The sequence below is a fragment of the Chelmon rostratus genome, chromosome 5 (genome assembly GCF_017976325.1).
Source record: "Chelmon rostratus isolate fCheRos1 chromosome 5, fCheRos1.pri, whole genome shotgun sequence".
In the NCBI taxonomy this organism is placed as follows: domain Eukaryota; kingdom Metazoa; phylum Chordata; class Actinopteri; order Chaetodontiformes; family Chaetodontidae; genus Chelmon; species Chelmon rostratus.
Window position 1 is genome coordinate 22140477 of NC_055662.1, and position 137482 is coordinate 22277958.

The 137482-nt window shown below is 43.1% G+C and overlaps 14 protein-coding genes across 21 annotated transcripts in view; 5 read left to right on the plus strand and 9 right to left on the minus strand.

Annotated features, from left to right (window-relative positions):
- Positions 1–1332: 1332 nt before the first annotated feature.
- On the minus strand, positions 1333–13860 carry plekha2 (pleckstrin homology domain containing A2). The gene is made up of 12 exons (XM_041937856.1): positions 13602–13860; positions 10333–10493; positions 10145–10201; positions 9209–9257; positions 8978–9075; positions 6872–6970; positions 6563–6652; positions 6387–6455; positions 6235–6305; positions 5229–5292; positions 3165–3242; positions 1333–3038 (listed from the first exon to the last, which is right to left on the minus strand). Exons 2-12 carry the CDS (start codon positions 10471–10473, stop codon positions 2586–2588), a joined length of 1269 nt encoding a protein of 422 aa, XP_041793790.1. The 5' UTR covers positions 10474–10493; positions 13602–13860; the 3' UTR covers positions 1333–2585.
- A 1990-nt stretch (positions 13861–15850) lies between these two features.
- si:ch211-113d22.2 lies at positions 15851–17841 on the minus strand. 2 transcript variants are annotated; one of them, XM_041937936.1, is made up of 3 exons: positions 17727–17841; positions 17052–17165; positions 15851–16660 (listed from the first exon to the last, which is right to left on the minus strand). In XM_041937936.1, exons 1-3 carry the CDS (start codon positions 17773–17775, stop codon positions 16440–16442), a joined length of 384 nt encoding a protein of 127 aa, XP_041793870.1. In that variant the 5' UTR covers positions 17776–17841; the 3' UTR covers positions 15851–16439. The 2 variants fall into 2 exon arrangements, with proteins under 2 accessions (XP_041793870.1, XP_041793869.1); XM_041937935.1 differs by having other exon boundaries at positions 17052–17192; positions 17727–17802.
- Positions 17842–18374: 533 nt separating this feature from the next.
- On the minus strand, positions 18375–39371 carry LOC121606495 (transforming acidic coiled-coil-containing protein 1-like). 4 transcript variants are annotated; one of them, XM_041936838.1, is made up of 13 exons: positions 39132–39371; positions 30448–30539; positions 26844–27255; positions 24909–24963; positions 24705–24786; positions 23655–23707; positions 22257–22391; positions 22050–22126; positions 21721–21764; positions 21318–21478; positions 20638–20744; positions 20403–20523; positions 18375–20243 (listed from the first exon to the last, which is right to left on the minus strand). In XM_041936838.1, the coding sequence occupies exons 1-13, from the start codon at positions 39194–39196 to the stop codon at positions 20175–20177; spliced, it is 1473 nt and encodes a 490-aa protein (XP_041792772.1). In that variant the 5' UTR covers positions 39197–39371; the 3' UTR covers positions 18375–20174. The 4 variants fall into 4 exon arrangements, with proteins under 4 accessions (XP_041792772.1, XP_041792773.1, XP_041792770.1 ...); XM_041936839.1 differs by having other exon boundaries at positions 22257–22388; positions 39132–39369; XM_041936836.1 differs by lacking the exon at positions 39132–39371 and adding an exon at positions 32226–32681.
- Positions 39372–41570: 2199 nt separating this feature from the next.
- ddhd2 (DDHD domain containing 2) lies at positions 41571–53421 on the minus strand. 2 transcript variants are annotated; one of them, XM_041936758.1, is made up of 18 exons: positions 53327–53421; positions 52500–52691; positions 50844–51036; positions 49954–50147; positions 49726–49815; positions 49451–49571; positions 49254–49343; positions 49001–49142; positions 48665–48873; positions 48511–48572; positions 48273–48392; positions 48090–48185; positions 47179–47355; positions 46467–46622; positions 46081–46183; positions 45819–45980; positions 43840–44008; positions 41571–43682 (listed from the first exon to the last, which is right to left on the minus strand). In XM_041936758.1, the coding sequence occupies exons 2-18, from the start codon at positions 52620–52622 to the stop codon at positions 43601–43603; spliced, it is 2289 nt and encodes a 762-aa protein (XP_041792692.1). In that variant the 5' UTR covers positions 52623–52691; positions 53327–53421; the 3' UTR covers positions 41571–43600. The 2 variants fall into 2 exon arrangements, with proteins under 2 accessions (XP_041792692.1, XP_041792693.1); XM_041936759.1 differs by lacking the exon at positions 53327–53421 and adding an exon at positions 51789–51901 and having other exon boundaries at positions 52500–52622.
- Positions 53422–54865: 1444 nt separating this feature from the next.
- On the plus strand, positions 54866–66261 carry si:ch211-166a6.5 (clustered mitochondria protein homolog). The gene is made up of 28 exons (XM_041937759.1): positions 54866–55125; positions 56702–56811; positions 57152–57323; positions 58633–58770; positions 58868–59022; positions 59116–59270; positions 59430–59552; positions 59748–59880; positions 59980–60072; positions 60201–60367; positions 60590–60769; positions 60869–61306; positions 61398–61471; positions 61577–61681; positions 61785–61885; positions 61983–62135; positions 62233–62295; positions 62437–62669; positions 62762–62846; positions 63014–63167; positions 63309–63448; positions 63984–64064; positions 64157–64282; positions 64387–64496; positions 64621–64714; positions 64799–64924; positions 65028–65101; positions 65411–66261. Exons 1-28 carry the CDS (start codon positions 55077–55079, stop codon positions 66021–66023), a joined length of 4245 nt encoding a protein of 1414 aa, XP_041793693.1. The 5' UTR covers positions 54866–55076; the 3' UTR covers positions 66024–66261.
- A 162-nt stretch (positions 66262–66423) lies between these two features.
- Positions 66424–68791, minus strand: srrd (SRR1 domain containing). 2 transcript variants are annotated; one of them, XM_041937761.1, is made up of 7 exons: positions 68556–68791; positions 68388–68428; positions 68083–68291; positions 67892–67990; positions 67513–67664; positions 67186–67431; positions 66424–67087 (listed from the first exon to the last, which is right to left on the minus strand). In XM_041937761.1, the coding sequence occupies exons 1-6, from the start codon at positions 68702–68704 to the stop codon at positions 67191–67193; spliced, it is 891 nt and encodes a 296-aa protein (XP_041793695.1). In that variant the 5' UTR covers positions 68705–68791; the 3' UTR covers positions 66424–67087; positions 67186–67190. The 2 variants fall into 2 exon arrangements, with proteins under 2 accessions (XP_041793695.1, XP_041793694.1); XM_041937760.1 differs by having other exon boundaries at positions 66425–67087; positions 67195–67431.
- Positions 68792–69009: 218 nt separating this feature from the next.
- On the plus strand, positions 69010–74316 carry tfip11 (tuftelin interacting protein 11). The gene is made up of 15 exons (XM_041937339.1): positions 69010–69232; positions 69761–69971; positions 70325–70490; positions 70580–70736; positions 70843–70970; positions 71108–71269; positions 71559–71750; positions 71855–72034; positions 72172–72306; positions 72396–72499; positions 72607–72775; positions 72893–73136; positions 73277–73419; positions 73532–73697; positions 73820–74316. Exons 2-15 carry the CDS (start codon positions 69763–69765, stop codon positions 74164–74166), a joined length of 2502 nt encoding a protein of 833 aa, XP_041793273.1. The 5' UTR covers positions 69010–69232; positions 69761–69762; the 3' UTR covers positions 74167–74316.
- A 553-nt stretch (positions 74317–74869) lies between these two features.
- Positions 74870–82947, plus strand: thoc5 (THO complex 5). Its single transcript, XM_041936425.1, has 20 exons — positions 74870–74961; positions 75242–75346; positions 76064–76207; positions 76486–76599; positions 77815–77912; positions 78059–78205; positions 78318–78432; positions 78726–78858; positions 78940–79017; positions 79179–79222; positions 79934–80033; positions 80848–80956; positions 81043–81144; positions 81227–81323; positions 81646–81757; positions 81847–81950; positions 82037–82124; positions 82217–82332; positions 82449–82639; positions 82758–82947. Exons 2-20 carry the CDS (start codon positions 75248–75250, stop codon positions 82819–82821), a joined length of 2055 nt encoding a protein of 684 aa, XP_041792359.1. The 5' UTR covers positions 74870–74961; positions 75242–75247; the 3' UTR covers positions 82822–82947.
- A 2067-nt stretch (positions 82948–85014) lies between these two features.
- Positions 85015–89168, minus strand: LOC121606228 (neurofilament medium polypeptide-like). The gene is made up of 4 exons (XM_041936424.1): positions 88418–89168; positions 86889–87088; positions 86633–86757; positions 85015–86525 (listed from the first exon to the last, which is right to left on the minus strand). Exons 1-4 carry the CDS (start codon positions 89166–89168, stop codon positions 85274–85276), a joined length of 2328 nt encoding a protein of 775 aa, XP_041792358.1. The 3' UTR covers positions 85015–85273.
- A 2747-nt stretch (positions 89169–91915) lies between these two features.
- fancg (FA complementation group G) lies at positions 91916–97092 on the plus strand. 2 transcript variants are annotated; one of them, XM_041937708.1, is made up of 14 exons: positions 91916–92038; positions 92767–92866; positions 92966–93091; positions 93225–93397; positions 93731–93884; positions 94154–94284; positions 94438–94584; positions 94803–94963; positions 95110–95176; positions 95300–95616; positions 95703–95743; positions 95853–96026; positions 96195–96309; positions 96609–97092. In XM_041937708.1, the coding sequence occupies exons 1-14, from the start codon at positions 91958–91960 to the stop codon at positions 96739–96741; spliced, it is 1920 nt and encodes a 639-aa protein (XP_041793642.1). In that variant the 5' UTR covers positions 91916–91957; the 3' UTR covers positions 96742–97092. The 2 variants fall into 2 exon arrangements, with proteins under 2 accessions (XP_041793642.1, XP_041793643.1); XM_041937709.1 differs by having other exon boundaries at positions 92770–92866.
- A 340-nt stretch (positions 97093–97432) lies between these two features.
- On the plus strand, positions 97433–106527 carry LOC121606253 (valosin containing protein). The gene is made up of 17 exons (XM_041936455.1): positions 97433–97589; positions 99345–99456; positions 99604–99776; positions 99868–100010; positions 100138–100268; positions 100355–100486; positions 101019–101121; positions 101702–101835; positions 102021–102156; positions 103185–103297; positions 103799–103963; positions 104047–104169; positions 104274–104486; positions 104657–104965; positions 105162–105317; positions 105439–105593; positions 105983–106527. The coding sequence occupies exons 1-17, from the start codon at positions 97573–97575 to the stop codon at positions 106086–106088; spliced, it is 2421 nt and encodes an 806-aa protein (XP_041792389.1). The 5' UTR covers positions 97433–97572; the 3' UTR covers positions 106089–106527.
- Positions 106528–107240: 713 nt separating this feature from the next.
- Positions 107241–109761, minus strand: akr1a1a (aldo-keto reductase family 1, member A1a (aldehyde reductase)). The gene is made up of 8 exons (XM_041937107.1): positions 109681–109761; positions 109461–109580; positions 108616–108767; positions 108321–108516; positions 108149–108198; positions 107892–108041; positions 107602–107761; positions 107241–107306 (listed from the first exon to the last, which is right to left on the minus strand). Exons 1-8 carry the CDS (start codon positions 109759–109761, stop codon positions 107241–107243), a joined length of 975 nt encoding a protein of 324 aa, XP_041793041.1.
- Positions 109762–111746: 1985 nt separating this feature from the next.
- dnajb5 (DnaJ heat shock protein family (Hsp40) member B5) lies at positions 111747–121887 on the minus strand. Its single transcript, XM_041937194.1, has 4 exons — positions 121836–121887; positions 120746–121023; positions 119303–119958; positions 111747–113769 (listed from the first exon to the last, which is right to left on the minus strand). The coding sequence occupies exons 2-4, from the start codon at positions 120954–120956 to the stop codon at positions 113536–113538; spliced, it is 1101 nt and encodes a 366-aa protein (XP_041793128.1). The 5' UTR covers positions 120957–121023; positions 121836–121887; the 3' UTR covers positions 111747–113535.
- A 5238-nt stretch (positions 121888–127125) lies between these two features.
- epg5 (ectopic P-granules autophagy protein 5 homolog (C. elegans)) overlaps positions 127126–137482 on the minus strand; it is a 20919-nt gene continuing 10562 nt past the window's right edge. The window contains exons 26-45 of the mRNA XM_041937653.1: positions 137278–137422; positions 136884–137055; positions 136569–136731; positions 136326–136468; positions 136039–136195; positions 135622–135816; positions 135315–135528; positions 134470–134657; positions 134117–134324; positions 133930–134005; positions 133387–133490; positions 133109–133284; positions 132308–132526; positions 132008–132217; positions 129559–129703; positions 129215–129457; positions 128777–128990; positions 128454–128672; positions 128241–128355; positions 127126–128143 (exon numbers count right to left, since the gene is read on the minus strand). Of these exons, the coding sequence (XP_041793587.1) occupies positions 127961–128143; positions 128241–128355; positions 128454–128672; positions 128777–128990; positions 129215–129457; positions 129559–129703; positions 132008–132217; positions 132308–132526; positions 133109–133284; positions 133387–133490; positions 133930–134005; positions 134117–134324; positions 134470–134657; positions 135315–135528; positions 135622–135816; positions 136039–136195; positions 136326–136468; positions 136569–136731; positions 136884–137055; positions 137278–137422 (3489 nt within the window). The 3' untranslated portion in view covers positions 127126–127960. The remainder of the gene's footprint in view (positions 128144–128240; positions 128356–128453; positions 128673–128776; positions 128991–129214; positions 129458–129558; positions 129704–132007; positions 132218–132307; positions 132527–133108; positions 133285–133386; positions 133491–133929; positions 134006–134116; positions 134325–134469; positions 134658–135314; positions 135529–135621; positions 135817–136038; positions 136196–136325; positions 136469–136568; positions 136732–136883; positions 137056–137277; positions 137423–137482) is intronic.

The window sequence follows — 137482 nt, forward strand, 5'->3', positions numbered from 1 at the left end:
GCGGGCAGGGCTGCTTTATGAGCTCATGACATCTTTAGTTGCGCGCGCTCTGACAGTGTGGTGAGTGATGTGTTGCAGCGCCCTCTGGTGGCCTTCTTCTGCAAACGGAGAAACAGTGCAGCGGTGTAGAGCAAAGAAATCGTTGTGATTAAGGCCAAAAGGAACAAACAAAACTCATGTAGTTGCCTTCATCATATACACATAACTCGCCAGCAGTAACTGTACTCAGGAGTAACATCTAAAATCACCAGAGTGTAATGAGACCAGGGGGCGCAGAGCAGTCTGGTGCAGAGTCATCCATGTGGGAACATTAACATTTAGAGGAGCAGTGTGTCTGTCTGCCCTCAGGCTGCCTGTCACTCACAGGCGTCAAACTGAAGTGCTACCTGACCTTTACGTTATGTTTGTGCAAAAAATTCAACCTGGAAGGCTTATATAGTGTGACATATTTAGACCTTTACCTCTTTATTGCTTCTGTGTGCACACACACAAGCTGTTAACAACTTCAAATAGAGTGATGAGGAGCTCACCAGAGGAGTTGATTATACTGGTGAGATGTTTTAGATCAGAGTTTAGTTGGTTTTTAACAGGCCAAAAGTGAGAAGAGTTTGTTTTACACAAATACACAGACTCATCCCCATCTTTCCTTTCCTTAAACTAGCCTGACTTCCATCACCACTGGCCCTGCCACATGTTTCTGCTTGAATTTCTCTCAGGACCTAGAGGAGGTTTGTCTTTAACAGACTGAAAACTCATTTAAACACAGCTGACATTTCACAGGCACTCAGGGCCTTTTTACCTACCGACACAATTTAAACCGTTCAGTGGAGACACTTTACTCTGGCCGGGCCTGCAGCCGCACAGCTGCACTGTGAGGCGGACGGGGAAGTGGACGGAGGTCAGGACACAGCTTTAGGCGTTTTACCTAATGGACCTTTGCACTGGACGTGTGAAACACTTCACTTAACGCAGCCTCTGGGCACTAGATTTGCATGTGCATGGGTGTGCATGCTTGTGTTTGTGTCTACATAGCGTGCATGTGTTTAAGGTTACAGTGTTAAAGGTCAAATACGTCGGCCGTGACCCTCTGTATGTCTGGCAGTTGGACATTTGTGCACTTTGAAGAGAAAACACAGATAAAACTTTAAAAGTCTCGCTGCCATCACTTGACATCAAAAGACAATTTAAGAAACTCTTCAAAGTTAGTTTGTGCCATCTTTGGTGCAAAATGTAGATTGCCTGGTCGGCCACTAGATGGCAGAGCGTGAAAAGTCAAACTGAAACCAACTATGAACTTCAACAGCTGATCAAAGACAAATCAAGCAAGACAAATAAAAAGCATCATTTAATGTACAAGAAAGAAAATTAACATTATACGCAGGCAGACGAGTGCACACAGCTTCAGAAAACGGAAATAGACACGAACATGGTACCACATCAATGAAGCCTTGAGGTGAGCCCGAGAGGGCCTGAGACTACTGGTGTAACAACACAAAGTATCTGAGGCATCTTCTCAGAGGAAGCTGCAATATCTGCTGTGAAAGCTGTGACAAAAAAAAAACACAAGTACAAATGAGAAAAGCAAAGTGCGGAATTACAATTAAATTACCAGAAGTAGTGGCACGTTTTCCCCACATAATGCTGCAGTAAGAAAATCACATTTACAAAGCAGTCAACCAGCTGATCAGCTGTACTTTGATGCTGGCAGTACATTCTACTAACGAGTACCACTGAAACACGGCTGTATTATTATGGTACCCTGTTCAAAGGAGTCACAGTTTACTGACAATTGATCTTGAAGCCAAGTATTAAAAACCTCCTGTGTGAAACATAGTGCGAACACGTAAAAGATGCTGCTGACTCCGTGTTCTCTGTCTGCACCAGCTGAACCAACAGCAGAGGAGCCCTCAGTCAGTCATGCGTGTGCATGTACCTTTTTTACGAGACCTACAGGATACTTTCCCCCACACACACCTGATTAGATGTTAGTAATAAAATACGTGTTAATTATTAATGAAGGTAAGTTGGTGTGTGGCTTTTTACAAACTGTGCATCTCAGGAAGAAAGAGGGGAAAAACACTGCTGGACTCAAAAGAAACTAAAAATGATTTTAAAGTATTTAGTGAATATAAGCTGGAATATAAAAATTATGGATATGAATGTGTTAAAATGTCTTTAAACACTTGTTTGGGAATACTTCTAGCAGGGGTGAAGACATGTCTGTGATGACAGAGTTACATCTCTGGTGGGAGACAAGTGCAACAGGTGGAACGCATGTGCCATCATTTGTCTGCAAGAACAATTAATAATGATATTATTCAAGTTTTCAGAGGAAGTTGCACTAAAAACACTCCATCGTACTTCTTCACAGTCCCGTCAACAACAAACGCTGCGCCCCTCGCGCCCCTTCCAGCTGGGTGCAGCCTTCGTCTACAATACAGCTAGAAGACCAGCAGGGGGCCCCAATATCATGTCATAGCATTGAGGCAGATGGTCACAGTGTCACTTCATTAGCAGGGAATACTATTATTACCAGTCACATTCATTTTAAAGCAGGTACCAACACTTAAGTCCACTTCACTGAACTAGACGTCTGTGGTGCGGATGCTGTCGTCGTCCAGGCTAAAGGGGAAGCTGCAGCCGGTGTGAGGCTGAGGCTGCGAGCGGTGCCTCCGACGCTCGCTGGCCATGTCTCCGGACGCCGTGAGGATCCCCAGCCCGCTGCTTGAAGCTGCTGGAGGCACGGTGGGGCAAGGGGTCGGGGTGGAGAGGGAGTTGGAGGAAGACGAGGTGGAGGAGGAGGTGGAGGAGGAGGAGAGAGAGGGCAAGGTGGGCACGGAGCTGAAAGCACTATCGTCGTCCTCTGCACCCAGGATGGACGGCTCACACGGTGGGACGGGCATCCAGGGCTGCCATCCTGGGGCCACGGAGCAGGACTTGACCAGCGCAGGTCTGCGCTCATCGCCCTGTTGACCTCGAGACGCAGAGGAGGCGTTGTGACTTCGATAGCAAGAGGATGCACGTTTAAATGAGGAACCCTGCAATGAGAGAGAAACACACCATCAGCCTTTATCACATCCTTTTGATCCGAGTTTCCCTTCTCCAGGAGCATCTAGAGAGAAAGGATTGAAGGGTATTTTGGGAAAGACAAAAGTTGCTGTTACCTTAGGGGGACCTCTGAAGTCCTGGATCTTCATCTCAATGTCCCTGATCCAGCCATGCATCTCGTCTGGAGAGTCTGTCTATATAGAAACATTACCAGAAGATAAAACCTTGCGTGAGCTACTGCCATGGTTTGTTCTATTGTACTGGGTCACATTGTCTAATAGCTGCTAATCAATAATCCATATTCGTCTTATTGGCAACAAAACTCGTGACAAGACAAAAACCAAACAAAAAATTCATCTTGCTAGCAAGTATTGTTTGTGTAGCCAGAGCTGATGTAGCTCACTGATCTGAGTCACAAAAACTTGTCCGACAACTTTTAAAAACAAACATTACTGGGCCATACAGCTGCATTCATTGAAATGTTCCCTCAATACAATGAACTTGGCTAATGCAGTTTGTTTTGAGTCAATCTCACATACCTGCCATCATAAATACTTAGTATTTAACCAATTTGTATTAATCCGCTGCTGAAAATAGTCCATAACAAAGGCACTATCTACTCTGCTTTTAGTGAAGTTTACCAAAACCAACAGTGCCCAACAAATATCTAAAATATACACTTTAAAAAATGAAATAATATATTTGTGACCTGCTTTTTAAAGATTTACATCATCAGCATGAAACAACACTGAGGTTCAAGGGTGAGTAGCTTTTACACGAAAGAAAATACAGAATTCCAGAGCCCGAATAATATATCAGAATGCCAATATCTGTGTACAGTATATGTCAGCCGACAACTGCAGACAAAGAAATATATGAAGCTATAAGATAAACTGTTAGCATTACGTAGTTTGTCCACCAAAAAAGTAACTACAAGGAACTTTGATTTTTATGTTGATTTTGGCGACCCCTGTGGACAAAAGTGGTAGTGTTTGCACCGCCTCAGCTTGTAATATCTTGACCTGCTATCACCTGCATTTGTGTTGGAAGCGAATGAAAGAAAAACCCAACTTATTTTGAATAATTTTTTGTCTAAACACTGTTCAACACCTGGGGAACATGTGAGCCTACAGCGAACAGGTTCAGATGGGAGGAACAGGGGATCGGTTTCAAATCCTTCCAAATCCCACAGTTCCCTTCACCTGTTGAATGGCTGACCGAGGCTGACCCGTATTTTCGTGCTCTGTCACTGTCCCTTTCAGCTATTTTTTTTGTCCTTCAGTCAGTTCTTTTCTATTTCTATTTGATGATCCTGCCGCAGTATCAGCCGTAACCACTAAACATAACGTCAAAAATAAAACTCTCTAAAGAAAAAATCTCCTGCTTCCTTTTACGGCCTGACGGCCTACTCGCTGCCCAGCCTAGCCTGGGAAAATGTAAACTTCAGCCCTTCTGGTCTGCGTGTCGTAAATCATTTTGTCCATCTCATAATCAGTTTAAAAACTCTCTGTAGTGTGATTAAGACAAACTGGTTGGAGCCTCTTAAGTGTGAAGATTTGCTAGTTTTTTGATATTCAACTAAATATCTATATGTGAGACAGAACAAGCAAATGTAGAGATTTTTATGAGCATTTTATGTCACTTCTAAGTTTGTTCAGACTGCATATACATAAACTTAATAATAAATACATTTTGGACTCTTTACTTTTGATGTTGGTCTTGGGTTTATGCTCTTCCGCTATGATAACGGTCTCTTTTAAATCTATTTTTGTTTATATGTTGTTTGTTTCAGTTTACTAAATATCTGTCCTGCTTCCTTTTTTTTTCTTGCACGGACAAAAATAAAAGCATTCATGCTCGTAGTCCCTCTCTCTTCTCCCAGCACTTCCCATCTGATCTGCCCCCCTCCTCTCAGTCAGCTGTTCTCCCGGGGGGGTGGCGGGCAGGATGTTATTGTTGTTATGGTTACAGATGGCTGTGCCCGTTTCACATCAGTGGCAGAGCATTTACAGAGCAACAGCTCAAAACATCAGGACGGATACACCTGGGAATAAAGCGCCTCTCTGCACTAACTCACAAAATAACTCGTACCTAATCGATGTTTTCACACATCTAAAAAAGCCTGTGAGGAACGAAGCTTCTCATTGGTTGGTATAACAGGTAATTGTACAGCATTGTACCTGAATGTAGAAGGTTCGGGAGCTTGTGATGATCTCAAACAGGTTGTCTCTCAGCAGGAGATCCCTGATGGACACACATGGAGGAAAATTATCATACTGGGTTAAACAGTGGCTAAAGGGACAGCTTGGTAGAAATAGTGTACTGCAGATATACTAAATTTCAGACAAAAATGTCGGTATTCACATCTGTATTTATACAGATGTGAATGACCAGCCATTCTTTTCTACTGTCAAGACTGCCTAATTTTCTGTGGTCAGATTTTTGCTCTTTGTCATTTAAACTTCATATGTATGTATGTATGTATGTATATATATATAGTAAGTATATACTTAATTAAATTATTATAAGCTGTGTAACTGTTCATGGAAGCAGAACGGGAGGTTTAACAGTGGGAACATACACGTCAGAACTGCATCGGTTCATGTTGTGTGATTTCTCTTTTTAAAAACGGAGGTTGTGTAAGTAATGGGGGTCCAGGTTGATGTAAAGTTGGTCTGAAGTGACTAAGATGAAACATGAGAAAGCTAAAAAATGAGCCCTAACAGTTATTGAGACAGAGCGTGCAGCACAAGGCCCAGATAGAAAATCTTCTGTCATTTTGCAGGCACTTTTGAGACAGTCCCTAACTTCAGCCTGTCAGTTTCCGTCCGCTGTCAAGTTGTGCAGGGTGCCAGGCTTCACAGATCATAGATCAGTTGATTATGAGGTAAAAACAGCTCCTCTGCAACATGAGTCATGCTTCATCCTGCACTGAACAACAAGTCTGAAGGAAACTGATCAAAAAGAATTGCAGATAAAACCTCCTTGAATGTCTGAATATCAACCATGTTAACCTATTTTTGGTTTGTAAAAAATAAATGAACATGGATGCTGTTCGTATCTGTTTACAGTGTGATCTGTTCTTATCCAAATATTTGTACCCAATATGTTTAAATCAGAGCTAAACAGATGGAGAAAAGGTAAAACTTTGGGAGAATCTAACTTGGTGATTCACATTTGACTCACCCTGACTTGACGAGACACTCGTGGACCTTCTGAATGTCCCTTAGTGGAATAGCTCGAAGAGGCTCCTTATCCTGAGACATATGTTGCACAATTCAGACAAAGAGCACAGTCACACAAAAAAACATCAACATGTGAGAGGAAGTCTGCCTCACCATCTCAGACTTGTAGTAGCTGACTGCATTGTCATCCAGGGTGAAAAACCTCCGCTTCCAGCTCTTCCTCTGAAACACACGTGCACACACACACGCACGTTTCAGTTTCCACATGCAGTTTTTTTATTCACAGAGTTATAACAGAGTTAATCAGTTCCAAGTAGCTGGGCACTCACCACATTTCCCTGTTTGACACAGTAACCGCACCTCAGCACGCCTGGCCTGTGGCCTTTCCTCTCTCTCCCTTCTGTCTCCTCGCTCTCATTCTGAAACATTTCATCACCATAACCGTCTTCAGTATCACTGTAACAATCACCTAACCGCCGTCTTCAAAACACACCAGATTACACACAAAGTGGTTTTGGAAGCAGAGAGCAAGCTCAGTAACAGAAAAACAACAACGCTCATTCACGCAAATCCTGCCTGCCAGCATCATCCGTGTCAATTTAACATCGTCATAGTAACCACAGCTTCCTTCTCATTACCTGGATGGAAGTCTGCATCACCACGCCACCGATGATCTCTGTCTTGTAGGCCTGCTGTCTCTTCCCCACCTGAGTATCAGAGGGGCCAGACTTAGGAACCTGCAAGCACAGCAAAGGGTTGGATAACATTAACTAGCATGATATTAACAAGCAGAGCTTAGAGGGTAAAGTTTGCTACTAATTTCCAGGGGTCAGCGGTTTCAGTCCCACTGGGAGTCTCCATGCTGCAACAGTACAACTGTAATGTGTTCTGCATGACAGCATCCAACGCAGTTTGTGCGGTTGCTTAAGCGTTTTAATTTTAACATCCTTTACCAGGCACCTGACACAAACCAGTGAACAGATGGTTATGCTACAATCCATTAACTAGCCTGGAAAAAACAAAGAGATCAAGAAAGGACAACAATGTGAGTTTAGATATACGTCAAAGGAATAGTCTACCATACTTTATATAAGACAAATGTAGCTAAAAAGGTTTTAAGCAACAATTAATAAGGGTTTTTTTTCTAAAAAAGGCAAGGAAAATCATCAAGGGAAATGTGTATTCTGTGATTTTCTTATTATTATTATTATTTTTGTATTTAATGTCTTAACATGTCATGTTTGGTTTTGATGTCATTCTATTGTGATACTTTATATAAGACAAATGTAGCTAAAAAGGTTTTAAGCAACAATTAAAAAGGTTTTTCTAAAATAAAAAAGGCAAGCAAAATCAACAAGGGAAATCGGTATTCTGTGATTTTCTTATTATTATTATTATTTTTATATTTAATGTCTTAACATGTCATGTTTGGTTTTGATGTCATTCTATTGTGATCGGTAAAAGACATTGCAATTGTTATATTTACTCTATGTAACACAAGTGTAAACATTTGTTGATTGTATTAAATGTTCTAACATGACCCCAAGGAGGGGAAGTTGTTGCCAAGGTAACGACTACTGTGCCTCCACAAAAGCAATGAGCCGTTAACTTCTGTTAACTGCAAAAAGCAGCCGGTGAGCGCAGCATCAGCAGTCACAAGCAAGCTTGTGAGTTCACACAGGTCACTGGTTTCATTGAGAAATGCAAACAAAACTTCAACTGCAACATTTCTATAACAGTTGTTGGACTGTTATTTCATGAACAGCATTCATAATCAAACAAAGTAAAATAAAAGGCCACTGATGCACCTTAAATATGAACTATATGCATACAGATAAAGTGTGTAAACCTGAGGTGAAAAATCCACAAAGACCTAGCAAAAGAAAATATCTAGAATGAATCAAATGCTAAAAATAAATGATATGAGACGTCCTGGTGATCTAAAAGGTGCAGCAGAGATTTCCTGTCTGTATTTTAATGATATAAACGCCCAATAATGCAGAAACTGCGAAAGAAAAAACCTTGATAAAGAATAAATGGCAAATATGTAAACACTTCCACCCTCTAACGTGTCTGGAGAAAGCAAATTAATAATAGAAATGTCATGTGAAGGGCTTTTATCCTTTCTAAGTGTCTATGTGAATTTTATTACTCAGTGCTTTACTTTCATTCCTGCATCAGGTACATTCTGCTTTAAGACAGTTTTTTTTTACACAAGCTTTAATTGAGTTTACTGACTGCCAAGGAAGCTGAGAAAAGGCAGCAGAGAAGCCCTCCCATCAAAGGGGAAATGAAAGAGAGAGAGTGAAGTGCTGCTTCCTGTGTCAATTTGCAGGTGAGAGAAGAAGAGAAATGCTCTTCCGTCATCTGCCGTCATGAGACATCTGCCTGTCTCACAAACACACAAATAGCATGCAAATGTGCAAAATGAATGTACAAGCCGTGTTCAATTACACACTCACAATAGCGTTTTGACACCTCCACCACAGTGACGTGCGTGTTATCGCTCATATTCATGCACATTCACAGTTTCCTCGTTCACCAAGTATGTGAGAGGGTATCTGTGGGCAGCGTCCTCCCGGACCAAACTGCTTTCAGCCACACCACTGCAAACTGGAGCTTCCTCCACTCAGGTGGAAACAAATCCCTTATCAATACCTGCTAACTCCGCTCGTTCTAACGACACATTAGACAAAGATATCTGGTTATAATATTATGTGTGTGTGTGTGTGTGTTGCACTCACAGTGATCTTGCTGGCCTTGTTGAGAGCAGCCACCCAGTCCCTCATGTCAGTCACATCGTTGGCTTGGAGGAAGTACCGCCGCGAAACTGCATTTATGACTACAAAAATAGACACCGATTCTATGAATATCCACCATAACAGCACTATGTCATTTAATCACATGTGTAAATAAAATTAATGCCATTGTGCACGACTGCATAACCGACTCAGTGTTTCCCTGAAAAAACTCACCAAAGCAGAACTCGGTCTTCGGCTTTTGCTTCGCCGTTGCTTCACTCACCTGAGAAAAGGAGGGAAGAGGAGGCAAAAGGAAAGGAGAGGAGACAAAGATCAAAGGTGAGGAGACACAAACGAAAGGAGAGGAGACAAAGGGAGCAGACAGGAGACAAAAGAAGAGAAGAGGAGACAAAAGTAGAGGGGACCGAAAGAGAAGCAGCAAAAAAAAGGAGAGGAAACCAAAGGAGAGGAGACAAAAGGAGAGGGGACAAAAAACAAAAGAAGAGGATACAAAAGAAGGGAACAAGAGACGAACAGAGAGAAGAGCAGACAAAAGGAAAGGACAGGAGACAATCGGAGAGAAGAGGAGACAGAAGGAGAGGAGACAAAAGGAGAGGAGACAAAATGAAGTAAAGGACAAGGAAAAAGGAGAAGAGAGAAGGGGAGACAAAATGAGATGAGGAGACAAAAGGAAAGGAGAGGAGACATAAGGAAAGGAGAGGAGACATAAGGAAAGTAGATGAGTAATTAGGAGAGGAGGCATAAGGAGAGGAAACTTAAGAAAATGAGAGAAGAAAAAGGGAAAGGAGGAGATATAAGGAAAGGATAGAAGACATGAGGAGAGGAGAAACATTTCATATCTTTGACGTCTCTTTGAGTGTCCTGGGAGGAGCTGTCAGCGCAGCAGTGCAGTCAAGCCAGATGTCATTATCTCTGGTTAGCTCAGCGAGCGCTGACATCTGGAAAACTTCACAAAGTCTGCTTCTGCATGTGACCGTTAACTAGAGTTACAGATAACTCCGATCCGCTCTATCTGTGCACCCTATTTGCATGTTTCTATTTGTGCGCACTGCGAATTCCTGCGTCCTCGCCGCTCAGACATGCGTGGAGTTCATGGGACATTATGCAACTACAACCCACAGCAAAGTGAAATGGCAGGCGGCGGTTTACCTTAGAGATGTAGGTTAGCTTCAGGCTGCCAACAAAGCTTGCTCCGCTGGGCAGGTTCTGCACGCAGAAACACAAACACACAGACCCGTCATTGGCTCAGAGTCCAAGGTTATGCGTCTCCTATTGGTCAATTTCACTTCCTCTTGCTGTTTGTGCAAGTTGGTGTCATGCATGTATGTGTGGAGCACCTGAGGGTTGTCCATATACCACAGCAGAGCATTTCCCTGTGTGTCCAGGATGAAGTATCGTCTCTGGAAGCGGGAGCTATTCTCCTTCTCCTCGATGTCCAGGAAGCCGCATACACGGTTCAGCCGGTCCATGTACGGCATGCTGCTGCTATCACATATCACTGGGACGCACAGGCGGATGGAGAGACAGACAGACACTCAAGTCAGATGGACAATAAGAGGCAAAAGAGAGCAACAGAAGGAGACAGACTCATAGGACAGACAGGCAGGGACAGGCAGATGTGGAGGATAAACCATCTTTCATTTACTGTTCAAATACACACACACACACACACACACACACACACACACACAGGAAGAAAGAGACCCGCTCGCTCTCAGCAGTTTTTCATGTGACGTGATTGAGGCTGAGCAGCAAACCCTGAAGCCTGAGGCTGAGCTGAGGCCCTCCACCACAGCCAAAAATTACAGACTGCACTCAAGATCTGCACACACGCACATTTCCACTGGCCAGAAAAGAGAGAGGAGAGGGAGGGAGGAGAGGGGAAAAAAGAGGAGAGGAAAGGGGGGGGGGGGGGGGGGGGTGGGGTGCATTCATTAAGATGATGCCATGCTTGTGAATCACCGAGCTGCTGACTGACTTCTCAACAGTCGTTCAGCTCAGACACTCAGGTATGCTGATGACATTTCAGCCGTGTTTGCTTTCCGGCAGAACTTTATCCGTGTTGGACATCTGTACATAAAAGCACTTTTTTATTGTTTGGGGGCGAGTCAGAAGACTTCTGGCACAGTGAGAGCTCTATTTTATGATCTCGTTCTTCTTTCAGTCCCTCCACTGTTGCTCCTGTTGCATCTCTGCGCACTAAACATGAAATAATCAGAGATAAACTGAACACAGTCAGATGAATGCAGGCTTTCTGCACACTTTCCTTTGCATAAGTCCTCACTTTTCCCTAAACTTGAATTAAAACATATATTTATTAAATGTAATGTGGCCACAAAGGTAATGTGTTGGATAACTAGGCCACATCTGCAACTGATTTTTTTTTATATAAGAAGAAAAATTATAACCTAAGTGACAGTCATATAAAATCTATAATCAGGACTGAATGGCGGAGCCCTCTGCCAGTGCTTTTACAGGACCGTTTTGGCTTAAAACCACTGAAGAGATGGAAATTATCAAAATTTCCATGAAAACGCTCCCACACGTAATGCAACAAAGCACAGACAAACACAGAGAAACAACAACACACACACAAGCAGCATCTTCGCTGTGCCGGTTGAACTCCTGTCGAACAATTTTTTGCATCGACGATTTGGAAAGCGCTTCATTTTGAAACTGCTTTGAAAAACTGGTGGGCTAAGCTTCAGATGCAGCGGACGTGCAACCGATGAAATAGGTCAAACATACAAACCATTCAGGAGCCTTATGCCGAAACTCTGGGTGTTACTGAAAAGTCAAAATGATGCTGCGGGGGTCACACGGATACCAACTCTGAAAGGAGTTGGTATCTGAAAATACCCCCCCCCCCCCCACACACACACACACACACACACACACACACACATACACATACACATACACACACACATAAACCATTTTGGGTATCAAAAAACATCTGGTTTAACCATTACAGGGAGAAGCAGTGGTGAGGTTGTGGCATCTCTGGCGACACTTTACCAATAAATATCATTCATCATTCATTCTGCGGCTTTGAATTGTAGCAGGATCACACACGCACACATGCACACACACGCACACACACACACACATCATTCAGAGTGTGTGTGTGTACGATGACAGAACACCATGTACAGATCACAGCAGTGAATATCAGACATCATTTTTTACCACATCCAGGGCAGCGAAGTGAAACCCACCTACGCTCAGTATACGCATCTGCTTTATTTGTGTAACCCTCTTTTCTAACTCTCAGGAACTGATTCAAACTGATCTCACACTCACAATAACACAACAACGAAAGAATGGGCAGAGTCGATGCAGAATGAGCCAAGGCCCTTTTCGACTCAGAGTGAAGCTCCACAAACGCTCGATCCTACACGTCCCTGAACACAACTCAGTAGCAGCATCTTTCTTTTAGACCCTCCCTGCCTGGTGAACACGTCTTTCAAACATGCCCCCAGTTTGTAATGTAGAGGTTTAACACTTTAAGAGCAAAAACTGAAGCACCATGTGGTTAATCGCCTCAAATTACAACCAAATGGGTCCCTCCAAAGCCACAGGAGGTGGTTCCCCTTTAGCTTAGAGCTGAATCGATAGACTGAAAATCAAACTATTCAGCATTCTATGACCGATTAATCGTTTGAGCATCAAACCTGTGACGATTAGCTGACAGCGCTTGAATATTATTGATATTATTGACACATTAACATGGAAGACTTACTTCAGTGTTGCTAGGAGGAGGGGGGGGGTCACAAAAGGTGGGAGGGGTATGTATTTTTCCTTTTGCTTCAGGGAGGGTGGTCTGAGGTTCATTCTCACCACACTTTAACAAGAGCACCTGGATCGTTTGGGAGGCATCATTCTGCATTTACTCGACTCCTAATGTGAAATTAAGTTGTTTTTATGATTAAAAAAGCTCAAGTTTAATAATTTTATATATTTTTAAAGGAGGATGTTGTTGTTAGCTCCTAAGTCAATGGGATGGTCAATTGAAATCTTTAAGAAACCCTAGCCACCCTAGCAACTGTCATACAGCCATCACATGTTTTAGAATGTAGAAATCTGGAGTAAGTGTGGTGGAGTAAAAAGTGCAATATTTCCCTCTGAGATGTGGTGGAGTGGAAATGTAAAGACAATTACCTCTAAATTGGACATAAAACTCAACATCTTGGAGTTCTGGACAGCTGGTCGGACAAAATAAGCAACATGTAGACGTCCCGTTGCGTCTCGCCCCTGCGTTCAGGTGACAGCTGGATCTTCACACACATGCAACCGCATCTGCTGCAGTGCAGGCACGAGCTTCACGCCGCTGAATGACCCTGAGCGCGCGCGTCTGTGGCGTGATAATGCGCGCGCAGTGAAAAGTTTAAAATGCGATCTGGCAGAATTACTCAGCGACACCTGACAGACGTTGCATTAGTTCTGCTCAGATGACCTGCACTGACTCACAAGATCCAACGACTCGAAGGCCTGCCACACCTACTGTACTGAGCCATCGCACACGGGCATGGGGCAACACACGCACGCACGCACGCACACTCACACTCACACACACACAAAGTGCCACTGTCGACTGACTACTTACCCGCTGTGGAGAGTCAGTGTGCGCCACAGCCAGCGCCCCGCACGGCTCCGAAGCAGAGAGGAGACACCCGAGTTTGGCAAACGCCTTGGCGCATGGTATTTTCAAGTTTTAATCACTGTTACAATCAGAGTACATGAACAAAGCCGGCGTGCACCACCCTCCGACTCTCTCGTCTGTTTGTTTGTGTGATCGGATTACAGAAGACCTGACTTTTTTCCGGGTTTGGACGTTTCGTTATTAGAATAAACCAGCCCCGGATGTGATCTATGCGTCCTCTCAGCTCCGGCCGGGTCCTCCTCCTCTCTTCTGCTGCTGCACTCTAACAAGAGGAACTGATCAGACCTGAAGCGCTTCGGTGTTTGTCTAGCAGGATAAGCGACGCAGCGTGAGCCTCTTCCTGACTTTTTACTGGTAGCAGCTTCTGCACGTTTTGCTGAAGCTTTCTCGGAATATATAATAAAACGCGCGCTGCACTTTTCCTCCCGCAGCTGCGTGTGACACGTTACCTCTTCTCCCAGGTGGCAACTTGAGAAGTGGGTCAAGCACGCGCACAGAAGCACACGCACGCACGCACGCACGCACGCAGCAGAATCAGTCCGTGCTTATAAACGACAGCTGGAATTGTAAACTTGGTGTAAACAAGTGTGAACCTGGATGAACAAAAACACGGAGAAGAATAGTGTCATTCATAAAGTTGTCATTTGAGGTGAGTGTGTGACAGGTGCAAGATGATGTGCCAAAAAATGCACTTCCTGTACTAAAGGAGCTTTAGTGTAAAGTAGCAGGAAACCAACATGTAAAAATGTGCCACTAAAAGCAGGACCGTCCCAAGACAGAACCAGCCTTAAACCCCCCTAACATATGTGATGTGTGCAAGTGTAAAACGCAACCTCTGCGTCCTGCAGCCCTGAATAAAAGCCTTGCATTCACATTTGTATTTAAATAAAGAAGTAAAGGTTAGGTTTACTTACGCTATAAATAACATTAATCTCTTAAACATTTTTTTCAAATATTAGCCCAGAAATCGCAGCTACGTGTCTTCTGTTTGTGCAAAACAGTTTTCTGCGAACGTGCAACCAGAAATGCTCCTTGGTCCAAGGGCTGTCTGAGATTCAGTTTTGTCATGTACAGCAAGTGACTGTGAGACCGCTGTAAATACTCTGAAACAACACCTCGGAGCAAAGCAAACCAGTATAGCTCAAAACAGTTTCAATTTAACATCAGAGAGAAAAAAAAATACATGAAACCTCAGAAACATCTTAGTAAGCAAGTAGTAGCATGACAGGGCGTGTTGTCACTCAAAGCCGTTGGAGGAAATTCAGGTGTTACAACTGATGCAGGCCTGGTTCCTTTCAGAGAATAACGTGACTGAATAACGCCTGTTTTAATATTGTATCCGGGTGGTGCTTGGCTTGACGACATTATGGTTTAAACCAAAGCAATGCATCTTATTTTCTGAGCTTATTTTATGGGTTTATATAAATCTTAACATGCAAAGTAGCAGCCTGAACATCAGACAAATGCTGCAGGTTAAAAAGTACAACTTTCCTTGTAAACATTGTGAAGAACCTCACACTGTATCCCACGTAAATACTTCAGTGTTGCTTTACTGTTTTTCCACCTTGAAACAAAGGTGTTAACCACAGTTTGAGTCCTGTGATGAAACCCCTGAGAGACAGAAAGAAAGCTTGCAGAACTGACCTGACCTCATGCTTTTAGCACTGACGTCTAGTCAAGTTTGGCTTCAGAGAGTTTTCCCACGTGCACTGTCTTCCTCTGCAGAGCCTGTCGCCTGCATATAAGTGCTGAAATATGAAAAATCTGCATTTGCAGGAGTGATTCTGGGTTTCAGTTTTTTTTCTTTTGGTAAAGTTTGCGGCTTGTTAAGAGGAAGTGGTTGCATGTCATATGACCTGCCTGAGGAGGGAGACTTACCTCGCTGATTTCATATCCTGTGGCGACTGCACAGGATTCCAGTTACACAGAAGAAGGAAGTCCTGAAGTTTCCACAGAGCCCCCGTTTCTACTAAAAAATATATTTTCTCTCTCTTTTCTGTCTCCACTGCTCGCTTGCTTTTACAATCATCATCGACATAAACACGCACTTCTTTTCTCTGGCCTTTAAAGGTCAGGTGTGGGGTGTCAAATATCATACCAAGGTGATCTTACCCACACACAAACACATACAGCACACACAGAAGTGTAGGGGCGTGATTGTATCTTTATTCAGACAAGCTTGCATGCACAAAAAAAAAACAACAACGAACAATCAGAGCGCTAAACACACCATGACCACAACATTTTGCTGAGACTGTGGGGTTAAAATACTCAGAGTTTCCATTCTGGTCCCCATGACAACAACACAGGTGAATAATGTGGTTCTATGGTGTCAAGCATGCTGTGCACTATGCTACCCACTGAGGCACCCCAGCACCTACCAAACCACATGGGTCATGGGTAGGTGCACTTCACTTTGTATGCATTTATAGCTTTACATCAGCTCAAAGTGAACATACCATAATAGATAATGAGGTTGCGATTCAAGATTTTGATGATGATTTAAAAAAGACACAAAAAAAGGCGTTGAATTGAAGCTTGTATTTATGGGTCAGACCTTCACTGCACCAGTGCAGTCATCAGAAACATACTTTTCTGTCTTAAACTGCTTGAAACTCTCCACCACTCAAATCCTTTTTTTTGTTAACCTGGATGAAAAATCCCTGAGGGCCACAGTGAGGAAGAGGAGGGGGTGGATGGTTGGAAAACATAGCAAATGATTGGATTAAACAGATCAGGAGGAGATGATGAATCACCGCGGGGGAAGAAAAGTGGAGGTGTTCACGGCCGACCGAAGGCCACGTGCAGCAGCAGGGCCGTGATCAGCAGGACGGGGCTGGAGGCTAGAGCCCCTGCACTGTTGTGGTGGTGGTCCCAGTGGCTGTGGCTCTTGTGGGGCCCGTTGCAGTCGTCACCAAAACAACATTGCATCTTGGCTCCTGAGTTGCTGCCGTGAGCCTTGTCGCAGAAACTCTTGTACGTGCACGACTTCATCACAGTGTCTGGAAGGAGAGCGAGATGGATGCATGATACCGGCAGACGTTTAGACTTAAAGTGTTTTGAAGCGATTGAAGGCCTTGTGTTAACTTGGTATGACGCTGTGAACCCGATGAACTCCCTCCCACACTCTCAGTAGTGTTCTCCACACACACACATACGGGCAGGTCTGTGGTTATCATAAGCTGCTGGGATAACGTCCAGCAACCTCAAATAATGAGAGGCTGACTTCATGATCACACGCTCGCTCACACATAAACAAACAGAATAAGACAGAGGTTTGATTTTGTGACACGAGCAGCTGTGTTATGCTGACCTCTAGTGAGGCCTTCACAATACTGGATTCAACCAATTCGTATTCATGATGCATGTTTTCCTGGGTGGGCATTTACTCACTGGGTCCTGTGATGGTGGAGCAGGCGTCAGCGTACTGAGGGCAGGAGGTGGAGCCCTGTCGGTTGCAGTCGTCCTCATTGGACGCCACGCATGTGTGACATTTGAGGGCGTGGCCTTGACAGACAGAGCAAGAGAGACCACCTGACTTGAGACTGAGGATGCATATTCACAGGCGGGTGTAAGCGCTAGCACTTTGTACAAATAGTTCATTTTGCACCACTGTGCATCCACACACACACACACACACACACACACACACACACACACACCTGCACACACAGAAATTAATACATGTTTTAAATTTATGACTTGAACACATTTGCACACAACCAAAGCTGATATATGCCACAAGAAGCTGTTAGATTGCACAAGTGTATACATTTTTCCACCACACAGGCTGAATTTATTGCTGATTCAGTTGATGTATACATCATAGAAACATTGCAGGTTCACATATGTGACAGATTTATATGGAAAGTGTTCCAAATTGTGCTGGCCTTTGGAAAATTAATCTTTAACAAAGGTCAGCTGTTAGGACAGAGAAATCCTGGATCTTCTGTATCACAGTGCTTCTGTAACCTCGCAATGAGTCTGCCAGCTGCTAATCAACTAAATCCTTCCCCACTGCTAAAACCCCCAAATCCAGTGTCGGTATCAGTGTTGTAGAAAACTTACTGTGGCAGGCCAGAGAGATGAGCAGCAGCAGGACGAGAGCAGTCTTCATGGCAGCTGGCTGATAGGTCACTGTGTCTTCAAGAGTCCAGAGGAAGAGTGGATGAGCTGAGAGGAGGCTCTGATGGAGGGGACAGCGGGGGTTGAGGTGGAGCAGGAGGGGGTTTAGGCATTAAAGTTTTATCTCTGTAATCTGCATCTATGCTGCACAGCCAGCACCCTGCAGTAATGGACTTAACTGAGCGAGCTTTAACAGGGAGACACTTACATTTCAGCGTGTAAAGCTATCAGTGTTGTGATTAACAGTATTTTGAGGTCACTTGTTAAAGTGTTGATCCTACAACACTGTTTCTTGAGCTACTGACAGTTTGGCTGCAACAAGTGTGGATGCAGAATGACGGCGAAGCTGCCAAAAAAGCTCAAGGTCATGATTCACTCATGCTGGCGCCTCAGCTGGGATGCGTGCGCCAGGAAGTCTGATGCAAGATGTAAACACAGTGCATCATCACCAGCACTGGGGCAAAAGCTGAGATCATCACACTTATATGACAAACCACACACACACACACACACACACACACACACACACGCACACACACACACACTTAATCATGACAAAACAAAAAGAACTCAAAAGACAAGACACGTAGAACAAATTATATTTATGTTTATTCAGGCAAAAGTACACTTAGTCCTCAATGTGTCAACATGAATCTGAAGTCACCATTTCTAATTTACAAATACAAACAATAATTAAAAAAGGGGCTAAAGTGGCAAAACAATATTAGAGATAAAATGACACGAGAGTTGAACAAATATAAACTGTGGCACATCAGTGGGTTTGTGTCATAAATGTCTTACATGGTGGTAAAGAAAGAGACTGAGTATCAGAAATTAAAACTGTTTCAATAGCGACTGACTCTGTAGAACTGAGTGTTGAAAACTGTGAAGAACCAAATTTTTTTAGTAGTTCAGCTTGTTTCAGCTTCTTTGACCAAATACTACCTTATTAAAATAATAGATTTGCAACTTAAAGCTGTATTATATTACTTTTTAAATGGAAAGAAAATTTATTTTGTAGAAAAAAGTAAAAATTGTTTTTTTTTTTAAATCAACACCAATACTCAGGTATCATACACCAGTCTGAAACATTTTCAATGATCTCAGCTACTAAGTCACAGCCTTCTAAGTCTCTACTAAAACACTGTGCCAGACACAACTAGTTTTACTGGTGTGTTAAGAAAACATTCTGTGAAATATAATGCTATAAAAACGATCATGCAAAGAAACAGATTTATCTGTCGAGTAACTAGAGCAGGGTTGTAAATACTCACACCTTCATCGCACATACGTAACAGATAAAACCGCTTACAAAGCCGTCAAACTCTTAGTTTCCTTTGTGCTAAGAGGTGAATGTGATTACTGGTAACTCAATCTGTGACACAGTGATGGTTTAAAAAAAAAAAATCATAGACATATTGCAGCACTTGCTTCTCTTATAATAGTTTAATTATCCTTAACCAAAATATAGAGTCACTGTGTTTTAACTTTTTCCAGTGGTCCAGGTTTTTTAACACAGGATGATTAACGTACCGCTTTACACTTCAGGATCAAGTCTTTTTAATGACTTTGTGGATCAGACAAGAAAATGCCACAAAGTTTCTACAATAACAGGAAAGTCTATGATTGTCAGGTTATTATACATCTCTGATAGTGTCGTAGTGTAAACCAAGTAAAGCAAAGGCGGGTCCAGACTCACTGTGATTTCAGTGTCACTCCTGAACAAACCAAAGTCTCTGAGGTCTACTGTATTTCCTCAAACACTCTCACTCACTCCTTTCCTCCAGTTCTTGTGCAGCTTGACTTTAACTCTGACCTCAATCTTCCCCACACAATACCCCTGAGCTTTGCCCTTTCAGAGTAAAATCCTTGTTTACTTCATAGAAAAATACATTTTATGGGTTGCTGCCTTAATGTAAAACAATCCGTGTCAAAGCCCACTGAAATATGCTGTGTGCCTACGTGTAACTCTAAAGCAACCCCAGCCTGCATGACGTCATCCTGTTGGAGGACCTGCTGGGAATTTAGCTGTTAAGCTGCTGGGAATTTAAGTTGAGTCACAAGCAGGTTGCTGTTCACTGGCATGATGGGCGAAGCACGAGAGGCCCAGATGGCCTCAAAAATGCAAACAAAATAATGTGACCACATACATGTAACAGAGTCCTAACTCAAACAATAATTAGCATGTACAGACTCTTCTTGATTCTGGTCACAAGTAGTGCAAGTCTAGTGTACAGAAAGTTGCTTTAGACATCTGTACATAAGCAGTCTCTGTGGTGCAGGGCTGGCAGGGGGTATGAGAGCTGCTTCTCAGATGGGGGCATGCACAGGGTGTCACTGTTAGGGAGGGCCGGAGGGATGGTATAGTGGCTGATTCACAGGCAGAGTCTCTCAGTCTACTTTTCCCATTTTGGCAATCAGCTCATCGCAGATCTTGGTAAGTTCCTCAATCTCTTGATTCTATGAAAACACAACAAAAACGAATGAGTACATTTAATACATCTCTATATGCTAAATTACAGCACAAAAACACCATGTTAAAAGATAGCAAATGTGTCAGAAATATGTCCTACAATTGGGGTTGTAGAGTTAGCATGGAGGAGGGTGGATGTCTGTTACCTTCTGCTGCAGAGCTTGTTCCAGAGACTCATTCTTCATCTGTTCCTTCCTCAAACTGGCAGTCAGCGCCATGTTCTCTGAGCTCGCCTTCGCACGCACCTGAGCGATCTCCTCGTTGGCCCTGAGAGATATGCAGAATGAGGGAAATCAACAGATGTTTTAAACCTGTAAAAGTACTCAGTTTAATTTAACCGACTTGACGGGAAAATCAGATGTCCTTTCAGTCTCTACTTACTTGTCTAGCTTCTCCTCAGCGTGGAGTTTAAGTGTCTGGTATCTCTGCTCCTCCTGCTTGACTCTGGCCAGATACTCCTGAGCGCACTTCTTCAGCACCTCTTCATTCTGTACGGGGAAACAAAGAACAGCCGCATTGTTATTTATCTATCAGCCTTACAGCACAAGAAAGCAGATGCAACATTGTGCACCCCTCTACGTGTCTTGTCAAGTAAAATTATGCACATCAGTCTTAAACTACTCTTAAAACATTTTATCATTCATGGACATTTTTCGAAACACTGGGGGCTCTTCTCCTTCTAATCTTTCTGAATTCCTGGAGTTGCACACATTTAACAACCTCAGCTTCCTGTTCGCCCACGAGCAGCTGCTCCAAACCAGCTGCGGGTCAACTGGGGGTTAGGATTTGTGGCTAAATTGCTTTAATCAAGCATTTTTTTGCGGCAGTTGTTGAGTAAGAGAACTATGTGTTATTCACTGAGATGAAGACTAAATCTAATGACCTATGTAAACCTCTGCTTGTCTCAGCGCTAGGCGACCACTGCCCCTAATCACACGATACCTTCCATCCTTATTCTGACCTTAATCCTTTTACAGCCCTCCAATTTGTGCTACTATGAGCGGATCACCTCTGCTCCTGAAACTTTCCGTAAGCCATGAACTTTTACTATGACCCCTTACCTTCTTAAAGCCCTCCAGGGTGCTCTTCATATTTTCATAACGGCGAAACACGTCAGAGAGAGAGCGCTCCACGGAGTTCAGGTCCGCCAGGGCGGCTTCCTTCTCCATCGTCATGCCGTGCAAAGCCTTCTGGGAACTCAGGTTGTTGCGCTGCTCGTCCTCTGAGAAAAGCACAGAAGAAGACATCATTGTGGAGTGATTAAATAGCTCATTTCTTGCATTCAGTCTGGTAACAGTGATTGCAGACACATAGCATTTACAAAATAAAGAAAAATAAAGAGAAATCGATGCTTTGTGGCACTAAGATCAATACAACAACCAGTGAATTGTATGGTTCCATGAAAGATTTAAGTCTGTTCTGTACCACGGTTTAAATGTTCTGTTAGATAATATTTCTACTCACCAATCATCTGAGCAATTGTCTTCTCATATTCTGCAACAATCTTCCTGTAATATGACAAAACACATGAAAGTATTACTTAACCTTATAGATGGTCTTAAAGATAGTATTTATATCACTGTACTAATACTTCCCAAAGAAACCTCAAAGACGCTATTATTTAAAAAGATAAAGCAATTCAAATTTGTGTTTTGGGATACAGAAATGTGATGTGAGTAACTTCTTGTGTAGAACAAAATTTCCCTCTGTCCTATACCTCACATAACCACCCTCAAAATCAATCAGTAATGGTCACTTCTCTATGACAGATGAGTAACAGCACTTTTTCGAACCTCATCTCAGCGACTTCTTGTCTGCTGCCCTCGAACTTCTTCTTCCAGTCGTTGGCTTCCACTTCTTTAGTGATAATCTAAACAGAGACGACTGCTGTGAGCCGAACTCAAAGAAAACCTTGTCGAAAACTTAAACAATCCACTTGGGCCAAAACAAACACACTGATGGCACATTTCATGCTGGATGAGTGTGATACAAGTGCGTACCTCCTCTCTAATGAGGGTGAGAACGGCCTGTTTTTCCGCCTCACTGATGCAGATGGAATCCAGGACCTGACTTCCTGTTTTCGCCATTTCACTTCCTCCCGACTTGTTCTTCAGCTTGCATGGGTCCTCATACTGCTGAAGGCAGAAGGACATCAGTTATGACAGCCTTCGTCTTTAATTGTACATCCTGTAGTATAATGGGGGGTAAGCCCAGCTAAACCTTTCAAACATTTATGACAAAAACACAGTATTGTCAGTATCCGTCAATACTGCCATAAAACCCTTTACACACATTTTCTTCCATGTTGTCTCATCAGTGGTTTATTATTTAACATTGTACTGTACAGTGTACTCTAATACTTTTTCTGCCTTCTTATATTTCAAATTATTTCAATGCAAACTACAAAACTAGTTCTTTCATAAGAATAAAATGCAGAATTGTCTATGCAGCAAATTATTTTTTCCTAGGAAACGGGAGCCACTTGTATCACCACTTAGTGACAGTACACCAAGTGAGAGAAAGAGACAAAAAAGATCATTTATTTCTGTAATAAGCTGCAACTTATGAGTCTTTGATATACAGCTATGACACCTAATGTAATGCCGCTACTTGAAGACTTTGCATAAAATAAAATAAAACAAGACTGAGCCTGAGACATACAATAAAGAAATTTGTTTTTTCTGCACTTGAAAGCTCTGACATGTTGTTTTATACTGAACATATTCTATATCTCTCTCTGTCTCCTTATGCCCCTCTCTCCTTCTCTCTGTTCCTCTCTCTCATCATTTTTCATTCACTCATTCTCATTTTCTAACCCTCTCCCCTCTTGCCTTTCAATCGGTGTTCTTACACATCTCAATCCCTCTTCTTCTCCTCCTTCTGTCTCTCCTCTCTCATTTTGTCCTTCCCTGGATTATGACACGTCATGTCATATTCTAATCTCCTGGATGATAAATACAAATCCATCTGTCACCTGAGTACATGAATATGATGGCAGACACTAAGTAGCTCCTGCTGTCCTACAGCACAGTGCAGTCATCATATCAGACAGGGCATCATACTGCAGCTTTAAATAAAATGCAGGTGGCTCTGAACACAAACCTGGGCAGTCTCTTACATCTTTAAATCAGAACTGAATTTATTGAACAATATGCATTCATCAAATATTGCAAATATTATGCCAATGTGACCATTACAGAGGGAAGTGAAATCTAGTAGGTGGATAGTCTGGACTTGTTTTCTCTGCAACTGATGCAACTGTTTGGTTTAACTAACAAAAGAGTGTTTCAGCCCCACCTGGTGGTCACTGGTGGCATCATGTTGCAGTTCCTGTGACAGACATGCATGAGTGTACCACTATGATGATAAATAAATTGAGGGTTGTAATATTCACATACCACAGAGGAGCAGTCTGAGTCCTCAGATTTTGATGTCACAAGGCAGTCTGGAACTGGAAAAAAGCAGAAAATGTTAAAAAGAAGTTAATGTCAGAGATGCTGTGGCCTATCATGTAATAAATAGTTCTCTATCAGAACCACGTGTGCTCATAACAAAAATAATTAAAATCTAGCACTAAGCTGATGAAAGGATGAAACTGGATAATTTATTTCCAGTATGGTCTGTTAGAAGTATTCTAATCATTTATGCAATGTTATCTTTTTAACGTGCAGTAATTAGTTTTAAGTCTAAAAACACACACCAATGGCAGTTTGTTCTCTCTTTAGTTAAGACTCACAATGAACCTAAATGATTAGTTAAGACCTTTGTTGCAGAATTTAAAAAGATCAAAGAACTGTGAAATATTCCTGTGAGTGTACTGTCTGTTCATATTTTAAACTCAGTACGTCTGTGAGAACTGTCCATCTTCAGGCAGTGCCAGAAGAATACAAACATTCACACTAGAACACTATCATGCCTTTAGAAACAATAAAACCACAGAGATGCTGCAGTGATGCACTGTTATGTAACATCTGTAACAGCGAGGCTCGCTCAGATCAGAGCAGTCAGCCACTAAAGCTGCATCGCATGCAGCCTGAAGGGACCTGTGTGATCGTATAATCTGAATTTGTTTTATAAGACCGAAATAGCTCTCCTCAAACAGGCAGAAACATACTACTGCTCGAACAACTGTACTATCATGGTGCATATGACCCACAGAGTCACAAGTTTCAATGTGGTGCAAAATAATGTGGTGAAGTTAATGATTAATGTTGTGCTTGTAGGTAAAGATAACCTCGCTGTCCAGCATTGATTGAAGCTTAAGCATGCTGTCTAACCTTTGACATCCAGTTATCTGATCTCTGTCCAGCAGAGTCCCTAACTGAGCTGAGTAATAGCTAAGCTATTCACTACCGTATCAATGTGTACTGTATGTAACTGGGTGGCTCTCTGACATGTACACATGAGCACAACATTAAAATTAATCTTTATTGATGCTTTCTACTCACTGCTTTCGTCCTTGTCCGGCTTGACAGCAACACTGCTCGCCAACTTCTCCTCATCAGTGGCGTGGCCTCCATGATGGTCATCCTTTAACAACAGCAGTCCATCACACAGACTGTACAAAGCTTTTCAGGAGCTAATACTAACACTTTTCAGGAGCTAATACTACCACGAGTGAGACGAGCAGTAGAAAAATTCACTGTTCTTACCTGTCTGCCAAAGTCCTTTTGCATTGGCTGGTTCTGTTTCACTTTACAAGAGTTCCTGAGAATGAAGGTCAATAACAACATCAGCGTCAGCACCATCCAGATCAGGATCTCTGTGTGTGTGTACATGTGGACTGGTGTAATGATGAGAAGAGACAGCAGGACAGAAAGCCTTGGAGCCAGACCTCATTGCTCTGTTCTGTGTGTGCACGGAGTTCGCATGCTCTGCTAAAAGTGCTGAATTACGCAGAAGAAAAAGCAGATTAATGGAAGAGATTGTTACCAAATTGAAATGAGAGCAACAGTAGTACAGAGCATTAGAGGGAATTACAGGATTTTCACTAACACTCTCTCTCCTCTACTTTCTAAATGTATTCCATACACCTGTTGTTCACCTTCCCTTTGTGTTCAAAGGAAAGTTTAGGTCAGGTGGAGGCTGTGGAGTGGAGCCTGGACTTGTATTAAGAACAGCAAGGACTGACGATACAAACACTCACACGTCTGCACACACAGTTATACAGTACTTACAACAGAACACAGAGGAAATGGACTTGCTCAGCAGTCCTGATGCCACACAGAGAGAAGGGAAACAGAATGACAGGTTTGGAGGGAAAAGGAAGGAAAGACATGGGAGAGGATGGGACAGGGGTCAAACACAAGGTGAGGGCAGGGTTATTATAGTTTAGTAAATAAAAAAAAACAAGACTGAAAGTAGACAGGTGAGAGTTTTCAGTTTAACTGGAGAATAAAACCTTGATTAAAATAAAATGTTGAAACTAAAGTGAAATTGAAATCATCTCCTAAACCAACTCCTAAACCATTTTAAATGTTTAGGAGTTTAAACGTTTAAATTGGAAATAGAGAATGTCATAAAGTAAAGTAAAAAAGTATTTTATGGGCTTGTCCTTTAATATTTCATATTGGCAAGAGATAATAAAAATGTTTGGAATGATGCTGATTGCTCACCTGTTACATTATAATCTGGACAAAAATCCTAGACAAACTTAATGCTCAGGATGAATATCTAAAATACTTGTGGCTGCTAAGCAAGAAAGCTATCACACAGAAAATTAGGACTGGACTGCAACTGTCAATAAAATAAGCTGTATACTATATACACTGTATATTGGCCAAACCACTCATTTAGCCTAAATATATCAATAAAAATAAAGTTTCAGTGAGCACTGTAATACAAGGCAGTGATCACTTGATTTGAAGCAGCTAAGTCAATCTGAACTTGCCCATGAGCAATGGGCTGGATGATCTAACAGTTATGGAGTTAAGGTTAGTAGTTCATTACAAAAAGCTGCAGGATTAAGATCATGCTGGGGCTTTTTTAAACTTGATCAACGGAGACAACAGAGATGTGAATCATGATTCTGCTTCAGCATGAGCCTATCTGAAAAACGCCACAAGAGGGCAGTGTCTGATACTTTAACTTATCTCTGCCTTTGTGTGTGCTAACATTTTCTGTTAGCACACACTAAGTAGCTATTGAAAATACTTCATCCAGCTATATGAACACTGAAAAACGACTCTAAATCAGCATTTGAGGAATAAGACAAGCAAATTTAAAACAAATATTGCTGAAAACTGAAGTACAAATAAAAGTGAAACGAAATTCTAAAACAAAATGAGAACTGAAAGCAATAAGAAGCCATTAAAAACTATAATAACACTGGTAAGAAATGAATGGATGTGCAATAGAAAGAAACAACACACACAACAGGCCACCACAGTTAGTTAAAATTGGAACACTCTGATCACTTCAGGTTCATTGTGCACAATGGCGGCATTCACTAATGTTCCCGAGAGCCATAAAAGAGACGGCAGTGAGTGTTCAGCTTGTAAATCTGTGACTCATCTTAGTTCAGCCACTGACTGATGTCTGAAGAGGGCTGGTCTTTGTGTATGCTTGTTTACTAATGTTTTACTCACGTGATAATTGTGCTGTTGGTCTCACAGGGTAGTTTTGTGTTTGACTGCACAGTGTCAGAGTTCATGTTGCCATTAAGCAAGTCAGGGTCCACGCAAATGTCATGACTGGGGATCAAGTTTGAGTCCGGGCTGCAGTCGGACGTCACCGGAGCCTCGTCGTCCACCTCCGAAGGATCGGGTTTGTTTAGCGGGGAGAGGACGGACAGCGATGGGGGCCGGAGGGCTTGAGGCTGGGGGACAGGATTGGGTTTGCTGTTGAGGGTCAGGTTGAGGTTCTGGTCCAAACCAAAGCTGCTGTCATTAGTTGAAGAAATGGTGAGGTTGTTCAGGCAATCAACCTCTTGGGATGAAACTGGACCCACATCCTGGTTGAAGTTCTTGTCCAAAAAGTGGTTTGTAACATCAGGAAGAACTGTAAAAAGGGAGAAAAGTAGATAGACCCTTTCAAGAGCAGAACGCCACAAAAAGCTTCACAAATTAATCAGATGTTATAAGAATAAAAACAGTAAAAACAACATAAATAAAAATATCTGACAAAGACAAATCTGAACAGAAGAGTCTTTTAAAACTGTGCCTTTCCTCTAGTGTTGAGTCTGGGGTGAGGAAGGACCAACTAACCCTGATCAGAGGACCTTAGAGACCTACTGATCACAAGAATCTTTACATGAATCCTTAACATCTGTGTCACATATTTGCTTATTTACACATCCAGCAGTTACAGGGTGTGTGTGTCAGCTGTTTGGTGCTGAGCAGGTAGTATACAGTTGTCTTTTCATTGAAAAACAGCTGCCTGTTGTGGATAAGAAAGCGCTATGAGAGTGATAAAGATGAATGAAAACAATGAATTTGTGGGCTGGACAGCTTAACAATGAGCTGAAACTTGCTCTAAAGATCTGTAAAGGAGTTGCAGATTCGGGTGAAAATTTTCTGTGGGTTCATCACTGCAAGCGACCCCTTTTACACTTTCACAGTGTTTTTACATTGTCATTTGTTAATATAAAACTTTGTTTACAGCCATTCTGAGACAACACAGAGCTGCTCATCTGCTCAAAGGGACGAATATACCAAACAGAATAGGACCCAGAACAGAACCTTGGGGCACACCACAATAGAGAGCTTAGGATGAGGATGCATAGTTACCAAGAGCAACTGAGAAACTCTTCTCAGAAAGGTGTGAGGGATGTCACACAAGGGCTGACCCAGAAAACCATATCTTAATCGCTCCTCCAATGTCCTCCAAACACAGTGAAACACCACATCCCCATCCTGTGGCTAATGATTTGATTTGTCATTCAGGTATTTAAACTAGAAGTGATGGCCTCTCTTTCTCCTGCTAGAACACTTAAAATGGCTGCTGGCTTCCTCTCAGAGCACTTCACATCCTGTGTCCCAACACATCCCGTTAACAGCAAGCTAACGTCCACAGCAGCGGGCTGGCCTCTGTTGAGTCACACTGCTGCTGAAACACAGGGCTCTCTGTTGCAGAAAAATACACCCACGCACTGTAAAACTCACACAACGACACAGGATAATAAAACTGAAATTACCTCTCCCGTATTTCTTCTCAACGTGCACACAACATGAATGACGTCGTTGTGGTTTCACCTTGGGTGGGTAACAGCTTCTCACATCGTTCATCGTGACTGACAGCTAATGTGCGACTTATTACATCACACATTCAATTAATGCAGTTTATGCAAGCTCCTGCTTAAAATCTGGGTACTTTCAGATACACACACACACCCTTCGGAGACAGGGAACAGATGTAGAGGAACCACACCCGGCCATGCGGAATACACACCACCACGTGGCCTAGCAACAAAAAACATCAGGCTTTATTGCAGTTTCACAACTCGACCAAAAAGTGGAAACGGAGACAGAGAGGGCAGTGAGAGAGAGAGCCAGTGAGAGAGGAACAGATAGCGCACAGGTAGATAAACAGCTGTCTAAGCTTTCAGCTACTTCCTGGTTCAAGAGTACACACAGTTAGATTGTGGCCTGTGGTTGTTCCTATGAACAGAACAGTGATTCCCCCCTGACCTATTAAAGTCTAATTATAGTGAACTACTCAGTTGATCTTTTATTCATGAAACGAACACAGATTGTACAGAGCATGTGCCTGTTTTACCATGAAAAGGAGATTGTTATGGCCTACATACTAGATTCAATAATAAACACATTAATTTCTCTGCTCTTATCTGGCACAGCATCCCATATGTCATGTTCAAGCCATGTCTGATTATTTCTACTAGCTGAGCCATCCAAAACATGCAGACTAATGTCATCCTTACACATTACAGCACATGTAAAAATCAATTATTTTGACAAAAGCAGATGGAGAAACAGTTCACAAACATCAATGATATAATAGAATTTGTTTCAGCACAGGAGATGCCCTCCATATGATCTAGTTCAATAAATGGTAATAGGTGGTACTTGTGTCTGCGTGGGTAAAAGCAGGGCAGTGCGAGGGTGAGGAGGGCCTGTGGACTGGACAGCAGTGGGCCTCTTTGACAGTGGCAAACAGTCAAGATTCATCTAGTACCCATTTATCACCGATTTACAACTATTTGACTAACAGGAGGGAGCTCATTTATATAACTAATAGCTTTTCATACATGCATAGATGGCAGTAAGCTGATCCAAGATCTGCATCATTATCAAAAGCAGTCAAGTTGACACTGTGGTCAACAAAGTGAACAACATCATGGTCCAGACATGAAGTAACAGCATCAGTGTTGCCTCAATTGCTATGCTGCATTTAAAGTAACAGAAAAGAAAAAATCTAAACCCCACCTTAATCTTTAAGACAAATATCTCAGAAACTAGGAAAATAAAACTAAAAATATCTTATCTATAATTTGCATGAACGGATCCTTTAATACACATCTGCTAAAACAAGATGAGACGACTGTTCATCCAGTACAGTTAAAGCTTTCTTGCAATGGCAGAGTGTCGCAAAGGTTGATGGAAACAATCACTTCCAAGCTGTAGATGATCATCACATTTGTAGTAATGCTGTCCAAGGGCAAAAAGGTATTGATTTCAAGTACTAATGATATGTGCAGCTGTCTGACCTCACTCTCAATCCTGATCGGGATCTAGGTCATTTTTTATGAGATAAACTTTTCACATTGGATACTGTCACCCTTAAACAGCAAAGGGTCAGGCTGAGTATTTTTTCTAATGCTGATATGCTACCTGAGCACTGGTACTAATACCAATACCTTACTTCGATAAAAAAAAGCCCCACCTTGCTGCAGTGATTCACAGGTGTACTACAGGAAACTTTGGGTGTGATTACAGATGCAAGAAGTACACTTTTGACCATGCCCACCCAATGCAACCCCCCTGTTGGCTCTTTCCCTAAATAAAATCCAGCCTAAACTTGGTAAAATTTTAAATTATACAGGAACTATCTGATCAAAAAAATAAGTAAAAAAAAAAATCTATCTGAACAGAAGTCCCATGTATGCTTTCATTCTGTGAAACAGACACGTTCCAGGTGGTACCAAAAAAAATACTGATCCCTACCTGAGAATGTCACAGTTCTGGTGTGACAAGGTTTGAGCGGTGGGTCGGCCAAACATCTCAGACATCTTACCTGTGTGGTTTGAGTTGTCCAGTTGGCTCAGTAGCTTCACAACACCTGGAGACTCTGCCTCTGGAGTCTCGAAGGTCCCCTCCGAGTCTGAACTGTGGAGAGAGAGAGAGAAGAAGACCTTAACAAAACATAATTCACAAAAAAGAGAAGAGACAGACACAAACATGCAAAGAGACAACAAGAGAGGGGTCGGAGCTTGAGCGTTATTTAGTTATCTGGAACGAAAGATGGAATCTCCACTTTTGAAATTGACAAATATGATACATAAAACAAAATTAACTCTTCTCATGAAGCGATTTAGAGCATGTGATGAAACAAATCATACTGCCTGCTCAAACAGCAGTGTACTGTCTTTGAGAACAGAGCGGCATTGAAAATGTTGCTCAATCGACTACATATACATAAACAGCTACCATATGATGTACATATAAAAGGCCCTGGTTGTGTTTTGCAGCGCCAAAGTCATTCTAGCAAATAAGCATTAGCTTTCCAATAAATAAAATTACATGAAAACAATAGATCTCAGAGTTCTAAGCAGCTCAACGTAAACAAGCTGCTTTTATTTTAAAGGAAGTCAGAGGAAGGGAGAGGAAAGGAAGTGAAGTCCTACAAGGCCACCTGCATCCTTTGCCCCTCAAAAAGGACACACTGTGTCCCAGACTCGTTCTCACACACACACACACACACACACACACACACACACACACACACACACACACACACACAAAGTCTTTTGGTCTGCTGTGTCAGCTGCCTAGACAGCCAGCCCAAATTTATTTCCAAACTGTGGAGACAAAAAGGAATGGAGAGACAGGGCGAGTGAGAGTTTATGTGTGTGTGTGTGTGTGTGTGTGTGTGTGTGTGTGTACCCATTCCCAGCCACTTGAACACACATCAAAACGTCAGCCGCACACTAATGAAAAACAGCACACGGAGGAACAAAGCTAACAGTGCCAATACCCAAGCACTGCACTCCATCTCTGATACTAGTTCACACAAACACATTCACACATGCTGGAGCTCTATACAAACACCACCATCCAGAGCTAATCCTCATATACATAACCCACCCCCCACCCTGCATACACGCACACACACCCACAGTCACACACACATTGGATCACGTCCCAGTGATGGCCCCAACGGCTGCGATCTTGGGCGGTTACTTAGAAACTAGAAATGGACAGAAAAAGAATCAAAAGCTCTGGAAACTGTGGCTTTTCCCCCTTCCCCCTACTTTCAGCAACTGTTCCCCAACAGCCAAACTGCCTTCACACACACACACACACACACTCAAACACACATAAAAAAGGCCTAGACAATCTGGCCCTAGACATTTGGTGCCTCATAAAGAAACAGGATGCTGCACACAAAGCAGCGACTCAAAAACACTAGTCTGAGTGTCTGTATTTTGACTAAGAATCTGTTTTTAGCCACTGACAGCATGACCCAGCCACTGCGATCCATAGCATAGGAAAGAATCTGAGATTATACCACAGCATCAGTCAGTTTGTCTGTGTGTGTGTCGCTCTCTTTGTGTGTATATATCCACCACCTGTCAGTATGACTCAGGGGAATCTGCAGTCTTCACATCAACACCCACACATGGACACAACCAATCTAGTGCTGTTTAAATTGACGAATATACAGAAAATCGCTCTTTCCTTCCCAGATATTTTCTCTTTTATTTGTTGTATGGACCCACCTGTAAACCAGCTGCCTCCCTCTACATATAATCACTCTCTCTCACATACAAACATTGAACACAGCCCTCTTACTTGTCTCTGTCTCCATCCTCCTGGGAGCTGGGCTGCCCCTCATCCCCCGCACCCCCAGTCACTGCTGACCATGTCCACTTGGCCCACTGGACCGGAGACAACCAGGACATCCCTGCACCACGTCGAGTCCTAACCTGCTGCTGCCACCTCCAAAATTTAAACTACCTCTTTCTCTGGATTAGTTAAGATCGTCAGGTTCGCCAATCAGGTTCAATGATCTTCCACAGTCCGTCTTTCAACTGCAAAAGAAGACTCTTTAAAAGAAGATGTCGATCTGTCTTTTGCCTCTCTCGCTCCTAATGTCAGCTTCTGCTGTATGGCTTGCTCACTTCCTCCTCTCGCTTAGTCGCACAGCTTTCTCATCCTGCTCCTCTGCACTGTTGACGCTCGTGAGAGGGAAACGTGTCTCACGCTGCTGCTGCTGCTGTTTCTGTTGCTGCTTTGCTCTCCACAGCACTGACTCACACAGTGCAGATTACTGGAGCATCAGTAGTCACTCCTCTCTCTGCTCCCCTCCCCTCTTCCTCTCAGTCTGGGTGGATGATCAGCTGGTTAAGAGACATCGGCTCACTCTGCTCTCGGGAGTTTGCCTCTCCCCTCCCCGATTCTTTCAGGGTTTGTCGATTGTGGGGGAAAGAGAGGGGGCGAGAGGAGAGGCAAGGCTTCCTGTTTCAAGAGGCAAAGTCTGGCTACTCTGCCAGACGACCAGACGTTTGTGTCTTCAGGAAAGGGGAGATGAAAAGAGAGTAAATCACAAGGCCAGCAGTAAATTTGGAAAGATGGAAGTAGATGAGTTTGGATTGGAGCTCATAGTGTTACCTGAGCTCATACTGTTGCAATTACACCCATCCTGAAGACCATAAAGTAACATTCAGTAAAGCCTTAACTATCTACATTTGTCAGCTTTCCAGGAACACTACATCCTTTAAGGCTATTGTTGCTTTGAAACTGGCATTATCTTTTTACTGAAGGAATGAAGGAATTTGCTGTGTAAATTAACTGACTGACATGTGACTTGCTGACATGTTTGGGCGGCCCACAATGAGTTTTAAAGGTAATTTGAGTTTCTTTGGTTTGTTTACTTGGCAGCTCCCAGCAGAGGCCGTGGATTACTGTGATTGTGACACAAAGCTTTGCCGAAAAGGAGCACTTGCGCCTATTTTCTGGGGATGAATAAAGGGAAGAGCCAAGATATTTTTATCAAAGTACCCAGTAAATGTGCTAAAATCCACACAGAGAGAAAACAGTGGAGCTGGAAATTTAGTCATTAATTCCATAATGTGTGACCAAGCCTACAGAGGATCTATTGTTCAGTGAAAATATCCAGGTCAGGCTGCAAACAAATCAATACAGTGAACCTAGATTCAACAGTAATGGTGCAACTAATTTGGATGAAAGCTCCTATGCTCTGCTCACACACACTTTCACCCACACACACACCAACACACACACACACGTGCCTCTCAGGCAGTTCATGGATGGCTTATGTAACTTTTAGTCCAGGCTTTCACATTTATACATCTCTCTCTCTCTCACACACACACACACACACATGCATCTAGGCCAGAAAAGATGTGTTCTTTGAAAAAAACATGGACCATGACTAATCTAATAAGAGGAGGATGGTTGAGCCACAGTGAAAACGGCGAACAGGGAAAGAAAAAGGGAAGTGGCAGAGATGCCTTCCTTGTTATTTGCACTCTGAGGTTCCCTCCCTGCTGTTTACTGCTCACATGTGAAAAACACGGAAAGAGAGGCAGAAGCTCCACCATTTACGACCCTGACCTGGTCCACAGAGACAGGCAGGCAGATGAGATGAATGCATGCATCAACACACTGAAAAATAATGTCACACACTGGTGAACCCAGAGAAAGAGTTTCTGTTCAATCTGTGATAGCTGGACTGAAAAATGGAGCAAATTAGAGGCACGGCAGATGGAAAGCGGCATTAATTAAAAATGGAGAGCGAGAGACAACAGAGGCAGATGAAAAGGATGGCAATATCTTCAGCCGAGTTTCAAGAGAACGTAAAGAAAGTGAGTTTTGGGGTAGGGCTGGAATCTGCAATGCTCTGTTGTTTAACATTCCTGACATTGTCTCTTTCCCCTCCTTTGTTTTCTTATTTATCAGTCAGTACAGCTGAGAGGACAAACCTGTCTGTCATGAGAGGACATGATCTGCCCGAAGCAAACAAACCCCCGCAAGCAGCGCACTCGGAATAGACATCCTGTGTTGCACAAACTGTTTGCTCTCCTACACCTTGAAGTTGTAAACATGCCTCTGGACATACAGCAACATACAGAAAACACACGTCTTTATGCGGACAGAGAGACAACATGCAGAAGTGGACAGAGTGGGAATATCCTTGACTCTCTCCCTGGCACAGACAAGAACCACAGACAGGGAGGAAGGAGGAAAACAGAAAGAGGGAAAAGAACCAGCTCTTATGTAATACCTTTAAACCACAAAAAGCACACAGTGAAATAGTGGCAAACCCACACATACAGTACACCCATATGTGATCTAGAGCTGGAGTCTTAGCACACAGAGATCATCAATTATATGTTGACTGATAGCAGCATGTGTGGTTATGAGCTAAGAATAAATCAGCAATGATAAACATGTCTGTAAGCCACAACAGAAGTGATGTGATACTGGATGAGATGTGTGTGTGTGTGTGTGTGTATACACTGAGAGGGAATTAGAGAAGCTTCTCAACTATCACAGACTGTTTATCTCTACTCTCAATCCCCTGCGTGATGACAGAAGGTCACAGATTTAGCACTGCTTACAGCACCACCATCAGGTTGAAACCAGACCAACTCTATGGTCCATAACAAGGTATCTCAAAAATTAATGGGTGGATTTACATTCAATTTGCTGTGATTATGTTTAGAGATGCCAGCGGCAACCTTGATCTGTCTATCAGTCTGTCCACCACTTATCCAGAATGAAATATCTCAATAATTATGGAATGGAGTGACATGAAATTTGGTAAATATATCAATAATTCTGGGAGGATGAATGCATGTTAATAACTGGGCACCATTTGATTTTGGACACAACAAATGCTTTCCTCCTCATTAGTCAAAATGTCAACTTGGATATGACGCATTTTGTAATCTAATGATCAGATTGCCCACATTCAAGCTCTCACAAGGATGAAACATTTGGATTTTTAATGTCCTCAATCTTCCTTTCTAGCATCATCCTGAAGACAAATTTGACATTTCTATGCCCAGTACTGCTAAGAATAACAGAGTCATCAGCATGTTGTCTGTCTAACATTTTCATATTGCAGCATGTAATTGCGGCTTTCAGTCTTTTAATTTTAGCCCTGGGCACTAACCCTGTTTCAATTACAAGCTACATTCAAAGAAATGCAGAAAGTGCTCTCTTTAAATATTTCTACTTTGACCAACATTTGCACGGTGCAAAAGACAAACAGCAAACTTGCAATGTAATAAACATGCAAGTGTGATCATGGTCATGTGTCTAAACCCAAACGGCTATTTAGCCGTTAGCATAACTAGCATAACTATGCCAGTTACAAAGGTTGTTATAGATTTTGTTAAAAAATAAACCTTTAAAATTAAGTGAGAAACAAAGTTGATGTTTTATGACTGTGGCAAAACATTTGGTGCAGAAATGGTCTTTCTTTTATCGCTCAGATGTCAGCACTAAAGTAATACACAGTCTAACCATGAAATACTTAATTGTTGCTTCTTTCATATTTCATTAAGGGTCTTCTATTTATCCCAAGCAAACATCTTCAAACTAATTTCAGACACAGACACTACATAGGTGCTTTGATCAATAAAGGCAAAACGTTTTATGAATAAGCAAGGCTGAGTCAGTACTGTTGCTTTTCAACAGACAAGACAGAAACACAAAATATATTTATAATAAAGGGAAGTGGGAGATAATGTTCCGACACATGCTCTGCTGTCCCACAGTCTGCCATGTATAATTATGTCGCCCTGTGGACATGTGAATATAAGTAGAGGATACAAGTAGGGGCAAAAATATATCTGTGCTAAATATATATATATATATATATGTGCATATATGACCACATATTGACTGTATATTGGTTTTCACAAGAGACATCAACATAAGCGCAAATGTCACGCTGTAAAAAGAAGATTCCCTCCTATGATGGACAGACAGATGGACTAGCTGACTGTCTGTCTATCTATGTAATGACTCACAGCATCTAATCTGTACAGAATGTTGTTGCTGGGTCATATACAGTATGTTGGCTTGTTCTATGATGTGGCTCCATCTAGTGGTCACTATTGGACTCTCACCTAGAGTCCTCACATAAATAAAACAAATTGATATTTAAAAAACAGCAACGTCAGATTCAGCCACCCTGGTATTGATACAATGGTGGCATGACAGAAAAGGAAGACTGAGGAGCTGAGGACGGAATAGTTGCGAGAGAAAGCACAAGGGAGACACATAGCAGGTCTGACATCACCTTTGGGAGCTTTAACAGAGTTGACAGGATCGCAGGCTTCACCATGGCAACCATTTAGGAAGGGGTCACAAGTGCATTACACAATGAAAACATGCACATAGACACCCCATACACAGGCAGGTAGAGGTAAAGAAGGTAGCACTGCTGATGATATTTACTAGCTTTTGTTGATTTGTATACTTTAATGTAGCTCAGCATTATCCAGGACACATCAGGCTCACAGAGATAAAATATACAGAGGCAGATGCTCCAACGTCTTTGATGTGCTTTTGAGGAGCACAGCTGTGTCTACATCCCTTATATCTCTGCATCTTTAATAGAGAACGACCAATTAGCTGCAATCAGAGCAGAAAACTAGCATGCAGGGAACAGTTAGACCGAATGAAGCTGAAGCACTCACCGTGCTACAGTGCGCTAGAATAACTTAACTGACAGTGGCATGATAAAACAAAAAGAGAAAGAATGGGGGGACAAGAGATAAAGAGAGGAGAGGTTTACCCAAGAGGACTCATGCAAAGACACCAACTGAGCTATTGTTCGTGGCTACAACAGGGACACAAGAGCACACAAATCCCAGACAATAGTGCACGTACATTGTACACACATGCACGCACAGAGCAGGGAGACAACACACGCCCTACTGTTGTACTTTATGATTTTTCCATTCATTTCCTTTGCCTTTTAAATCCAGTTCAACAAGATTTAATTTTTATTCATTATGCCATACAGCTGTATTAAATTGTTTTCGTTGTAATTCAAACACATAGATATCTAAATCATCTATATCAATATTGTACAAGTGAAGGTTTTCAGCCCTTAACTTCAACATGAGTCATCAGCAGTGAGTTTCACTTTCATGCTGGCAAACCTAGTGAGCGTAAGCTTATGCATAATTAAAATGTACTTCTTCAAATTTTGTGCCTGTCTTCATGTATTCACAATGCGGTTCTCTTTTAAGATAAGAAAAGTTTCTCAGCCTACATTGGCCTGAATTTGCATCACTGCAGCAAGAAATGAGCTCCAAATGCAGGTCAGCTGCTTCCTAGATGAGGAACTGTCTGGATGTTCAGGGGTTTTGGAGAACAGGAAGTCCACTGTACATCAAAGACTGTTCCATTTAAGACATAAAGCAGATGATTAAGCCAACTAAAATTAGACCAGCAGCTGAAAACTGCGATCCCACGACACTGGTTAGCTTCCCAGTTTTCCCACAGGGGGGACCCCAACCCCCACCTGACCTAAAACAAACACAGATGCAGAAGACTACAGTACGTGATTGGTGGGATGACAGTTAGCATTGCTTTCACATGTTTTTTTGTCAGTGTCTTAGATCTGCATCTTTCTCTCGTCTTTCTGTCATTCACTGTATCTTTCTGCTACTTCATGGCGGTGCTGCTTCTCATATTAACAACCACTGTTCTCCATCACTGTAATCACTGAGTGAACACTGAGTGATATTTGAGAAAAGACTGGCTGAATATGGATCAGCCTGTGCATTTTCGTGTGTCAAGAGCAAGTGTTCCCACTACTAGGGGCTCATAGAAGCCTTTAAATATAAAGCTATAAAGCATCAGGGATCAGCTGGGAGGACACCATGAAAGGCTCACTCTTTCTCTTTTACAAAGGATTAGAGCAAAAAGAAGGGGGAGCCCGGCGGTTAAGTGCTTTTAAGCTCTGATGAATGCCTCAGCAACAACATCATCATTCCCTTTCCCTTCATTTTTGATAAGACGAAGGCTGCAAACAGCTGCAGTTCGTACATCACGCAGTACTTTAAAGAAACACACTGTATGAACATAACAGGAAGATGAACTGCTCAGACAGAAATAAACTGTACAGCTTGTATGTTTAATACACCACTTTAGAATAAGGGTCACAGCTGCATAATTAATAGCTGGCAGCAGCATTATCTCTTCTACTGCTGTAACTAAAACCGTTGCAGCTAAAATGCCAAAACCAATAAAACGAAGGCTTGCTGCCTTAATTTCAGGAGCATGACCTGATCAGCTCATTTTCATTACGTTAGCCTCTCTGCTAATGTCATCAGCTATACCATTCTGTCTCATCCCCCTTTCCTTGGATTTGAATACCTAAATAGTATTCAAAACAGCTCGACAAGAGAGGCTGTGTTCAGCGCAGTAATGACAGGCTGATTTGGTTTCAGTCCAGCAGGGAAAGCTCCGTCTCTACAGGAAGCATCAAGGTCTCAGCACTGCCCTTCAGCTCCTTATCTCTGACTCCTCTTCCCCTCCCCAGTACAGAAGCAGTGAGTCCATACACACAAGACAACACAAGCTGAAGTAACAAAGTCTGAAATTGATCTCCACTCAGCTATTCTGGAGCATCTCTGCCTGTGCAAGTTTCCCTTTCGCATCAAGAACTTGCACACACAAATGTACTAACAGTGAAGCATCTCGTCTTACATGCTGCTCTTCTTCCGCGGAGAGCTGACGGAGCCCTTCCTGTTTTGGCTGAGGGAGCCCCCCATGGCAACGGCTGAGACTGTGTTCGCTTCAGGTTTATCCCAGATGCTCCGTATGTCCTTTTCACCTCCAAAGGTTCACCTCTGCCTCTGCTCCAGACAGCCTGGCTCAGCTTCAGAGCCCCACGATGCACTGCTTCTCATGACTGACTTGTCATCATTTAACCAGCCAGCCTCTCCTCTCCTTGTCTTTTCTCTGTTGATGCTGTACAGTCTAAATGCTCGGGAGTACAAGTGCTCACACATGAATAGCTCTGCTGTCAGTCCCGCCTCCTCACTCTAAATTTCTCTCTCTCTCTCTCTCTCACAGACACACACACTGGAGGCAGATTACATTCACTTGTCAGTACATAACCTTTAGAAGAAGAAAGACAGAGAGGTGGAATGTGTGTGTGTGTGTGTGTGTGTGTGTGTGTGTGTGTGTGTTGGGGGGGTCGGATTAAAGACCACTAAATCTAAGGAGTTGGAGGGGGTAGATGAAGAGTGTGTGTGTGTCAGTGTGTCATGGGGGTATCTGGCAGGGGTGAGAGTATTGTTCTAGCCTGAAAGAGTCTCCTCTATTGTTAGCCAGTTGAATACCAGATCTGAGAGCAAGGGGGAGGGACAGATGGTGATGGAGGGAGAGTTGGCGGCACAAAACACAGCCCCACTTGTTGTGCCACATTGCCACTACCTGCTGTGACCCCATACCCACCCCTGGCGTCAGCCCCTTTTAGCATGACAACACACACACACACACATACACACACACACACACACACTGTCAGAGCTTGTTTGCATACATTCCTTTCCTAAACTCATTAGTGCGTTATGACTTCTTACCCTGAAAAAAAACTTGGACACACTTCAAAATCAGGTCAAACCATGCAGTCAGCATGACAAAAAAGGCTTCATACACATCCACAACAGGGAACAGGATTACAATAACCTTGTGAAAAGCTATTTAGACATTGTTTAACCAACAAGAGAAAGCCTGGAAATGTGCTAAATCATTGGTCCATTTACCCTATTGAGTGTCAATACAGCAGAGCCTGGTAATGAGTAAAGAAGGAAATCATACCTCCTGACTCATGCCTGTCTCATCCTGCTGATGAAATGAAAATGGCTAAAATCCCTCAGAGCACTGGTGTGTGCCCAGAACAGGACAGGCCCGCCTTAGAGAATAACTGAGAGGCTTTAGTGCATAACCTCCTCCCACTGAAATGAATAACTTGAGGCTTACTATGGAGGTCCTAACTTCTGAATGCCTTCATCACATTTCATACAAAGTGGGCACAACCACACACACAGCACACAAAAGAGCGTGGCACTGAAAAGAGCACAATTTCCCACGACTCACGGCATGAACACGTTGCTAACTTTTAATCATCAAAGCCGCCTAACCGTTACTCTGGCCACTTGTTAGCTTGTAACTGGCTAGCGCCGTAAATTGCGAATGAATACATGAACAACTATACAATGTAGAAAACAGCCTGTCAAATAGCTTAAAAAAAACACCAATACTAATTATTAAGAGTTAAACTTACCTCATAGTTGTCGTCCAAGGTTGCTGGTCAATTAACCGCTGCAAGTGATGCTGTGTTTTCCTCACGACTGCGCATGCTCGAGTGATTTGCCATAGTAACGAGGTTCAGCTTGTAAATGTGAGAACTGCTATAGTGCTGAAGTCTTGTTTATATGTTCTTCCTGTTGACCCTCATGCTACCAACACATTTGACATACAAGAACTACCGGCAGGGGTCCCTGGAGACCCCAAAAATAAACTACTGTAAAGCCCAACACAGTGAAATGGTAACTTATTTTTCTCAAAACACTTTTAGTTTTGTAATTAATGTCATCTGAAAAATAAAAGATCATTGCTATTTTAGGAAAGTTATGATTAATTTGCACATTGCGTAAAACGAAAATATATAGCCTACTTTTCATTAATACAAATAAGGGAACCTGTGTCTGCTGTATGTGTCTGCAAAACTTTAAATTAGGACACATGGACTCAATAAACTAAAACTAAACTTTTGACCCCAATACATTGGTATTTTTAAGAAGCACGAATTAAAACACAGACAACAATGAGTCACAATGAAAAAAATGTTAGAAGTGGTCATGAAGACTTGAAGTGAATATGGTGAGTACCTGAGTCGGTAGGTTGAGGGTTAAACCTACTCACTGTTTGCATATGACGGTTATCACTAATAATACGTTTATATAAATGATCTGATCTGACTTTGATGATGTTAAATATGCTATAATTCTGTAGATTTTCTTAGGCTACTGATAATGTCCATGCCAACATGCATTACTAAAAACCCTAAAAAAAGCTGCAGGTTAGTTTGTTGTGTTTGAAATTTAAAGAACACGACACAACACTTATAATGTTTTATTATGGCACACAAAACATGTAACCATATTCATAGTGTGTGTATTCAGATGTGACAACATTTGTTTTTGGTATGTATCAACATTGTATTATCAAGTGCAAAAAACAACATTTATGGTAAAGAAGAGGAGCCATGGACCTTAAAGTCCTATTTTACTGTTTAAACACGAAAAATGACAGAAAAATGTGAGGTTCAGGAAAACGTCAGCATAATAATTTAGTAGTCAGTGCTTTTCTGAAGGAAGAAAAATGAGATACAGTCGTTCAGAGTTTTGGTGGTGGAGGCTGTGTGCCCTGACACTGTATAACATATAGTCTTATATAAAGTTAAATCACTCAGCACAGAGTTTCTCAACTTTGCAGTCTGGACCCCATGTTGCTTTATATGGAGATGCAGATTTGTGATATTTGTTTCATATATTTTAATATAAAATAAATTAATCTGATTTGAAACATAGGTTCTATATAATGTATATTATCATGCTCTTTAAATCAAATTCATACAATTTCAATGTGAAAATTCTCTTATTAATGGGCCCATGGGAATTATGAACATTTTGGGACCCAAGTATTGGGTCAGGACCAGAAAATGTGGAGAAACCCTGCTCTACCATTACAAAGAAGTGCATGCAATACAAATGGAAAAGATCATTTTACAATATTATTAGAACAGATGAGAAAAACATATACCACTTGGCTCTTTGACACTGCAAAAGTTCAAATTTCCTATGTGGGATGCCAGATGGTGTCAGTATAAAAAATATACTGCAGGAATTATAGACAGATACATTTTGGGTCAACTGCAAAATAGCATAAAAAAGAAAGTGGTAAAGGAAGAATGGCACAGACCTGGGGGAGAGAAAGTGGAACTGGTCTTTCTGTACACTGCTATAACATACATACTGTGCTTACAGTGCATACATGCATTCACACACTATGAAAAGACGACCAGTTCGACCTTTCAGGCGCCTGCGTTTCTCTACTTCATTTCTGAAACAAGTCTTCATCTGGATTACTTCCCATGTTTAGATATGATTAAACTGAAATACATATTGCAAGTGAAATAAAAATATGATTAGAAGGAAAAATGAACTATATCTGTAAAATGAAAAAGGATTTTTTAACATTATTGTTACATTGCACAAATGTAGGAGCAGCTGCTCTTGGGTTTCAACTGACCTTAATGTTATCAGAGAGAAAATTAAGCTGCCTGGAGAAACTGTGATGGACAATACATCAACCTTAAATTTTCCTGATCAGAAAGTAAACATACATAGACATACAGTCAACCAAATAAAACCACCTGATGTAGTTGTTTATAAAGGTGTGGCCTAATGTTTGGCCATGAGGGATCGTCCTTGATCAAGAGCGCTTGAAGTTTAAAGGGCCAGGCCCTGTTGAACACACATAATAAGAATTACACTAATTTATATTTATATTTTTGCCTTTCTGATTTTTGGAGGCTCTACATAGGCTGGGAAATATATAACATTTGATAGATTATATTATGAGAATTAATTCCAGTTTGACGTGTAATACAATGTGATAAGCATTCTACTTGATGCTCCACCGGATGTGTTTTTATGTACTTGAACAAGTATTGTGCGTATCTTCTGCTCATTATCACAATATTATTCAGCTGCATACATGATATGTCAACAACTGTTGGTAAGTGAAAGTGCAAAGTAACTTAAAATATAGTATGACAGAAAAGTGCGATTAGGAGCATGACAGTGATGTTTGGAGGATATCAAAACACCATCAGACACTGCTGTGGTAGTTTAGGCAGCACCAACAAGCAGACGCCACCGCAGCGTTAAAGTTGACTGATTTATCTAAACCGAGATCACCTGACTGCAGCCAAACAGTGTGAGTTGTCAAGGGAGAAAAGGGCGGGGCAGACAGGCAACACCCAGACAGTAAGGCATTCTGGAAGAGGATTGAAAAGCCTCTGATTCTGTCAGCTGTCCTTTATTTTCTCACTCTCAGCTTACTGTCATGTTAAAAAGCAAGTCTGCATTCATACAACGCAGTTATTGTTGTGGCTGTTCAAATGCCACATCTAGCTTGTCGTAGATCTCCTTCAGCAGCAGGAGAGCTGTATCCTCAGATTCCCTGACAGACAGACAGAGAGGAGAAAACAGCATTTATTTGAAGTAAAACTCAAACTCAAAGAAGTAAAATGTGACACAACAAAGAAAATATTAGGAACACAAAATGCAAATGAGCACAATTCCTGTAGTCCACCCCTCCACAGGAATGTATGACTCACCAGTAACACAGATGAGACTGGATGGCAAACAGGTATTCATTGAAGCTCTCGATGGGTTTTTCCTGAAGTACATAGTCAATTCGTCGTCCGCCATTTAACATCCCCACTTTAATCTCTGGCTGCTCGGGTTGCTCTGCTGACACTGAGGGCTCTGCCTCCTCACACACTCCTGCAGCGACAGAGATAAAAAAGATGAGGCTGCATAGACAGGCATCAGTTAGGTGTTTGACTTCACTTTACTTTTTGGTAAAATAGGGACAAATCAGATAACAGACAGGAAAGAAGGAAGTAGCTATGCAGGTGAGTGAAAATCACAGTAGTCTACAACCTACAACCCAGTGTTCTTCATCTACCTCAGAGGTGAGTCAGTGGCTGAATGTTATTATTTCACACCGCTGCTCAGCAGGCATTTTAAGCTTAAACAGAATTGCTCATATTGGTTTGTTTAAAGATATATATTGATTAGCACTGAATAGATATCTACTATATCAACTGATCACAGAGGAGTCAACTTTTTGCCTTTAACCTGATAAATGTTTATACCTTCACCTTAAGGTGCAAGTATGATGTTAAGTAAATATTAAAGGTGTGTCAGCTTTGTGATGAGTGATGGTATGTTATGAATGCACCATTGTTTTAAGGGTCTCCTCAATGACCTAATACACGGCTGATGAACCCTGATGAGACTGTTGGCTGCTAGTGTCTGACAATCTACCTCTGCATTTAGCGGTTTGCAACACTGACATTAAAAGATACCAAATATTAGTCTCAAGTTAAATTGAACTATGTCCTAATGACTCTCCTGTTTGGGACCTTGCACCATTATACTCGATGCAACAAATGAAGGTTGTAAGGGCTGTAAATGAAAAGCTGCATCCACTTTAACAGATGAGTTAAAAGTAAGATAAAAAAGGTATCGTGTTAGTTAACTGTACAGTCTGTTCTAACAGCAGTATCCCTATTGACCTATTTTATGAAGAGGCAGCCTAAGCACTTGAGGTGCTGTAGAAAAGGGCAGGACATGTACCTGCATGCAGCTACTGTCGGTGACCTGCTACTGATAAATGACATTGCCTGCTGGTGTCCAGCCAATGACTCTTGTTAAAAAAACAACTGCGATCACTAATATGCAACTTGCCCTATTTGTTTAGCACATGCCAGAGTGTGTCATGGGCCGGTTTCTCAAGTGGCTCCTAATGTTAACAATCAGTGAAGCAGTCCAAAAATTCAACCAATCAGAACTGACAGCAGGAGGGGGAGGGAAGGGCCTGAAGGAGGTGTAGGTAAATCAGACGTTGAGTTGGAAAACTAGATGTACGGCAGTGGTAGCACAGTTGGGGGGAGGAGGAGCAGAGAAGTAGTGAGAGCCTGCAGCAATAATGACATACATTGGCTAACATGTGCTCTTTACAAGGGAGCTGGAGTGCCACAATAATCCTCAGTAAATGAGTAGCATTATTTTTTTATGCTTACTTTCCAGATTCGAGCCAGGGGTGTTAAATGGAATACACAGAATAAAAGTTTATATAGGCTCATAGGCTTTCACTAAATCAGGCAAGTATACAAAGAAAACCAGACAGAAAGAGTTCATGTATTTGTCTTCCTCATTCATTCCAGCCAAGTGACTATCCTGGCTTACCTTGGAAGTAATGCTTATAAAAGGCCCTGGGCCACTCCAGAATTTTAGTCCAAAAATCAGCACTTTTCTCTTCCCTCTTAGCAGAAGCAGTGACTGCCGCTGGGGCTGAGGTTCAAAGTAAAGTGGTAAGGGGTAAGGGAAGCAGGAGCAACCACCAGATAAAACAAAGAGGGGAGGGGGGGTGGCAACATGCAGAGAAGGATGAGAGGAGTGTGAAGAGACTGGGTTAGACACAGTCTTGTGCACGCACACATGCACGCACGCACACACAGACACACACACACACACACACAAAAAACATCCACAAATACGCAAAGTAAAACAAAAGTGCTTCATCTACCTTGGGCCTCTTGAAGGTTTCTCTCTATTGTAGTTTCACCCTCCTCCACTGGGGGCAGTGCAGCGACTGGTAATCTGGCAAAGGACTGCCATGCTGTCCGCAATGATCCCAAAACATTATTCTTCAAATCCATGCTCATACGAGTCAAGCTGTCCTTTAGTTCTATTAGACAAAGAGAAATACATTACATTATCATTAAGCCTACTAATCAAAAGCCAATACCACATCATTGTTTCACAAAGACAAGAAGAAAGAGCTGTACCCAGGTGCATCCTCTTGCGGCCTTTATGGTGAGGGATTAGCATGGGCTCCAGATCGGCCTCTGACACAATCATGGGCTCTATCCGATAGGCCACAGGGTCAAACTACACAGAAATAAAGGGGAAGAAACAAATCTAACTCCAATATGTGCTGTTTTTTTATTTTCTACCAAGAGTTGATCTGTCATTGCTAACATGACTCTAACCATTCAAGTGCAGCTCCACAAGCCAATCAAAATGTGGAAAAATCAAGAACTGCTCTATGAATGCGTCTTTGTGTGGAAATGAGGAAAAAAGTCAAACTGTAATTGTGGCAAATCAAAGCAGATGTTATCATCTTTTGGGGCTGAGTGCAGCATGTTTGCATAGTAAATCAGTGATTACTCACTGGGTGGTAGATGTTGTAAAAGCTTTTGCAGGTCGGGAAGGTGTAGTTGGGATCGATGTGTTTAAGCCCACGAACGGTCAGGAACATTCCAATAGGAGAGCCAAAAGCAAAAAAAGTTTGAGGGTGGAAAGCCAGCTGTGGGTAATCAATGGATACCTGTGGAGAGAAGGCGGTGATCTAAATGTGATCTAAACACAGTTTTTGTTCTAAGAAGACACAGCTATTCAGACAGATGGGAGAAAAAACACTTTTCTGGTGCACAATGGTGTTGGGAACATAAAAACTACATATAATGACATCAAGACAAACAGTCAGTGAGTATGACAGCAGGTAAGGAAGAGACCAGGGAGCTGACCACTCATGCAGGACTGGATGAGCACAGACACAGAGTGGTATTGGTCAAAGATGGTAGCCTCAATCAAGGAAACCCTATTCTTTATAAAATAGGCACTATAATTCAATCGCCTTGAGTTTTCCCTCGGACCATACTGTAGGTAAAGAGAAACTCCAGGCACAGTGAGATCAAAGAGAGCTTAGGACAAAGCCTGAGTCCATGGGGACACCATGTGAGACACACCTGTCCCTTGGCTATGCCTCCATTGGTCTGTCCAGGCAAGCGGGGGAAGGAGAGAAGCAGGAAGGTGATGCATCAAAGCCTTATCTATCAGTACTCCCAAGCACAAGTTATCATGTCCGTGTCTATGTGTGGTACCTGTCCGATGCCCATGTTAAAGTATTCGTAGTCTACTGCACTGGTGACAGACTGTGCCCTGTGGAACTGGGACTGCTGCATCGTCAAGCCTGAAGACTGGTAACTATCGTGATCACTGGTCACTTGAGGTGGAACTTGCAACCCAGGTGCCAGATGTACTGCTCCTGTCTTGGAATCCTATTTAGATCGAGAAATGCAAAAAAGTTATTTAAACAATATCTGAACTTAGTGCTTAATTTGGTTAAAATCAATTGGAAAGAGCGCTCGAAAGCAAAAGATGAGCAGGCCATAAATGAATTAGCCACACCAAACATACTCTACATTTGCTTCCTACTGTTGTCAACAGTCATCTAGTTCTCATAGATAGTTTGATCTATCTTAAGCATGTAAAAAACATATATAGGTCGATAGATTGTTGTTTAAACACATACACATGGGAGAAATAAGTAATATATGTACTGCAGTTGTGACTTATTTTGCATTGAAGGTGCAGATCATTGTGTGGCCTTGATATGGACAGTGACTGTATATTAGTGTCATCCAACTAAATTTCATCCAGACTAAGTTCAGATTCATGACACATGAACCAGGAGATTCCACCAGGCACGTCTGCACCGCGTTCCAGCAAGATGCGACAGTTTTGTTCTGTCTTCTGCACGGTTTCATACCCCACCAAGAGTCTGTCAGAAGTGGAGTGTTTTGCTTGCCCAATGTTGTTGACTTGCTCAGAGTTTGTTGATTTGGTCATTTGTCTTTGATGTTTGTGCTTCTAACATGGGTAGGTAGTCTGGAACTGCAATTGCAGCCATAACGTGTCGCAGCTGTGCTCAATGGAATTTGCGGGTAAAGGGTTGTAATGGTCATATTTTCCAAAATTAGAAAAGCCAGTATGGTTTCAAGCTATGTCTGACCTCTGGAAGCCATTTCCTCCTGACATAGTTCAGGATCTTCTTCCGAGGTCCGAGAGGAATTCCTAAGTCTTTGAGATCACTGTCTTGGCAAAGAGTCTAAAAGAGAAGATTCATATGTTTGTAACTATACATAACACTTGAATTTGTATGTCCACTGTGTGTCTCTGTGTATGTGTGTATTACCAGTGATTCCAGGTCTACATTTTCTGCCTGTAGTGTGTCCAGGTATTGCTGTAGGCCCAGTCTGGTCAGAGTCTGCTCCAGTGTGTCACAGTTCAGAGGAAAGGGCTCATTAGGAGGCACCTTAAGCACAGGGAGGGACAGAATGGGAAATGGATTTTGTCATTTACATGTAAAGAAATGTTGTTGTTTTTTTTAATCAGTATACTGATGTTATATTTTACTGTGAATGTGACTGTACCCCCTTTCTGGGATCTGATCCAGTCCTCTGATTGGTTAGCAGGTCAAACAGGATCAGCGAACCTGAGGAACGAGACACAAAGGGAAAGTGTTGAAATTCAGCATTTTAATGACTTGCGACTGTGTGTGAGTTTCTGTGTTTCCGCATGTCTCACCCAGGCTATGGCCCACAACTGAAACTTCCCCATTGAAGTCTGGGTGTCTCTGTTTAAAGAGGGTGTGCAGCCTGTTGATCTCTGAGGCCACTGTGTCTACTATGGTCTGGCAGTAGGTGGGGCTGTTATAGAAAAACAGGTCTAGCAGAGTGTCGTTGGTGAAATGTCTCAGCCTGCTGATGCTGGGTAGAGTGATCCTCTGGATGTCCCTGGAAAGTGGAGAATGAGAAAGAAAAGAAAGGGAGGGAAGACAGAGTGTGACAATTTTCTGCAACTGTTGGAGACATAAGACTTATTGTATGACAGATTGTTTTGTCCATCTCTCGTCATACTTACTCATCCACCCCAGTGGCATCCCCGTGTAGAGCGCTGTGCCAGTTGACTGGAAGGAACTCAACTCTTCCTACCACACCTTCCTGCTGAGCACGCTTATAATGAGAGGCCAGGAGGGACAGGGAAGCACTCCTGAAGTCATTTACTGGAAAGAGACAAGAAGAAAAGAGTCACACATACACCTAAATAATATGTAGGCACACACACACACACACATATATATATATATATATATATATAGAGTGTATACACTTACCACACTGTATGATGGATCTGAAGCGCAAGTCACATGCAGGACCAATACCATGGACCATAAAGACGAGGTGGTCCACTTTTTCTGGTTCACCTGGGACACACACAGAAATATGAGCCCGACAGTGCCAATTGTCAGTAATATGCTATAAAATGGGCTTATGTTCCAGTGTATCTTTAATGGTACACTCCCAAACATACCATCAGGTATTTCTACAGAGATGTTGTCCACTCCTCTCTTGACTGTCCGAGGCCTTGTCTGCTCCGAGGGAGAGGAAACCCACTCTTCCTGCAATCCTATTGGCTGATACTGCATTATCAGCTGGAAGAGGAGCAAGAAAATGGAAGAGAAGAGGCTTAGAAGAAAGAAGCAGTGCATCTAATGAAAAAAATTATATACTCAGAAAAGTCACTGTGTGGCTCTGTCATGTATTTAATTATAGTGTGCATAGTCATGTTTTAACAGCAGGCTTTACTTTGGGATTGTGTAAAATGACAGTCTCTCCAGTGGGAAACTCCAGTTTCCTCTTCCATTCATCCAAGGTTACTGCAATCATATAGGCCTCCTGAAAAGTTGGAGAGCAAGGAATCAAAGACCAATATGACAGATATGAAAAGAGAAACTATGGAACAGGCAAAGCTTGGAAGAGGATAAAGTCAGAAGTAGTAGGAATCAGCAGAGTGATGGTTCAGTGTCAGACTACCTCTAGACTTTTGCTGAAGTCCTCAAGGTAAGGCATGAACCTGGTGTCTTTATCTCCTTTATAGAACCAGGTACAGCGACGGACTTCTGTGGGAGCTTGCTCCCAGTACACAGCGTAGCGCTTCCTCTCCTTGACATGTACGTCATACCGCTCTCCATCCACAGCTACCACCACCTCCGTCTCCTTTTTTCCTACTGCACAGCACACACACATACACAAGCAGGGTTTATAAGGCAATCTCTAAAAACTACATTTTAAACAAAGGTTCTGTGAGGACAATTAAGTATGGTAGTGCTGACTTAAGGCTGACATTGTAACGCAGCAATCCAAGTTCAATTCCAGCCCAGGCCCTTTGCTGCATGTCATTCCCTCACTCTCTCCCCTGCCCTGTCTTTCTGTCTCCAGCTGTCACTATCTAAACTATATTTAAAAACAATAGAAACTTTGTTTAATGGAGCCCTTCTTTTTTGCAGCTTTTTTTTCTTGTTTAATATTTTTCCTTTGAGTGGAGGATGTGTTTGATTATCAATGAACATGTTAAAGCAATAGCCCAGCATACACCATCTTGCAAACTCTGAAACTTTAATTAGGATTATCACAGATGTCCACTCTGAATAAAAGCATACAACAACCCACCACCCTGAAACTCTACTTCAACTTGCTGTTAAACTGTTAGTAACAGTAAACATGTTCTGTCAGGAGTGAAAAGCATCCTACTGGACAACAGGCCAGTGTTGGCGACAGTTTCAATTTTTTAATCTTCTCACAGCTGTTTATAGCTTATACACTTATTATTTTCCTAATTTTCATATGCCTAATTACACATAACTTTCTGCATAATGTACATGTACAGTGCATAATATGACTGTCAAGTATAAACACATGCTTACCAGCGTTGAAGGCATTCTCTAGTTTATCAGAGTCCTCTCTGCTGAAAGGAAGCCAGGAGGTGTTGTCCTCAGCCCGTCGACAGAAGAACCAGTGAGGCTGCACTTCTTGATAAGGAGCTGGGACCGAGTCCATGTCAAGCATCTCAAAGGAGGACGTGGAAGAAGGAGAAGCCTCATCCACCATAGGGGACACCTGGAGAAAAATGATGACAGCACGCTGAATCAATATCTCTAAATCATGTAAGCTATATTGCTCACTTGGCGAGTAAAAAGCAAAGATATTATAGAAATCTGAGCTAGGTTTGTGCTATTCATTTAAGCTCCTATCAAGGAACCCGAGACCATCAGACAAAGCAAAGGACAGTCAGACAGAAAAGGATCAGGACTCTCATTGGACGGACACAAAAAGCCTTGTTTTATTCTTTCCTGCTCTACAAGCTGTCTCTTGTCTTCTCTTTCTACCACAGCTACAGCTTGTAAACAACCTTTTTCAACTGAATAACTTGCATTCAGAGACAATGCTGCCTGTAATACTCTCGGCACTCTACTGCTCCCGCATCAGGGTGTTGAAAGATGGAGCCTGCCACTGCTTAACACAACAATAAAAACCCACATTACACACAGCGGCCAAAAGAGCAATCTGATTTGCAGTGTAATGTGCAAAGAGCATGTGTAGAGATTTAAAAAATGATTGGAACTGATATGTGAATGGAACTCCCTTCCTAGGAATTAAATCTGTTGCAAGTAATACCTCCCTGTTTCTGTATTTAGTTGCATGTCATGCAACATAAAAACCGTCAAAGTTCCTCAAGAAATTAACCTTCAGGACAGTGATTCATAATACATTGTCCAGTTAAATATATGTTTCCAGCTTAACATTTACAGGCAGACGCACACTGACATTGGAGCCCTGGACTATGTGCTGTGTTCAAAACATGTGCATACCTTAAAGAGGGACAGTATGTGACTTCCATGTATGCCCCCTCCACAAGCCCATCATTTCTACTTTGCCCTACAATCATTCAGTAGGGGGAAAAGAATGCAGCAGCTATTTCTGCCTGAAAGGACGAGAGAACAAACAATCTCTTTGTACTTTTTCATTTGTTAACAAGATTTACTATGCAGTGAGTGGTTTTATAAAGCCTTTGGTGGAGGCACATTACAATGCATCATATTTTGTGACAACAGCAGTTACAAAACTGGTATTTTTTCAAATTCATAATGCCTTGAGAGATGTGAATTCTATTTTTAACACTACTGTTGTGATGGAGTATGACTGACAAAGCCTTGAAATTGTGCAAGGTGTCATGGCTTGCTGTATAGAGATCAGCCAAGTTAAGGACTGAAAATAAATCCTATTGGAGACAACACAGTGAAGGATCTGAGCTGTTTAATCCACAGCTAGAACCAATGCAGCTTTCAATGAGAAATGATGATAGGACTCCCAAGTCTGTTCCCCATCAATTTGTGTTTCCCCTTAGCTAAACATAACCCCAAGCCTAATCCCAACCAATGGTATCTGCAATGCCTACCCATAACCTAACCCAACCCCTAGCCCCTACTAATCATGGAGGGCACTGCTGGCCTAAATTTGTCAACAGACTTTGACAAATGTCACTATTACACTCAAACACAAAATACCACATGCACCCTCACCAGATCCTCAGGTGTGTTCCCTGTTGCCACAGTCTGCGTGGTGTTGTCAAACAGGTCTCGACTGTTTGGGGCGTTTGGGGCAGCCTGAGACAGACCCCCCTCTTCACCAGGACTGTATGACATTAGCCCAAGACCTGACCCCAACCCTCAGCTCTGACCTGAGGTGGGCAGTGGGCCAAACAACTCCAGAATCTGCAAGGACCACACAGAATAAGAGCAATAAGAAGGCTTAAAGTCCAACACAACATAATAACAACTGCTACGTGTTATAGCCTGTCCAACCTCCAAGGGATTTTCTAGTGATACCTGCACCAAACTGCTGTTGACAGAGCATCATAGGTGACGGGATAGAACGAGAAACAAGCCAGATCACGTTAGTTCACACCCTATCAGCGATTAAACGTTAACTAGTAACTAATCCCAGCTCTCATAGTACACTGGCAGCTGCCTCATCATCTGATGGTCAGTAACGTTCAACGCAATGGAAAATGTGAAGAGCGAGATTACTGTGACGGCTAGCTAACTGTTAACTCATACAGAGACTGTATCATGAGTTATGCAGATTTCTTCAGCAATTTCTCGACATTATCTTGAACAAAAGTGGCTAACGTTAACGGTTATTTCTAGTGTTATTGGTGTATTTTTAAGAATGCAACAAACACATCCCAGAGGCCAACGGTTGTTTAACGTCGGTTTAGGTCCATGCTATCTGAGTTACGATGGCCGGACGGGACACTAGTGTTAAGTTTTCGCATCCTGTTTTCACATCCTGTTGGTGTTTGGGACGTTATAAGACTAGTAACAGACAGTCGTTAACTTAAACTCACCGACAACTTCACACAGAGTAAATGTAGAAGATTTATATTCGTTGTTTAGCTCGCTCTTGCTAGCTCGGCTACCCAAGGACAGCCTCCTGTCAAACGCTGCCTGATTACATTATAGTGTTCTCGGAAATGTGACAATTACGAGAGTAGTGCTCACGAACAACCACACTAACGGCCAAATGAAGGCATAAACTAACTATACTAACACAGAATAAGTTATCTGTGCTGCCTGAGATTTCAAAGTGTGACGATGAGAAGGTGAAATACGTGAACACAGCGTCCAAAGTAAATGGAAAAATATTGAAACATTTCAACAAAATCCTACATTTTCCTCAGGTCAGTATTTCGATGTAATACTAAGTAATTGTGAGTATATTGAACTGTAAATCAAAAGGTGTCCGAAAACGTTATCTTTAGTATAAAAAAAACGAACCTGCAGTCTTTAATCTAAATTTACGAGGAGTTCCTGAAGGCAACATAAGACGCCACAGCATCAGCAGGCAAACACCCCCCATTTGTAATGAGAGTTTGTTACAACTCTGCAGAGACCGAGAGGCGTTCAAATGTCAGATTTTACCAATCTAGCGGAAGGTAGACCCAATTTTACATATTTACCAGACATTTTCTACATAAAACCAATAGTTGTTGTAAATGGGATGGATGATAGTCGGGTGGGTGGTTATACCTATAGCTCTCTCTATATCTATATCTATATATCTATATATCTGTATACACACACACACACACACACACACACACACACACACACTTACTGATTTAATGCTGTAACAGTTACAATAGATTAGGTGAATATTTTGAGCAGATGCATCCTTGATTTTCCTGTCTTTCAGCTGAGGGTGTACTAAAACCGTGGCCTTACAGACTGTGGAGGGTAGATAAAATGCCAGTCAGTATCAAACAAGCCACCTAATCAGCCTAACTGAGAAATCTTTGGGCAGATGAAATGTACCCAGGTATGTGTAAAATGTTAGGTGTCGGCCTCTTAACAATAACAGGGCAACCACATTATCAGACGTACCTGTAGACACACCCGTTTGTGGAAGGTCAACTGTCTTCTGGTGGCATTTTTAGGAAACTGACTTCACTTTCATTAGTCAACAGAGAGGATTCACCCATTAGGGCACCCTTGACCTTATGTTAGAGTAATATGTGTGGGGTTAAAAAGTAATATACTACCTAATTACATCCCTCTGTTTATGTTAAAACACATGTACACAGATTCAGTGAATGAACCATGACATTTGTAACATGAAATAACGTATGTCAAAAGCAGCGTGGTTGGCTGGCTGGGGTCAAACTATTACCAAACACACCGTGTGCTTGTTTCCCACCTCTCCTCCAGGGTTTATGGAGGGATAGAGGGAGGAGTGACACATGCCAGGGGAGGAAGAGTGAGTAGTGCTAGAATGCAAAGACACACCCAGTCCAACAAAGTGTGAGAGACAAACAGAGTAATGAGCCTGTGTGGAGCAATGAGAGGGTGGGGCTTTTTCACTCAGGGAGCACAGATAAGCTGAGTTTGCCTTGTAGAGAGGGGCAGGAGTCACAGTCCTGAACAGACTGCAGTTTACTTTCACTGTGCTCACCAAGAGGCTCGCGACACACTCTCCTCTCCCCCTCGTGTGCTTTCTTCCAGCGGTTTGACGCAAGACCTGGAGGGGAAGGAACTTCCAGCACAGAGAAGTAAAACACACAAGAGGACAGCTCAAGAAAAAGCCTCCAACAGGCAGCCATGAAAGACAAAGTGAGGAGAGGGGGAGGAAGAAATCAGGCCAAGGCTGGTGAGAAATCCCTACAATGTGTTTTTCTTTTCTGCCCCTCTCTCGCTCTCCCCCTGCCTCCCTTTTGCACTTTCCTCTTCCTTCTTTTTTGTGTCCGGTGCCTCCCTCGCTGGAGAATGTGAGGAGGGTGGGAGATTTAGCACTGCACTGCTGCGCTGAACATGGCTGGAGCTGTTCTCTGCTCTCTGCTGTGCACTTTTCAAGTTTGTGGTGTAGTCATTCACACAGACACACACTGAAATCAACCTGAAGAAATGCAAATTCTCGCTTATTACCCTTAAAGGACAAATAATGGCTTTTATACGAATCTTCATTCAAAATCAATAACCGCTGACTTCTTTTTGAAGTTCCAACTGCCCTATCTATCTTATGATTACTTATCCTTTTGCCACACTCTCAAGTGGCTCTTTTAACCTCTGCCACTCCCGTTTCTCAATGCAGAATGATTGAATTAAGGAAGAGTGTGTGTTTGCATGTCTTCGGATGAGATTGCCCTGAGGTGTTTATACCTGTTCAAATAAATAGCAATCCATAGGCACAGCATTATAATTGACCGGCTATGTCATTTTGAGAAGCTCATGTAAAGGTAGCCATGAAAGCGATATCGTGAAAATATTAATATATGACAAATAGGGAAGGAATTCTGCCTGCTTGTGTAGTTTATGGTATTGGTATGGTGCCAAAATAAACTTCTTGAGCTTCAGGGCTGCAGACAATGCTGTTTTCTGTAGTAGTGAGGCAGTAGCTCCAATAGGAGAGACGCTGATGGCTCCAAGCCTGCAGAGAGGAGGGACCTTATTCCAGCCAACTGCGAAGAGAGAAGCTGTTTTTTTGGGTGCTTTCCAGTAGTAAAGCAGTCCCAGATTGACAGCAAGAGCTGGGGATTTACTGTAGAATGAACTACAATCTTCAAAGATGAGTGAAAGTGAGCTTTCCGCTTTGCTGTGTACATGTCAAAGATGCTGTATATGCAATATCTGCTTGCATCCGGGCATGCAAGCAGACTCTACTGCCAAGTCATAGGTGCGTTAGTTTATGCGTTTTAGCATTCTACTGTCTCCACATGCCAGAGCCGGGTGTGGTTGTCCCTTTACCCTGAGATGACATGGAGGCCAATAAGCAAATTCAACAGGTTTAGTCACACTACAGGTTGAGGAACACGCTGGGTCCTGCACTCTCTCTGGTTCTGCTTGTGCATTAAAACGCGGACACACCTCACTTTCCCTTACTTTGACATTTTCTTGCATAAATTTCACTCTCACCCTCAGGCACTTTCACACACCGACTCATCAGTCCAGATCATGATCAATTTAGAGGAGATTAGTGGTCTTGTTTCATTCTGCAGCAGAGAACGGACGATGGAATCCGGACATAATAAGTCATGATTGTCTTTCATTCAGTTATTCATGTATTTTCTGTAACAGCGTAAGTCTTTTCAGGCTTATAGTGGGCTGGAAACAATCCCAGCATGTAATAAGCGGAAGGCAGGAAAACAACTGAAACTATTTTGCTTGTCCATTGCAGGGCTCTGCTATTATCCTCAGTTAATTTTGTCTCCAATTTCTCCTTCTAACAGATGTAATCCGCCTGAATGGTGGAAAGGATGCCATTGGTATGAAGCAAGAGGAGGACACATCGTTCCCTGTGAAGATCCAGGGGGCAGGAGTCGAGCCATTTGAGCTGCAGGTAAAACATGTCCTCTTTTTTTCCTCTTATTCTGTTAATTTTAAGATTTGACAAGAGATGGAAACTAATAGTGGCAGCTGAGAGTACACACTGATAACAATGCATCATCTTTATCTTGTGTAGCGTTTGTCATTTTTGATAATGTATAACACTTACAGTGCTGAGTTGGCACTTTGCATATATTTTTCTATCTGCATCTATGACCATGTAAAGACCTCATAGGATGTGTTTTTCCACATGTGCACACGTTATACAAATATATGGGATACTTTATTTTCTGTGAGTGTTAAACTGCAGTACAGGTTTACCATCTGTATTGTGTCGCGTTTTGTCTTTGTAGGTCCACGGATTTTGGCTTGTTCAAGATGCAGTAATGGCTCTGCTTTCGAGGGATGAGGTGTGTCCACGTTCCAGCCTGTCACTGGCACTGGCTGGCACGACTCTGGATCCCCTCGCAGAGCTGCAAAGCCTCAAAGGACTGAAACCAGGAGCCATCCTTCGCCTGGTGGAAGGTATTGGCATTGTTCTCTTTTTGAGATCTCTCTCTTTTATCTTTCCAGTTGACATTTGTAGCATTTATAAACAGCTGGATTGTCCGAAGGCTTCTTTTAGGTTCACTGACAAACAAACTTTCCATCATAATTTATATGTCAGTATTTTTATGATATTTAATGTGTCTTTTTTCTAATTTTGTTTTCCATGTCTTTTCACTGCAAGTGTAGTCTTAATGAGTTTTTGAAATAATGAGAAATTTTAGGCAGTTACAGCTTTTTAACAATGCTCTGTTCTGTAATACAGCTTGTGCATCATGTAGTTCTCTGGCCTTTTAACAATAAAGATTTTACTGTTATCACGTCCATTTACATGTGTATCTACATATCTAGGGTCATTTACAGTATAATGGTTCATTGTAGAATCAGAATTTCAGAATAGAATAATCCTGTCTGTATTTTCATCACAGCTGTCACCCTTTCCCTTTCACACACACACTTAAGTTTCTCTCAGCTCAATGTAAATAGCTGACTCACCTTTTCTGAGTCATAACAAGGTTTATAGTTGCAGAGATTACAGCTGTGTGCCAAACGATTAGTCTGTGTCTTACCGCTTAGCTGTTGAAATACTGAAACAAATTATCCTGCAGCCCGTCTCTTGTTATGTACAGCATGCACAGTACATATACGCCCTGTTGTTTTATGTCTATGAGAATATGCATAATTGATTAGTTGATACTCAGTGTGTTACATATAACATGTAACACTAGGGACCATGTTGCGTTGGGGTCACACCAGCCGCATCGCAAGCCAACATGCTGACTATGAGCAATTAATAGTCATTATCGCATTATTACATGAATACTTGGTACTCTTGGATCTGACCACACCCATCTCTGAGCTCAGCCTTCATTTTGATCTCAGCTACACACCTGGAAGGTTTCTTGGCTGCATCTTTGATGGTTGTGGCACTATTGCGTTGACAAAATGTGTTCACAGACAGACATACAAACACCTGGCAAAGTACTCAAAATTGCTTCTGTGGTAGTTTCCGCTGCAATGGGTGTCTCCAGGGCCACATTTTGCCATGATGACACACACACACACTCTCACAGACACAGACTGACAATGTGAAAACAAAACCAGCCGCATTGTCACAGACGATGATAAATATAAACACTCTGGTCCAAAAAAACATTCATTTAAGTATGACGTCCTGAGTGAGTCTTTGTCCTGTGCAATCTGTCTGTTTAATTAAAGAGAGTTGTTTGTGTTCGCAGTTTCACAAAGGTCAGTGTAACCTTTATAATAACACTGTGTGTCTTTCCAGAACCCTACACCGCCCACTCAGCCCGGCTCCATCTGGCTCGTGTGCTGGAGCTGCTGAGAGCATCTGGACCTCAGGATGCACTGAGAGAAGGACGCTCACCAAGCATACTGGAGACACTCACACAGACACAAACACCAGGTACACACACATACTGTGCGCTTCGACAAAAGGGGTAATATTGCAGAAATTCAATATTAACAGTCAAGCTCATGCTGAAATCTTATTACTGGTGCAGACTCTGGTTTACACAATGGGAAGAGCCTGAAACGCTCTTTAAGCAACACAAAAACAGAAGCAACCAACCAGGACACAGCTCCTCCTGAGTACCTCCTCCCTGGTTCCTCAGAGAGACCGCTCATGGCCCTGCTGCCACAGAGCTCCCACCCAGAGGTGCGTATGTACCTGGAATCTTGTTTGACACTGGGCCAGCCATAATACACACAGATGCACTGACTCTCTGTGACCTTTCATTTGTCTCATCAGGCCCCCAGCTACTTGAAGGATGTGTCTCTCAGCTGCTGGAACCCACCTCCAGGACAGAGGAAGCTGCAGGGAGACTTCACGTACATCACAGTGGTGACAATGGAAGGACGGCGGTGTGATATCACATCCTGTCCAAAAGGCTTCTTTCTCAATAGGTAAAGAAATAACTTCATGATATTAACTCAATCTGTTTTCTGTTTGTAGTTACAGTAAATTGTCATAGAAAATGTATTAAAGGCTAACAATGCACCGCTCTGTCTGAGTAACCTGCTTGATAACAAACTGAACTTTCTCGCCCCTCTTCTGTATCTCAGGTCTACAGAAGACGTGTTTGATCCTCGTCCTGCACAGTCTTCCCCAGTTTGTCACAGTTTCACCGACCTGCTCTGTCACATCAGCCCTGCCTTCAAACAAACATTCACCACACTCAAAAACAGGTAACAATTTGACTTATGCAAAGGAACCATGAACACTGCAGTATCCTAACAGTGGGGTTTGGTGAATTTTTCTAAATTCAAATAATTCAAATGAATGTAATAACTAATTATAGACAGTTATAATCAAATAAACTAAAAATGATGGTAATTGAAGTGGATTTTGGCCAATGTGGCTTGTTCTCTCACTTCGTTTAGGCCACAATCACCTCCAGTAGAGGTGTTGCCCACTCCTTACCACACTCTGAGCTGGCTCGGGCCCCCTTGTGCCTCTCGCACTCACAAAAACACCTTCAGCAGACTGGGAGTGGATGAACAGCCAGCAACACAGGTTATTCACAAGACAGCATAATTATTTGTTGCCATTTGATGTATAGCATGCTGCCTGCAGTGATATTAAATCAAAATCTAATCTTTGTGTTATACATAGGCTCCAGACTGGAATGAGGAGTTGCAAGCAGCCAGAGATCTTCCACTTGGCAGTCTGGAGGAGAGGCTGCAGAGAGACAGGGCACTGCTCCAGGTAGTCAAGAAAAGCTGTAATTTAGCTCGGAACAACAGCAGTGCGCTATAGGACTCTCATCACCTGTTGTCTTTCTTTGTTCACTCAGCTTCTCCTCCTCTCACCTTCATTTGTACTTGTCTTCTCAGGTAAACAGTGCGTTTGTCAGGGCTGTGATGGAGGGGGCAGAGACTGTTGTAGATGGCTTTGTGGAGCCAGTGAATGGAAACCCAGAGGACCCGGCTTTCCTGTGGGGTGGCCTGTTCATGAGCCAGGGGGCAGCAAGTGCGATGTTTGGTGGAGAAAGGGGTCGTAGGTGAGAACAAACCAGAAAGTTCAGTAACAAGGATCTGTAGATGTACAACCACTTGATCATAATGGTATTGTCTTATTGTGTTATGGCTCTAAGTGATCCACAGAGTACACTGTGGCCACTTGCTATGCAACCTAGTTTTTCAACCCCAGTTTTTGATTCACTCTCAGACTGGTATGGTTTTGGCACAGATTGTTTAAATATTGCCTCATATGCTACATGCAGGGCTGCTCAGAGGCTGGAACTTAAAGGAGTTCAGGCTTACAACAACGTAGAGGGGCTACAGGGACTGCACACTCTACCTACAGCCATTGTAGACTACAGAGGAGTGCGCCTGTCTGCTCAGGGTCTGGCCCCTGGCTTGGAAGGCTCCGAGCAGGACCAAGAAGCCACTCCTGCCTCAAGGTAAACCCTGTGGACCCATAATTTAACAGTTTAGTGTGGTAGTGGTGTTAACAACGCAAGGCTAACATTTTTGTATTATTGTCTTCTTGTGTTCTATAGAGGCTTGCTGTATGGGGTAAATGCAGGACCCCAGGAGTCCCCCCAGCGCAGACGGCTACTAGAACTCTTAGCTCATGCTGCCAAGTCTCTTTGTCTCCAGAGATATAGTATTGTGGCGCCCAACGGTCACCAAGTACCACTATTCACCTCGATGGATGCTCAGGGACTGTTGGGGGCTGATGGGAGGTTCTACATACTGGATGTGTTCAGGACCTTCCCAGCTGATGCCAACTTCTGTCAAGAGGCGGAGACAGAAAGTCAGACAGTCAGTGGAGAAGATGAGAGCAATAAAAGCTGCGAGGAGAACGAGGAGAAGAAGGGTTGTGTAAAAGAAGGTTGGCCAGAGAATTATCACTCAGACTCTGGGTTGCCAAAGAGCTTTGTTCACGGACTCTGCAGGCTGAAGCCAGAGCTGGTGCAGGCCTTCATCCAGCACAAGTAAGTTCCACATGAAATAAAACACTTTTAGACTCAGGTTTTAGAAGGTTTTTTTTCCCAAAGTTGAAGTTTGTTTTTCTGCTACTTTTAGACATTGCCAGTTTGCTCAGCATGTCCGGGAGACGTTGGACAAGAATGGAGGCTTTGAAGAATGCGCAACAGCTTGTAAGCAGTGTTTTAGGAGCTCTAAGTGAATGGAAGCCAAAAGTGTACCTAAAACATACTCATGCTCGGCCTTTTTAAACTTGACAAATGTTTGTATACCTGCAGGTGACTCTCGAGCCACAGAGGCAGTAAGAACTGCTTGTAAAGAAGTGGGCTCAGTTAGCGACATCATCTTTGAGATGCGCTTCAACTCAAGTGTGTTCACTCCAGGTAACATAACAAGCTACACACACACACACACACACACACACACACACAGTCAAATCTTTATGGAATACAATATGGCTCATGACGTCTTGTGCTTTGTGTTCAGGAGTGTCCTTCCCTCCTGCTGAAAGTAAGTCAAGGAAGCTGCAGGAGAGGTTACTGAGGGAAGCTGCTTCTTTCATCATCACACACCAGATACCGGGCTTTGTGAGTGGATCCCTTTTTTACGTACTATAACAGGCACATCTGCTGCAAACATGAAACAAGCTCTGCATACGTATACAGTATATATGTGTGTGTACAGGTGGAGTATTGCCTGCAGAGCAATGAGGCACCAATGGATGGAGCTTCTCTAAAACAGGCGCTACACCAGAGAGGCATCAACCTCCGGTATCTGGGCCATGTGATCAAGACCATCAGCCAGTCAGATCGCAAGGAGGGCCTGAGGCATATAATGGTGTGTTTGACTTCCAACATAGTTAAACTTAAACCAGTCTCAATGATGTAATCTCTCTCCTAACTGTTCCTAACATTCCTCTGTCTGTCTTCACCAGAGATTGGTCATAGGTGAAATTTTCATCCGCTCAGCAAGACGTGTGTTCAGCAGTTTCCTCCAGGTACTTTACAGTATTCTGGAATCAGCATTTATTTTCATTTTCTTTTCGGCGCACCTCAAAGTAAGGTTGTGAGCTCGTAGCGGGTGTGGGCGCGCACACTGCAGAAAGAATGAAGCACAGCCTCCGGATATGTCTTTGCAGGGTGTGGACGTGCCGAGTCTCTCTGCAGCTGTCAGTCACTTCCTCTGCTGCCTATTGGTTCCCCACTTCACACCCACTTCTGTGGTGGAAGAGACTAAAAAGAAGTCAAGGCGGCGTGGCCGTGGAGCTGGGGCCTCTGAGAGCACGCCCTGGAGCACGCTAACAGGGGCTGAGCTGTGGAACCTGGTCTGCCAGGATGCTGTTGAAGTATACAACATCGCTGACAGCCTTGGGTGAGGACACAGCCTTTGTTTGTTCTCATCATGTGTTAGTTATGTAATGGCTCAGAGTTCAGTTTAGAATAACAAATTTTTCTCTGTGACAGCTGTGGTCCAAACTATCTGGTTGAGCACTACGGCCTTCAGAAGATCTCTTTACTGAGAGAGTTCTGTTTGAAGACAGGAGTACAGGTAACAGATGTCTGAAATATGGATCCAGTGAGTTATTAGGCTGGTAAAATGAGTCACTAGATCAACTGAAACGCAAACATATTAATAATATTTTAATTTACATCAAGTTGTAATTGCAGAATTATTTGCCAGGAAAAGTAAGTTTGTTAATTCTGTGTCTACCCCAGTTGAGACTGAGGGACTACTTCCTTGACAACCAAAATAAAGCTCCCATTGGTCCAGATGATGTCCTCAACATCTTCCCTGTTGTCAAGCACATTCACATGCCAATGGTGGATGCTTCAAAAGCCCATCGTGCTGCACACACCTCCATTCAGAAAGGTGGGTCAATGAAGTGGGACACTTCACCAAAGGTCTTGTGCTGCAGATTCATGCATAATCTTTATGTTCAGTGGGTTTTTGAACAAAATCTAAATGAAAAGTACATTCTGTACAAAACTAATGTGTGTCTCTCAACTGCAGGTCTGCTGGATCAGGCCCATGAGCACCTGAAAGAAGCAGTCTACCTGTTTGGCAGAGTGTGCGACGACCTGAACTCCGAGGCCTGCTATTGCCACAGCCTGCTGGCCAAGGTGGCCTTCCTGCAGGGGAAGGCAGCTGAGGTAGGCTGACTGCTCCACAACTTTTTACAGCTGCATTAACACATTTTGCAGTCTTTAAAAGTAACTGAATACATTTCCTCAAGTACTGTACAGAAGTATGTTTTGGGGTAGTTGTCATTTGCTTGAGTATTCCTGTTGTCTGCTTTTGAGAGGGAGATAGTTACACTCTGCTCCTTAAATCTGACAGCTTAGTTCCAAGTTACTTTGCAGAAGATTTTACATTTAAACAAACAATTAACTCACAAGATATCATAAGGCATGGGAAGGGCTGCATAAAGTGGACTTTACATACTTTCATTTACATTTTGATGGTGATACATCTGAACTTTTATACAAGTAGAACATTTAATGGAGGACTTTTACTGGTACTGGGGTAATTTTTAAGTAGTTCTATTGCTGCTTCTACATAAATAGTCTAAAACAGCCAACTGCTCTACTTTGCGCACTGTAACACTCTGGATGAGGCCTGACATGTCTGTCTGAATTTTAGCAGGTACTGAAGTGACTGTAATTCTTAATATACTTTCTCCTCAAGGCTCGTAGTGTCCAGCTGAAAGCAGTGGTCATCAGTGAGAGGGTGCTTGGCTTTGACCATCCAAACACTATCCAGCAATACGTGAGTATAGCTACACATTTCTGGGTCAATAACTACTCAGTTCTGCAGGTTTTTATAGAGTGTGATTATCTTTATTTTGTTGATATATGTAGGCCTTCTTGGGTGTGTATATGTTTGCTGGAGGGGAGACTGCCCTGGCCCAGAAGTGTCTCCTCAGAGCTCGTTTGCTAACACTAACCGTCCACGGAGAGGACCATCCCTTCATCGCAACACTGGATGTAGGTTACAACACGTTGGTGTTCACCCCAAGCACAAAAAGGGCTTTTCACCATATAATTATATACAATATTTCATTTTTGACAATCACATTATATTCTTGCAGAGCTGCCTTGGGCTGGTGATGACAGGAGATCAGACAGGGCAGTACTTAAAGAACGCCCTCAAACTCAACACTTCCTTCTTCGGCCCAATAAATCTGCACACTGCTCTCAAGTAAGACGCCATTTATAGCTTGCCCTCATATTTTTTATGAAAAGTCATTAAGTTCACTTTGATTTATTTTGTCCCCCTTTCCAACGTCATCATAATTCATCTCCCTGGTTTCTTGTCTGTGCAGTCAGCACCTGTTAGCCCAGTGGATGTGCAGCAAGGGCGACTACCGAAGTGCAATGACCCACGAGAAAGAGGCCCTCACTGCTTTTACCAGCATGGTCAGTACATCTGGCTGACAGAGAGCGAGAGATAAGTGGAAGGGTTGTGCGTGCATTTCATCATGTGGTTATTTTCTCTCTCAGCTTGGAGAGGATCACTCTCAGACACGCTGCAGCAAAGAGTTTCTGTGCACCATAACCAAGCAAGCAGTGAAGGTGGAGCGCTCTCTCAGACAGGCAGGACCTGACTGCACAGAGCAAGCAGTGGAGGTACTGTATGCCGGGAGCTCATGTGGTCTCCTTTAATCTCGTTCAATCTTCCAAAAAAAGGGTAAAGTGTGTTTATTGATCTCGCTGTCCCATCTGTCCTCAGTGTCTTAATCCTACAACTGATACTTTGCTGGAGCAGATAGTTCTGGTCTTGGGGATCAGGAGGATTAATCAAAGGTAAATATTCACTGTAATATATGATATGATATATAATATGATAATATAGGCTTAAAACTTGTGGAAGCACTGACTTGTTCTAATATTATTGGGTTTTGATAACAATAACAATACAAAATCTGATATAGATATATTGGTTGATGCATAAGAAACTGGAAAATCTAAGTTTTAGAGAATTTAAACGATGACGTTCATGTACTTAAAACTGAAATAAATCTCATCATCAACAGGCTCCGGCAGCATGCGTGTGTATTTCAATAATCCTTTGTTTGATAGGAAACCATGAATTAATTTATTGTGTTTTCTTAGTGACAAGTTCCAGGAGTATAAGCAGAAACACCTGGAACTAAAGGCAGCAGTGGCAAAAGAACTGGGATTCAACATAACCCCGGAGCTGGTCACCTCAGAGACTGTGGATGGGGGACAGAAATTCTCTGATCAAGAAACAGGATGCAGGAAGGAAGGTGAAGACAGAGGAAGCCCAGCAGTGGAGAATACCAGTGAGAGCCAACGGGAGCAGCCAGTGGAAGAGACCTTCATTTCAGCTAACGGTCATGCAGAGGAGCCAGCTGAACAAAACCAGCATGAGGACAGTGACAGAGCAGCTTCAGATGCTGAGGTCAAGATAGTGAATGGGGAGTCAGAGGTCAGGGCTACAGGAGAGGGAAGTGAGACCAGCACAGCCAATGGGGAGATAAAATCTGATGCAACAGCTGATGAGATGAAGTCAGAGTCAGCTGAGGTTAATGGTGAAATAAATGGAGCTTTGGACATCCCCACTAGCCCCTCAGTCCTTAAGAGTAAGGGAACCTGGGCAGATGTTGTCTCAAAAGTTTCTGTTGTCAATGGAACAGGAGACAAAGACACAGCAGTCAATGGAGTGGCAGATAATGTCTCAGCCAATGGAGTAGCTGAGGAGTGAAAACATGTCAAACAGGAAAACAGTGTTGTAGTCAAGTTTTTCCAAGTCACTGCGTAAGATAAAACCCTCCCAGGATCCTAGATGTAATTTGATCCAATGAACATGAAGCAGAGCAAAGGATAACTGTAAGATGCTGAGTATTATTTTGTGTTGGAGATGGTGCTGACACTGGGAGAGGGCTGTAGCTGTAAGTGCTATTTTGTTTTTTCAACAATAAACTTTTTACTCTGGTTTATCAGTGGTCGTCTTGGTGTGAAGATTCTATAAATCACATAATCAGGATTCAGGTATAAACAAACTGATTAAATTAAAAGAAAATGAAACAATGATCTGTCAGTGATAAAGAGCACAGAGTGGAAGATCCAGTGACCAGAAAACCTCAACTGAAGCATTATCTAAACGTAAACGATTACACCTGTTTTTTTCCACATTATTACTTATCACCATACAAAACATACCGCAGTGAGTAAATTTAGTAGCAGTGTTTATTCATTTTGCAGCCACTGACATGGTCCATTGTAAGACATCATTAGAAATTAACCTGCACAGCCACAAAACTTGTTCAATATATCGAAAACTATATATAAAAATGTTTTTTTCATTTTACATGAAAGTTAGATTTTTACTTCAGGGCAATGCTCTGGAACTTAATTTCAAAGAGGTAAGTTCTGATTATGAAAGAGCTATGCATGTCCCACCTGCTTAACAATGTAGCATTCACTTATTTTGTTGTCTGAATAGAGAAAATCACACCAATAGACATGGATGTTGTGAAAACCATGAAGCTACTTTGTCATCTTTTCGTATTATAAAGATTCCCCTCCGCACTTAAATGCACATAACTTTAACAAAACACATAGCAGGGTGTTCAATGCAATGGGTTTCCTGCGATGCATCATCTAAACTCAAGTGAACGTCAAGCCTCTGCAGGTCGATTTTCATTTTCATTTTCAACCCCTGGAGGTCACCAAAAACAAGTTCTCAGGGGGTGTTCAGAACTGGTCCAAGACACTCAGTAGTCCTCTTCCTCTCCTTGAGACAAACTATCATGATGGTGGCTCAGTCTAACAAAATTCAATCCCCAATTTGAGGCGGAGTTATTATTTTTTAAAAACATCTTACATCAAGGCAACAATGAAAAGCATACAGTACTGTCCATCACCTGTCTCACCTCTGCACTTCCCTCTGAATAATCTCCAAATCAGGGCAGTGCTGGTACTGTGGTTCAGGTGGCTCTGCCCAGGTGGATTGTGGGAGTCTGTTGAGGCTGCTGGTAGGAAAGGTGATGACTGCTGTGTCACTGAAGACGTCAATCAGGCGGGACGGACAAGGCAGCTGTCTCTCCTCACACACAGACACAGCCTGAGTAATGTAGCTGTAGTCCCGCTTGAACTCTCTTTCGATCGTCCTGTTGGATGACAGACAGAAAACGTTACCTCAACGTCCAATTTCTTAAGCATCATCTCCTTCATTGATGTCTTGTACAAACCTGTCCCTCATGCCACTGAAGCTGTTTCCAATGATTATCACCAGAGGAAGACACCGCGTACTCCAATTCTTCCACAGGAGGTTGTTGTACAGAGCTTTCCCACAATGCATCAGGTAAAAGAGTGTGGGCTTAGTCGCCAGACGCTTCCCCTCCTGCACAATACAGTGAGATAAGTCATCTTATAATTGTATATTGATTCATTATTTGAATTTATTTGCTAAGAGGAAACTTAGACATTTGAGATTTAAAAATCTGCGGCCAAACAGTAACTTTAGAATGCAGAAATCTAAAAGATTTATGTTACTTTTTTCCCAAAATTTGTGTTTTATTATTGTTCGAGCTCTGACAGAAAAAAAACATTAGTGGCCCGGCAACTGACCTCATTTTCTGTGAGTACAGTCAGACCCAGTTGTGTCAAAACATCCCTCTCTCCAGAGCAGAATGCAGGGTCATAAACAGAGCAGTCCTTCAGGGGGATCTATAGGTAGAGGAGCGGTGAGGCAGAATATCTAATGAACAGGGTCTCATGTTGAGTGTTTCTTATCGCATTAGATGAACATATCCTCTAACCTGTTGTGCATCCAGCAGCAGCAGCAGCATAGCAAGCTGGTAGCGAGCTGAGACACAGGAGGAAAAGGAGCCAAGGCCATAACACACACACTCCAGCTGTGGGCACAGTCTGCCATCTCTGCTCGTCCTAAGCTGGTCGATGGGACCCTCTGTGTCTCTGTTCCCTGGAGGTTTTGAGACGTCTGCTGAACCTGCCACCAGCAGCTGTTCTGAAGACAAGAATCCCGACAGGGTCACTGGGCTGCTAGATAAATGATACCACTGCCAGACAAAATATATGGAGATAACTTGTCCAACATACTCACCTTTCCACTCTTGCATAAACTCCTCGCATCTTAGCTCAGACCTACAGAGGAGGGAGATGAGTGACTGGACTCTCGAGTTTGTGCAGAAGCATGTGGTGAAAATATGTATCCACCTTCAAATATTAATAATAAATGACACTCCAGCTTAAATGGACTTAGACCTCTTACACAGTGTCTCTGATTCGTTTGACAGTTTTCCCGACGTCCAGCTGCTCCTGGAAGCATGCTGAATTAGAGGACACATGAAGTATTTTCGATTTCCGCCCTGCGCCTTTTCGCCACCGGGCCACCTGCCACTCCTCCCCGGTCCCCGACATCTACGCTAATTCACCGGTTCCCTATATAAACATACATGATACACATGCAGCACCATGATAAGTCCTGCATGTGGTTGGCTAGTTCGCAGCAAGTGGGACTATTTTGAATGTAACACACATTTCCTCTTCCGGTGTGATGCCAAATGTTCCGTAACCATTGGTACCGTATTCGATCTTTGAGATTGCATGAAATGCTTTTAAAATGTTGTTTTGCCATCTGAACTGACATGAATTGGGAAATTAAAACAAACCTGAATAATTGACTAAATTATTTTTGGTTGTGGGTTTTGAATTTTACACACATTTACGCGTACAGGTCCTAACGTACTAACAAGGGAAAGACATTTTTCGCGGTACAAAGTTTGGTACAACACCGGCAGTTACTGTGACAACCGGAAGTACTTGTGATTTCGTGAGTACAACAAATAACGTGAAGCCATCAGAGATTACCTGAATTACGTTTCAGTACTGCCACAGAAGAATGAATGTAGGCTTGACCTTTAAGTAGGGGAATAACGAACGTTTCAGGTGAGTTAGAAAGAACACTTTTTTGACAATTTCCCTACACCCAATTTTTTTCGAGTGAAGCTAGGAGTTTACATGAGCTAACGCTAGCCTTTGCTAGTAAATGTTAACGTTAGCTTGTCGTAACGTTGGGTTTTCTTCACAGGGGCAGATCTAGATATGTACTTGTTTAGATAAGTTTACAAAGAGTTATTGTGTTACCCAACTTGCTAGCTGTTTGACATGACGCTGTTAATCTTGTTCTAAATTTGAGTAATTTCTATGAACTTAACTGTATAGTGATTGTTGTTAAAATATAAAATTACCACGTGATCATAGCTACAAAGCATATAAAATAAACAAAACGTACTGGAAATAACATACAAAATGTGCCATAGTCAAATTTGTTACCGAGCTTTCAGCCTCTTCCAGTGGCTTTCATAAGCAGTTAGCTTGATCGGTTGTGATGGAGATGGCTTTGGATGTAAGATATCATTTGAAGTTTTTACACTACTTTAATCATCATGGTGTTTTGATTATTGTGATTTCCAGAAATGTCCATGTCCCATCTGTATGGGCGGAGAGGGGAGGAGGAGGAAGAAGGAGTGGAGGTGGAGAGCTTTGAGGTGACAGACTGGGACCTGGCCAATGAGTTCAACCCAGACCGACGCAGACACAGGCAGACCAAGGAGCAGGCTACTTATGGCATCTGGGCTGACAGGGACTCAGACGAGGATGAGAGGCCTAGCTTTGGAGGCAAGAAGTAAGGCATGGGTTTATTTATGTTGCTGTCCCAATGCCCCTGATTTGTTGAAGTCTGTTTCCCTGTCGAAATGTGCCTCCCCTCACGTTAGCCTGTATCCAACTTTATCCTTAATCTCGAACATCCCTTTTCTGAGATGTTCAACTTGACCTCACCCTGATCTTAACTCTAACCAGTTATCTCTGCTACACCTAACCATAACATAACATATTGTAAGCTCTAACCCAGATAGGGAAAACACAAATGTAACAGGTGGGAAACACTATTCACAGGGAACCAGACTAAAACAAAAGACCCCATCTTCCCAAGGGGAACAGTCGCTAACTAAATTGGTCATTTGTTTGTGTTTTTAGATCTAAAGACTACACTGCTCCAGTGAACTTTGTGAGTGGTGGTTTGCGCAAGACTGCAGCTGAGGAGAAACAGCAAAAAGAAGGGGGCTCAGATGACTCTGATGATGATGATGGTCCTTCAGCACCTCCCCCTCCTCGTACCACAGCACCCAAAAAACTTCAGATGGTAAATTTTGTTGTCCCTATCTCCTTTACCTATTGTATTGTATTCTGTAACAACATTTTGTCAAAAAAGATGTTTATTTTTTTCCTTAGGGTAATTTCCGAGGGAATCAGTCCCAGAGGTTTGCAGGTGGCATACAGTCTGGTAAAGGCATTGGTAGCTGGGAGAAGCACACAAAGGGAATTGGACAGAAACTTCTGCAGAAAATGGGCTACCAACCAGGCAAAGGCCTGGGCAAGAATGCTCAAGGTGGGCATGTCTGAGGAGGTTATGTCAGTGAGATGTTTAATAATACTGTGTATTTTACGGGAGTACAATATGTATATTCTGACCTTGCACCCTGTTATTGCTGCAGGTATTGTAAACCCCATTGAGGCAAAGGTTCGTAAAGGCAAGGGAGCAGTGGGTGCTTATGGCACTGAGCGAACCCAGCAGAGTCTTCAAGATTTTCCTGTGGTCGACTCAGAGGAAGAAGAGGAAAAGGTAGAGTGATATATATATATATATAAAGTTTTTGCCTCTTTTTCTGATTACACCCACTGTTACATTATGTAGCTCAAGTTATATTGTAGAGTCAGTCAACATCATTTTGATATTATGCTCAATTTCTGTCTGTGTAGGAGTTTCAGAAGGAGCTAGGCCAGTGGCGTAAGGATCCTGCAGGCCCTGGAGGAAAGAAGAAACCCAAGTACTCCTACAGAACTGTAGACGAGCTGAAGGCTAAAGGCAAGCTGGCAGGACGCAGTTCAGTGGCATCCGCTGGAGAGTTGGCACAGGTCAAGGTGTGTTTGAAAAGACTTGCATTAACAGTCCTTTGCATCTGGCTCACAGGAATGTTATCACGACACCATTACTTTAATTTTGAAACTCACTGAATTAGGCTGAAATATTATCATAAGCATCAGCACTTAATTGTATTTTTACACTCAGTACAAGCCATTGTGTGTGAAGTTGTTATATGAATGTAAGCACATGGTCTGCTGTTAGTTTTGTCTCTGAATCTCATTTACCCCATATCTGAAAATTCCCCTGCTGTGACATTAATAAAAGATTATCTTGTCTTATCTCTAGGTGATAGATATGACAGGAAGAGAGCAAAAGGTATATTACAGTTACAGTCAGATGTCCAACAAGCACAATGTTCCAGATGAAGGTCCACCAAGCATGTCCACACAGGATCAGAAGGGATCTGGCTTTGCCCTCCCTGAACTTGAACATAACCTGCAGCTGCTGATAGACCTTACAGAACAGGACATACTACAGGTATGAGGGAATCAAACATATCTCCCACATATCTTCTGTTTTATGTTGTTGTGATACATACAGACAGGCTTTCTGTTTTGTAATCTTATTACCGCCTCCTGTAGTCTGCCAGACGTCTGCAGCATGAAAAAGATGTAGTTGTGTCTCTGAACCACGAGTCACGAGCACTGCAGAGCAGACTGGAAGCAGAGCAAGACGCCATCCAGAGAATGGAGGCTGTATTGGCATTGGTGGAGCGTTTTCCTTCTGGGGAGATGGCACCGGGGGAGGGACCCACTCTGCAGGTGCATACACAGCAAACACACACAGAGACTAACAGCTACAGTTATCAGGCTGTTTCAATTTGTTAGTCCTTGCTCTATCTGTATATCAATATACGTAGGTAATTGTTTTGGTGCCCACCTTCCTTCTCTTTATTCAGGAGTGTGCCCGGATCTTTGAGACTTTACAAACAGATTATTATGAAGAGTACAAAACAATGGGACTGGCAGACCTGGCTGTCGCTGTTGTTCATCCGTTACTCAAAGAGAAACTTCGTTCCTGGGACCCTCTGAAGGTACGCTTTTGCAAATATCCTCCTGCATACTGTCATTATTTGCTTAAATAATTAATAATGAAGCTACCACTGTTGTCTGATTAATTCAGGACAGTTCGTATTGTCTGGAAGACATCGGTCAGTGGAGAGCAATCCTTGAATCTAGAGACCTCCTTTCCAGTGGCCCAGATTCAAACATGGACCCTTACCACAGGTCATTTTAAACACATAAACATATATTAAGCTGTGCATGTGTATTTACACAGATAAATTCTCCTGCTATGTGTTATAGCCTGTTTTCGACTGTTTTTGTTGGTCCAGACTGTTGTGGGAAGTGTGGATCCCAGTGATGCGGTCCTGTGTGTCAGGCTGGCAGCCTCGGATGGTAGGGTCAATGGTGGATTGTGTTGAAATGTGGGCTCCTCTTCTTCCCCTGTGGATCCTGGATCACCTGTTGGAGCAGCTGCTCTTACCCCGTCTACAAAGAGAGGCGAGACACACACACACACTATCTCCACTTATAGACACATGTATTTGGGTGTAGAAACATACCCATGGTTTGCCTTCTACAATTCAAGCTTATGTCTTTCTGTTTCCTGTTTGGTAGGTGGATAACTGGAACCCTTTAACTGACACCGTGCCCATCCACTCTTGGATCCACCCATGGCTTCCTCTGCTCCAATCACGCCTAGAGCCTCTTTACCCACCAATCAGAAGCAAACTGTCCAACGCCTTGCAGAGGTGGCATCCCAGTGACGCCTCAGCCCGCCTCATCTTGCAGCCATGGAAAGGCGTTTTCACACCAGGTGCATGGGAGGCCTTCATGGTGAAAAACATCATCCCTAAACTAGGTATGTCTTCATCAATGACAGCCTTAATTATTCCATAGCAGCCGAAGGAAATTTATTTCTCTGCAGTCTTATTCTTCCCTGTCCCTCCTTATCCTATGGGTTTCTCTTCTTCGTGTGATGGCTCTTGCTTCCCCTTTTAGCTCTGTGTCTAGAAGAACTGGTTATCAACCCTCACCAGCAGCAAATGGAGCCATTTCACTGGGTGATGGACTGGGAGGGCATGTTGTCCCCCTCCAGCCTTGTGTCCCTGCTGGACAAAAACTTCTTTACAAAGTGGTTGCAGGTCAGTGACTATACTTAGTAAATTGTACACAGAATGGAAAGTAATTACGATGCACTTAGCTGCAGTTGATTATTGTATCTATTTAAACTTATTAAATGTTTTGTTTTTGTAGGTCCTGTGTTCATGGCTGAGCAACAGTCCTAACTATGAGGAAATCACTAAATGGTACCTGGGGTGGAAAAGCATGTTTAGTGACATCTTGCTGTCACAGCCACTCATTAAAGATAAGTTTAATGAAGCTTTGGACATCATGAACCGTGCAGTGTCTACAGGCATGGGTTGGTATAACTCACAGTCTATACTATCTAAACTATTGCTTTGTAAAATTATGATAATTCAGCCCTTTTCTGTCTGCTGCACCAAAACTTACTGCAACACTCATTCTTTTTCATATCCACAGGTGGATATATGCAACCCGGTGCAAGAGAGAATATTGCATATCTAACACAGACGGAGAGACGAAAGGACTTCCAGTATGAAGCGATGCAGGAGCGCAGAGATGCAGAGAGTGTGGCTCACAGGGGCATCAGTGCTGGTGTGCCGACTAATTTTAAAGATCTCATCCAGACCAAAGCAGAGGAGAACAACATTGTCTTTATGCCTTTAGTGGCCAAACGCCATGAGGGCAAACAGTTGTACACATTTGGGCGCATTGTCATCTATATAGACAGAGGGGTTGTGTTTGTGCAAGGGGAGAAGACTTGGGTGCCCACGTCTTTGCAGAGTCTGATAGATATGGCCAAGTGAGGGTGGAGTGACTGATTCTTCAGTTTGACAAGTGTAAAAGAAAATAAGCAGATCAAATATTTGCTTTTAATGTAACTTCAGTGTGCTGATCTTTGCCGTATGTGTTTGTACATTTTTTATGTGTCAGTAGAACGGTGAATAAATAATTTTTGAATGTAAGTGGTCTGCTTTGTTGCTGTTTTAATCAGATGTGAAATGGAAATAAGTACTTATATTCAGGTACTGTACTTTGTGTAGTACATATAGATATGCATATGACATTTGTTGGTTTTCAGAAGATGAAGCATTCAACATGGGCACGGCAATTTTGTCCATGTCACACATTTCTTTACAGGTGAACTTATGGTTTTGCAAAATATACTGCTTACACGGGAGTGTTAGTCTCTTGATAGTTATGTACATCTACATTTTTATTTACATGATTTTAGTTATTAATTTATATTGTGATATTGCTACTTTTGCCATAGCTTTTTGAGTACATTATTTATGTTGGTATTTTAAAAAAATCTGTTTGCATGGCATAATAATCTAACAACTAGTGAGGAGAAGGAATATAGTTATTTTTCTTTTTTTTGCGTCATGCAGTCCGTTTGAATCATTTGAACTACAGATATTTACATTTTTTCCTCTAGGTGGCACTGCAGTTGCTAGTTTTTTCTTCCGGCAATCGGGTCTGAAGAGTTTGGCACGTCAGGGCTTCCGTATTTGTTCGGCGCTTTATGGTGAAACAAAGTATCCTGTGCACGTGCATTTGCGAACGATTTAATATTCCAGAAGTACTTTTGCAACGGGGAGGTAAGTGGATATTTATAGATATGTAATCAAATTTACAATATATCGAAACTTTGGTATTTATGATCAGAAAACCTGTCTTTATGAGCCGATAAGCTAACAGCTGTTAGCCGATGAGCTAGTCAACCATAGCTATCACAGAGCCACTGTGCTAACGTTAGCTAGCTAGCTAACTTGCTAATATGGAAACATTGGTAGGTTACTGTTGTCAAATAGCTAAATTATTTTACTGTTAACCTCGTTGTATTTAGACTAACGTTACATATTCACGACCTTTTTCCAGCCACCCATGGCGTCGGATGCCCTGAAGAAGCGAAAGTCTAAGGTTCTCCGCAGTGAAGGAGGAACCCCGGAGATGAAACGAGGTCGCGGAGAGGGGGATCAGCAGGTAGGACACCGCCTGGAAGGATCCGTTGGGGTACGGAGGGGCAGCAGTCCGTAGGGGGGGGCCAGCAGAAGGACTGGGGTCCACGTCCTCTGTAAACAGCAAAGTTCGGTGAAATCGGTCAGGATCAAGATTACCTACAGATTAAGAGAGCAGGCACAGAGGTCTCCCACCAGTACTCTTAAAAATGTATCCACTGTAACGAACTGAAGAGTTTTGCACTTTTCAGTAATCAGCGTTGCGTCTGCAGCTCTCTGAGGAACTCAACTAAAACCGAGTATTATAAGCATTAAAAATGCTGTATTTGTTAGATGGCTATGAGGCTACCCCATGTTTTACAGGTGTTATTCTGTCCGCCTCCTATTTAATTTGGACCAGAATAGTAGAAAATTCTACACATGGTTAAAGATGCCTTTATGGTTGGGATGAAGGTCCTTGTGTGATTGAAGCACAAGTCTGTTGATAAATGGGTGTAAATACTAAGTATGATGTGTGTCCTTTATTTTTGAACACTGGGTTGTTATCAGATAACCAGGTACTAATTTACAATTAGGAAAGTGTGTGTTATCTATATTGTAGTTTGAGTCAAGTTTAGAACCTTGAAATTTGGGACCTGAGTTATTTTAGTCACTCACCACTTCTTCAACCACAAGTGTGAATCCCTGCTAGTTGTGTTGTTGCAGTGGATTCAGGATTGATGTTGAATTTTTTTCCTCCCAGGATGTGCGTGTGTATAGTGAGGAGGTGGAGCTGGATGGCAGGGACCCTGAGCAGGATTACCTGCAGTACAAGGAGTCATGTGAGAGTTTGGCTACACTCATGAGTGAGATCCAGGATCTTAAAGCCAATGGAGCCAAGGAGGGGGTAAGAATCATTCATTGAAGATACACATCCAATGTACTCTGTTACTATAGACTGATGTTACAGTCATTTGTTTTGTCAGTAGTAATGTAGTCACATTACAAACTTGTTAAACTCGACATGGTAATGATTTGTCAGTGTAGCAACAAGAATATTCCCCCAGAGCACACATTTTGTACATGCATCATCACAACATTGTATACTGTATGATCCCAGACATAGAGTTGATTCTACATGTTCCCCAGTACTCATGAAGTCTAACCACTTGTATCTGTTCTCAGTGCGCTGAGGTGGAGCAAAGACGTATGCAGGGCTGCATCCACTTCATGAATTTGAAAAAACTCAATCGTCTGGCACATATGCGGCTAAAGAGAGGCAGAGACCAGACACACGAGGTAACTCCCACACAACTCTCAAATGCTGTCCAGCATTTATGAGCTATTAAAAGAAACACCATCTTAGGTTAAGTTTACGCTATTCCATTGATTTGCTGAAAAAGTGCTGCCTCAACCTGTGCTGATCAGTGCAGGGTTGCCACGTGTCTGAAAAGTACTTGAAAGTGCTTGGATTTACCAAACAACAAAGAGGTCCTTAACAGTGCTTTGATTTGACTCTGAGTATGAGCCTCGTACTCCGTCATCTCAAAATTCACCTGTGATACCGTTTTCATACATCTGAAGCGCTGGGCCACGATTAATACACTTTCTTCCTATCTGTCACTCTCAAATAGGCTACAAGCATACAGTGATTTGCTGATTGCTGTGCTGAGTTCTTGGCTGTTGTGCTTTCTCATAAGTGTTCTTAGCTCAAAAATTTGGCTGGTCGCCTCGGTAGTTGCATTGTTTATCCCCCCTGCTGCAGCTATGGATGACAGACACTGCACACTAACTATCGTCAAGTATGCCAAATGCAATATCCTGTTGGTTGGAAAATAACACATGAAATAAAATGTTTGCTAATTGTGCATTGTGTTCATGTTGACTTCAGATAATGTTGCAGAGCCTTCAGTTCAATGTTGTTCTGACCATAGAAATAACTATAAAATCCAAGGGTTGGTAGCGAAAAATAGATGTGCTGCTTTTGGGTGTTCTAATGAAAGAAATGTCAAATGCAAGCAGCAGGGAACAACATTTTCCTGTTATGTAGCTGTTACATGTATGTAATTTAATTTAATTACATCATACCATTTTACATGTAGTAAGAAACCAGAATATACTTTAAATGTTTAAATCATTCAAATCTTTGTGTCGTGGTGTGCTCATATATCTGAACATCTATATGACTTATTGGCCCTTAATTGTGAAATAATTTGTCCTTGAAAAGTCCATGAAATTTCTTATCACATATTAGTGGCAACCCTGCAAGCATTTTGTTTCTACTTAGACACCCAGCTGACGCAGCTGCCACTGTCAGCAAAGCTAACACGCCCTCAGGTTCGTTTCCATGTAGATTTTATTGATCCAGTTTCATGTCCTGCTTATTGATCCTTGCTCTTACCTATTCCTAGTTCTAAATTCTTGCAGATTCTTTGGCCAGCATTTATTTCCAGGCTCATCTCTGTTGTGCTTACAAACCAGCCTTAATCACTTTTTTTTTCTTTTTTCCTTCAGGCAAAGCAGAGAGTGGATGTGCTGCACCTGCAGCTACAGAACCTGCTGTATGAAGTTTTACATCTCCAGAAGGAGATCAGCAAGTGTCTGGAGTTCAAGTGAGTACAACATATCTCATTCAGCTAGAGCTTGTACTTTGAATGTACTTGAGACCAAGCAAAATTACTACCAATGAAAATCTACTGAGAGAACAAAAAGGCTTTTTTCACATAGAGCTTAGTTAACATACCCTGTCCTGACCCAGGTCTAAACATGAGGAAATAGACTTGGTGTCTGAGGAGGAGTTTCACCAGGAGGCGCCGCCGGAGATCTCCAGGCCCCACCTCACAAAAAATGATCCCCACCAGCTCACACTGGCACGTCTAGACTGGGAGCTTGAACAGAGGAAGAGGTATGCAAACCTGCACACCGCGTAGTGCATTAGCAACATGCCGTGGTCAAAAAACTGTCTACTATTTTTGATTAGTTCGTAGCATCTGTTAAAAGTTTGTGCTTGTATACAGGTTGGCAGAGAAATACAAAGAGTCACAAGCCACAAAGGAGAAGATCCAGAAGAGCATCGAGGTGAAAAAGGAACATCTGGCCAGCTTGCAGCCAGGACTCAATGCCATCATGCAGGTATGATAACTGTCTGTGTGCCATATTATAGAGGTTTTGCGCTTCAGCAGGACCAGACTATCACTCTTCCTGTCTCGGCAGCTTGGAGCATTGACTTTGCAAAGTGCTTTGTACCTTGCAGTTCATTCATTATGTATGATGTTGTATGTTAGATTTATTTTTAAAGAAAAGTGTTCTGTAGAGTCCTATTAATCATTTGGTCTTCATTGAGGTAAAAGTATTATCTGCTGTACCACTGACGGACAGCATGTATGCATCATCTGAATGACAGTATACTTCTTCTTCTTCCACAGGCCTCTCTGCCAGTGCAGCAGTACCTGTCCATGCCTTTTGAACAGACTCAGAAACAGACAGAGGTTGCCCGTCACCTGCCTCCACCTCTCTACGTCCTGTTTGTTCAAGCCAATGCTTATGGCCAGGCCTGTGGTAAGCACCCATTATTGAATCACCCGATTGAAGCCAAAAGAGAGTTTTTCTCCGTAGGATTTATTTTTGTTTCCATTTCAGACAAGAATCTGACTGTCTCTATCACTGGTGATGTGGATGAGGCCAAGGCGCTGTCCAAACCTCCAGAAGATTCCCAGGGTACAAACACTACTATACATGCTTGCAACCATGCATACATGCGTGCATTTGCACATGTTTCTGTTACACTCTATGGTGCTTAATATTCAAGGTGTTATATTTGTGAGAGATGCACCGCCAACAAAAAATAACATGATACTATATGTTATGGTTTTCTGCAGATGATGAGAGTGATTCAGATGCTGAGGAAGAGCAAGAGAAAACGGTGAGTCTCAGGCCTGGCTTTGTTCCCAACACACACACTTCAGCACACACTTATAGCCTGAGGTCAATGAGTTTGACTATTTCTTAATATACCCGTCTCTGCAACGGACACACAAAACGTCCCTGAAGCCCTAGCTGTCGGGCGTTGTGGTCTGATGAGTTGAGGAGCGGCAGCTATCGATCGCTTCCTGCATCCGGACGAGTGCCAGCTGAGGGAGTGTGGGAAATTTTTTGCCAAGAATGGCTAGGTGACTGTAACCTGAGCTCACCTCAGACATGCACACTCAGCACCAAACCAGTGCTCGTTTTTGTTGTCAGATTGTCTGACTGGATTTTTCTCTACATGTAAAGTAAATATATATTTTCTAAACGACTGGTTTGGGAATACATTTTTTGCATTTTGTTGCAACCTCTGTTTGGCCTTTTACTAACTGCATATGACAGTGCATCTAAAGTACTCTTTTTTTTAAAATTTTTTACTGCCTCAGCTGTTTCTTTAAACTGCTGCATCCTGCTCCTTTTTATCTGTAATAATAGAGGGCTAAAATGCTAGCGATGCTACGTGACTATCCTCTTTCTCCTGCAAGCAGCTGTAATTTGATGCAAATTGTTTTTGTAATTTATTTGATATGCCACAATGTCAAACATGCACTTTGTTTTGCTTTCTTGCTTTTCATCTCGTTTCCACTGCTTTTTATTGTCTGTTTGACAGAAGAGGAGAAGGCCAACTACAGGTGGCCAGCTGGATGACAAAAGACGGGAGATGCTGAAAAGGCACCCTCTGTCCCTCTGCTTAGACCTCAAGTGTAAAGGTAACCCAGTCTACATTATTTGTGACTTAAATTTTTAGTTTCTGCACCAAGTAGGCTTGTGCATTTTGTGCAGGCAGACACATTCCCGGTCTTTACACCCTACGTTTAAGTAGTATTTACAAATCGTCCGTTACATTCTCTGTAATGTGACCATAGCTATACTGTGTATTGCAGTAACTCTATCCCTACCAGATAGTGTGTGAAAGAAAGCAAGCGTGACCCACCTTGCTGTGAAGTCATGACACAACTTGACCCTTGTGTTCCCTCTGCTGGTAAGGAAAGGAACAGTGACAGATTATAGGGAGATCTGCATTGCAGGCGTAACTCTACCTAAAGGGGGAGGAGGGAGAGAGGTGAGAGAGACGCTTGCAGCAGCGTGGGTCTGCAGCACCTTCCACATGCTGTAAGCATATTTTCTCATCACCAGTCTTTCTCTAACTTCCACTTTTATTTCTAGTGCCTCCCCTCTCTCCCAGTTATCCTCGCTGCTGCCAGCTGCAGCTGTCAGTTCACTGCAGTTAAAGCCAAAAGCGAGCAGTCTCAGTGTCTGCGAGTGACAGTGTGCCACTCGGTTTGCCGTCCCTGCAGAGAGTGGAGCTTGAAAGATGACCATCAGCATAGCATGCATCCCCTGGGTGCTGCAAGCTATCGTCGTGACCACACCCCATTGTAACTCTAATGCGCTGCAGTGTAAAGTAAACCCTGAGGGACGTTCACTGGGAGGATTAATGAAAAGAGTGAGGAAGAGGGAGTATTAAATTAAGATAGTAATGGATTATTTCATCACCATATATTACCCATCATGTCTCCACAGATGGCAGCATCCTCCATCTCTACTTTTACTACCTGATGAATCTGAACATCATGACAGTCAAGACGAAGGTGTCCACCTCCACAGACCTCAACACAGCCATCAGCGCAGGGTGTGTGTGTGCGTGCGTGCGTGCGTGGCATTCATCTCCCTCTCCTTGTGCCTGAAAAGAAAGTCTGATGATGTCTTTTTTCGCAGGAATCTGCTGAAATCAGACACTCTACTCAGCTGTCTCTACACTAGCGACCAGGGGCGGGAAACACCCAACCCAGCGAACCGCTACCAGTTTGACAAAGTCGGGTGAGGATGTCAAATAATTTAAGTAAATTAGAAGGTGTGTAGCCAATTACACCATCAGAATTAACTCTTAATTTTCTTTTAGGATTGTTTGCTTTGCGGATTATGTGGAGGAGCTTGGACATCCCTACATGTGGGTTCAGTGTCTTGGAGGACTACATTTTCCCAACGATACTACAGAGGTGCGAGTTGAAACCAAGTACAACCCTGATTCCAAAAGCTGTGATGCTGCGCAAAATGTAAATAAAAACAGATGCAATCATTTTCAAACAAACTGTATTTATCAACAGCAGTCCTGCTCATGTTGTAATATCTTTTATACAGTCATCAGCTCACAAAGTGGTGAACCTCGCTCCATCCTTGCTTATGAACTGAGCAAGTTATCACATTATGCTTTATTTATGTTTTACACAGCGTCCCAACTATTTTTGGAATCAGGGTTGTTTTATCTCAATGAGCTCAGCTTCTGCGTGCGACAGCCGTATCACGCTCTTGTGTTTCCAGGGTGTGCATGTGGGCAGTTCTCTGAGCGCCAGCCAAATGGAGAGTACCATGAAGCTGCTGAGGGGACGAGTCCAGTCCCGTTTGGCTTTGCACAAACAGTTTGCGTCTTTAGGTACATTAAATGTTAACAACCACACATTAAATACTCCTAAAGAAGAGAGAGGAGATTTAAACTGAAATTGTTTGTGCTCTTGTCCTCAGAGCACAGCATCATCCCGGTCTCCAGTGAGTGTCAGCACCTGTTTCCTGCCAAGATCATGTCCCGCTTAGCTCGCTGGACCACTATCACCCACGAGGATTACATGGTATACACATATAGAACTGTGTAGAAATATTTAAAATAGATGCTCCATGCAGCACGTCTCACTGTGATATTTCTCTTACTTGGTAGGATCTGCCTTATACACGTCATGTGACTGATGCTGGGCTGGCGAAGGAGACTGATCTGTACTTCATGGGTGTGGTGGAGAGGGGCACAGGTAAATACTAGCACTGATGACAGAATTGGGCAATATTAATAACTTGTGTCTGTTTCTTGTAAACCTTCTCCCTCTATCTTTTTCTTCAACAGCTCGTCTCCATGCCGCTGTTGTGCTGAGTCCCCGTTACCCAGGAATCTCTCCTCTTTTCTCCCTCTCCCTCAGCTGGAAGGGAGAGCGCAATGGACGCACTGACGACAACCTTCGAGTATGAACATTTTTTATTATTGATCACACTGTTCCACAAATGCTCTGTTGTTTTTTTAAGCTGTTTCTATGTCTAGTTTTTCAGTCTCTAAAAAACTCACCCGTTCCGATTTTTAGGCCATGGAGAGCGAAGTCAATGTGTTCAAAAATGAACTACAGGGACCACGTCCGGGACACCAGCTTCTGACCAATCAGATTTCACGCCTGTGTGTCTGCCTGGACGTGTATTTGGAGACTGAAGGACAAGACGACGGCGTGGAGGGACCACGCGAGTTTCCCAGAGAAAAGATGTGCTTGCGCACTGTCAGGTACACTTTCACAGGAAGCAGACAGTGAAGTCTTTACACACATTTGATTAAAGACACTTTTAGTATCTGATATATTCACTGTGTCTCTGACATCCACGTCTCTCTCTCTTTCTGTCAGGGGCCCGAATCGTCTGAAGCCATTCAAGTACAACCATCCTCAGGGCTTCTTCAGTCACCGTTAAATTTTTCCATATGATTCTCCCTACTGTACTTCACACCTCTAACTCCCTCAAGTTTGCCCTTTGTGACTCTTCGACACACAAAGTATCTCTTTTTAAAAGTCTTTATAACAAAAAATAAAAAAACATCTTGAATGAGTGTGTATCTGGTCTATTTCAGGCTCTGTTGCATCCATGCTTTGTTGTGCACTCCGAATGTTTCTGTTTTATCGCTCTGCCTTCCTCGCTACCTTCACCTCTCTCTCTGCTGCTCTATTTATAGGTGTCGTCTGCGCTACCTGATTATTATGCCATTGTGGTTCAGTGCTACGGCGAGCTGAGTCATTTCCCCAGAGAATTTTGTCCATGGAAGATGATATTTGGTGTATTGTCAGCCTTTGACCTTTTCATTTATCATCCCAGATAATAGAAGGAAAAACTGGTTGTTATTCAGGATACTGATGTCACTACCATCAGCGATTACTCTTATTTTATGATTAGTTAGCAGCAGTCTGCAGAAGCGTCTGGCAAATTATCATTCTGGTTTTCATGCGCATTACAGTGCAAATCCAGCAGGATGTAACCTAATCACACATTAATGGCTCATAGATTTGTGGACAAGGATGTATATAATTACAAGGGGAAGACGAGGCCACTGGTGCGGTTACTGTTTTAAATGTGAGTGGGGATTTTCATGCTGAAAAGAACTGCAAACAGGGACTTTGATCCTGTCGTCCTCTAGATACAATAAAGTAAGAATTGGAATCTATGCAGAATAGAATTTACATCTTTGAAAAGAAAAAAAATGACGATTTTGACCAGAAAACCTTACAATTATCCATAAAGAGCAAACTGAGATAACTTGGCTGACTTGATTGAGCGGCGCTGTAACTGTTCAGTTCTTAAAGCCTGCTGAGAGCTGTCAGAAATTGCGTAATTTCAGAAATAGTGAGTATTTCAGGAAAACTTTGGCTATTCAAGTGCAATGCTGAGCAAAAGAAACTTCCGCCTGCTGTGTGTTTTATGACATGGTTGCTGATCCCATTAACTTAGAGCCATCTATCAGAGGCACGGAGATTGCTTTTGAAGTTATACGATGTAAAGCGAACGCTGAAATCGAGCCAGGAGAGAAATCCTTTCAATGTCAGCCTAACTCTTTCCAATGTCAGTGTTGAATCCACAAAAACGAGGTTCTCTCAATGGCTTCATTTGAACCGTTCAGGTGCTTTTATTAGACATGAATGAAATGTTAAAGTGGATGACTTCCCACCAGCTGCTGCGCTCATTAGGAAATCCTATTAAATATTTATCTACACCTTTTCTGTGAGACAGAGCAGAAATCTATGAATAGCTTGAATACTACTCATGGCCAAAACTGACGGGGAGGATTTGTGTTTCCTCATTAATGTTGTAAAGTCGAGGCCTGGTCTGTGTTAATCTGAACTCATGAGACTCAATCTATTGTGTAACTGATAATAGTGGTAATTATGAACTAAAAGTAATGAGATAAAACACGGGAGGGGGGAGCTGATGTGAAATCACTGCTTCTGTGTGTGAACTTTCCTTCTTGCAGTGAGCTGGGAAATGAATTGTGTCTTGTGCAGGCAAGCAGCGCCGCTCCTGATTTATACATGAGCGCTGTCTCTGGGATATGAGGAAGGGTGCACTGGCTGCCGTGGGTGGGTACAGCTCCCTCTCTCCTTCGCCGCAATGCAGTGCAGTGAGTGGCAGCGTTTACCTTGACACTTCTCATTCATAAGTCTTCCCTCAAGATCAATGGACCATAGATTTTTTCTTTCCTTTTTTTTTTTGTGCAGTGTACAGATTAAGAAAAGGCTTTCGTGTTTGATGTTTCATTCTTTATTTATCTGTTTCATATTGCATATTCTCAGCAGTTTATACATAGCACAGTCATCATTGTCCTAGCATTGCAGACCAGAAGAGTGAGACGCTGCAGCACACCTGTCAGAAGAAGCTGCATTAAGGTGCGCGACAAGCAAAATTCAAGTCTTTCTTACTCATGTATCTGTAAATATAATAGACATTTGTATCTGCTTAAATATATATTTTTTTTTTGTATTTGATATCTGACACAATCTTTAGCTTGACATTGTTTTGACATCTCTACCCTCGAAGGCTTGTGTAGGTACAGCAGGCCCCGGCGGTCCCCGTCAGCGGGATTCGGTTTAAATGCACTTGTTATTTATTTAAGGGCAGTTGTCACATTCAGATAACGAGTTTAGAGCATTCTGCATTCACTACAGTCATACATCAGAAGCATCGGGGGGTGTAATGGCCATACTTAAGGAGCAGGGGATTATTTGCTACAGAAATCACTATTGCTTACGTACCATCACCTGCTTTGCTTTGGACACTGAGGTGCCCGTCTGCTTTCTCCTGCTCTTTAACTCCCTCATAGTTCTTTGGCATCTCCACCTCCTCCTCTCCTCATGCCCTGAATCACAGCTTATCAGTGTTACTTCTTGGCCTTCTCCTCCTTGCTCTCCTTTGCCTCAGTGCCAGAAGATTTCTCCGCTTTCTCTGCCTTCCCCCCTTCCCTCACCTCCTTACTCTCTTCTTTACTGGTCTCGGTCTTCTCCTCTGGCTTCTTCTCCTCTTTCTTGCTCTCTGTCTTGGGTTCGGCTTTCGGTGCGGACTTCTCCTCTGGCTTCTTCTCCTCCTTCTTGCCCTCAGTTTTCTCGGGCTCCGCTTTAGGGGCAGGCTTTGCCTCAGGCTCGGCCTTCTCTGGTTTAGGAGCAGAGGGTTTCTCCTCCTTGGCAGGGGGAGCGCTCTCTTTAGGCTCAGATTTGGGGGCTGGTTTGTCCTCTGCGGGCTTGCTGGGAGCGGCGGGTTTCGAAGTGTCGTCCGTCTTGGGTGTTTCTTCTGCTTTGCTCTCTTTCTTTGTGTCAGGTTTGTCTGCCTTCTCGGGCTCTTTCTCCTTGGGCTCTGGCTTCTTCTCCTCCTTCACTGGTTGCTCTTTCTCCTTCTTTTCTTCCTTGGCAGGCTGAGGCTTCTCCTCTTTTTTCTCTTCTTTTTTCTCCTCTTTAGGGGTGTCTTTGGCAGCGACAGGCTTGGCCTTCTCTTTCTCTGGAGACTTTGGTTCAGGGGACTTGGGAGGAGGTGATTTAGATTCGGGGGATTTGCTGGGTGGGGATTTTGACACAGGTGACTTTGACTCATCTCCTGCAGGAGACTTCGCAGGTGATTTCGGCATCGGGGATTTGGCTGCTGGTGATTTAGATTCTGGCGATTTGGATTCTGGTGATTTGACAGCAGGAGATTTAGGTTGTGGGGACTTCGAAGGAGGGGATGCAGCCTTTTCTGGAGATTTAGACTTCTCTTCCTCCTCGCCTGCCTCCTCTTCCTCTCCCTTCTCCTCACCCTTCTCTTCCTCCTCTTCCTTTTCTTCCTCCTTCTCTTCTTCTCCCTTGACCTCCTCCTCCTTCTTTTCTCCTTCCTCGCCTTCTCCCTCCTCCTCTTTGGCTTCCTCGCCTTCCTCTTCTTCCTCACCTGCCTCTTCTTCTTCCTCTTCTTTCTTTTCTTCCTCTTCCTCCTCATCTGCCTCCTCTGTCACCTCCGTCACCTGGGTCTCATCTGTCTGTTCCTCCACAATGACTGTATCTGAGATCTCCTCCCCTTTCACCTTGAAGTGGGAGATTCTGCTCTCCAGGTAGGAGTACGGACTTCCTCCTGACACAAAGCGATTCTCCTCTCCCTCCAGTAACTTCCTGTTTTAAAGACAAAGACACAAAATCAGTGAAAATATCAACAACTTTTGACATTAGGAAGAACAACGGCTCTGTTTAATTATGTGTGGTTTTAAATTCTGACCAACCTATAAGCAGCTATCTCAATGTCTAGAGCCATCTTCACATTCAGCAGCTCCTGGTAGTCTTTCAGCTGACTGGCCATCTCCCATTTAGTGGTTTTCAGCTCATTGTCCAGCTGATTGATGGTCTCCTGCAAAAATGACAACACTCAGCCTTACAGGTCAAATATCATGCTGATGGTATGAGAAAATATGTGGCAAGAATGTGCATTTCTGGTTTTCCCCGTGAGAGATCAGTGAGATGTTTGTGTCGATTTCCTGCCTGTAGTGAGTTGAGGTCATCTTGGTGTCTGTCATCGCTCTCCATGCACTGCCTCTCCAGGGAATCCTTGGTTCCTCGAAGGGTCTCCAGCTCAATAGTGCGGCTCTGGAGCTGACGGCGGTACTCGGCGATCTCATCCTTGCTCCCGCGAAGGGCGTCCTGGTTAGACCGAGCAGCTTCAGACAGATGCTCCATACGCACTGCAGAAACGACAATTTGGAAATCACTTTTGCTGTGTCACGCCATCGACTGGCCCAAACGTGACCTGCGTGGAAGTACAGAGAGATTCAGCAGTCTGATTCGGTCCATATGCATGCATCGTTGTTTGATCTAGGGCCTGACTCACTTGACATGTCCTCTGACCACAAGGCCTCAGAGAGCCCCATTAACCTTGACAGTGTCCATCTGTCAGTCAGGACTCTGACTCAGCTCCCTCCCTCTTCCAAGCATGACTGAGCCACACTGCTGCAGTCAGCTGGACACCACACAGGGAAGGTCATTGTGTTTGGTTATATCAAGTCAGCATGCAGACGTGCAGCCAGGGTCAATCTATACATCATTAAGTTACGTGACATGCAATTGAACTGCTGTTCAGATAAAACCCTTCAAGGCCTTTAAGTGTCGATTGTGCTTCTGTGTTGTACCACAAAGGTCAGCAGCTCTGTGTGCGTCTCGTCTTGCATCGTGCAGTATAACTGTGGGGAGGATTCTCACAGGGGATGTAACAAGATGAAGTCTCAGTCTATCCATCATATGTACATGTATAGATTACTTCCGCGCCCTTGGCTAACTCCAGTCACGACATCAGAAGGGATGAAAACATGAGCCCAGTGATGGAGCGTCATCTGTCTGGTCTGCCTACGCGGATCAGTGACCTTGAAACCAGGATTCTCATTGTGGAGGTTCAGGTGCAGGGTAAGAGGCACACACAGCGCGAGCACATGGGGCGCTGGCAAGAAGAACACACCCACTGTTACCTACAGTGAGAGTGCAAATTAATCATAGTCTCCTCTCGGTGTGCCATCTCACTCCTGCAGCGCATGCTTCAAGTAGAAATGAGAATTCTGCGGCATCGGTGCACCCACAGAAAGGAGCACATCTACCTGGAGGTCACATTATTTCAATCTTGATCTTTAGATTATCTGCCTTTTACTTAATTCGTCTGTAACCGCTAATTAAACTTCCTCTTCCTTTCGTTTAACTCCTGTGTGTGACTTGGCGGGTTGGTGGGATCGTTAATCTGCAGAGATTTAAAGTCAGCATTGTAATAGTTAGTGCTGCGGCCTCATATAAAAAATTAAGGGATTGATATGTGGAGCTGCTCAGTCACCCTTTTCATTAGAATCGAGGCTACAATGAAGCTAAAGCCTAATTTAAACATAAATGTAAATTCCTGGGTGTGACTTCAGGCTTCAGCACCATGGACAGAGAACAAGCGCTGCGCGTGTGTCACAAAGCGCACGCGGATGTGTCTCTGTGATTTAACAGCCAACAGATTTGTAAAACTTTCCCTTTTCAACCGAACTCACCCTTGAACCATTCCTCAGCGTGCGTCGAGCTCTTGGTTGCGTGACTGTCCAGCTGCGCGCGGATCTCTCGCAGTGCGCCGGTGACGTCCGCCTTCAGCGTGTCTCGCATATCAAAGCTCACCTGCGCGCCCTGAATCTGCGCGAGGAGCTCGGCCACCTCCTCCTCGTGGTTCTTCTTCAGGAAAGCGTCCTCCTCCTCCAGGGCACGGTGCTTCTTGTCCAGCTCCAGCCGCGCCAGCCGGCACTCCTCAACATACTTCTTCATGGCGCGAGCGGCAGCCTCCAGCTCTTCCCGGTTTCGCGCCTCATCCTCCAGTCTGGCCCTCAGGTGCTGGATGTCCTCCTCCAGGTGCTCGTGCTCCAGAGCCGCGCGGGCCTTCTCTGCGGTCAGCTGATGTAGGAGACCCCTCAGGTCGCCCAGCTCTCGCTCGTAGTGCTCCCCGACCGAGGCGCGCCCGGCCTGGCTCTGCCGCAGGGCTGCCGCTTCCGCCTCCAAGTTGCGGTTGTGCATCTCCAGGTTCCGCACCTTGTCGATGTAGCCGGCGAACCGGTCGTTCAGAGTCTGCAGAATCTCCTTCTCGCTCCTTCGCGTCATGTCACCGTTGAAGGTGTCCAAGCTGTCGACAGAGGACGGCTGGCTGTAGGTGAGGCGGCGGCGCTGGGAGTGAAAGCCGCTGGAGGACACGGAGGCAGGCCGAGCCTTGCGGTACGAGGTCGGGCCGAAGAGGTGGTGCTCTACCGAGTAACTCATGATGGCCGGGCCGAAGGAGAAGTGACTGCAGCAGGAGGGGCAGCGCTGGGCTTATATAGGAGGGAGGGAAAACTCACTAGTCAGCACCAGGACACACTCTATTTAAAGAGATATCTTTTCTTCAGAAAACTACTGCCTGCGCAGGAACATATTCACCATCCCTGTAGCACCTAGTTGGTGATTTGTATTTTTACTGAAGGTGTTAACGAGGTGCATTTTACTGAAGCTGCAGACTTTAATATTGGTTTCGTAGCATGTAAAATGTCTTTTACGCATCACTTTACCGTTTTATCTTAAAGCGTTTTGCATATAAATGCACCTGGGGAAAATGTAGCCTGTGTGTTAATGATTAAAACATGAGCAATTCTTGGCCTATTTGCAGCTGTCAGTTGCTATTGCTCTTTAAAAACAGCCCTGATCAATATTTAATTTTGCAAAGTTTTAAAAATGTGTAAGACATATTTTGTGAATGCTGTGGGTAAAGTAGATGTGAACTGATTGTGTGGGTGTGCAGTGTGTTCTGCTGATGCTCTATGTAGCTGTACTGCTGCAGTGTGAGTTTGCAGATCCATGCCAACTCCCCTGGGACTCAACTCAACTGCTGGGCCATTGACAGACTCTCTTTCTCTCTTACACACACACAGAATAATGGTTTGTTGTTCCACTTGGACTTCAAACGTAACTTTTCCTTTCTTGGTTTCTTTTTGTTGCAAAAAACCAAACAATCTCCCGCTGTGCAGACATGGCTGCAAGCCAAGCGTGACATGTGACTGACATGAAATCCAAACAGCAGCATAAACAGCAACTTTATAGTGCAGGATACACTGAGCCGCGATGATACAGCATTCACACGAAAAACAAACTGAGCTGTCTGCTGATCTGAGAAGAAGACCAGTTCTGAAGAGCACGTACAGCACCTATTGATTACTCAAACTGAGGGTGAGTGAGTTTACTCCGCATACCTTAAAGGAGCAGGGAGAATTGTGCCTTTCCCTTGAGATGTATGTTGAAGAATAGACGAATCAGCACACAGTCATTCCTCTGTATCAGCCATTCTTCAACCCTGTGAACATGTGTGTTGTCAGCCCAATGACACCCAAGGGACTGTGTGACACGTAAGCCCGTAGCCTGTCCTCCAGCAACTGTGTTATGTCTGTTTAAGGTCCTTAGATATTACTTTCAAGGTAACCCATTACAGTTTTATCATATGTCTTCACAAATTTATTAAAATGCATGTAGGAATGTGTTATCACAACGTGTTTTGCACCACATCTCACATGTTCAGGGGGCTGAGGGGCATGCAGGACAGAAATAACATGCTTTACATCCCCCCACTCCACCAGCTTCATGTTTTATGAATGAGGATAATGGAGCAGAGTGGGCAGAGTTCAGTCGTGATGTTATGAGGACCTCATGTTCAGTATATCTCATGTTCCTCATTATCTTGTTATTTGAACCAACATCACACAGCTAAAGAAAAAAGACTCATAATTTTGGGTTTGAAGATATCCTGCTGGAGAATTGTAACAAACATGGCCACATTTGGAGGTTATCACCAGTGATGATCTGTGTTAAGATACAATGTTGGGGAGCTGTTAAATTAAATTCACTTCCAATTCACTCTAGAAGAGATAAATTCTCTATGGAACAGAACAGGCAAATTTAGCGTATGTAATCTGCACTTTATGCTGCCATGGGTGGATTTGACGCAGTTATCGTTTCATGCGAACCCTTCAATGAAAGTTTTGAAGTGTTGCCATGTGAATGACATTGAGAGAGGGACAGCTGAAAAGGAAGGTGGGAGGCTCTTGCCATGTAATGACCTTGTCCTTGTAGGGATGGATTGAGAGAGAGGAGACAGTTAGAAAGAGATGGAAAATAACAGGATCGATGCAGAGGAAATGATCACAAAACAGTGAACCTCTTCCTTGGGGAAAAAAGACATGGGGAATCAGGATGAAAGATGTCTTCTTGTATGTTTGTGTGTGTATGCCTATGTAGCTGCAAGTGTGTGGCTATATTGTGGAGCAGTGGATGTCAGGAGCTTCCCTTGTTTTCTGTGGTGGTATATTTAGAGCTTTTGTGATTTAAGACAATGAAAGAAAGGAGGGGCTGGGAGGTTGTGATGAAGGCAGACAACAGGGAAAAAGATGATGCAATGATGGAGGCCAGACAGAGACAGAAAGAGGGATGAAAGGAGTGGAATTGGGTGAGGAAAGAGGGAGTCACCTTGGGAGGGACGACTAGAAAAATGGCTGTCCTGGCAGTCTTAAGGATGACTCAGCTGTAATGCAATTAAGGCCTTGTATCGTGTTTACTCGCTTTAGAACTGTAGGCGTGTGCGTGCATGTGTGTGCATGTGATCATGGTAGCATGCCACTGTGGCCAATGCAGATTTTTTAAGGACAGGTCACCCAACATGAGTCAAACAGAAAAATTAAGGTTGTGCAATCATGAGTGTGCCCATGTGTTTATTTGTAGCATTATAAAGCTAATGAAACAAACAGTACTAGCACTTCACAGCTTGATGGCTGTGAAATATCAACTAACAGGCTGAAGTTTCCAGAACACAACTGACGTTTTGTCATAGCACCATCTGCTGGCCAGTTGGCAGACTGCCGGTGGCGTTTCCTGATTAGTCCACAGGGGGGCAGCACGGTCTCACTGTAATATTCTCACAACGTTTTTTTTTCCGGTGCTTCTTTCGTACTTCCGGTGTTAGTTCACCTTTGACAACCGAGGGAAAATCAAACAAAACACCACTAACTTCTTCACAAAACAGCTATGTAATGTCTAATAAAATGCACCAACCGCTTTATTTATCATCTAAATGGATTCAGGAAAACAACGACTTAGTAAACAAGTGGAAGGTAGGTAGTTAACAGTTTAATATCGTCTTTTCAGCGGTTAACGTTAGCTGATATACAACATTTTGACACACTTTAGCTAACGTTGATTTAACGTTAGATAAATTGTGCAGTCTTTGTTAAACTTCTGCTCTCCGTAATATCTGGTCTCTCATATAGTGCAGAATATTTAACGTAAACAGATTGTCTTCCACTGTTGTGTTTGATTTATTGAATTCTTTTGCTGGACAGAAAATAAGGTTATGAATTATTATCAGAGATGGAAGAATCATTCACATCTTTTAATGTTAAGTAATAGATGGAAGGAATGGACATACCACACTATCAAATAATTCTACATTAAGAGGTTTTCTTCAGGAAAATCTACTTCAAGTATCAAAAGTAAAAGCAGTCATGTGAAATGGCTTCTCTTTGTAGTTATTATATTTCAATATTTGATTATTATTACTAATGCATTAACATGTAAGCAGTATTTTAATGTTGTAACTGGCTGGTTTTAACTATTTCATATACTGCTGGATAGTGTATCTTTCTGAGTCAGATTTTACTAACTGATCATGTTTTGTATGTAAAAGCTTTTTTTAAGAGATAACTTATTACTATAATACATGTTGTGTGAAAAGTGTCATGTTTCCCTCTAGAACACAGTGCAGTAGCAATGTGACGTAGCATAAAATGAAGTAAGTACAATCTTGGAGACTTTCCAGTTTGCTCTCACTTCGTTGTTTCAGCAGCACAAAGGAGGAGGCGATGCCGTGAACCGAGACCAGAACCAGGCCCATCTGAGATGGTGTTCTTCTGAGTTTCATAAACTTTTAAGGAAAATCCAAGGTGCTCCATCTCCTTGAAAATACAAAGGCCACATTTGTTGAGGTGGGGGGCTCAGTTTGTACTTTTATGCATCCTTGTTTCTCTTTCCTTCTCCTGCAGGTATCCCTCCTCTTGTGCATCACACACAGCTGGAGCTGACAGTAGTGTACAATGCCTGTTTGTGCTCTGCTGCTCTGTCTCAGTTCTCAGAAGCTGAGCTGCTCCTTATACAAGCCACAGTGAGAGGTAGGCCTGAGCTGTGAGGTGATGACAAAACCATAGATGTTGATTACGCAGAAACTAAATGCCACACATCCAGTTTCATGGTAGTTCATAGAATTCAACTCTGATTTTTGCTGCCTGCTCTTGTTCTGCACAGGTCTGCAGATGACAGGAGATGGCCCTGTTGCGTCAGACCCTCCTTTGTTTTGGAGAACAGCTCTCAGATCAGTGGGAAACACAGATTTGAATTCCTCTGTACTGTACCTTCTTTGTCTGCAGTGGGTGATATGGCTGGCCACCTGCCAACTGAAAACTATTCTGGAATTTCAGGTAAGACTGTGTTTGAAGGCTGTGTTCTCACATGACTTGTTTTGCTGTGGTTTAAAGGGACACTGTTGCATCACCCATTCAGTCCAGTTTATTTAAGCTAATGAGACAACTGTCATTGAGCCTTTGGTATGGACCAAACTAAAACAGTGGGTCTCAGTTAGCTTCCAGCTGAACTACACCATGGTCTGTTTGTGATATAATGGATATGTGCCATATATATGCATTTCCTCTGCATCGCATGGCCTTTCTTTACTGATCTTGTATTTGTTGTCATTGTGGATATTACAGTATAAAATAAAATAAAACTACACTGTGTTTTCTCCTGTGATGAAGGATGAGCTCTTATCTTTGTTTGAGACACTATCAGTTGGAGTTATGGATGAGAGGAGATGCGAGGCAGGAGGAAAGTCCTCTGACATTCCACTGCTGGTGATGGATCCAAGACAGCTATTTGAACTATTGCGGATCTGTTCTTTCATTGCCCAAGGTCAGTAGCATTCATGTTTTTTGTTAATGCATATTTAAGAGCCATATAAAATTTTATTTGATCATGTTTCATCTACCAAAGGGGCATCCCCCCAAAGGCTAAAATATTGTCAGTCAAATATTTCTGCTGCTGTTGCTATTTTACATTTGTTCCATGTAGTTTGAGGACAATAATCTTTTCTAAACTAATCAAATGACACTGATGTATAACTAGACATGTTATTGAGGAATAAATCTGGTGTTTTACTGTCTTCTGTATGTTCCATTAAGGTGCAGAACGGTTGAGTGAGGGTCAGAGTTCAGAAGCGCTGTCTGGTCTGCAGACAGCTTCCTCCCTGCCAGCTCCCAGAACTCTAGTAGCATACACACACCTCCTCTCAGGTTCCTGCCTTGGCCATATGGTACACACACACACACACACACACACACACACACACACACACACACACAATCAGACTCTACACATACAAAGAAAATTAGCATGCATCGTGCATGGGCACAACAGGTTTGAGCATTTGCATGCAGTGAGAGTGTGTTTTTGCTTTTGTCTCCAGAGTCGCCCTCAGATGGCATTGCAGTGTTACAGGAAAGCACTGGAGACAGACTCTCGGTGTGTATGTGCTCTGTACCAGAGCATGCTTGTCTACAGACAGTTGGGCAACACTAAGGCTGAGATACAGGCTCTTCGTTTGCTGCACTCAGTGAGTAACACAAGTATACAGTACTAGGGAAGACAGAAAAATAGCAACTGCTGAAAAAAATATGGATTAATGTTTGTCATCTAGCTGTAGATAAATTATTTTAATTGTTAAAGTGTAGCCCTTAATAGATAAGCCTAAAGGTTTATTTAAGACACTGACACACATTCATGTTAGCATAGGCCTTCGTACTGAAACATGAAACCTCTCTTGTCTCACAGACTTTGATGTTGCCCTCTGTCACAGAGCCTGCTGTGGCTGGTACTCATCTCCTCTCCCCGTCCTTACTGCTCCGCGGCCAATCACTGAAGAGCCTGCTCTCAGTTCCCTCTGCCCTCTTTGTCCTTCACAGTCTGGCCCAGAAGTGTGTGCTCCATGGGAGGTGAGAAGACCAGCACAGAACTCAGAGTGTCTCAGAGTGGTTTACCGTCACCTGACCACTACTAAAAACCAGAAGATGGAGATGAGAATAGTGCAGACATAGCACACACTGTAGTTACAATATGGGTGTTGTTGGTGTTTCTTCAGGCTGTCAGAAGGTGTGGAATATTATTTGGACTTGCTGGCTGCTCTACACTCAGAAGATAAACATGGAGTAAGACAAAAACCCTGACATACAAGATAATTTAATGATGACCTACTTTTGTACATGCTATTATACTGAATATTTTTATTAACATGTTAATTGATGCCTGTTTGCTGTATGTCTCTGTCTCAGTTGCATGCTGAGGTCTCTCCCCTCCCCAGGTTACCCGAGCTTTACCTGGAGGCTGGTGCTGCGTTGCTCATGGCCCGACGGCCCGCTGATTGCATGGCGCTGTGCGATGAAGTAATTAGCACAACACTGGAGCTGCTGCCAGAGACGTTGGTGGTGGAGGAGCCTGAGGAGAAGTGTGAGGCTGAGGCCAGGGCTGTGGATGCCAAGGGTGAAGATAGGGTGGGGATGCTGCTCTGGACAGGGGCTGCCTACCTCCTCCAGGGTCACTGCCACACTCACCTGAAGGAGTGGAAACAAGCTGTGACTCACTACACAAGGTCTGCAAGATGAAATTGACTTTATTTCTGTCACTGTTTTTTTGCGATTGTAAAAAAAAAACATAAGATTTGACTGTGTGTTACAGGTGTGTCAACCTTCTGGTGAAAGTGCGCTTTAAAAAGACAGGTGAGTACTTTTCTGACTTTTTTGATGCTTTGGAGAGAAATTGCCCTTTCTACACACCCTAAAGCTACTGTTACATTTTGCATTTTATTCTGTTGATTGTTAATTACAGGTTGCCAACCACAGATACCCAGTGCAGACATGGTTGGCAGGCAGGGAACAGATCTGTGTGTCCTCCAGAGGCTGAAGGGGCTTTCACTAGCTGGTAGGGGCATCAGCTTCTCTCAGACAGACCAGCTGAGAGAGGCATTGAGAGACCTGCAGCTCAGCTTGCAGGCGTTTCCAGGTACACACCACAGCTTTAACTTGACAATATATTGTATACAGCAGAGCTCGAAGCTATTTAATGTCAGTCATATGAACTTTAGGCCCATACTTGAACAGTGCTGAATGTGTACGTGGTTCGTGTGGTCTTTTGTTAGAACATGCCATCATGCTGTATGTACTGTCTCAGGCTGTGTGGGTGCAGGACTGTGGTGTGGTGAAGTGCTGTGGAGGCTTGGCAGGAGATGGGAGGCAGCAGCTTGTTGGGAAAAGACCTGGAGCTTCACCAAACAATGCTCAGTAGAGTAAGACACTGCCATTCTTAAATTCACAGTCTTTGCTAAGTTTTTGGTTTATACTGTGCTGTGTATATATCTGTAGTATGTTATACAGTATGTGCACACACACACACACACACACACATTCATGCACACATCACATAGGTGAGAGGCTATTAGAAAACAGCGTAAATGAAAAAAAAGAAAAAAAGAAAAAATGTAAACCCATATTAGTTTAATCAGTCTTGTGCTGCTTCAAGCAGAGAACATTTACAATACTGTGATGTTGCTCTTCTTCTAACTAGTATATTTCTTCTGTGTTGCAGAAGTCTTTACCTACAGGAACCCCAGTCTGGCCCATTATTGGACTCCGCAGAGCTGCACCACAGAATCCAGGAACTTGGGCCTACCTTGTCAGCCCAGAGAGGGACAAAAGAAGAATACCCTATCACTTACTGAATGGGATCAACTTTCTCTGGCCTTTGAACTGAAACCCATACCCACAACAATCATGTATCTATTGGGACAGTAAAATAAAGCATCTTGCAAATAAAGTATCTTGCAAGGGCTTTCAGTTTTTGAGAGTGAGTGTGTGTGGGTGGTAAACCTATTCATGAAATGATTAAAGATTACTAGATATACAGTAAAATTTCGTGGTTATTGGAAATGAAATGCTTATTTTGGCAAGGCAAGAGTAATCAAGCCTGTTACTTAAATAATTGATTATACTTGTCAAGATAAAGCAGAATTTATACTACTTCAGAAGATAAATTGTGTTGCTGGTCTAAAATACCTATTTATACCGATTTTGTATGGACTGCTTCTATAAATAAAACACAAATGAAAACATTAATTAGTTCTTTTCTTCGCACATGTGCCGTCATTATCAAGAAAAAGACGCCAATTTCATGTTTTTACGACTCTTTAACACCAACGCGGTACACGTTAATTGGATGACAGAAGTTTAGTGATGGGTTTAAGTGACCAATAACAGAAAAGTTAGTGACAATAGGAACGTCCCACTCAATTGTGACTGGCCACATTTCCACAATATTCCTGTTGACGTCAGACTCCAGATTCTCTCATTGGCTACCGGAAGTAACAGGCAGCCTCCAGCCAATCACAATGACGGATGCATCCAGCTCATGGTATAACTGTAAAGAAGAGCACGGAACGTTTTACTGTTTCGCGTGAAATCTCAGAGACCGTTGAGTAACGTGAACCGGTTAAGCTTCTTAAACATTTAGATAGAATTTCTTTATTTATTAATAGTAATCCAGGTGGACGACCATGGCCTCGGGAGGGGAGTAAGTACACATATCTTTCAGTCCTATTAAAATGCGTTTTTCTGAACAATGGCTATCAGCAAATGCCTTTTAAATGGCTAGCGTCAGCTCAGAATACGGTAGTTTATTAAAGTTAGCTCGATTGCTAATACATTACCGAGTTTGCTAGCAGGAGAGCTAATGGGGTCAGTTACTTCAGCCTCCGCACTTTTGCCGTTGGTTAGATAACCTGACATTGGAAATCCACTGACAGTAGGGTATTATCCAGATGAACTGTTGACAGATGTTAAACTGTTGCCATCCACAGGGTTGTCTTTGGCCAATTACCGGTCTGGAGTTAGCCAGCTGTGTGACAGCGACTTGACAAAGCGTAGTCATTGCTGTCGTGTTTGAATGCTAACATTAGCTTAGCAACAGTGTCAAGGCCAAAGCCATCCACCATCACACCGACAAGGTGGCCTATCCACCGGTCGAATTGATTTCAAATTGTAACTTCAATAAATTTTAATTAGAGTAGGGTTTAGACGTATGTAGTGGGTTAACGGTTACCCGAAGAAAACGCTAGCTAATGTTAGCCATCCAGGCGGCTAACTACATGGCGAGCTGTCTATAGCCTCTTTGCACAGTGCATCAAAGCTAAAAGGCTAACAGGGTTAGGCTATTCATTCGAAATGATCGTCAATTTACTTGGGCTCTATTATGCTGTTAGCCAAACAGTCTTGAAATAACACAGTTCATCATCTGATTACTTTGCAGGTCATTCATGCGTTGGTAGCCAGCATTAATGTATTTCAAGTCACGATAGAGTTTTAACGTAGTCTTTCCGTTGAGGAACCTAGCTAGCTAACAAAGTTTTTTTCTAATTCTTTTGCTGTGTCATCTGGGCTCGCTTGCTCGCCAGTCAGTTAGCTAAAAGGCTAGCATTAGCATGCTAACAACACGAAAGGGAAACTACAAAACCGGCTGAAGAGTTTTCTGGAAACTTGTGGCAATTTGAAGCTTAGCGTTAACAGCGAGTCGGTTTTAGGTAGTATTTTAAATGTACGCATGATAGTGCGTGTTATCCGTAGGTGACGTTTAGTCACTGTAATTGGCAAGTTGTGTAAACGACCTGTTTGGGCTGCCGGTTGCAGCGATGCATACGTATGAATTTATAGTCACTGTTATAGTGTAATGTAATAATTATGTAGGAACATATACACATAATACAATACTGAGTAAATAGAATTGACTAAAGCCTTATATCATTTGTCATTTAAGATAATTTGCCACTCTCATTCCCGGATGTGCACTTAACACAAAACAGTGCAGAGCAAATTACAGTAAAATACATTTTACAAATAGCTGTACAAAACACAAACGACCAGTAGTAAAACAACTTAAGCCAGAGCAATAAGTATGCCTCATCTGTCTTTGACACTATTTAATCTTGGGTTTAAAGTGATCCCAATAACTTATTGGGGGTAAGGAGTTAAGTAAAGGGTGTTTTCCAATTCTCTGTAGACATACCAGAGAAACTAAACCAGAAACTGAGAAGTTTCAGTGTCACAAAGCACTGTTACTACTTGGTTTAACATTAGCAGATTTCACAGACCTGATATTAATTTGCTGTGGAATAATGAGATGTTAATGGTTTCCTAAATAGATTTTTCTGTTAAACAATTAAGTACTAATTTGAGCAGCTTGGTTATTGTAGGCCCTGGTGAGACCTTGAAAGTGCACAAAAAGAAAGATTATGTGTGACTAACATCTTGTTTTATCCGTTTCTCATCATAGATCAAAAAATGATGATCTAGCCACTGCAATTCTGAAACAGAAGAACAGACCCAACAGACTGATCGTTGATGAATCCATCAATGAAGACAACAGTGTGGTGTCTCTCTCTCAGGTAGGCCTGCAGGAGATTTTATGCGTATCTGATGTTTCAACAAATTCTCATATTTGTTGTCTGTCATAATAGATTAGATGTTTGGATATTATTTTTCATCTTAATATTTAAAATGTAATAATCTAAATGTACAAAATCATTTTTAAGACCAAGATGGACGAGCTGCAGCTCTTCCGTGGAGACACCGTGCTGATGAAGGGAAAGAAGAGGAGGGAAACTGTGTGCATCGTGCTGTCTGACGACACCTGTTCCGATGAAAAGGTTCGCATGAACAGGGTCGTCCGCAACAATTTGAGGGTCCGACTGGGTGACGTCATCAGGTGGGGAAAAGCACACATTTGTCTTGAATTTTTCCTCAGCCCTTAAAAAAATAAACTAAAGAAATGGTGTTAAGTCTAATATCTCCTTCAGCATTCAGCCATGTCCTGATGTGAAGTACGGAAAGAGGATCCACGTCCTTCCAATAGATGACACAGTAGAGGGAATTACTGGCAACCTGTTTGAGGTCTACCTGAAGCCATACTTTCTGGAGGCTTACAGGCCAATCCGCAAAGGTAAGTACAATCTTCCGTTGTCAGGCCAAATATTTTTTGCCTGGCTGATCAAATCTGTTTCAGCGTACAGTATAACATGCAGCTCTGTTAAAGTAACCATACCATTGTTTTCTTTTACCTTGTGAAGGTGATATTTTCTTGGTCAGAGGAGGCATGCGTGCTGTAGAGTTCAAAGTGGTAGAGACAGATCCCTCTCCCTACTGCATTGTTGCTCCTGATACAGTCATCCACTGTGAGGGAGAGCCAATCAGGAGAGAGGTGGGTAGCAGGTACACACACAGTTCATGGGATAACATTCACCAAAAATATGCCACATTGAGATTTCAACATCTTGTGGTTTGCAGGATGAGGAAGAGTCCTTGAATGAGGTGGGCTATGATGACATTGGAGGAGTGAGGAAGCAGTTAGCTCAAATCAAAGAGATGGTGGAGCTGCCTCTTAGACACCCTGCACTGTTCAAGGCCATAGGAGTCAAGGTAAGTCACCTTTTGAAATCTGCATGGAGGAACAAATCAGACTTGTTTGGCCTTCAATGTAAAATAAGAAGTGAGTCAGTATTGCTTTGAAATGAAGAGAATAGTCCTGTCTTTTCATTCAAAGGTAAAGTTGAATTTCTATTAAATAAAATGCACCCATCCTCAATTTTGGTTGTGCTCTAACCAGATTTGTGCAGGCAAATATTGACTAGCTTTAGCCAGATATTGCTGTGTACTGATGTTGTTGAGTGATTTATGGAGTCTTCTACACCTATGCTGCTTTTACACCATATTTAGTATGTCTGATAATATAATACATTTAAAGTGTAATTATTTAAGTAAGAGCGCTACCTCATAACATGGATCAGTGTTTGCTGGTTTTTATTTTGATAGACTGACTTTATTATGTGAAACAATGCCATCATTAAGGCCACAGAATTGAACTGTAGAGAAATTCAGTCTGCCATTATTTATCATAAAAACGCTTTTGATTTTACAAGTTCTTATTTAAAAAGTTTTTGCACCTTTTCAGCCCCCACGTGGAATTCTGCTGTATGGACCTCCTGGAACTGGAAAGACCTTGATTGCCAGAGCCGTTGCCAATGAAACTGGAGCTTTCTTCTTCTTGATTAATGGTATGAACACCATCGATGTTTGTCCGCCATACACATTTTTTTATGATAATACTGTCCTTGGCGGCATTGCCTTTCTCCTTGATCCCATTGCCTTGTAGTTGCTGATGGTTATGTTTTTTGACTCTTCACAATAAGCATTAGTCTTATCAATAGTTGCTTGGATGTACTATGAAGAACAAAGTACAATTTCTGCATCATTTTAGGTTTTTTTTTTTTTTTGTAAACATGCATCTCTGCAGAATCATCTGACATTAGTGGTGCTTTATTAAAAGACGTGTAATTGCCTAGCTGCAAGAAGTGCAACATAATCTTTGTAAAAGTCTGCTTTAATATAGTGGAGGTATGTCATCTACTAGAATAAGAGTTCACAGTTAGGAACGTTGGTTTGTATGGTTAATACTCTTATTTCACGTAGTTATGCTGTGCATGTAGTGTATGCATTGAAGTCTTAGACATGTTCCGGTGTTATCTGTTAGAGTGTTTAGATGGGATGGAGCCTCTCTTGTGAACCATGCATATTCGTTGAATACAGTAAAGGCTGTGCTTTCCTCTGCAATCAAATGTTGGCTCTGCATTTTAGGTCCTGAGATCATGAGTAAGCTGGCAGGAGAGAGCGAGAGTAACCTGAGAAAGGCCTTCGAGGAAGCAGAGAAGAATGCTCCTGCCATCATCTTTATCGATGAGCTTGATGCAATTGCTCCTAAGAGAGAGAAGGTGAGCGGGAAGAGAGGGAAACTAAATGGACAGTACAGCGTCTATTTAGAATTTGTTTTTGAAATGACCTGAAAATGTCTTTGGAATTTCAAAAATAGTGTAATATCTTTCTCTATAATTTCTTTTCTTTTTAAGCATTTAAAATGTGAATTGTATAGCAATAATGCATGTTTTATTTTTTTAAGACTCATGGAGAGGTGGAGAGGCGCATTGTTTCTCAGCTGCTGACTCTTATGGACGGCCTGAAACAGAGAGCTCATGTCATCGTCATGGCTGCCACCAACAGACCCAACAGCATTGACCCAGCTCTCAGGAGATTTGGTAAGTTGTCTGTTTTAACATTGTGTTTAGTTACTGCAGCTGTAACTAGAAGACGCATCTCATGCATGTATATGTATAAGGCAGCAAATAATAGTAAAATATAAAACTAGCAATGCATACACACCTTTAGTAAAAGAAAAAATGTATCTTGTATAACTCAGGTCTTGTTTGTTGGTGTAGTTCCCATTGGTTATGTTTAACTCATGTTTTATTAGTGATGTCTCTACCATGTGTCTCCCTCTGATATTATTCCTTTTTAAATATTGGATTGAGTGCTATTAGCTGGTGGTCAATATATTTCTTATATTTGAGTTTTATTTATTTATTTTTTCACCAATATGGTACAGTGCACTCATGGCCAACAACAGGCCTGTGTTTAAGATTGTAAACACAATGTAGATGCTGAATAGCTTGGCACTAAAATATAGCCTGGTTTCCTGTAACACTTGGTCTTGTGGCCTATAATGTTAATGTTAGTGTTGCGTAATATTCATAGACACCATGTAGGATTATTGTAGCAGGAACTTCTGCTCATCTCCATCAAATCCAATTGTAATTTTCCACCAACAGCATCATTTTAAGTGGAGTTGTGCTGTAGTGAAGAAATGTCACTGCAATAGACCCAAAGTCACTGTGTCTTATTTTATATTACCTGAAGCTGTCCTACGATGTTGTCTAAAGCATGCTGTCATATCACCGATTAGCTGCTGGCTGCTGTTTAGTTTGAAGTCATTAGTGGGTCAGTTTCTCACAATGCTGTGCAGACTCAAAGGCCTGAAGGTATAGGGATGTTTCTGACAGCCTCCACAAAGGATTAGTATTGGAACTTGCTTAATCATCAAATACTGATGCTTTGGAAAATGAAGACTGTTACTTTTGCAACTCATATCTATGATTTTGACACATTGCTTCTGCTGCCAGACCACTGCAGAGAGGGTTGCGAGGCAGGCTGTGCTCTTTAACTGTATTGAGATGTGTCTGTTTCATTGGAACTAATGAGTGTGTGTTTTAACCTCCACCACCTCCAGGGCGTTTTGATAGGGAAGTGGACATCGGCATCCCTGACGCCACTGGCAGACTGGAGATTCTCCAGATTCACACTAAGAACATGAAACTGGCTGACGATGTTGACTTGGAACAGGTCTGTACACGATAGATTTGCAGTCAGGTGACACTACACAACACACTTCTTCCCTGGGGAGAGGTAGAATTGTGTGATTATTATTATTGCCTATAACTTAGAAAATTGCATTTTATTTGCTATTGTTTTATGGAATCTGACAGAATTTTATTTTATGTGGAATGGCCGTTGCACCATCAAATCAGGTAGCTTAGTTTAACATCACTTCATTTCTTCACTCTTCACTCTGGGCCAGATTGTGTAGCACCCAGTGTGTTGATTTAATTTGACAGTTGCCATTCAACATGATGCAGACATGCAATAATTAACCCCTAACCCTAACAGTAAATGATAAGATAAGATCAACTTTATTAATCCCCAGCTGGGGAAATGAATACACACACTGTCATATTCAGAGTAATTCACTGCAGTAGCAGTGTTCCTAGTTAAACTTGATGAAGGTGTACTGTGTAGCATACTGGACAGGAAAGTATCATTGTGCTCTCTGTATCTGTTATGTAGGTAGCCAATGAGACCCATGGACATGTGGGTGCAGATCTGGCTGCTCTCTGCTCTGAGGCTGCCCTGCAGGCCATCAGGAAGAAGATGGACCTGATCGACCTCGAGGATGAGACCATTGATGCTGAAGTAATGAACTCACTTGCTGTCACTATGGACGACTTCAAGGTAAGAACTGTAATATGGTTTTTGGTGTTTGCTTTATAATGGTCTTCTGAGCCTTCACTTACATGCTAAACACTGTCCTGCAGTGGGCCCTGAGCCAGAGCAACCCATCTGCACTGAGGGAGACAGTTGTTGAGGTTCCCAACATCACCTGGGAGGACATCGGAGGTCTGGATGATGTCAAGAGGGAGCTGCAGGAGTTGGTGCAGGTAGGAACCTCCTCTTAAAGTAAGATCATGTCTGAAATGGATGTGTCACAAACTGTAACATAATAATGTCTTCTCGCTGTGCTTTTCCACCTCTTAAAATTCAGTACCCAGTGGAGCACCCAGACAAGTTCCTCAAGTTTGGCATGACCCCATCCAAGGGTGTGCTGTTCTACGGCCCCCCTGGTTGTGGTAAGACACTGCTGGCCAAAGCTATCGCCAATGAGTGCCAGGCAAATTTCATCTCCATCAAAGGACCTGAGCTGCTCACCATGTGGTTTGGAGAGTCTGAGGCCAACGTCAGAGAGATCTTTGACAAGGTAAAAATGTTGTTAGGATGTCTGTCGTTGAACTTTAGTGCAGAGTGGATGAATCTGGAATATTGTGCATTAGTCTGTAGAACAAGCATATGCTTCAATGTTTGCAGCTAATTTCACTCTCCAGAATTATTGTTTTCTAAGACGTTTGTTTGTCCCTGTGATGTTTCTAGGCTCGTCAAGCAGCCCCATGCGTTCTCTTCTTTGATGAGCTGGACTCCATAGCCAAGGCCCGTGGTGGCAATGTGGGAGACGGCGGTGGAGCAGCTGACCGTGTCATCAACCAGATCCTGACTGAGATGGATGGAATGTCCAGCAAGAAGAACGTCTTCATCATCGGAGCCACAAACAGACCAGACATCATCGACCCCGCCATCCTGAGACCTGGCCGTCTGGATCAGCTCATCTACATCCCCCTGCCCGATGAGAAGAGCAGGATGAGCATCCTGAAAGCCAACCTGCGCAAGAGCCCCATCAGCAAGGTGACAGTGCCACTACTTGGTCTTTTTATTCATTTATGTATTTTTAAGAAATACAAATAGTCATTGGATTAAAAAAAAAATTAAATAAAAAAATATCAGGTTTGCTTCATGAAACATGAAAATCTCCTGTAGGAGCATGTAGTCATTCTGATACTTCCTAAACCTAATTTCTAATTTTGTAATTGTTTGTTGATAGGATGTGGACTTGGACTTCCTGGCGAAGATGACCAATGGCTTCTCTGGAGCAGATCTTACAGAGATCTGCCAGCGGGCGTGTAAGCTGGCCATCAGAGAGAGCATTGAGAATGAGATCCGCAGAGAGAGGGAGAGGCAGACCAACCCATCGGCTATGGTCAGCACTGTTTCTGTCCCCTCGCCTACTTTTCCACATCTGGATGAACATCTGCACACCTCTGCCCTGTTTCACGTTTTGCATGTTAATGAAACTCTCGTTCTCATCTTTTTATGCGTAGGAGGTAGAAGAGGATGATCCTGTGCCAGAGATCAGAAAGGACCACTTTGAAGAGGCGATGCGATTCGCTCGTCGCTCCGTCAGTGACAACGACATCCGCAAATATGAGATGTTTGCTCAGACACTGCAGCAGAGCCGTGGCTTTGGCAGCTTCAGGTATATGCTCTGACATTTTGTATTAACTTAAGTATTGGTAGCTGCATAGTTGAGCTTTGTGGCATGACACCATGGACGTGGGGTGTCATCCTTTCTGCAGAGTTGTTACAAAAAAATCTGCTTATGAGCCCCTGTTCTGATTTGCAGCCAGAGTTAAGAAGGAGGTGATTGGTCAATTTCACATAAATCTGCTGTCTACATGGACGTTAGACCTAACCTGAATGTTTAAAAAGATGTTTGTAAAAAGCTTTATTGTATTAGCGATGACGTTTTCCTAGAATCACTGACTATAGAAGATCCAGACTGACTAAAATTGCCACAACACTAGTTGCCATATTAGAGGATAATCCCTCTATAAAAATAGTAAATGACTTTTCTTTCTCTTTCAGGTTTCCCTCCAGTGCTACAGGCGGCAGTGGTCCAAGCCATGGCTCAGGAGGAACTGGCACTGGTCCAGTGTTCAATGAAGACAACGATGATGACCTTTATGGATAAATGTACACTGCCCCACAGTGGTCAGTAGCGGGATCACACCTGTACAAATTCTCACCAGATTCCACATTTTTAGGACTTTGTGCTTCTTTCATGTGTTCCCTTTTTTTGTATGACTTCCCTCGGAGAAAGCATGTAGCCGCTTGGTTTGCCCTGGCTTTGATGTGGGTGGGGGTAAGGGGATGTTGGAACTGGAAGGTGAGTGACTGATGCAGATTGGGGAGGGAGGGCGGGGGTGGGGGGCGTTAATGAGTGGCCTCATTCTCAGTATATCACAACCAACATGAATGGCTTTAGTGACGGGATTCTATGCTAGACTAAAAGAAAGAAAAGAAAAAACATATTGCTTATGACTTCCTCTTTTTTTTTTTAAACAGTAGCATATAATGTATTACAAGTTTGTCAAGGTTATGTTGTTGAAAATAAAATCTCACGAAATGGAGGTGTTATCAGTGTCTGTTTGAAACTTAATTAATGCAGAGTTGATGTACGTTCTGTATGATTTGTAATATGATATGTAATATTTCAGAAATCTTAATGTACATATCCTCTATATGAAGTGCATTTTGGGTATAATGAACTTGGTGACTTCCATTTATAGTGTTGCAAACACTATAAATTTGGTTGGAATTTTATTTGACAGTTTCACAGACAGACAAGGAATGCAGAGCGACATGACATTGGCCTCAATCTCCACCACAGTTGTGCATTTAATTCTACCTGACACTGAAAGGTCAAAAGGATAATTCATTGATGTGTTCAGAAGAGCAACACAATTGAATGTTTTCAGCTCTGAGAGCAGTGCATTCAGTGATTTACCCTTGAAAGAAACATCGCCCTCTGAGACATGCAGGCACCAAGTGATAAGTGACACTGAGCAGACAGGCAGTTCTGTTACTGACCACACAGTGTCACTCTGGCAGTGGAAAAGTTGTGAGTTTTTTTTTTTCTTTTTCCTGTACTGCAATCTCATGTGGCTGGAAAAACATGTTTTCAGCAATTTCCTGACAAATTGTCAGTTAAATATTAAAACAATTCAGAGCAGAGGAAAAAATGCATTTTGATCAGATTTTAATTCACTTTAGAAATTCGGTTTCTTCAGCATTTCTGACAATCATCTTGAAATACTCATTTTTGCATTCCTTGCGTGTAGACTCAGTAAGGATCATGGAAGGGGAAATGTGGATGTTCTGCATCTCTCCACACTCTCTTGCCAGCCCTCTGTTTAAAAAAAAAGGAAAGAAGTTATGCTCACTTTATTACTGTATGAGTGTTTGATTACATTATAGACAACCACACGAGTCAGGATGTTTGACTCATATTGATACAGTCATCTTTAAGAAAGATGCAGCGATTCATGGACATCTAAAACCAGCTGATGATTCAGCCATGTGGTGTCATCAGTGAGTCTCCAGCAGTTAGCACATACATGCAAGCCACCAGTATTAAACTGGCTCTGCTTGAGGAAGGCCGTCATGTTAAACTCTCTTGAGGTGTCATAAGATCAGTGACTCACCTCCACTGATGGGATGATGAAGCGCTTGTTGAGGTTGAAGGATTCGATCAGCTTCATGTCCTCTTCTGACAGGTTAAAGTCAAACACCTGCAAGTTCTGCTGGATCCTGGATGGCATCACGCTTTTAGGGATACACACGACACCCCTCTGCACATGCCACCTGCCAAAAAGACAGATTTAAGCAGCGGTCAAAATGGTCAGGGTTTGGTTCTGGTCGTGTTCATCACTTTACTGACTGTACACCTGAGCCTGCAAGTTTCTTTCTATTTGAGGAAGCTTTTGTGTCTTACCTGAGTATAACCTGGGCAGGTGTTCTCTGGTATCTCTGGGCGATGGCTCCCAGTCGAGGATCCTGTAGCAGACTTGGCTCATCAGGAGAGGCCCAGGGTCTGTCCCCGCTGCCCAGAGGACTGTAGGCTGTCACACACACTGCCACTGACCTGAGGTAAATGTGCTGTTACTGACACGATGGGAACAGTATTTGGTGGAACTGACCTCAATAAAGTAAATAAGGTGTTGATAATGTGTTACTGCCAATTTCACTGACCGACAGTGAGACAGGAGATCTGCTTGAGACAAATAAGGATGACATTCCACCTGTGACACAATGAGATGCACAATTTGACATTTTTTAAGCCTATTTCTTAATTATAATTACTATTGTCTATAAATCCTTATCAAGTATATTTACTTTTGCCTATGAAAAAGCCACATTATACCTGGTTCACCACAGGTTTGTGTTTGGCCATGCTGATGATGTCATCAGTCTGCCTGGCGTTGAAGTTGGACAGTCCTATAGCTTTGACCAGACCTTTGTCCACAAGGCTCTCCATGGCTGCCCAAGTATCTCTGTAATGTGTGCCAGAGTAACAAATACTTCCATCTGCCCTTCGAGGCATCAGCTCCTTCCCCCGCCTAAAAGACACAAAGACTGCCTCAGCTGACGTATGTAATTTCACAGTGATCTGCAAACGTGGGGAGACAAAAATCAGTGCATTGTGTGCAGCTGCTCACTGAAATGCCATGGGCCAGTGCATAAGGTACAGGTCCAAATAGGAGAGACCCAGGTCGGCCAGGCTGGTCCTGCATGCTTCCTCAACATCCTCTGGGTCATGTTTGGTGTTCCACAGTTTGGATGTGACAAACACCTCCTCGCGGCGCAAAGCCTGTAGGTGAACGGACAATGAGCAAACAAACTGTTCGATGCAGGGAAATAAGTGATAGTTCAAATGCTTGAGTCAGAGACGGAGCACTCCAGGCGTATCACAACTCCAGCAACCTTAACCTAGAATGTACACTAAACTCCAATTCCTGCCTTGACCCCCTTTGTTAATCCTGAAGCCAACATTAACCTTACTCCAGTTTCCAGACCAATAGTTAACCACGCCTTAGAAACAGAATGACTGATGCTGACTCTGAGCATTGCCTTTGTTTGCTAGTGCCAGTGTAGATATGACAGGAAATGAAGGAACTAGATGCAGAAGAAGGTCTCCTTAAACTGCAGATGTTGCAGTCATGCTCGGCAAATAAAGTTAACTCAGCTGTCATCTAACTGTGGATGTTCAAACCTTTTATTATTCTGGGCGCTGACAAGCATATCAGTGTACACTGTTTTGTAAACTGCTGCTTTCAGTGTTAAACTTCAGCTGTCAAGTTCAACCTTTTCTGTCCAACATTGACAAGGAGTCTTAAAATGCTCTAAAGGAAGTTTATATCTCTGCAGTTGACTGAACAAACTCCATCTACTGACGAAAAGTAAGTGGATCTTGAGTTGAGGTTGTTCTATTGACTGCTGTTTCCAAGGTCAAGAATAAACTGTCAAAATCAATGTTCAATTCAAGCTGAACCAGTTTTCTTACCTTCCCAGGACCGACCCTGAGAGCCAGAGCCTCTCCCACCTCCTGCTCATTGCTGTATGCAGCAGCACAGTCAATGTGTCTGTAGCCACAGTCTAGAGCAGCCAGCACCGCCTGCTTCACCTGAGAACACACAGTCCAAACACCATTTTTATCATTAACAATTTCCAGAACTGTGGTTGGTCATAACAAGCAAAGCCTGCGTAAGGGTTTATAGTTCTACCTGTCCTGGAGCGCTCTTCCACGTCCCGAGTCCGACCACAGGCATCCTCTGCCCTGTTGAGAGAGTCACGAAGGCGCTCATGGTTCAACTCTGCGGACCTGACGGAGGAAAGATGGTGACAGAGACGTGTGTGAGGTGGTCAGATGTAGGCTCCTTTGGAACCGGGCCCAGTCATCATGACTAAGTCCTAATACTTTGTTACTGATTCACACTCATGCCTCAATTCATTAACTTTCACAAAGCGGCAGCCATCATTCATGCAGATCAAAATTCTGCCAAGAAAGAAGCAAAAAAAAATACCACTTGGTGACCTGTTTTTCCTTATTTGCTTTTTTTCCCTCTGAGCTGAAAAGTGTGTTTCAGTGGAAACATAAACTATCAGTGAACCCAGCCTTATTTCCAGAAATAGCTGATACAGGTATATGGGATTAGTCACAGTGTGGTGTTACTGCGGCACATCTCAGAGCCTACCCATGGTTCACTAATTGTCTGCTATATGCTTACCATGTGATGCACAAACACACACACATGCAGAACTCATTGACCACTGCAGTTGGTTCACATGGTCTCTTAACTCAGATCACCTGCCCTGACTGCCTCCTGACCTAGCAGCAGGACAGAGTGTAACTCACTAATGATCTAACACACTCTGTAAATGGAAAGACAGACAAAGTGAATTAAAATCTGGTTATTCTTCAGTCTCTTCATTGTTCTTACCTGGGATCGCTCTGGTAGATGGGCTCAGGGTTAACTGTCCATCTGGATTTTAACAGGCTGCGGTCAAAGTCTGACTTCATTTGTTTATCTGTAACTTAAGCTGATGAAACGTGTCCAAACTCCACTGTACTCACTGAAGTAGCACACAGTTAAACATATTGCCAATGTTTGATCACACAGGATTCCAAAAATTATTTGTCGCCTCCTCTTGCTGCTTTCTAAGAACTGGTGGTAGATCAGTATCGAATCTGATATTTTTCAGGATATACATTTTAATTAGAACACGAGACACCTGATATGACACCTGGTCATATCCTTGCATACATGATCATAACAGTATTCTGCTGATCACCTGAATGCAGGTGTGTCCTCATTCCTCAATATCTCAGATACTTACATCTGCACCAACACAGTGAACAGTGGTGCAGAAATACTCCAATACAAGTAATGCATTTAAAAAATGGCCCATGTGACTGATTAGTCATCACATATAACATTATATACTAGATTTAATACTGATGCATCCATGTGTAAGCAGCATGTGTAAGAGCTAGTTTTAACTGCTGTTTATTGGTTGTTTGGTCCACTGATTCTCAACCTACAGGTCCCCTCCCGGTGGGCACAAGATAAATCTGAGGGGTTTAGAGATGATTAATGGGGAAAGAAAGCAGAAAAACAAATGTGCCACACAACTTTGTTTTCATTTTTTGGACTTTTCTCTAATGAATTATTGCAAAATTTGACCTACAGGAAAATGTGTCCACGGTGGAACTATTATCTGTATTATCTCATGGTATTTTCTCAGTGTATCATGTTTTTTATGTAAGATCTTAATCTCGAAATTATTTGTGGCATCATAAAAAGTACACAATTTCCCTCTGAAATGTAGTGGAGTCAAAGAATAAAGTAGCACACAATGGAAATACTCAAGTAAAGTACTTGAATTAATGTACTTACTTGTAATGTTACTTTCCACCACTAAACTGAGGTGCTGAAATGATGGTGATGATCAGAAACCTGGATAACAGTTGTGATAATGTGACAGAGATATGAATAACCAGGTTTCCCATGTTAAATGTCAACATAATACCACAAATAAACACACTAATGTGGATGTACATGTACTCAGTAAGGTGAAAATCTGAGGTGCAAACCACACCAAAGACATTCTTAATAAAGTTTTTATCTTATCTATTCTAATCTTAGCTGATAATTCTTCAAAAAGAAACTCAAATGACACAAACTGTGAAGTTCACACATTTGGTTTATTTGTTGCCATTTTGAAAAGATCATAAATATTGTCAAATGCACATAAGCAGTCTTTCAGCAGCAGCACATGTGCATTCTGAGTGTAGCCACAGTCCAGCGTCCCCCGGAGGCTCTGAGAGGCAGGACGCTCACAAACTCAGACAAGTCATTCAATCCTCCCCTTCATCTCGACTTTTCTCAGTATCTTTTATGACATAAAAGTGCATTTATCGATGGTGCATTCAAACATTTTCCCGTACACATGATATATATGACCTACTAGGGCTGTCTGCATAAACCACACTCATACAAACATCTTATCATTTCTGTAAACTACAGTAGGAAGAGCTGAAGAGAGCTTTCAGAGCCCCCTGCAGCTGAGACAGAGAACAGCTGCTGCAATAATACAAACCCAGTTTCCTAAACAGGGTTTTCTACTGAAAAAACAGACGTAAAGTTCAATGTACAGATGTTAGGAGGACAGAAGCAGTTATCAAATCACAAACTGAAGACTCCATGACACCAAAAAGTAGACCCCAAGGGGATCTATTTTTGGCACTGCTCACAGTAGCACCGAGACATTGCCTTCAAATGGCACAAGAGAAAGCATAATATACACAACAAAGCTGGGTTTCCCAGAGGAATCTCAACCATTTACGACAGATTAATGTAACGCTTTCATTCCTCTGGGAAATCCAGCCTGTGCTTGTACGGCACTTTACAGGGATACATCGGCAAAGTTCATCAGTCTTGTATCAAAGCTCTTCCTAAAAATGTCCTTGCTTACGTACAGTACAATATGGTGATTGACTTCACATTGCTTACTTACTGCTTTTCCAAGATCACCACCATTGGGAGAATGGTAATGTCTAACACAGCATAGGGCATCGTCTGTTGTGCACTTATCATGGCTGGTTGTATATATTACAGTGTGACCTGTGTGCGTGTGTGTGTTCACATATGTAGTATTACACTGGGCTAAGGCACCTAAATGTCCCTCAGATAGTGAGCCAGGCTATTCAGTTCAGAGGAGCCACACAGCTCAGAAGGGAAAGCACCCATATCATGTGCAGATTGTATTATCCAAGCTTACACTGCTGTTACAGTATGTGATTGTCGTTCCCAGATTTTCCAATGCAGCTGAGATATACCTATATTATTTGAGGTGATGCAGGACTTTAAGTGTGCATGCATCAGAATACACTGATTTTAGGGGAGACAGATCTTACTAAACAGCAAACGGCCTACAGACTCCAAGCACAATGCTTTATCAGATGGAAAGCAAGAGAGAAGCAGGTGGCGGCAGGGGGAGTTATGTTAAAACCAGGGTTTGCAATGAGCACACTGAAGCTGCTGGTACACTGAAGGTAAAAATAAATAATTCTATTTGAAACTTGCTTTGGAAAAGAAAATCCTGGAAAAAAATGTTTCTTTTAAAAAATATGTCACGCTTCATCCTATCACAAAAAGACGAGGATCAGAGAGTTGGACAGCATATAAAATCACTGATAAATCCGTAAAAAACAGAGTTAAGAAAAGACGATCCGGTAAAAGCCACGATTGTGCTGAGCCCATCCTCACAACCGCTCCGCTGCTCGGGTGCTTGGGTGTGTGCTTGGGCCGAAAGACAGAACAAACAAATAATTACATCCTGATACTGCCATTCATCTTGGAATTCTTCCCTCATCCTCTCACTGCAAAGTCCCTACAAACAACAGTGTCTGTTTAATGCTGTGTGCATTAACGCAGGACATGGGGACTGGAAGTGTGAAGGGAAACTACAATGAGGGTCCAAATATGAGAGATAAAGGAGTAGTAAGGGTTGGTTATTTGGGTTCGGGCCATTTAGTCTGGAGTGTGTGGTGGTGGAGGGGCTGAAGGTGCGTCTTCCTACGACTGGGGGAGGTGTTGTCTGATAATCTCTCTGGACTGAGGAGGGATCCTGTCGGGAAAACGGACAGAAAACTCCACGATGAGGTCGCCGCGCTGTGACGGGTTCTTGGGGAAAGGCAGGCCCTCCCCTCTGAGTCGCTTCACCGTCCCTGGCTTGATGATGTCGTGACAGGGGAGCGAGATGATGCGGTTTTCCAGCGTGGGAATGCTAACTGTGCAGCCACACAACGCCTGAAGGACAAAGGAGAAGAGGAGATTGAGGGGGTTAATATCTTTAGCGGGAATTAAATGCCAAAGCCATGAATATCTCAATGACTTAATGTTTCCATGAACTAAAAACTTTAGTTTATCATCCCTCAGTACGTCATCCTAGCAAGTCAAACTTCCACATGTTTTATGTGTGTGTTCATTGTGTGTGTGTGTGTGTGTGAGAAAGAAAGTAGGGCTTCCTGGGGAACTATTTTATATCGATGACAGCACTGGGGGGCCTACAGAACAGCATTTGGATGAGGAACATTAGGAAAACATGACTTGGCAGTGGAAAAGTTTTCTGGTCTTTCTGTGTGTGTGTAGGTGGAAGTGGTGTGTGTGTCAGAGTTGGAGGGGCTACACATTGCACAGGGGACTAATTTTAGCATCGGTCTCATAGCTGGGGCTAATGAAGTGAGGCAGGAATCGGCTGAGCTCGTAAATAGTTGGAGGGCTTGTCAGATGGGCTGGCAGGACGAGGGGAGAGAACACACACACACACACACAAACACCCCCCCACACACTAAGCCTCACCTCCTTATCACAATGCCTGATGAATCCAGTCAGAGCGTAGAGAGCGCTAAACTAAACATGGAGACCTGTGGTTATCACGACTTCACAGGCTTTCCAGTGAGCATCACTCGCCAGATTTGCGCTGAATAAAAATAACTCTTTAAATCCACAACTCTGTGAATGAACATCCTTATGAATAAAAAACTTTCCTTAAATACTGCATTTTTAAGCAACTGTTACAAAATGGCTTACTACACAAAATAAGGTCAGTAAATAAACACCACAAAGTTAACTATCAGTTTATGGGGCGAACATGAATGTGTGTAACAATTTTCTCAGCAATCCAACCAAGAGTTATTGAGACATTTCAATCAAAACCACAAATGTGAAACTCATGGTGGAAAAGATCACTAAAGTCATTTTATTGTCCGGGTAACATGAATGTCTACCATTTCTATGCCAATCCACAGATATTTCACTGGATAAGTGAAAGCTTTCACCTGCTGGTGGTGCTAGATGAAAAGTCACAGGATCACCAGAGGCATTCATCCTCTTTGCAACATGGAAAACTATGTAACATTTCATGAAAATCCATCAATAAGCTGTTGAGATACAGTTGGGACACCAGATAAGATGAGAATGCAATGATTTGCAAATCCTTTTCATCTATATTCAGTTGAATGCACTACAAAGACAAGATATTTCACGTTCAAATTGATAAACTAAGCCTGCGACAAGTTCCAAGAAAGCAGGGCCAACTGTTTTCCACTGTGTTACATCACCATTTCTTTCAATAACACTCAGTTAGCAGTCTGGAACTGAGGACACTAATTTCGAAGTTTAGAAAGTGAAATTCTTAAGAATAAGAATTCTTATACACCTTCAGTTGCTCAGCAGTCTGGCGCCTCCGCTGTCGTATTTTGCTCTTCATAATGCACCACACACACTTTCAACGGGAGACAGGTCTGGACTGCAGGCAGGCCAGTCTGGTACTTGCACTCTTACTATGAAGCTGCGCTGTTGTAACACGCAGACTGTGGCTTGGCATTGTCTGCTGGCATTTCTGCCATCAAATTCAGAATTAGTGTGCATTTATAAAGACCAATGAAGTTTATCAGTTTGAACATTAAATATCTGGTCTTCATACTGTCTTCAACTGAATAAAGGATGAAAAGGATTTGAAATTCATTGCAATCTGTTTTTATTCGCGTCTTCCACAGCCTTCCAGCTTCTTTTGGATTCAGGCTTGTATTTTAGTCTGAACCAAAGTATTGGAGCAACCAACTGATTGACATTGTTATCATGGTACCACACTGCTGGCAGGGCTATAAATCACTAAAATCTTAAAACAAATGAAATTTGTTTTTTGGGGGGTAAGAAGGGCACAAACCAAGAGTTGGTGCGATAAAATATTTGTGTAATGTTAAAAAGTTTTTAAAAGAGGAGTTCATGCTTTGAGCCTACATTTTAAATTAATCAAGCTATACACTACTCAACTTTTTGATGGAAAATCCATGTTTCCCTCTCATACAAACTCTTAACACCAATCATCTCAAGGCAACCAGCCCATCGTGATGTAATAATGATTTTGCCCGCTTTGGCACACGCTTAAGCTCCAACACTTGGTCTATGTCATTATGTGGCCAATGTTGTATTAAGACTGCAGGAGGATTTTCTTGTCTCGTCTGGTGGTTTTTTTTTTTTTTTTTTTAACAAACACTGACGGACATGTGGACAGTTGAAGTTCAGTCCAGTAGAGCAGCTGCTTCAGAGGACAGACAGACTTTTCCAGCCATGACATCAGCCTCCTCTTACCCACTACATACATTAGGAGGTGATTTAGCCTGTGACTGTGATGGAGACTAGTGCTCATCCTCTTGTTATGCACCATTCCATTCACTAACACAAGTCTTACACACAGACAGAGACAGGTTGCCATGACGCTCGACACACACTGCTCGCTGATCTGAGCGCCCACTGATTGCATAAGCCTCAGCTCAGACAACATAGCTCCACAGACACAAACACACACACACACACACACTTTGATTTTGCTATTTTCGTGAGGATGTTCTGTAGATTTAAATTTGGGCTGTTAAACAAATATTCTGAAGTCGAATATCGAACATTTGATGTATTTGATGAAAAAAAGCCACAATGGCGCCGTAGCTGCACTGAATGCACTGCATGACGGACAGGAGACAGTTATCGTTTTTTAACTAGAAAAGCTGTTGATGTCCAACATATTTAAATCTCTCCGGTCATAATGCCAAGTGAAAATAATTCCCGAGTAGATGTGAAAATATTCTGGCTCTACACGCTGTATTTTCCCCTCGCTGCTTCTCTGCTGGTCTGCCCTCGCTCCTCTCCCATTTTAGTAAATGAGGAGTTAATTTTGACCAAAATGAGTGCTGATTGTTGGGACAGTTGGGAGTGTTATTCTGCGGGTTGTCGAGTGTGTTTTGCGGTGATAAAAAGACTGTTTCTGTAAATGGAGTCTGGTAGGTTTGGTGAGAGCGATATAACAGCTGTTTCTGTTTAAACAAAAAGGATTTTGCTCTTTAACAAAGCGGTTTGTCTCTGCAGGGATCCTTTCCATAATGTTGTTAGACACTTCGACAGTGTGAGCCTGTCAGTGAACAAACACTTTTAGTGGACATGCTTTGATGGCGTCAAACGAACGAGGGACTACCTTGCAGCCCATTTCGCTGCAGTGCTCTTGCTCAATCGTGGAATAATCAAATCACTTTTGGCCGACTGTGACAGCTCTGATTGACATTCATTCCCTAGGGCCATATGCTAACATTAACCATAATTGTTACAAGCTTAACCCTTGAGTTACGACCAGTTTACCAGTTTAAAAGTGTCCTCAAAACCCAAAGTGTCCTCATAAGGCTGTGGGCTGTCAATTCAATACTGGTTGCTATTGCTGCATTTAATTGAACTGACAGGACCAAACTACAATAGTTGCTAAAAAAAAATCACATGCTGTCAGAATCCCTGTGATTCAGTTTCTCTTATCATCATACATAAAGAGCATATTTGCCTTTCTGAATTATATCAGGGGTGGAGCTGTAAAGAGCTGTCCACTTTGCCTTTAGAGCCCAACAGCTACAGTTAGCACTTATGTGCGTTTGGACGTGTGCTTTTCTGCTGCGCTAAATGCAGTGGTGCTAGAAATGCACTGCCACAGAGGATGCCATCACACTGCAGAGGCATCATTAATGCCAGAAAGAGCCAGCCTATAGATCCAGGCATAGGTTGGTTTCCGGGAAATAAACGTGTCAAATTTGTGCCAAGTTCTCTAATCGCCTCTGACTGCTGTCACAGTTAAGACATTGCAGGGCAGGAAGTTGCCTCCAGCAGTGTCTCCCAGGAGTTTATAGCTCCGTCAAACGAGTGCTTGGTGGCACTAAATGCAGCTACTCATCAGGGAAAGCTTCAGGCAGTAAACAAAAATTGAGCAACCAAACAGCGGAGCAATCATACAGAAGTCGAAGTACGACTCATAACTATATCTGCTTAAGAAATGTATTTCCAATAATCCAGTTTTAGCCTTCCTCTTCTGTCTTCGTACTTTAGAATGAGCTCTTGCATCATTCATTTGCTAATGGGAACAATCATCTTGTGGGCTGGGTTATATTATCTACTGGTGCATTGCATAACATTTGCCATATATGTGACAGGTTGTCTGGTGTGCAGCATGTAGCTGGTGCTGTGTTTTCACTGCAGCATCACATCTTCAGGGAAGCAGAGCAAAGTGGAGTGGTGGAATATGAGCTCTTATTTGCTTTGGATACTGAATCATCTGACCCACTTCCCTAATATTCCCCGGATACCCCCCACCCCCATCCATATCTCCCCTTCTCTCCCCCTTCTCGTCTTGAGCTGCATCAGTCTTAAGTCTCTTATCTGGCTGCTGTTAGAGCAGAGGACTTGGCTGTGGGAGTTCTGCAGTGCAAACTTGATCATTGTGCAGGTTTGATTGAGTCCCATCTCCTGATTAACGCAACTTAACAAACTCTAATGTGCTCTCATTAACCAGGCTGTCCTTGCAGTTGTGCTGTGAGCAGGCACCCGTGCTTCCTGGTGAATTAACTTCCGTAGAGGCGTATGAGAGTCGGTGCTGTTTTTAGAGGAAAACTATTAAAAATTGGCTTGACTGGAGTACAAACAACTCCCCTGACATCTCTAACTCTTTGAGAACACCTGCGATTAAGCTGACGACGGGGAGTGCAGGCCTGTGAGTGGCAGCGCTATTAGAAACACTGAAGCTGGTGTAATTCACAGAAAGAGAGCAGAGCTGAGCTGGACCCGTTGCCCTCGTAGGAGCGGCTAATTAAATGTCCTGCCAGTCACAGTAATAGCAGCCTGGATTGTCAAAACTGTCACACCACAATCCATCTTTATCTCAGCGTGTTTGCAAATATGCTTGAAGATGCAAGAGTGTGTCCACTTGCACGCATGTCTATGCCTGTGTGTAGCTTTACGTGTGCCTGGTTGCATTTGTGTTTATAATCTATTCATACAGCCGTGCAGAACAAGCGAGAGCGATGGCTCTATGCCGGTCACACAAGGACACCACATTCTCGCTGCTTCTCTAACACTGCAGTGACAGAGACGCTGCTGCTCACTGATCCTGCCCTCCAGCAGCACACACACATATACACACTCACTCCTCAATACGTTCTAGATGACCACCCACACAGGACATAATCCTACCCTTAAATTACAGCTACACTTCTCCACCTCACCCACTCTTTGTCCAGGGTGAGTGACAAGAATGAAAAAAATGTGCCGTTTTTGGATGGCCATCCAAAACTTTGCAGCTCCATGCATGCATTACATTTCTGCTCGGTTTGCTCCACTGGGACTCAAACTCTCAACCTCAGCAGCATCATTGACTCATCTATATGCAGACCCGTGACAAAGATAGAGGACTGAAGAAAAGCAGAGAGCAAGAAAGAAGCGAGAGAGGTTAGATGAAAAGGGACGGACGCACCTCTTTTAGACTGATCTTGCAGTTGTAAATTATATTGGAACCGTCTCTCTTGAAGTGGGCATGCCCTTTGTCTTTAAGCACAAAGGCGATGTCGGCAGGAATGTTCTCAGGGGTCTCGTCCCCCTCCTTTGGGAAGGTGATCTTGGTTCCCTCTTTCCAGCCCTTCTTGATGATAATGTTGAGGATCTTGTCCTCTGTCCTCATGCTCCGCCCATCTGGGTTCAACCTGCGGCGGGTGATCTTCATGCGTTTGGTGCAGCCGTGGAAGATTTCCTCCAGAGAGACCTTCAGCTCGTGGACCACCGGAGGGTCCTGGTGCTTTCGCCCGGTCCCGAGGCGCTCAGACGGCACCCCTCTCCTCCTGCGGCCCTCCCCTGGAAAGCCGTTGTTCATCCCCCCTGGAAACCCGAACTGTCTCCCAAAATGAGCGAAGGGGTCATCCTCATCCACGTCCATGTCCTGCTCCGTGTCGTGGTCATTGTGGAAGGAGAACCCGTTGGAGCGGTTGTGGCTGCGGTTGGAGCCAAAAAACATGTCGAAGGGGTTGGAGCCGCCAAAGAAGGAGGCAAAGGTGGCATGGGGGTCTCCGTGGAAGGTGTAGTGGTACGTTGAGCTGCCAGGAGCCCCTGAAGAGCTGCTGCCTCCTGTCTTCAAACCTAAAAAAGAGAAAAAAAGAGAGAAGAACGTGAGACATCAGCTGCACATGCACACTCAAACGCCCACCACCTGTAAAACACACATTAACATGAACTCAGATACCAGAGCCCTGTTCAGAAGAGACCGCATGTGGGTAACAGCAGAGAGGAGAGTGGAGCCCACGTGGGCGGGAAATATCCCACAGCATCACTGATCTTCCAACAGCGCTGGTGGTGGAGGAACTCATAAAATACCAGGTCACTCCATCCAACATACACAAATACACACACTAACGCACACACCTTCTCAACAGACACGCATGCACAGAACACCCACAAATGAAAACTCCAGCAGCCGCTGCTATTCATATCTCAACCACGTAATGATCTTAAGCCACCCGTCTGTCAGCCAGCACGCACGCACACAGACGGAGGCGCACGCATTCACACACACACCACACCAGCAGCTAGGTGGAGGTAGACTATAAGGTATTAGAGCTGGTAAGTGCTGCTGACACTAACGATAACAATAGGCAATCACTCACACATTCCTGCACATAAACACAAACATGACAACACGGAAGACACACAGGATTATTACTTCAGTGGCTGAAGCCCACCAAAGTCCTCCACTGTGATATTAGATACTGAGTCTGTTCCTGAGCTATTTCAATAACAACTTAATACATCACAACGCTGGTTTAACAAGGCCTCACTGACAGAGCGCTGAGGCCTGCTCTGCCTGCTTTCACACAATCCTGAACAGACACAGACAGCATCAAATGCACACCCCACCCCTCCTGCTCACCTTCCTCTCCTAGCTGATCATAGACGACCCTCTTCTTGGGGTCGCTGAGCACCTCGTAGGCCTCTGCGATCTCCTTGAACTTCTCCTCGGCGTTGGCATCCTTGTTCTTGTCGGGGTGGAAGCGCAGCGCCATGCGCCGGTAGGCCTTCTTGATCTCCTCCTCGTTGGAGCCCTTGGGGATGCCCAGGGTCTTGTAGTAGTCCTTCCCCATAGCTGCACACACGCATACACTCTGTGGATTGCGACCCCCCCTCTTGAGCTCTGGCCGTGGTCAGTCACTGGTGAGACACAGGGATACTGTTAGTCTTATAATACTCCTCCCAGGCGGATGCTGACCAGAGCGACAGACTATATATGTCCTGGCGAAGGTGCAGAGTGCTCTCTTTCAGTGCTTTACTTTGAAGCCTATTTAGTGATAATTTGAAAAGGGAACACAGAGTACTGGTTTTACTAACTGTTGCTATGGGGATGTGGTTGCTGTGTGATGCAGAGTCAGGTAGAGTGCAGAGGAATCCCCTTCATCTGCTTTATCAAAGGGCTTCTCCTCATCAGCTCAGCCTGGACTCATTTATTTGAAATGCACTTATTTTGAAATGGAGTGATTTTGCGCTGTATAAATAGAATTCATTATTGGCTGATCCTGCTGTGCCAAACCAGCCGGCAGAGACACACAGACCTGTCACACAGCAGAAACCCCTTCACTGAGACACTGCAGTGGCTCTGAACAGGACGCAGTGGTCCTCTGTTTGACCAGGAGAGCACAAAAGTAGGGGGAAAAGCCTGCTTCCGTTTATAACATCATGATACACTGCCTATGTGCTGCAATAGACAAAGAGATGCCGGTTTGCTGTTACAGCACAGAGCCCCAAATCCTAAAGCCCGACAATTTAAATCAACCATTTGTACCATAATTCGCACCAACAATTGGGTTATATATCAACGCGGAGACATTTTCCATATTAGCCCTTAGAATAAAAAAATAAGACATATATGAAATATCATTGGCAGACAGCCAGGTTCAAAACCACGAGATCGTGGCGACGCCAAAAGGCGGATAAAGAAAAGAAAGGAAAATAAAAGGAGATCCTACCAGAATGCCCAGCAATCTAAGAGGAATATCACATCAGCATGGTCCGGCTTCCCTCTCTCTCTCTGTCTTTGCTTCAGCCCTTGTTATCTGCCTGCCCCCCCGGCGCTGCTGGGTCCTTAGAAATTGACGTCAGGACGCCGCGAGGATCACAGGCTCTGAAATAACCGGTGACCAAACGCTGAGCTGCATCTGACGTTTCACTGGAAAACCTCGGACAACTGCCCGCACACACAGCCGTAAACCTAAACCCAGAGCTCCAGCTGCTACTGCTCCGTACGCGCAGAAGATGGGATTTGGAGCGAAAAACCGCTCCAAAAAGTTCATCCCGCGGCTCAGGCAGCGATTGTCATAAATATTCGTTATTTTAAATCACACTCACTTAACTTATTTGGCACGATCTGCGGAGCGAGGCTACAAGTATCTCTACCCCCCTCTAAATCGAAGTCCCCATCCGTGATCATGATCTTCCCTGGTCCGACCTCTGCGGAGCACAAATCTGCAGCACTACAGGCGGCTGTCGCTTCAAAATGCGGTTAAGAAGATCCGTTTCCTTACCGAGCCCGATGCCTGGTGCCCGATCCCGCTCCTGTCCGTGTCCCAAAATCCGTTTTGCAGTCTGGAGAGCAAACCCAGCCCTCTCGATCAGCAGCCAGCAGGGCTCTTTGTTCAAGGTCTGTTCACAAACACGCTCAGACTGAGTTACACTGAGGCTGTGGTGGAAAGTAACAAAGTACATTTACTCAAGTATGCTTTTCTGCTGAAGTACAAAACTGAGGTACTTGCACTCCACTTCCATTTTATGGTATACTTTCTACTTATACCCCACTACATTTGGGAGGTAAATGCTTTTTACTCTATTACACTCAGCTTTAGTTACTAGTTACTTTGCGATTAACACAAAATCTATAGATCTTGATGTAGTATTTCAGATTAAGATACCCAGCAGCATATAAACAGCAGTGACACCTACAGATGAATTATAATGAAATTATACAATCTCAATTATTTTGTTTTCATTTTGGTACTTTTAAGTATGTTTTCATGCTAGTACTTTTACTTACATAAAAATGGAATGCAGTACTTTTGCTTGTAAGAGAGTATTTCTGCACTGTGGTATCATTGTTTTTGCATGAGTAAAAGATCTGAGCACTTCTTCCACCACTGCATTTAGGATGTGGGGACGTTTAACTTTAGGATTTTAATTATAAACTGACCAGTTGCGATGTTTTAATTCTCTCCACTTGCTAGATCCCCCAGTCTGAGCAGGCATGTCAGAGGCTGGTTCACTGTGTGGGGAAACACAGTCATATTTGGAGAGAGGGAGAGAGACAGAAAGAGAGAGATGGAGTTCTTACAGCTGACAGAATAACAATCACCTGATAAAAACTGTGTGTGTGTGTGTGTGTGTGTGTGTGTGTGTGTGTGTGTGTGTGTGTGTGTGCGTGATCGTGTAGTCGTGCCTGGATTGGGTTGGTATAAACACTGCTGAGTCATGTGATGACTCCTTACACACACGCATTTTTGATCTATCTTTGTAAAGACTGGAGATTTATTCAGTCACATCCTACTTCCCCAACACCAAATCCTAAAATTAAACCCAACTTGAACCCTCTCCTTAACTCCAAACAGGCACCCAGAATAACCCCTCCTGACGCAGACCTTTGATTAATGTCTTGACCATAATTTCAATTCAAATTCCAGCAATAACCTAAAGGTCAAACCCAGGGATGCTGCAAGATATGTTGCCATTGAAAATCTGCTTTACAGCATCTTAATTCCATAACTCTAAACCTTAAAATTAACTCCCACATAAACTCTTTTCCTAACGGTTGACATTTAAACAATTCCCCTAAAATAACTCAACTAACCCTGAACCTTGACCCACAGCCTGATTTTGCAAGGGGGGGCAAAAAAAGAGCTGCTGGCCCATAATGAAACCCATGGTTCTCCCTTCGTAAGTGCAGTGTTTATTAAATGCAGCTCAGTTCATGAATATTCAACACATATGCACTAATATGATCAAAGTCTTAAACTTGGATTTATCCCTCTTTCAGGCCTCAAGATTTGGCAGTAAAGCCTCATCATCTCAGCTGATATCGTCCTTTAGTGGTGCATATTACTCAGTTAAAATATTCCAAACCAGTCAACACATAATGGAGCTATTGGGCCCCTGGAGCTCTGAGAAACAGGGGTGGTTGCCCGCTTTGACTGGTTGGTAATCCAGCCTTGCTCTGCCCATAACTTGACTTTAATACCACACCTCAACCGAACTATGCTTTCAATAGTAGCCCCAGAATTAGCCCCACAATCCAGGTATAAACCAACATTACCTTAAAAGAAATGTCCTCACAGTAGAGGTTTATATTTGTCCTTCACTGTAAGGAGATTTGCAGCTAAACACACAGTGCATCCTGAAGGCCAAACATTCCTGCCAGTCTTCACCACTGTTTTAAGTCCTGAGCAGATCAACAAGCAGCCTACCCAACTCTCTACAATCACATTTATTACGCCACCAGCGGAGGTCTGACTCATTATCGATGATTTTACCGTTAAGTGCAGGGACAGGTACACTCAGCGGGGGGAAGTGCTCCTGCTCTGCTGGGCCAATGTTAGAAAGGGAGAAAAATAAAGACTTGTTTAAGCCTGAGTCATCACCCCCCACCGGACTGGCGAGGAGGTGCGAGAAACGTGGGCGTTCTCAATGGAGGAGTCTGTCTGACACACATGCATGTACTCTCATCTGCATGTGCTCACACTACAGATTCAAAACAATGGAAGCACGTATGGAAGTCACTGTGGACGGGAACGCAGGCAGACATTCCTGTGTCCAGCTGAGTGTGTGGGTTGTAGGAGCAGGGTGGGACTTCAGGCCAGTGCAGCTGTCCCAGAAGAGCAACTGGTCTGCAGCGGGGAGTTATGCTCTGCTCAGCCTGGGACGGCCACTGGAGCATGTTGAAATCAACTGGAATGCACTGACAGAAACATTAGCTCAAAATGGGATCTGAAACGTGCCCGTTACAAGGGTACATGTTATACAACAACCTGTCCTCTCACGACTTGTCAGATTCCAGAGGATATGATCGCATTTCTGCAACTGCACACTGTGTTTGTTTTATGTCTGCATCCTAATTGGCCATGATGACCAAAGGGAGCTGATCCACGTGCTTCTCCGATGCTGAGTGTGCACCGAAACAGTCTAGGAACAACTACTCCTGCCCTGATGCTGGGTTTCCATGGTGACACGGGAATCTGCCAGACAGTGATGTGTCTGCCAGGAATTCTGTCTCAGCGATGGGTCCTCTGAGCACGTGTATCTGTATACGTGAGTGTGTGTATGTGTGTGTGTGAGAGAGAGAGAGAGAGTGGAGATGGGGACAGATATCTAATGAGGTTAAAGTCTGAGAGCAAACTGTCACATAAATATCGACTACTTCTCCACCACCTGAGATGGCAGAACAGAAGGTCGATAAAAAGGCGAGAGACAACAGATGAGGGCTTCGCAGGATTCATTGGAGGCCCTTTTTGAGTGTGAAGAGCAGGCAGCAATGAGCGTCTATAAGCATCTCCCACCTCCTCTCTCACAGACTCAGAACACCCCGTCCTTTCCACCTCCTCTCTCACTTCTACCCTTCCTGTAACCATAGAGACCACCATTGCCTGAAGAGAGGTTTTCTCCCAGACAGACGTGGTGGTGTCAAATGAGGATCCTGGATGTGCGTGTGCATAAAAGCACACAGCTCAATTTACAGACACCCCCTCCTGAACAGTCTTTGTAAAAAAGGGACATGTATTGTACCTTCACACTGATGCAGAGAACAACAGGATGCGGATGCCAATCAAATTGCACGCTTGTCATAACAGGCTTCTTAAACAAGGAAGCTTTAATTTCAGTTTGACCATCTGCAGTGTTATGCATGGAGAATGCAGATTTCAGGCCTGTTTTGTTGTAGAGTTTGCACAATGTATTCTGTATTGTTGTCAGGATCATTTTGTCCCTTTTAGTGCTCCTTTACAGCTCGAGTGTCCTACTCTGTAGGTGATTTGAGGCGTGATCCATCCCCTAGTAGCAGACAGAGAGCAGGGGCAGAGGGGTTGTTTAGTTGAATATGTTAGTCGCGTCTGTCTGACTCATTGATCCTTCATCTGACGGAGGTTTGTGCAAGTTAGAATCTATGGCCCGGACCACGGCTTCTGAATATCAGTAGTCTAACTGTGCTGTGTATTGATAACCTCATGTTACTGTCCATGGTGCTGAAGTAGCAGATGGGTTTGTAATTGCACCTTTTTAATCTCAGTCCCACCCTTCTGTCAGTTTCATCTTGCATCGATAATATTCTCTAAACCATATACAATAAATACTTAATTCTATACTACATTGTAGTCTATGCCCTTTACAGAGTTGAGTCATCTTCATGATCAAAGTGACAAGTAGCAGGGTGTAGTCAGGGAAGAGCAAGAAGATCATACAGACACACTGCTGCCTGTAGTAATATTTCCATGATCATTCAGTAGCGTCTGTGATACTTTAAAAACACCCCCAGACCAAGCCACCTCTGTATGGAAATATTTTAAGAGACATGACTATAGGGTTAAGGCCTGGTCCTTATTTGTCCCTCCATGTATGTGACATGTCCAGGGAGTACAGATCAGTCTTCCCACTCTCAGAGGTTCCACATACTACACAAAGGTCCCTGATCACCGGGTTGAATCTGTAAATACCAGCAATGAGACATTCAGTTCCCTTTATTGAACATAGTCTCTTTCGTGCAGCCTCGCTCTGCAGCTCCCTCCTCCAGCAGCTCTAGAGACCCATTCCTGATCACTGACTCATAAAAAAGAAATGCTTTTGACATTAACAGTCGCCACATAACACAAGCAATAAGGCGAGCTTCAGGCTGCAGAAGTGCAGCACGATTATTATTGAGATGGCACAGAGCAACAGAAGTGAACTGACAAGGGTGATGAAAATGTGAGAAGTGTCTTGAATGTACTGTGCAGCCTGGAGGTTTGATGAATGTGAGCTACAATCTGCCTTTATCCTCAAACCAACACGAACCACCATTTGTGTATTGAAGACCAGTTATATAATAGCTCCGACAACATGACATGCCTGCTCGTTCAGTAATAACAACGGTGTCAGTAACTTGTATTGCAGTGCACACACTACTTTATAAGGAAGCCAAGTGGTGTGGCACATTGTAACTGGTACTTTGTGTATCTTATAGTGTGTGTGCTTTTTCTGAATGCAGGTTTTTGCACCAAACAGAGACAGATGAAACACTCAAGAGTACATGGTCAAGAATATTTAAGTAGCTGAGCAAAGGAAAATAACATCTCTTTGGCAGAAACAAGGAAAGCACTTTTGGCTAGACATAAAAACAATACTGGCAAATGTCCTGTTACTAAACATGATCACTTCATACAAGCAGCTGTATTCATCTGTATGTGTCCAGAACCTAAGATTGACAGATATCAGATTGTAGCTTGTAGCTAGATGCTAGCATCAATAGCTGACTTTAGGAGTTGTATCAGGCATTGAACCCTGTCTACCAGCTTTCCTGGTATGTCCCCCACCCCATTTTAAGAAGGTACTACTAGACGTACAGACCTATTAGATACGTCCGTCAGCTTTCTCCAAGTAATCTGTGGACCCTTCAACTTTTTTCTGTTAGATTCCTCATACAGGTGTGAAAACTCACAGCTGAAGTCCAGTGTTGAATACTGATTCATAAGTTCTGCTTCAATAAATATGTGCAACTTCCTCTCAAATCAAGAATAGAATAGATGTGTTGAAAATCAACAGGCAAGTTATATAAAAAGCAACAAGGCATAAACATGAGAGAAGAAAGCAAAGTGCGAGTAAAGATTAGATGTTAACACAAACATTTGTTCGGCCAAAAGGTATTTTTCACAAATATGCAGTGAGCTCTGATGAACAGTCATTGTCTGTCACACAACCCAGCTGATAAGATATGTAGCTCATGTTGATAGATCACTGAGAGTGATTCACTACTTGAAAACATTGTGCTCCAGAGAGATTTTCTCTGCGCAGAGCAGAGGTTTACTGTTTACTGTGTTTGCCACAGAAGACAAACGTCCAGCATGAGTGTCAGGTTCAGTCATGGTTAACGGATAATGTGCAGGTATCGGAGGTCAGGATATAGGAGGTTGGCTAGCAGGGCCAGCAGTCGGGGTCCGTCTCTGAGACAGTGTCCTGGGTAGCGGATGAACTGGACAGCTTTATTCACAGACTCCTCTAACTCAGCGTACTGCTTATTGCTGGCCATGGCCTCCAACATCCCCAGCGTCTGCATCCACAGAAGAGACGAGAAATACTAGTTATTTTTAGAAGATAATTGCAGACTAGAAGATGAAAACACCATGTTTGCAGTTTTCGTTGCATACTTGCTGTGCTTTCGCAGAAAGCTGCAAGTCACTGGTGGGTTGGAGTCGAAGCTCGGTCTCTGATGGCACCTGGACTGTCAGGAATGCTGCCAGACTGCGTACCGCCACCCTAAACCTGGGTTATTTATCAACAATGAAAATTTATATTGTAACATAATACATAATACATAATATATATGTGTTCATTAGCTAACAAAATGCATGTGAGCATACCTATTAGAAACAGGGGACCTCTTGCCCAGGCCTATAGCTCCTAACAGCCCAGAGTTGAGTCTTTCTTCTCCCAGCTGAAGGAGCCTGGTTTGCAGCCTCAACAGACCCATGACGACTCCTGACACTTCGGTCTGGCCTGACTGCGGCTGCAGCTGCTCCGCTGACAGATTTAGAGCTTTGTGCCACCAAAGAAACAGCTTGGCTTCGTCATCTGGACCGCTGGACACAAAAAAAACACATCATAGCATGCATCACACATGCCAATACGCTAAATTGACTTTTGAAACCCATAAGAGACCAAATGAGAGACTGAGGGGTCAAACCTGGGGAAGACCTGATTGGTCCATGTGTTGATTAGAGCCAGAGTCCTCCTCTCATTGGCTGCTGTGTATTCAGTGTTGAGGCGCTGCAGGATGAAAGCATAGAGCGTCAGGAAGCTGCCTCCTGATTGGCTCTCAGAGAGGAAGTCATCCACTGTAAGCTCAGGCACCTGCAGCGATGCCAACACAGGACCCCAACCTATAGACTCCTCCACAGCTGAAATGAAAACAAAGACAGAAGGAAAAAAACATGTGAATCCTTGATTGCACATTAAATGATCTAGACTAAAAGCAGAGATTTAAAGGACTAAACCAAATTTGGGAAATTGGTAAGAGATATTTATCAGAGGAAAACACTTTCTGTTCCTGTAACAGTAAGCCATAAACCATACAAGCGACTTTTCAAAGGAAAATAGTAGTGACCCCAGCCACTTTGGTTACCATGGTTGAAGTACGCTGTAATGCATGCCTCCATGATGCGCGTCATGTGCCGTACTGATGCAAGACAGCGCGAACAAGCTGTGAGAAGAGGCAGAATAGGGAAGCCCCTCCCCTTCCTGTCCAGCCAGGTGATAACATGACCAGCGAGCGCCTCGCCTGTTGAGACACCCACTCCATTCAGCAAAGCCAGAGCGTCGCTGAACAGGCTGCAAAACGCCATGTGCCTCTGCTCCAAACCCGTCTCTGCAGATGGGAAAAGAGGAAGCGGTGCCGTCGAGGTGATCAAAAGAATTTGCTACTAATTATTGATAATGTTGTTGAGGAAGACGTTGAGGATGACTCACCCGGTGGGTTGAACGTGACGATGCCCTCCAGAAGTGTCTCCAGCTGAGCCTCCAGGCTGCTGAGGCTGATGCTGCCTCCTTGCTCCAGAGTCACCAAAGACTGCACACACCAGCACACATACACTCCAGCCTTCAGTGTCTCCTCCTGACAGACAGAAAGTAACAAAGATTATAGGGTTTTTTGTTTGTTTGGGTTAATGCTATACAGAAATACAACCCCATTCCAAGAAAGTAAATAAAAACAGAATGGAGCAATTTACAAATGAACTGTGTTTATCGACAGCAGCTTTACGAAGTGTTCCTGAAACTGTGGTAACATCCTTTATCCAATCATGTGTTCGCAAAGTGCTGAACCTCGCTCCATGCTTGTTTATGAAAGACTGAGCCTTTCCAGAATGCTCCTTTCATACCCAATCATGATACTATCACCTGTTACCAATCAACCTGTTTACCTGTGGAATGATCCAAACAGGTGTTTTTGGAGCGTTCCACAACTTTCCCAGTCTTTGTTTGCTCCTGTCCCAACTTGTATAAAACGTGTAGCTGCATCAAATTCAGAATAAGCAGATATTTACAAAAAATCAGTGAAGCTGATCAGATCAAACATTAAATATTTTGTCTTTGTTCTGTTTTCAATCGAGTAAAAAGGATTAGCAACTTATCACATTCTGTTTTATTTATGTTTTACACAGCATCCCAAAGTTATTTGGAATTGGGTTGTAGACATACGAATAAATTCATAACTTTGTCATTTAATAATACATTATACATTATAAAAGATATTCCAAGGCACACAAGCAGAGTATGTTTCCCCAAATTAAGAGCCCCTGCCCCCTAAAACAGCTAAGTGTGACATTGTATCACAAATACAATTTGGGCAATATTTGGATTCAGCAATTTAATCCTTAGGCATTACATAATCTATAAATGATTAATGCAGTAAATCTAATCCAAAAAGAGATTTTTCAAGTGAAGAATTTTTCAAGTGAAGAATAAATGGCTGCCAAACCTTACTTAACATGAAATGTTGGTATGAATGTATGGAATTTCAACAGCTTTTAATGTATATTTTTGCTATAATTAGCAGTACCCAGATTTGACAGCAAGGCTGGATTGGAATTTGTAAAATGAAAGTGAAAACGCATTGCTGGATCTTGGAATAGTCCTGTGCACAGTACAGCTTGGAAGTGGACTGCCACAGTCCGTCTACTTTGGAACATTATCCTGTAGTGTATAAAACTGACTTCTGCTGCTCTACCTCAACAGCAACTCTAAAGCTTTAAGTGTTACGTTTCTGTAATTTGGCTGAGAGATACAGCGCTGGCAGAGAGAACTGAATTGTTTAAGTCTAAATTTAATGCGGATGTTCCAAGCCTCCCACTTTCACACAAGATGTACACGCCTGGGGCAGTGTGCACACAGATATAGGAGAAAAATGAATTCTTATATTCTCCAACATTAGGACTCCTCTGTATAATACAGCTGTTCATTGACAGTCATATCTACTCTCTGCACTGACCCTATAGGTGATGCTCTGATGAAATATCAGCTGTAGGTGGATATTTATGGAGTTATGAATGAATGTAGTGGCCAATTTATAAAAAATACCAGATGTACTGAATTTATATTAAATCATGAGTGGGTATGTTCTCTGGCCTTGAAACCTAAAGCTAATCCATTTTTTGGTATTTGTGGCTGTTGCAGGCCTGTAATAAGACCACCCAGTGGCCTCCCTGCCTGTCTACCTGCGAACATGCGGGCACTCTGCCTCATTGAGAAATTGGAGCTCAAATTTTACAATGCTAACATGCTAGCTTGACAGCTATGAGCACTATCAATAGCCATATTCATTGTTTACATTTATTATGATAATGTTAGCCGTTTTCTTAGATGTGACTGACACATTAAGGTAGTTGGATACAGTTAGCGATGACAACATCAGTGATGTGTTCCAGTATACGCGCCTGAGCCACCAGACTCCAGTTTAGCAGCTAACACAATCGCACAAAGCACACAACGACAGCAGTGAGCAGCAACTGTCAGGCCGAGTCAGGCTGGAAGATACGGTGGTGATGGCTATTTTGCTTGTGTTTATGTGATTGTGGGATTTGGGAGTTGTTTATTCATGAATTAATAAAAGAAACCGTCTTCTCATCACCACTCCTCCTGGACCTGTCTCTTTTCGTGGACTCGTCCTTCAGCAGCAGTCAGTCAGTGCATGTTCAGGTGTTTTGGGGGGAGTGACTTTGGAGGGAGGCATGAATGGAGGGGATGGGTTTTTTGGTTGCATACTTTCAGAAACTAGTTCACTTTTGCTGGTTTCTTCATTGTTAAACACTCGAGGGTTAATGAACTGTAGCTGTAACTCAGAAGAGACCTTAAGAGGTTCAGGATGACTTAATAAATCTGTGATTTGATTTGTAAAACCAACAATACTGCGTTGTCTCACCCTGTGTGGAACTTCGTTAGGCCGGGGGTGGAGCCCAGCAGCACTACGCAGGGATTTCAGCAGCAGCTGAGGCGCAGAATCAGCAGTGAGCAGCAAGGAGGGAGGGTAATGGGTGCTGACATATCCCAGAATGCCCTGGTATGAGGACTGGTCCAGTTGGTGCCAGGGAAGAGAGGTGGATTGGACCAATAGGCTGAATAAGGGGGAGTCCTGGAGGTTGAAGAGAAAAAAAAAGAAGAAAGGATGAAGAAGGGGGAAGACGTCTGACCCTGATGTGAAACCAACATACTCTGGACTCACCTGTTGACTCAGGATTTGTTCTTCCTTTGCCAGAAAAACTAGCATGTATAGAAGATAGACCAACATGGTGTGCGACTCCTTCTGAGAGTCCGGTAGAGTTGGATATGCTGTTGAGGTTGGGGGTGTTTGTAAGTGGTCACTTAGGACACTGAGCCAGTTAACGTCACATAAGACCTCTCCCAGAAAGAGAAAGCAACTCTTGGGACTTCCTCTCTCCACCTGCAGGCAGAGGAAGGCAAGAAAAAAAATCCACTCTGTTAAAACACTGAAAAAAAAAATCGCGCCTCAACTGCCTGTTCTCAGATTGTTTATTACTTTGGATCATAGGTTTGACATTTATAGCTAAATTGGTAATCCAGTTCTCGAGAAAGTAATCAGGAGAGAAAAAACTACAAATCAATGGACAGAATGGATGATGTCTTTGTTTGAATATGAAGCAGCTTGTCTTTACCCTCCCTGTTTACTTCTCTCCCTTTCTTTGCTACACTTTACCATTCATGGGTAAACAAATATGATTATCATCTGCTGGGATTTGATTTTTGTTTTAATGTTTTTATATATTTTTATCTGTGCAGATTCTGTATCGTAGCCTCTATAGATCTGTGTGGGTCTTGAGAGACAGGAGCTTGTTTCCAGGAGCAGGGTGTTGATACTATAATTACTGGAAGTCAGGCTAATAATAGGAGCTAGGGGGCAGGGACCCAGGTATCAAATTAACAAGCTCCACTGTGTCATGCATGTCTAGACCAGCGTGCAGTGTTGGGGGTCAGGGGTTAGGAGTCAAAGGGCACATTGTCTCACATTGAAGAGCTGCTCCATTAGCTGAGTGTCAGGGTGCAGGTGTCTCCAGGGCAGGCTGCGGAGGTGTGTGTGGTACAAGTAGAGAAGGTACTCAGGTGTACGGGGAGAGGTGCAGCTCTCACAGTACTGCATCACACACAGCCACAAAGCACCTCTCTGGCCGGGCAGCAGACGGTCTGCAACATACATACACAGAAATTTAGAAATAACTTCGGCAGTACAGTCAACAAAGAACAGAAGCAAACTCAAGTGTGAAGACCGGACTGATGGGAACCCACCTCTGAATTTGTGATGCAGTGTGTCAGTGAGTTGAGAGTAAAGCCCAACCAGACATCCTGCCGCACTTGCATCTGTCTCCAACCAGGGGTAACACTTGAGGTTACTGAGACAAAGAGACACTGATATTGACTTTGTTTCATTTTCGTTACCCCAGAAAGCACTAAACTGCTCTCTTCATGTATCCACCAGGAGAATCGCAGTTCAAACCTCCGGCCAGGAGAGGGACTTTATTGTGACACAGTTTACTTATAACACAGAGGTAAACATCAATGTTTTCTTTTGTGTCTGAGCAGTGTTGAGTTTGTGGTTGGTTCCATGCAATGTATAGTGTGTTTCAGAGATTTCAAATTCCCACTTTTGGTTCAGTTGGATACTACAACTACTACAACACTATAAGCATGTGCGATCCACCTGTCAAGTCAAGATGACATCCGGAAAAAATCAAGCTTGTGGGATGTGGATATTTTTGATCTGCTGCCCTCGGTGTGTTTTACATCTGCCTCTCAGACAACAGTTCCACACTGCAGGTACACCATGCTTACCTGCCATCATCAGTGTCCAGAGGAAAGATCCAAGGCTTGAATAACTTCACAATCTTACTGTGTAGGTCCTGCAGAGCTGGAGATTCATACAAGATATGTTTCACTTTCATAATGACAGATAACGCATATAAAGCATATGAACAAATCACTTTTACGTTCCTCAAATGCGCTGACATTTGGCAGTTACCTTTCATTATTTTGCTGCTGCCCACTGACTCTCTGGCACAGCTGCTGAGCTGCACGTTGATGAGACAGCCCATCAAATGGTCCCAGAGGGAAATGACCTCACTGATGTAGGGAGCCCAGGCTGGGTAGAGGCCGAAGCTGCGCAGGTCCGGCTTACTGAGACGACTCCGCAGGAAGTAATCACTCAGCCAACCAACGGTCTCATCCACCTGTTAGCGAGCAATAAAATCACACAGCGACGTTGGATTAGTAATGAATGTTTGAGCATTGCACAATTTAATGAGAAAGATAGAATGACATGTTAGCTATTATCAGATGAAGAGGTTGGAATGTATTAACACCAACATTAGTTACCTGCTGAGGGGAGAGGCTGATGGAGGATCTGTGGGGAGAAGCAGGGGGTCCGACAGCACGGCCGGAGACGTCAGTGGTGTTGAGGGCTTGTTCAGCTTTGCTCTTGGTATGGCGGGTTGGAGGTAAGCAGCCCAGCACTCGTAGAGTCACCTTCCAGCACTCTGGACTCAGTAACTGGTTTGAGGAGCCTGATGACATTAAGAAATGCCTTTGTTGTTAAAGAAGCTGCAAATCAGACACCTTGAAATAAAAGCACTACATCAGAACTTTGACAACTGACTTTGTATTTGTGAATTCATTTGGAATCATTTTATCTCACAGGGCTTTCAACGATAAACATAAATTCTGTCTTGATAAGATACACAAACAGAAACACACTTGTGAACACAATCAAGTCAAATCTGATTCAGCGCACTGATGAAATGATTTACTTTTGTTAATTAATTATTTCAGTCTTTTACTGGTGGGAACATGAGTAGGATGAATTCTTTCAGAAGCATAAATGTGTTTTGATGAATCACAAGAGAAATTTTTAAAGGAGCCCTTGCTCCGAAGTGAATTACTGACCTCAACTTTATTTATATAGCACCTTTCATACAAACAAGCAGCCCAGCCACAGAGCAACATTAAAACAACATAGACAAAAAAAGTAAAATCAAAAATAGGAAACAATAAATAGAATTTAGAAAGACTAAAACTGACCAGGTTATGTGTAACTTAACAAAGAAAAAATTAAAATGATGATGCAAGTTGTGGTTTAAAGAGTTAATTATTATATGACTCATCAAAGTCTGCGGGGCAGCCTCTGTACACACACAGACACACATACACACACAAACACTTACTGGTCATGAGCAGCCTCAGGCAGTCACTGTAGTGATCAGGGAAATGGTGGCGTAAAAGCCAGGTCCAGTGTTTGGTGAAGAGGTGAAAAGGCATGAGAAGTTCAGGCTCAGGGTCTCGGCCGCAGACGCAGAGAGCTCCATGGACCAACTCCAGCAAACGGGTTCTCTCCGCAAACACAGGATGGGCTTCATTCAACCACTGGGACAAATCAAACTACGAGGGAGAGAAAAAAGCGGTACTGTAACTAGACTGCTTTAGGCGTATATCGTCTTTCTTCAGCGTGTTGCCATTTTTGTCTAGGCTTACCTTTGTGAGTAGCATGAAAATGACATCAGCGCTGTCGAGGTGTAAGGATGTCACCACGTCCTGGTAGAGAAAGACGAGCTGATTGGGTGCTGCGTTGGGAGTGAAGAATGGGGAAATGAGTGGGCAAAGACGCCTCTGCTCCAGGATGGTCTTCAGGACGCGACCGCATTCCTCTGCATTGCCCTGAATAAACACCTTGATACAAAACAATAAAGCGTAATGCAAGAGTGAACCTGGGGCCTTTTATCAATCAATGTCCAATTGGTCACCGCTTTGTCCTATTTCATCCCTGAGCAGCAGTGTTTCTGATTGAGGTAAGGTTAACAGAGGTGAGGGACTTAAAAGTATTTGGGCATTCTAAATAAAGCTACACAATGCTTGATATAAATTTTGTCCTGCTAACAAGGGTGTGCGCACCTGTCCCAGAATCTCCACACAAGAGGAGAGGTACTGACGTGTTGGGGGATGTCGCAATGTGTCTTCACACACATAGGAGACCACTTGGTAGAAGGCAGACACGCCAACATGCTGCACTGCCGGTGATTTCTGTGCCTTGTACGTATTCACCAGAGACCTGAGCACGTAAGAACATCCATGAATGAGTCAAAACATCCCTTTTATAATCATTGTTTCTGCCCCCAAATGCGTTTGCACTTATATCTATCATGCTTTTTCTTTTGACAGCATCATCTGTTCATACTGACGTGATAAAGTTCTCCGTGTGGACAGCAGCCTGGGCCAGGCTTTGAGGTGGAGGAGCCATGGAGTCGGTTTGCAGCTTCTTGATGTCCCTGCGCAGTGACGTTATCTGAGTCTGCACTGCCTCCTGCCTCTGGACACGCTCACACTATGAAGGTACGGAGACCACACACAAACACATTAACAGATCACAAAGACTTTCTTAAATGGACAAAATGTTTGCTTTTATGTGGTTTTGCTGGTCGTACTGTGACTGTGATGTTGGCTGGTCCCTGGCAAGGCTGCCCTCCCTTCCCTTTACACTCTAAAGCCATGGTCACTTGCTCTGGCTGGTTCTTATACAGCAGAGGAAGGCTCTCCAGCAATTCCTGCTCCATCGCCACCTGCTGGGCTTCACGTGCCACTGCAACCCTGATACCAAGATGAATAAACATTTCGTAATCAGCGTGTAGCTTTGTATATGCATGTTTGTATGAGTACAAAGAAGCGTGTGCAATTCTGTGTATGCATGTGTGTTGCTTATCATGTGGAAATGTTTTAATCTTTGTATGATCTTCAGGTACCTAGCCTGGTCCTGCAGGATGCTGAGGTCCTGCTGCATCAGCTCAGCAGCAGCTTTAGAGTCAGTGAGGCAGGCAGGGGGCACTTCAGGGACGGGAGCCTTCTGCTTCTGCAGCTTTGGAGCTGGACGGGGATCTGGATGCTTCTGCAGGTTGGACAGGATACGATCCCGTGCTGCACACAGAGACACACAAAGCACAACATTAAACTGGTGAAAAACTAAACAAAAAGTCTGAATTGTCATGCAAACAAGATGAAATGGTGGTAAAATCACTTTTTGTTGGCGTAATATAACAAATACAAAAAACAAACATGTATCTACATGCATGCCTGCATGCCTTCTGAGGTTAACCTTTACATTATCTTTTAGATCTAGAGTATCAGTTTTGGCTGTACCGTCATTGAGGCTGGTGCAGTCGGTGAAGCTGGGGTTTTGGGCCTGCAAGAAGGTTGGCTCACTCTGCACCTTTTCCCACAGAGACAGAACCTCTCGCTCATCATACTGCAGACGCTCCTGGTCCACATACTCCAGCCACAGTTCCTACAGCAAAATACAACAACACAAATACAAATATATGAGCTACATGAGGTGAAGATTTGA

Bases quoted from the DNA above. Each gene is read 5' to 3' on its own strand.
- fancg (XM_041937708.1), top strand. From the start codon at position 91,958: ATGTCTAATAAAATGCACCAACCGCTTTATTTATCATCTAAATGGATT. The intron at 93,398-93,730 runs GTAAGACTGTGT...CCTGTGATGAAG, and splicing joins AAACTATTCTGGAATTTCAG to GATGAGCTCTTATCTTTGTT. The intron at 96,310-96,608 runs GTAAGACACTGC...TCTGTGTTGCAG, and splicing joins ACCAAACAATGCTCAGTAGA to AAGTCTTTACCTACAGGAAC.
- ddhd2 (XM_041936758.1), bottom strand. From the start codon at position 52,622: ATGTCATACAGTCCTGGTGAAGAGGGGGGTCTGTCTCAGGCTGCCCCA. The intron at 51,037-52,499 runs GTGAGGGTGCAT...ATTTTTCTCCAG, and splicing joins GGAACACACCTGAGGATCTG to GTGTCCCCTATGGTGGATGA. The intron at 44,009-45,818 runs GTAGATGAAGCA...CTGTCGCTGCAG, and splicing joins AAACCTTCAAGAGGCCCAAG to GAGTGTGTGAGGAGGCAGAG.
- si:ch211-166a6.5 (XM_041937759.1), top strand. From the start codon at position 55,077: ATGAAAGACAAAGTGAGGAGAGGGGGAGGAAGAAATCAGGCCAAGGCT. The intron at 60,073-60,200 runs GTAGTCAAGAAA...TTGTCTTCTCAG, and splicing joins GAGACAGGGCACTGCTCCAG to GTAAACAGTGCGTTTGTCAG. The intron at 61,682-61,784 runs GTAACATAACAA...CTTTGTGTTCAG, and splicing joins CTCAAGTGTGTTCACTCCAG to GAGTGTCCTTCCCTCCTGCT.
- plekha2 (XM_041937856.1), bottom strand. From the start codon at position 10,473: ATGCCGTACATGGACCGGCTGAACCGTGTATGCGGCTTCCTGGACATC. The intron at 6,306-6,386 runs GTGAGGCAGACT...CATATGTCTCAG, and splicing joins GCTACTACAAGTCTGAGATG to GATAAGGAGCCTCTTCGAGC. The intron at 3,243-5,228 runs GTACAATGCTGT...GTTTCTATATAG, and splicing joins CCCGAACCTTCTACATTCAG to ACAGACTCTCCAGACGAGAT.
- LOC121606228 (XM_041936424.1), bottom strand. From the start codon at position 89,168: ATGAGTTACTCGGTAGAGCACCACCTCTTCGGCCCGACCTCGTACCGC. The intron at 87,089-88,417 runs GTGAGTTCGGTT...TCGTTTCTGCAG, and splicing joins CGCTGAGGAATGGTTCAAGG to TGCGTATGGAGCATCTGTCT. The intron at 86,758-86,888 runs GCAGGAAATCGA...TCATTTTTGCAG, and splicing joins ATGACCTCAACTCACTACAG to GAGACCATCAATCAGCTGGA.
- LOC121606253 (XM_041936455.1), top strand. The intron at 103,964-104,046 runs GTAAGAACTGTA...ACTGTCCTGCAG, and splicing joins TCACTATGGACGACTTCAAG to TGGGCCCTGAGCCAGAGCAA. The intron at 104,487-104,656 runs GTAAAAATGTTG...TGATGTTTCTAG, and splicing joins TCAGAGAGATCTTTGACAAG to GCTCGTCAAGCAGCCCCATG.
- thoc5 (XM_041936425.1), top strand. From the start codon at position 75,248: ATGGCGTCGGATGCCCTGAAGAAGCGAAAGTCTAAGGTTCTCCGCAGT. The intron at 78,206-78,317 runs GTATGCAAACCT...GCTTGTATACAG, and splicing joins GAGCTTGAACAGAGGAAGAG to GTTGGCAGAGAAATACAAAG. The intron at 80,034-80,847 runs GTAACCCAGTCT...ATGTCTCCACAG, and splicing joins CTTAGACCTCAAGTGTAAAG to ATGGCAGCATCCTCCATCTC.
- akr1a1a (XM_041937107.1), bottom strand. From the start codon at position 109,761: ATGAGCGCCTTCGTGACTCTCTCAACAGGGCAGAGGATGCCTGTGGTC. The intron at 108,199-108,320 runs GTATAATGTGGC...ATTGTGTCACAG, and splicing joins ACAAACCTGTGGTGAACCAG to GTGGAATGTCATCCTTATTT. The intron at 107,307-107,601 runs GTGAGTCACTGA...TTTTTTAAACAG, and splicing joins TCATCATCCCATCAGTGGAG to AGGGCTGGCAAGAGAGTGTG.
- LOC121606495 (XM_041936836.1), bottom strand. From the start codon at position 32,335: ATGTCCTGGTTGTCTCCGGTCCAGTGGGCCAAGTGGACATGGTCAGCA. The intron at 20,745-21,317 runs GTAAGGGGTCAT...TTCCCCGTACAG, and splicing joins CCCTGGAGGGCTTTAAGAAG to AATGAAGAGGTGCTGAAGAA. The intron at 20,244-20,402 runs GTAACAGACATC...GTGTTTTCATAG, and splicing joins AACAAGCTCTGCAGCAGAAG to AATCAAGAGATTGAGGAACT.
- si:ch211-113d22.2 (XM_041937935.1), bottom strand. From the start codon at position 17,775: ATGAAGACTGCTCTCGTCCTGCTGCTGCTCATCTCTCTGGCCTGCCAC. The intron at 17,193-17,726 runs GTAAGTTTTCTA...GTCTCAAGTCAG, and splicing joins CATCTCTCTGGCCTGCCACA to GTGGTCTCTCTTGCTCTGTC. The intron at 16,661-17,051 runs GTGAGTAAATGC...CTCTCCTTCCAG, and splicing joins CTCCACCATCACAGGACCCA to ACACTGTGATGAAGTCGTGC.
- tfip11 (XM_041937339.1), top strand. From the start codon at position 69,763: ATGTCCATGTCCCATCTGTATGGGCGGAGAGGGGAGGAGGAGGAAGAA. The intron at 70,971-71,107 runs GTAGAGTGATAT...CTGTCTGTGTAG, and splicing joins CAGAGGAAGAAGAGGAAAAG to GAGTTTCAGAAGGAGCTAGG. The intron at 72,776-72,892 runs GCGAGACACACA...CCTGTTTGGTAG, and splicing joins TACCCCGTCTACAAAGAGAG to GTGGATAACTGGAACCCTTT.
- srrd (XM_041937760.1), bottom strand. From the start codon at position 68,704: ATGTCGGGGACCGGGGAGGAGTGGCAGGTGGCCCGGTGGCGAAAAGGC. The intron at 67,991-68,082 runs GTTAGAGGATAT...CTCTACCTATAG, and splicing joins TGCTGCTGGATGCACAACAG to ATCCCCCTGAAGGACTGCTC. The intron at 67,088-67,194 runs GTGAGACAGGTG...GAATTTTGTTAG, and splicing joins ATTCAGAGGGAAGTGCAGAG to ACTGAGCCACCATCATGATA.
- dnajb5 (XM_041937194.1), bottom strand. From the start codon at position 120,956: ATGGGGAAGGACTACTACAAGACCCTGGGCATCCCCAAGGGCTCCAAC. The intron at 119,959-120,745 runs GTGAGCAGGAGG...TCTCTTTTTTAG, and splicing joins TGATCAGCTAGGAGAGGAAG to GTTTGAAGACAGGAGGCAGC. The intron at 113,770-119,302 runs GTGCGTCCGTCC...TTTGTCCTTCAG, and splicing joins GCAAGATCAGTCTAAAAGAG to GCGTTGTGTGGCTGCACAGT.